This window comes from Urocitellus parryii, chromosome 8 (assembly GCF_045843805.1).
Source record: "Urocitellus parryii isolate mUroPar1 chromosome 8, mUroPar1.hap1, whole genome shotgun sequence".
NCBI classification, from domain to species: domain Eukaryota; kingdom Metazoa; phylum Chordata; class Mammalia; order Rodentia; family Sciuridae; genus Urocitellus; species Urocitellus parryii.
The window spans coordinates 104,598,794-104,723,980 of NC_135538.1; the positions used below are offsets into that span (position 1 = coordinate 104,598,794).

Here is a 125,187-nt window from a genome sequence, read left to right on the forward strand (position 1 = left end):
AGAGTGAAAGGAGAGTAAGTGGTCAGATTCCAAAAGAAATAGAAGAAATTGAGACTGTGGGCCAATAAGGTGGCACATGCTTGAGTCTCCATCCTAATACCATATGCCAGTATCTGTTTATGGTCTGGAAAGTAGGGGACCCACAAAGAAAGGAGAGTTCTAGGTTAATGCCCTAACTTCTATGACTCTGAGTGACTTCTTATTGATTTTCTGTTTCTAAACTGGAACATGCTAGAGCAATTTGGGTTTCCATAGGGTAAGAAGACTCCTTTGTCACATACAGTAGCTTATCCTTTATGCATTTTTTTTTCTATTGCCAGATTTCAAGACCTGTAAGTGGAAGACCACAGGGCTCACTCATCTGTATATTCCCCAGTCTTAGTATTAATTCTATAAAATTGTTCAATGAATGAAGGAGTGAAAGAATTAATAGCAGAGAAACAGAGAATCCTTGCTGAAAACTCTTTCTTCCATGTGATTTTCCAAGGAAGATTTCCACTTACTTTTTAATTTTATGTATTGACACAAAGCCTGGTTTGGGTCTACAATTAACAGGAAGGAAAAGGAAGAGACTCTTATTTCATTAAAAAAAAACTGTAGACCTAAAAGGGGGGCACATATCCTATAGAAACTAAATTTGGGCAATTGAAAAAAAATCATTACAATAGAAGATGGAAATATATAATTGTTTAGCTTAAAGATATATCTTCCATACACATCACTTCTGACATACTCTGTCTCATACACCCACAGATAATCTAAAAGATATACACAAGAGTGCAGTCTACAAATTTCCCTCTGTCATTAGTAAGTTTAAAAATAGAATTTTAATGGGTATATTATTCTTTAATGATGTTATACTAAATTTAATTTAAACAATCCCTTGTTGCGACTATAAAGTAAAGAATTATCTTACCCAAAGAGTAGCCTGGCTGTTGCCCTTGGCTACCTAGATAATCTCTAGGCCCTTGCAATATCCTAAGCACGTCTTTGTTACCTGGGGTCTTAGGCACATGTAAACAGTCTCTAATAATATGGTTTATGATGGGGCTTTGGGCCATGTGGTATCCACTCTACCTCCAGATGGACTGGAGATTGAAGGTCACCTACATGGACAATCAGCTATGTTCAATGATCAAACCCTAGTAAAATATCTGGACTCACAAGATTCAAGTGATTTTTCTCTGGTTCACAGTACTCTTTCTCTCTCTCTCTCTCTCTCTCTCTCTCTCTCTCTCACACACACACACACACACACACACACACACACACACACACACGCTTGCCAGGGTGGAGTTCTCACTCTACTGTCTACTGGAAGAGGACAAATGGAAGCTCCTATTTAGAAATTGCCTGGATTTTGTCTTATGTGCATCTCTCCTTAGCTGATTTTAATCTGGATTCTTTCATTGTAAAAAACTGTAAACACAAGTATGAAAACTTTCAGCGAGTTCTGTGACTACATATAGTGCATTATTGAAACTGAAGGTGTTCTTAAGAACCTCCAGTCCTAACAACTAACATCAGAAGTGAGGGTAATTTTGTGGATTATGCTCAACCTTCAGGAGCTTTTACATCACTATGACTAAAAGACCTGATCAGAACAACTTCAATGACAAAAAGATTATTTCAGCCCATGGTTTCAGAGGTTCAGTTTATGGTTAGGCAACTCCATATCTCTAGACACGACATGAGGCAGCACATCATGGTTGTATTAGTTAGGGTTCTCTAGAGGAATAGAATCAAAAGGAAGTATAATTATAGAAGGGGACTTATTAGGTTGGCTTACACGACCAGAAGCTGGATAGACCACAATGGCCATCTGCAGGCTGGAGAGCTGGAAGAACCAGTAGCTTCGCAGTCCAAGAGGCTGAACCCCATAACAAGAGGGATCAATGGTGCTACCCTAGTCTGAGACAGAAGGCTTCTGGGGAATCACTGGCAGAGTCTTCTTTGGAAGAGTGAAGAAGCGAGAGTCCCATATTCTCAGACAATTGTAGCAGCAATCAAGGAACCCCTTCAAGAAGAATTCAGCTGACATCTGCTGCTGCTTTCCTGTTCTTCCAACTTTTATTCCATCCAAGCCATTATCCAATTGGTTGGTTCTGCCCACACTTAGGGAGGGTCTCTGTTTCAATTGGCTATCCCACATGTCAATCATTTCTAGATATACCCTCATCAACACACCCATAATCCTCAGCATCTCTTAATCCAATCAAGTTGAAAATTCAAATTAATCATTACAATGGTGGAAGAGTATGACAATGGAAAGCAGCTCAGGATATGGCAACCAGAGAGCAGAAAGAGAGCTTCTCTCACCAGGGACAAACTATAAACCTCAAAAATCTCTCCTCAGTGGCCCACTTCTTCCAGTCATACCTTACCTGCCTACAGTTATAACCTAGCTAATCCATATCAGTGGGTTAATTAAGTCACAACTCTTAAAATCAAATTATTTCACCTCTAAATATTCTTTCATTGTCTTCCACATGAGTTTTTTGGGGACATCTCATATCTAAACCATAACAATATCTTTTTAAAAAAATTTAAACTTATATATGACAGCAGAATGCATTCCAATTCTTATTACACATATAGAGTACAATTTTTCATATCTGGTTGTATACAAAGTATATTCACACTAATTCGTGTCTTCATACATGTATTTTGGATAATAATAATAATATTCCACCATCATTTCTAACTCCATGCCCCCTCCCTTTCCCTCCCACCCCTCTGCTCTATCAAGAGTTTATCTATTCCTCCTATGCTCCCTCTTCCTACTCCCTATCCCACTATAAATGAGCCTCCTTATATCAGAGAAAAATTCAGCATTTGGTTTTTTGAGTTGGCTAACTTCACTTAGCATTATCTTCTCTAACTTCATCCATTTACCTGCAAATGCCATGGTTTTATTCTCTTTTATTGCTGAGTAATATTCCACAGTGTATATATGCCCATAGCAACTCTTAGCAAATATTAAAAAAGTAGAGATACTACCTGCAGTCTATCAGATCATAATGGAATGAAATTAGAAGTCAATGATAAAATAAGAAATAAAATCTACTCCAATACCTGGAGACTAAATAATATGCTACTGAATGAACAGTGGGTTGCAAAAGAAATCAAGGAGGATATTAAAAAAAAATTAAAGGTGAATGAGAACACAGATACAGCATATTGAAATCTCTGGGACACTATGAAAACAATTCTAAGAGGAAAGTTCATTGCATAAAGTTCATTCCTCAAATGAAGAAAAAGTAAGCAAATAAATGACTTAACATTACATCTCAAAGCCCTCTAGGGCTTATTTTTTATTTAACAAATAAATATTCTTATTTTTTTTAACAAATCAACACCAAAAGCAGAAGACAGGAAATAATTAAAATCAGAGCTGAAGCCAATGAAATTGAAACAAAAGAAACAATTGAAAAATTTGACAGAACAAAAAGTTGGTTCTTTGAATAAACCATAACAATATCTTAACACATTTAATGGAAGTTCCCAGCTATCTTCTTAGCCCTCATGATAGGCTCTTGCAAATAAAAAGTGCTTGATAAATGTTATGACAAAGAATAAATGGGTAGGTTTATGGAAGCCAGCACCCAAATTCTAGGTCTTTTATTAGAAAAAGACACACCTTTCAAAAACATAAAGTCTTCAAATATTGCAAACTATCTCCTACCCCTCTGCTCTATCGAGAGTTTATCTATTCCTCCTATGTCCTCTTATCTAAGGACAATTTTCTAGATACGTTGGAAACATTGGTGAAATTACTATATTTTGAGAGAAAGTGCCCAGTGGGCCTGGAAAGGAATGGAAAACAGATGTGCAACTTTCCAACAACTTGGCTGGTGACCAAGGATGATAGGTCCCTGCTCAGTGCCAATGTAGCCCTGGGAATAATTCTCCTCAGTCTTCATACCAGCACCAGTTTGATGGATGTGAAAACTGTGAATCATAGGGCCCTACATTCAGAAAGGTTCATGCTTGGTTTAATGCTACTGTCACTGACTAAGAATTCTTATTTTTTTTTAAACAAGGGGTCCTAATTTTCATTTTGCACTGGGCTCTGCAAATTTTGCACAAGATGCTAGCTCCTACTAATAGGTGGCTCCTCAAAAAGCTTATTGAAGAGGGTAAATGAACAAGCTAATAAGCTAATAAGCATTTTAAAGTTGGGGTAACTCTCAGAAGAGTATAATTAAAGGAAATAATTAGAGTCTTACCAATGCAATTTATCTTACTCACATTAACACTATGTCAAAACCTACCAAATTTTTTTTCCAGTTTCTTATCTGCTTTTTCTCTAAATATCTAAATGGTTTTCATTTTGTTCTCTTCTAGGTCTTTCTCCTCCTTTCCTATCCTTTAAGTTTTCTTCTCTTCTTCTCTATTCTTTCTTTCAGGATCTACCTCTGCCTTTACTATAAGGAAGAAAACTATATTTAAAACTAAATTTGAATTTATGAAATGGATTATGTTTTCATTTTGTTTTTTAAATGAGTTAAGTTGGTACTCTGTATTTCTATCTATCCTTTCCAAAAACTTCATCTTTTTTTTATTATATAACATTATACCCAATTAAATTTTTGGCCTTTGAATTTGGGACCTGTTCAAAGAGAAAGAAAGACAAATAAGCAAATAAAAAAAAATTCTTAGCAAATTTAGGAACTTTTCACTCACATTCAAATCTCTCCAACTTCCTCTTCTGTTTTGAGAAGCAAGGGGAAAAAAGAAAAAAAATCAGGGAAACTGCTTTTAAGAGATTTGTGTGATTAGGTTAGGTCTATCTTCATGTCTGCTGATTAGTGACATCAATTAATAAAATCCATTACTCTATGTAGAGGACCTAATCACAGAAGTGACACCAGAGTGTGGTCATGGGGTCCTCTTAGAATTATCCTATTACTGGACAGGCTTGACCCTGTTCAGAGAAGGACCCAAGAGACGAATGTAAAAAGGCTGGCAGAGTTTAAGCCAGAGGTTGTCAATCATGGACCACAGTTTACTAGGTTTTCATAATAATAATAAAATTTAATTTGCTTTTTTTCACTTTCATTCTTTTGTGTGTGCATACAGTGAAACTTTCCAATGGATACAGGTCACGTGAAATCAACACAGATGGAAAATGCAGTTGGCTGCCATATCTATAGGTTCGCATTTGTGAGTTCAACTAACCTCTAGTCAAAAGTATTTGAGGAAAAAATTGCATCTGTATTGAATATGTACAGACTTCCAATCTTCTCATTATTCCCTGAATGATGATTTATATGGCATTTGGATTGTATTAAGTATTATAAGAAATAGCAAGATAATTTAAAGTTATGGGAGGGTGCACAGGTTGTATGCAAATACTAGGCAATTTTATATAAGGTACTGAACATCCATGAATTTTGGTATTCACAGGGATCCTGGAACCAATATCCTGTGGATACCAAGGGATAACATATACATATATGAATACACAGGAGAATTCAGCTCTCAAAAGAAAGGTTTGCAGTTTCTAGGAAGAGTGGAACCTAATGATTGCATTTTTCATTCTCTGGCCAATCAGGTGGGAAAATGTATGCTAAGTCACTCATCAAGAGAACATTATCTCTTTATCAATATTAGCTGTATGTGTAATTAAATGAGAAATTTTAAAATGTATTTATTTCATTTTATGTATGTATGTATGTATGTATTTATGCTACTGAGGATTGAACCCAGAGGCACTTCGGCACTGAGCTACATCTCCAGTCCTTTTGTTTTATTTTTATTTTGAGATAGGGTCTCACTAAGTTGCCCAGGCTGGCCTTGAATTCACCATCCTCCTGCCTCAGATTCCTGATTTACTGGGATTACAGGAGCACACCATGACACCTGACTTATTTATTTCATTCTAAAGGGTAATAATAAACCTATTGCATATTAAAATTACATTTTTATGAAGAGCAATTATACTTTCTAAAGCAAAAAAAATGAATGACAGAATGTTGTTTTACATTTTTGTAAATCTCTTTAATGTCTTTAATAGTTAATATTGATAAAAATTAACACAACAAAACAAAAACATTGACAAAAGCTCTAATTTTTAATAATATAATTTTTAACAATATATTCATGCTGAGATAAATAAGTGTGAGAATTGCTTGTTTCAAGCAAAAGAAGTGTGTTGAGCATTTCTACCAGGAGAAAATGTATTTTATTGGGATAGATATACCTCTTTTGCACTGTTAGAATTATACAAAAAAATCCATTCAATTGATTTTGTCAGATGAGCAACTTAGTAAATACTTCCCCACTTGATGGATCATCGAATAAAAATATAATCATTAGGTTCCACTCTTCCAGGAAGCTGCAACCCCGATTCCGAAAAAGATAGCAGAACCATGCTTACAGGACCTGGGCCAAGTTAAACATGCCCCTAACCAGAGAAATGAATCCCCTTCTCAAGCATTTGAGTCCCTTAACCAAGATCTCAGTCTCATTGAAGATGGTCTCCCCTTTGGTTTTCATGCATAGCTTCTCTTGCTTTCTTGTTATAATTTTAAAGATCTGAGAAGTGATGGATATACAAGAGCTGCATACAGAATAAAACTGATTGTACCAGAAAGCCACATTGCCTGTGGTCTCAGTCTGCCTGAGCATAGTACTATGGCTCAAATAACAGCTTCATTATTTACTATGTGGTTTTGGGCAAGTATTTAACCTTTCCTAGTCTCAATTAAAATGTACAAATTCAATTAAAAGTGATTATGAGCATTGCGTATGATAGAATATGGCATTTGGATTGTATTAGGTATTATAAAAATAGCAAGATAATTTAAAGATAATTTTAACTCACCACATTGCCTGATATACAGTATATTATAACTATTATAATTATTAAAGGTTTAGATCATGATTCTTCCACTTATGCCCCCAAATATGCTATTCCAGATTGCAGAAACCTGTTTTTTGTATATTCATAAAATCCAGTATTGTCTCCTAGTCTACTAAGTAAAAAACTATGTAATAGTATCATTAGTCAAAATTATTGAGCACTCACTAGGTACCAGACATTGTAACTCATGTAAGTCCCCAACTCCATGAGAGAAGCAGATCATACTTGGTCCCATGTATAGATAAAGAAACGGTGGCACACAGTGACTGGAAGTCTTGCACAATGCCATTTGCACAGTGAGCGGCACAGCCAGAGTTCACAGGATGGACAGTTTTTGTTTCTGTCTCTATACTTAAGTCCAGCCTTGGCTTTGCATTCTTCCTGGTAGAAAAGATTCCTGATAAAAAAGATTTTCTGAAGTCAAGACATGTGTGGTAGATGTCTCTTACCCCTTACAAAACGGAAAGTGCAGTGGAGAAAATTTATTCTTGAATAATTGGTTTTATCTTGATGTTATATTTAGATCTTCATTTAGGAGAAAAATATGATTTTCAAAGAAATATATTTAGTAGCCTCAAAAAATGATTGTCAGGCCTAAGTTAGCAAACCTTTCAGCTTTTCTTCAATATTTTGTTCATTTCCCCCCAGATCTCAGCTTTATTATGATTTTTTTTTATCTTAAATGCCCCACAAAGGCTCATAGGCTAAAGACCTGGTACTCATTTTTTATCAGCATGTGACTATAGTGAAAATATTAGCAAAATTACTCTTGAATAATTCCTTAATAAGATCTATCAACAGTGTAAATGCCCATATTTATGGGCCACTTGCTGACTGATATATGACATACTATCACTCAGTAAGCCCAAGATGGCCAGTGTTATCTCAAGGTTAGTAATATGGGCTGTGTTGGTATCAGTTGAATTCCCCATCTTGCATTTAAGGGCTGTGTGATCTGAGCAATGTGTATCTCTCAATCCTAGACACACATTCAGGGTGAGAGAAACATGGAAACTGAGCCTGTCAGAGGAAAGAGACAAAAACTAATAGTCTTTCATAATGGAGGACAGACCAGGTTCAAATTGGGAATTTTTTCCACTCTTGCAGTTCTGTGTCAAAATATGACAATGCAAAGAGGTTATCCTGCAGCCATATACCTCCTCACGGGACTAGAAGGACAAGCCTGTCCAGAACCCATGAGAAACACCTTGTAGATTTCACCCCAGCAATCCAGAGCCCTAGAACTCACCACCAAAGATCTCCCTCTGGTTTTCTGAACCTGTGCAGCCTTTTTCCTGGAATGGGCTGTACCCCTGCTGTGCATACCTTTAAGCCCTCTGGAATGACTAAGGTGTGGTTATTGCTGAGTATGAGGGTGGAATTTCAGCATGTTGACCTGGATGTGCACAGCCTTGTGCATGAGTCCCCTTGTGGTACAGGAGAGGAGGGGGCGGTGGGCAAGCTTCCATACTCAGATCTGGGGATGTCCTGCCCGTCCCGGGCTTACTGGAAGGTCTATATTGATGAAGTGGTGTGTCAGGCAGAATCTCCTCATTTATTTGAAATATTTGTCTACTTGTTCCTCTGCTGGTTGAATCAGCTTCACTTTAATGTTGGATTGATATAGATACCCATCTGGCCCATCTGAAGGTGCAAGAAATAGTATGTGGGTGAGTGTGAGGTGAGGGAGCCTTCCACAGTCTGACTAGGACAGTTGAGAATGTTTTCATACTCTGCTAAGGACATAACATGTCACTGTCACCCGGTGGAGGAAGCCTTGGGTCATGAATGCAGGCATCTGTGATTCTTTCCTGGTCTTAAAAAAATCAAACAGGATCTTCCTATTACATTCCTTGTCTCAGGAGTTGTCCAATCATTGAGGTCCTTGGCCCCTCTGCCTTTCTTGGGCATTGTCTTCAATTCCTTGCTCTTCTTCATCATGCTCTTTCCAAACCAGTTCACTAGAAAATCCTTTTTACTATCTCAACATTATTCTTAGGTGGCCCGCCTCTGTGTACCCACTGCAATCACTAGTTCAGAGAAGGACGTTGGAGTTGATGGTACAAAGCTTGATAGTTTTGAGAACCAGAAGTACTTCAGAGCCAGATCTGGTGATTACTGATAGTCAACAAGGTGGTCAAGGATGAAGAACAATTCAAGGGTATAATGTTCTCACTTTCTCCACTGCCCTTTACAGGTGTGTTATACTGTTGTTTCTGCAAATATTTTGGATTAATGTCAGAACTTTGTGTGATGGAGTCATGTGCAAATCACACAAGATAATAATTTCCTGTAGACATTTACATTTTTTTCCACTTAATTTTAAAATTATTTAGCATGCTGTTTGAAACCTACCTTTCCTCAAACTAAGAATGTTATGTAAGAAAAGTAACTTTCCATTCCAAATGTTTACAAAGTTCCCAACGTACCTGTCAATCTATTCTTTTATAACTCACCTTGCCCAGGCAGATATGTAAGTTAAAAAATCAATTTTGTATTGGTCACAGTCATATTTCCTGATGGGCTGAGTAAATATTTGCCTTACTGATTCAGAGGCATCGGAACAAAGTGTTGGAAATAAATGTATCATTTGCCTATAATATGAATTGCCCTGGCACATTTCAAAATGATTGCTTTCTTGAGGTAGGAACTTCTCCGACATCTCAGCTGATCTACAGCCTATCTTGAGGTATCTGTACCTTTGGTGGGGGCAAGTGCGGACATCATAGAAAATCTGCATCATGGTAAAATAAGAATGATAATTACGAGGGAATTAATTATTCACTATTAACAACATGTCATATTTATGGCTCTGCAAGGAGATTAGCTTTAGGGAAAGAGTTTACTTCCACTTTTCCCAGGCTCTTTCTCCTTCTAGAGGACAAAATGTCCCTCTGCATAGCAACAAGCGGACTGGATAGCCAGAATGTCTTCACATATTCTCACTTAAACAAACAGGAACAAATGTGCTTAGAGAGAGTTTCTCTTGTTTGATGCTGTGGTTCCGGTTGAGATTTTTCAAACAGAAGTTTTGAAAACAAGCCTATGCATGCTCTTCCACCCCTACAGAGCAGGAGATGTTGCTTTTCCTTGAAGAGTTTTCACATCCACGAAAATGGAAAGGTCTGTCATTGTACTGGCAATTAAAATGTCAATCCATCTGTGTTCTTTAAGAGTCATCATCCTCCCAGCTCCAAGATTCTGTCAATGGTCTCAGGCCCATCTGTGCATGTGAATATGAGCACCACAAGGTAGAAAGGAGACTTCTCTGTACTTCCAAAGTCCTGGATTCCAGTTCAGTTTCAGTCCTTGGTGAGCAAAGTTTCTCTGAAAACCAGTCATTGCAACTTTCTGAGGTCAAGCTCCCCCATCTATAAAACAAGAGAATTGAACTAGATCAGGCTCATCAAAAATAATGGGGCATGTACCATCCCTTCCATTCCCTCATGCATGGCAGACACAGCTAATCTACCATTGAACTCTTTCCCACCTAGCCTTGACTTGGAGTTAGATCTTTCCCAATTAAATACGTTAGTAGCTGCTACCAATCAAATAGACTTGGCATGATTACACTGTGACCATTTAGTCTTCCAATTCCAAATACTATCAAATGACCTTTTCAGTCCAGGACCCGTGTCCCGTGTGTGTGTGTGTGTGTGTGTGTGTGTGTGTGTGTATGTGTGTGTGTGTGTGTCCTTTGTAAGATTAGCTTTAGGGAAAGAGTAATAGACTAAATCTTTGGAAAATTTTGAGTCTATTCTATGGACTTATCCAAGGAATAATAAAAAGAGTGCAGGAAATCAAAACATGCTACTGCAATGACGGATACCTAGAATTATCAATTCCCCACTATCTGTTTTACACTCTGAAAATTAGATCAATAATACCTGACTTGAGAAACACAGACACTCTAAGCATCACATATGTGAAAACATTCTCAAATGAGATGGAAGTATAAGGTATTACTGTTTTACTGCCAATGCCCTCAGATTTGGAGGACTGAAGGACTCTTTTCAGAATGAATCAGTGATATTTTATTTCAGCTTTTTTTCTCTCTTTTTGTAATGCTGAAGGAAAGATAACTCTGCTATATGATGCTTCCTAAGCCTTACATCAGGACAGAAAGTTTATCCACAGACCTGGAATTTAAATCATTGCTCATACAAAGTGAGGTTGTTTTTAATGGAACAAATCTCATCTTGTGATACTTGAGACAAAAGAAAAATTCAGTTTAAATAGATACTTAAACTGGCTGATTTAGAAGAGAATGCTTCCATAAATTGTTATTTAACTTAGCAAATATTTAGTGATATTGTCAGTGCACATGGCATCATGTAAAGGACAAAGAATAGAGACCAAGACTTGAATCTCAACATGCTCAGTCTTTGAAAGGGGAATGAGAAAAGTAATCAGACAATAAGCAGGAAGATTATTTTTCCCTGAGGAAGTCGACCAGGAGACTCAGAGAGGAAGCTCTCCTCTGGATAGGAGGATTAGGTAAAGCTTCACAGAAGAGGAAGCAACCCAGCTTGACTTCATAAAATGCATAAGCTATCCATGAAGGAAAAAGGGTCTGAGGTTTTGGAGAATGAATGTGATACTGAGTGTTTTGGCTTGAAAGAAGGAGAGAATGGAGCCCAACTGAGATGCCCGGGATGACCATTCAGAAGTCTAAGTGTGAATTACTGATGGCCCAAACTAGAGAAGTGTTTGTAGAAACTGAAAAGCAGAGGGCACTGCGGGAGGAAAGACTGTCAGCACTTGGCCACTGATGGCCATCATAAGGGGGAGAGAAAGTAGTCAAAGCCTCCACTAACTGTTCAGTCCAAGCCACTGAGGAGTGGCTGTGTTGTGTTTGCAAAATGGCTGAATCCGGAGAAAGTGGCTTCACTAACCTGTAGGGAATAGGCATCTCAGGGAAAATATTTCACAAAGAGAACTTTTGTTTTTTGTAAATAAATAGAACCTCCACTGGAAATGCTTATAACTTTTGCCTTAGTCTTCCTTGATGATTTGAATGGTATGATGAAATGGCTCTTGTCTTTCAGACATATTTATTTACAAATACAAATATTGGAGTGTATCCTAAGCCACCCAGTTAAAGATGTCCATTAAAATTTTAATTTTCAGTCATTTCTATATGAAAGTTTCTGGGTGATTGAATAAAATGAATCAAATCCTTTACCCTGTAAAACATGTTTATTTTCTAGCTCAAAGACAATATGGTAACTACCAGTGCATGTTTTAAAACCTGTTTTTAAGATCAGCTTTGGCTAGTGATGATATCTGCTGCTGGAAGCACTCAGCCTCTCAATACAAAGAACATAAAAGATGCATGAGAAGGCAAATAGTAATTATTAGAACTGAAAAATAAAGGCTGAATAAATGGAAAACAAACAATAGTTATTTAAACACTGAAACAGACCATTGGGCATTGGATGATATTTTTTAAAGAATAATATTGTGTGCAATATTTACCCAAGCATTATGATGTTTTTGTGGCAATAAAAGAACAATATTTACAGAAAATAATGGAAAATTGTAGGTTAAGTAAAAATGCTTTTGAAATTTGATGTTAAAATGGCCAAACATATTAAAACCTATTTTTTAAATGACCATTACATAGAATGGAGATTTTGATAAAAGATTGTTAATCATGAGTAATTAAATAAGAATATTTAATACATAAAAATTTCAGTGGTCAACTAGATGATGTCAGTGATTAAAGTCTTAGAAAGTATTAAAAACTACTAGACGAACACACAAGGAAGTGAAAAGTTAAAAACATTTCCTGAGTTTTACATCTATTGTTAAAAAAGTGAAAGTTTTGACTTCTATGAAAAGCCAAAATCATAACTTTCAATTTTAGGTACTAATTTAAAAGTTTGCTAAAAATTGTGCTCTGGGGGTTGGTAAAGAAAAAGCAAGTAAGCCAAAATATTCAACATAGTTTGAATTTGTCACTGGAGACAAATCTTTAACTTATGTATCATAATGGCATTCCATGGAACGAGTTGAAGACTATGTAAGGTGCTGTCTGTATCTGCCAAAAGATGGAAAATTAAAGAAACTAATATCAAATTGGGCCATACAACCATCCCCAGTTACATCATGACACTAATACTGTTAGAGCAATATGATTTGATTTAGACAAGATATCAGAGGTAGAGAAGGGTTACCTGAAACAAGAGAACAGCTTCAAATAAATAGCAAATTGTGGTCTTTAGCAGAAAATTAAATTTTGAACATGAGCTGCCCACATTATTTTATTTGGAATGCACTGTTGTTTATTGGGATGGACTGTTAGGCAAAATCCTACAAAAAGATAAATCTACACTTGCCGTTTCACTTGTAAAAGGTTGCAAATTTTTATTTATTTTTCAAGAAAATGTGTTTTCTACATATAATGGAACTACATGTGACCTGTGAAGCAAAATGACATTTCAATAACATATAAGTTAATAAGAACAAGAAAAAAAAAGGTCTACATGCATATAAAGAAAACTTACCTGTGAATAATTCTGGAAGAAATTTCTATAAGGATTATTTTCTGGTCATCATAAATTAAGGTGTGGTCTCTATTGATGAACAATTTTTGAACAAATGCAGTGCATAGCACTGTATTTGGCTTTCTTTAAAATTTTGGTTTTGAAAACTTAAAAGTAATTTTTAAAATATATGGAACGAAATTTTTCTTTAAGAGATGGTAAAAAACACAATATACCAATTGTTATGGTAATTTTCAGATATGGCTTTTTCTATGATAGTGCTCATTTTTCACTTGTGATTCTATTACACTATTAGACAAGGTATATAAAATTCATGGCTATTTGTGAATTTATTTTTTTTTTCAAGTGTTTCAAGTTTATTTTTCTTGAGGAAAGGTTTGGCTGTGTCCAAACAAATTAACAAAAACCCGTAAGTATACATTTTCCCTTTATTTCCAATTAAAGACTCTTTTTCCATAGCAAGTCATCTAACCCTCTGTTATAGTGCTCATCCTGTCGTCATTGTTTGTTGTTTATGAGCTTCACTCTCTTTCTGCATGGCCATGTGCTCTAGGTCAAATGATAGGCATGCACAATTCCGGGTAGTAATACATTAACTGTGAATTGGTTATGTCCAGAAAAAATTTTATCTTAAGAATCCCATGGAAGCATGTGTGTTGTATATATATATATATGTGAATGATAAACATATAAGTGAAGATGTTTCATAAACTATAGCAACTTACAAGTTGCTCAGTTATCCAGCTTTGCTACACATAAATTTAGGAACTTCCAAGTAAAAATTGTCTCCTCTTCACATCTGGGATTTTAAAAAATATCTATGTTAGTCAGTTCAGGCTGTCATGAGAAAAACACCCTAGGCAAAGTGGCTTAAATGATAGAAATTTATTTCTTGGAGTTACGGAGGCTAGGAAATCCACAATCAGGGAGCCGGTAAACTTGATCTCTTGTGAGAGTTCTCTTTCTGACTTATAGACAATCCATTTCTCACTGTATGCTCATAAAGCCTATTGTCTACACGGTGCAGAAAATGTGTTTTCAAATTTTTATTATTTTTTTCTTTTTTGTTTTAAATTTACATATATAATTTTATTTCAACATTCAGTTTTATATACATATATATTACTATATACGTTCCAAAGGTAACCCTCTCCATAAACCTAGCCCATAACTGCTATTTGTGACTTTAAATATTATTTAAAAATATTCATTGACAGTTTTAGCTGATTCTTCACTATGGAGCAGTTTCTCCAAATTTAAATCAATTTTATAGAATTCTACTTCCTAAGAACTATAATGACTCAAGAAAGGTGGTCTAAAGTGACATTATATCAACAGAACAAAAATCTTTATAATAATAACACTAACAATTTTGCTAAATTCAGTCAAGAAAAGTTAAATAAATGTATACTTTCATATTACTAGTCTTTAGTAATCATCCAAACTTCACAAGCTCAACAGAACAAACACCCAGAAATGACCTATTAATAATCACTATAAATCATCTTTAATATTTTGCTGATTTATTAGTTATTTAACCATTGCCTAGCACCTACTTGGTGTTAGCATATCATATTGTCATCGTGTTGGTTTTTTTGCCAAGGTGCATAATTGTAACATATTTTATTTAACAATTTGATAGTGTTATGGTCAGTTTTATATGTTAAGTTAGCTTGTCTATAGTTTGTAGTTAGTTAATAAAATACTAATTTTGTGTTTGCATGAAGGTGTCTCATAGATAGTATTTACACCTATAAAAACAGTTGATTTTAAGTAAAGGAGATAATCCTAGATAATCTGAGAGGGCCTGATTCTATCATTTGAAAGACCTTTAAGAGTGGCCTGAGGTTTCCTGAGGAGGAAATTTTGCCTGTGAACTGCAGCTTCAGGTTTTGCCAGGATCCAGCCTGCTCTTCCTGATGCTCTGCCCTGTGTATTTTGTACTTGCCTACTGTCTCAGTCCACTCATGCTGCTATAACAAAAACCTGATACCAACTAATTCATACATGGTAGAAATTTGTTTCTCAGAATTCTGGACCTGAACAAGTCCAAGACCAAAACACTGGCAGTTTTGAAACCTGGAAAAGGCCTTATTTCTGCTTCCAAGATGGCATATTATGTCCTTAAGGTAGGAGGGATGGAAGGGACCATAGGGTAAAAGGGCCTAGTTGCTCCTCTGGTGTTAGGTCTTTGCCAGGCCATTGACCATATTCACCTGTCTGTATACGCCTCAGTCATTTGGTTTCTCATGCTTCATGGCCTTTGGTCTTCTTTCCCACATTCATGCCTTCAAGATTTCTATTTCCTTTGTGTTTTTAAATTAGTTTTAGTTTAGTTTTGTTTTGTTTTTAATCAGGCCACAAATCTGTACCCATTTCCTGACAGATCTGGGTGTCCATCTTCTGAGTCTTGGCTCTCTAGAGGTTCCCTGAGAAGGCAGTGGTGAAGAGATTCCAGAAAGCATCCAGGCTAGAAAAGCATAGTATGTTACATTAATAAACTAATATTTCCTCAAACTCCATCTATACCTTAACCACCATTAGTCTAATATTTTTTTTAGCTTAAAGCAAGTTTTAGTTGTGTTCCAGTCAAAATAATACATTTTATTTTAAATATCATCATGAGACTTTTAAAAAAATAATAATACAACTTTTTTTTTTTAAACTTTTAATGGATTTATTTTACTGGGTTTGTACATGGATTTTTTTTTAAAGTCACAGGAACGATGTTTACTGATTAATATTATTGATTTTTATACCTTTAAATGATAATACCACTAAAGAGCAATATTATGGGGTGTCTGAACACATCAATCTCCTTAGTGGGGATGGGGGTTGGGGAATGATTGTAGAAGCTGGGATTTTTGTTTCTATCAGAATTTGATCCAGAGTCTTGAGTGATGATGGGCGAGATCAAAGGATATATAATGTGGAGCATCACTCCTTGCATTTTGCCACCTGTAATTAGATATGTTTCATTTTGTTCTGTACGACAGCCAAAAGGCAACTTGTCATGATGATAAAAAGAAAAAAGCAGTGAGGAGACACACTAGTGTCAAGGAGACGTAAAGGCAAAAGCTTTTGAGGGAAATCAGGATCAAATTCAAAATGACTAGAATTACCTCCCAGAATTGTTTATGTCCCTCTTCCAGGCAGACTGGGCTTTCTTAAACATCAGATTTCAATATAACTATTTATTCAAGATTATTTATTTTTACATAGTTTTATTACTAAGATCATAATTATTTTCTGTGCTTACTTTTCTTATGCATATGGACAAGTATGCAATATGAACTGCTTCCGAAACTCCCTGGTTTGTCAATTCAGCCATTCTTTCTTTTTATTCATGTATTCAATATCTACATGACAGCCAAAAGGTCAATCTATATATTTTAAAAACATAGCTAAGTGACCATGAAAAAGTTCCACAATATCTGAGTTTTAGTGTCCTTCTAAGGCAGAAATCCTCAGAGATTTGTTTTTAAATCACAATCAAGTGAGATAATATCATTAAATTTAGCTTTTATCTGATATATGACCTATCATAGTTCTTCTACTCAATACATGATAGCCATTATTCTTGATGCTATTTTAGAAACTTTGTTTTTGTTAAAAATATGTTCAGAATTCCAAAATAAATGACTGTATTTGGGATTAGAAACTTTTTGTGATTTCCAAACTGCCTTGTCCTGATTTCTATCAGTTGTGGAAATACAGGGAGAACAATTGAGATAATAATAGTAGATAGTAATTTTTTCCAAATGACATGAAAGTTGTATGCAAAATCTCAATGAGGTCAATACCCTGGGGTTAGAGTGTTTCTGAATTTAAATAGTTCTGAAATTATTTAGTCATATAGGCTGTGAGCTGCTTGAGCCCAGGATGTACCCCTTTTTTTTTTCCTAATGCTGGCATGAAACCCAGCACAGAGTATGGAATAGAATTGTTGAGTCTTTGAAGGTGTTGGCAGATTTTTCTTTCTATGTTTTCGGAGGATGATTAGGAACAAGCCATCTTAAATGATGTAGAGTCTTCGTGATTCTCAGAGAGAAATAAAGATCACATTTTTATAAATTACTGCCTATCTGAAGAATTAGTAGCTGGGGAAAGTACTGTTTCTGTGAGAAGAAAGGATGATTCATTGAGGCAGAGAGAGAGAGAGATGGAAGTCTTCCCCTGGGAATGGACTGAAACATCAGCCTTTGGATCATTTCATCAATGATAAACCAGAGGAAGTGGGTTCAACCCAAGGGCAGAGACCATGAAGGCAGTTAACTTGGCCTACGCATCTCATTCCATAGAAAAAGGGGTTGGGGGAAAATACAACATGTTGTTTCCTAAAATATTCCATATTTACAGGACACATTTAGTAGTAACAGTAACCTAGACTCAAAGAAGTAGTACATTCTGGAAACAGGACAGATCTTTAAGACCTTACCAAGTATCAAATCTGTGCATTTCCCTACCTCCCATCTCTGAGATTTGGGTCCTCTGCAATTATGAAATATGAAGCTTCTTATGTTTTCCCAAGCATCGATAGAAATCAGTCCTCCTTGGTCCTTATCCATCCCAAATACCTATTGTCCTCATGCCTTTTATCATCCACTCTCTGATTAATAAGTTTATTCAACAAGTGTCTGAAATACAGAAGTCTACAACAATGGTTAAGATGTAGTACCGAGGATTAAAATATAATGTGAATAATAAGACATACCTATACAAGGAAGTTAAGATGTGCACAAGCTCAGGAAGAAAATAAGATTCTGCTGTTTAAACTGATAAAAGTATTATAGCCTTCTAAGGAAGTAGCACAAAGATGGATACTTATTTTATAAGATACTCAATTGGGTCATTCTGATGTGAAGGCTGAAATTCCCTGGGCATTTACATGGGTGGAAGCAAAACAAGACAAGGGCTGAACTGCTGTGCATCATGAAGTGAGAAAACCACAATTTACGAAGTAGTGAGAGAACGGGACCCAGAAAAGAGGGAGAAGGAGGAAGATGTCAGGAGGCTCTGGACAGGAAGAGGAGCCTAGGAGGCACCATGTTGATGGAAGCTTGAGAACACTGGCCTGAAAATTTCCCTATGGAGTTGGGGTATAGGGACTTTAGGACAAGGACATCCAGTGACTCACTTAAGTGGTTTTCTGGACTGTGATATAATGACCCTTTTTTATTTTATCAGACCTTCAGTAAATCTGTTCTACTCAATGACCTTTGCTAATGGAGCTTTGGGGAGATGGAGAATGTAGACTCAGCTGCAGGAGCCAAGATCAGTGCTGATGAATCATTCTGTGCTAGTTCTGTGGGCCCACTGAGGATGGCTCAGGAGAATGTGACACTCTCATTGCCCCCTGTTGGAAAATCCCAGAGGAATGGAGGGTGGGAAGACTAGGCTCAGGTGTTTTGCCCAATACAAGGGATAGGAACTCCAGGCATTTATTTTTTCTATACTAATGGAAAGTCTGTGAGCATTCATAGAGTTGCCTGTTGGGTGAATTCAATTTTTTGGGGGGAGGGGGTACCAGGGTTTGAATCGGGGCACTCAACCACTGAGTCACATCCCCAACCCTATTTTGTATTTTATTCAGAGACAGGGTTTGAGTTGCCTAGCACTTTGCTTTTGCTGAAACTGGCTTTGAACTCACGATCCTCCTGCTTCCATCTCCCTAGCAGCTGGGATTACAAGTGTGCACCACCCTGCCCTCCCCATGAATTTTTGATATTATATTTTATAATTAAGTCATAGATAGATAGTATATAAGTCAGGGAAAGGCTACCAAAGTGATATAGACAATATGTGCTGTAGATATTTAGTGGGGAGGAGAGATTTCTTCCAGCATCATTTACTGGAAAATGGTTTGTGGAGGAATTGAACTTTGTGCTGGGCATTGAGACTCTAATGGCCAACTTCAACTGGAAGGTCAGCTCCTTGCAAAAGAGGAAAGGAAAGGCTTGTTGGAAGGAGCGAAGGCAATTCAGAGTCAAGGCTAAGCATCAAAGATCAGTAACTCTGGAAAGGTGGACTGGGCATAGGCTGGGATGGTTAAAAATGACAACCCAAGGAGTGAAGCCTCTTGGTAGGCAGTGGACATGTGCAGCTTAGGCATCATGGTAGGATTTGCAAGGAGAGTGTCACAAACATAGCAGTGCTTTATGGAAATTAAACTGACAGCAGAGTGTTGTTAGATGGCAGGAAGGATGGGAGTCTAAGAGCAGAAAAGACTGAAGAGAATTTCCAGTAGTTCAGGCAGGAAGAGGAAAATGAAGGCATGGAGTGACAGCAGTGGAGATGTAAGTACTGAGGCACATGGGAAAGAGCTGTCCAAGTGAGGATCAGCAGGACCTGGAACCCAACCTGGACCAGGGGAAAGGATGTGGGGCTAGGAAAACGAAGGAATTAAAACTAATGCACTACTGATTTGAACCTGGCTGACTAACTGAATGGTGTTACCAAAACCACAACAAGGGATGTACTTTAGGATACGCTCTCATTTAAAGAGAAGTGCCCAGTGGGGAGGAAGAAGATGGGTAAAAGGTAGAGACTCCAGGTGGTATAATGCTAAGACCAGAAAAGAGTTTCAAAGAAGAATTGCTTTACATGTTAAAAGCTTCAAGATGAAATATGAAAAAAAGCTCCTGTTTGCGCAAAGTCCTTGGTGACTCAAAAGAGGATGGCCTAGGGAGACATTCGGAGAGGAGAAGAACAAGTGATTATGAATTGGGATTTTGAGAAGTTTTGGAGGCAAATGAAAGGGAAAAGACAGAATGGTAATCCAAGGGTAGGAAGAGTCAAGGAAGATTTATTGTTGAAATTTTTGGAATAAATGATATGAATACATTTTCAAGCAAAGGGATTAAGGATTAACGAGGGGTCAGAGCTCAAGGGCTAGCTACTGAGCCCTGGAAATCTGTGCCAAGTAACTATGAGAACCCAGCAGTGGCTTGCTCTTCAGTAACATCTTTAACCTCTTCAATACTCTTTGGTGATCTTTCTCGTGAGTCATAGAAAGAGCAGAGAAGATAGCTTCATGGACTCCCTAGGATCAGAGTTTGCTGGGAGCACAGTGGAATATCAAGAAAGAAAGATGTGACGCGAAGTTGGCAGAGAGGGTTTAAACATCTATCCATGGTGTCTGGGTGAGAGGGAAGGTAGGAGTAGGCTGAAAGAGTTGGAAGGCTAAAGAGGAGGTGCAGAAGAAGTGGGACCTCAGTGAAGCCAGAGTCCCATGGAAGTGAGGAAGGGAAGGGAAGTGGGTGTTCCCACTTCCATCCCCAATTTGAACTTAATCACCTACTTTGAAAGTACTGCAGTCTCAGATGGTGCCATTTTGGAACAACATATGATGATTGACATTCATATGGGATGAATGTCATTGTCATTGAGGAGATCGAGAAAGTGAAAGGGCAAGGTCTCCTCAATGACCATTGGAGCCATTCTAGCATGGAGTAAACTGGGAGGCAGAGCCTTGTATCAGGTAATGTGGGGCTTTTCACAAGTAATACAATACAACGTTACGCCTGAAACAAGAACCGAAGAAAAGCTAAGAGAGATTTTAACTTTTTTTTTGGTGGAAAAGTGGCAGAATTCTTCCATGTTTTACCATGTCACCTATATAATAAGATTTCCTTATTATTGGCCAAAAAGACATTTAAATCCCAATCCCAGTGGAAACAATAACACAAAATTTATATATAACTGGTTGACAACAGGTTACTTTATCCATCCTTAAAACATCAAGTGACATGAATAAATACCAACCAAATTTTTTATTTTGACATAGATCCAAGACTTTTACTACAGGTAATTTTAGTTTGGAGAACATCACCTTGACAAAGTACTCTACTAAGCTTTACATTTATCTAAGTTTAACTTTTAAAGTATTTCAAATTTAGAATCCAGAGTGTACAGTTACAATAAAAATCACAGGTCTGCATGGATTAATAAAAATCAAAGAATAGCTTTAAATCTCTTAAACATTTAGGAAACAGTGTTAATGATCAGAAATTGACTTAGTCATAACAAATAAATATAAGACAGGTCTTCAAATGACAGTGTGGTTCTTTCAGCCACATTGTCGGACACAATGGTGGGATACTGTGATAGCAAAAATTGCTTTGCCCCAGTGATGAATACCTGCTGGACAAATGGGGTCTCCTGTAAGATCTTAAAAGGGTAGACTATTTCTGTTCCCAGGTCATAAACTGACAATTTTGGAACCTTACTGTCACATGCTTATGGCCAGCTGCCTCCACCCTTCATGGGCAAAAGGAGCTAGAAGGCAGGGCAGAGGCCAGGTTCTCTTTGGACATTTTTCTACAGCCCAAGTAGCTTTTTTGAGATTTTTTTTTTTTTTTTTTTTTTAATTTTAAGGCTAGTGTTGTTGACCACAGTGAGATGATCTGCTGCTGCCTGGGGCCAGGCTGAGAAACAGTGCTGGGAGCGCCAGCACTGAGTTTAAAAGATTTACATATTTTTAACCCTTTCTTCTGGTGTCCTGCTGTCCTTGAACACCAGAGGCACTGCCTCTTGGCACCTTTGACTTCCTGACAGTTTAGACCCCTTCTCGTGCAACGGCATAAATGTCTGTACAAACAGAATCTCTTTCAGATACTTTACCCCTGACAGACCAATTTCAATGTCAAGATTATATAATCATCCAGAAAAATCATCCAAAGGCCAGATTGTGTTAAAGTAAACCAACCTTCTGTCTGATGGGCTTACAACTATGGGCCACTCATTTAGTCAAATCTCCCTGCTCAAGAGACTACCTGTCAGATCAACACAGCATGGTCCATGTCTTAAAGGGCCAGTAACTGATACAAAACATAGATGAGAGAGGATCAGTGAAACCAGGGCCAACACATGGGAGCCTTTAAAACAGACAGACCTGCACATTCCACTTTCTTTATCTTTGACAGACCAACTCCAACTGCATGATAATAATCCAGAAAGCTATTCAGAAGCCAGATAATTACTGTGAAACATTATCTCACATAGGCTTATCCCTATAAATGGCTCTTCAACTTACTTTTCCTCTGACAGAACAACTCCAATTGCAAAATTGTACAACAAAAAATACAGAGAAAGACAACCTGAGAGGATCCTCAAAACCATGGCTAACAGATGAGAACCTTTAAATTGACCAGCCAAGATCTTTCTCAAGAGACTGCCTATAGGATCAATGCAGTATTAGCCAAGGGGCAGTAACAGATACAAACAAAACAAAAACACAGACAGACAACCAGAGGGAATTCCCAAACCCAAGGCCAACATACAGATGAGTACCTAGAGCAGATCAGAAGGATCCCTAGGTTCTCGAGTACCACTTAACCATGGCTCCTACACCAATGGCTCTACAGATGTCCCCTTAAAGAGGGACCAGATGTTCCCATGAAGAGAAACCATATGTGTGGAATCAAGGATTGCTGCGTAAATATTAGGGGACTTACCAAATGGCCAAGGGTGTCACAACTTTACTGAGTTCCGTTTCCTTTTTATCAAAGTGGACCATGATGGAGCACTCTGTATCATTCAGAGAGAGAAGGCATGGAGTTCCCTGAAGCAGGCAGCTGCTGGGATGGTCCCTCAGTCCCTCCCTTTACTCGTAGGAATAGCTCCTCTAGTTTGACACAAGGCAAACTCATGTGTGTCCTAACTATCCTGAAGCTGGCTCTCAACAAGTTTGATGGCACCATGAATCCTCAGCATGGAAGTGGGGTTCCTTGGGGAGTCAGGCCTGCCCAAGAAAGCTAGAGTGGGGGCTTCTCTCAGGTCCCATCTGGGGTGCCAAATTGTTGCCTGCCAAGAGCTGTGTCTTTGTCCCTGATGCCAATTTAATAACAAGGACATGGTTTTGAGAAAAAGGTAAAAGAAGTGTTATTGCTTTACTAGTAAGGAAAAACATGGCGGACTCCTGTCCCAAAGATTGTGATTCTCTTGCTTCTGCTTTTATTCAGTGTATTGAAAAAAATTTTTATTTTTTTAAAAATAATTCCAAAAGAATTTTGGGATTCCACATAAATTGTAGGGTTTTTTCCTAGTTCTGTGAAGAATGCCACTGATATTTTGATAGAGATTGCCTTGGGTATGATGGGAATTTTAACAATATTAATTCTTCCAATTTATGAACATGAGAAGTCTTTCAATAATTTTGTGACTTCTTTAATTTTTTCTTTCTGCTTTTTTTTTTTTTTTAGAGCCAGGGCCTTGTGCTTATTAAGCACATACTCTATCATTGAGCGATTCCCTCAGTTTCTTCTTTGATTTCTTTTATAACTTTTTGTAGTTTTCATTCTAGAAGTCTTTCACTTCTTTAGATAAGTTTATTCCTAGGTATTTTATTTTATTTTAGCTATTGTTAATGAGATTTCTTTTATGATTTCTTTTTCAGCAAATTTATTATTGGCATATAAAAAAGGTATTTATTTTTGTATATTGAATTCGTATCCTGTTACTTTACTGTATTCATAGCCTTTAGGAGTAGTCTTTAGGAAAAAAATATATATACACACACACACAAAATATATATTTTATATATTATATATAGAACTTTATCATTTGCAAAGAGGAGTAATATGACTTCTTATTTGTATACCTATTATTCATGTTTCTTGTCTGATTGCTCTGGATAAAATTTCTAATACTATATTGAATAAGCAATGAGATTGGACACCTTTGTCTTATTCTTGATAGCAGAGGAAATGAGGAAATGCTTTCAGTTTTTCCTCATTCATTGTGACGTTGGCTGTAGGTTTGTCAAATATAACCTTTATTATGTTGAGGTATGATCCTTCTATGCATAATTTGTTCAGGGATTTTATCATGAAGAGATGCTGAACTTTATTAAGTGCTTTTTTGCATTCATTAAGATGATTGCATGATTTTTATCCTTCACTCTGTTGATATGATGTTGACATTAATTGATTTGCATATTTTGGACCAGGCTTGAGTACCTGGGATGAAATCAATGGTGAATGATTTTTTTTTTGTACCAGGGATTGATTGAGTCCAGGGGTACTCAACTACTGAGCTTCATCCCCAGCCCATTTTAGGTTATATTTTGTGACAAGGTCTTGCTAAGTTGCTTAGAGCTTTGCTAAATTGCTGAGGCTGGCTTTGAACTTCACATACTCCTGCCTCAGCCTCCCAAGTCACTAGGATTACAGGTGTGCACCACTGAACCTGTCCTTGCTACTGATTTGTTTAAAATTTTTGCATCTGTATTCATTAGAGATATTGGTCTATAGTTTTCTTTCTTTCTTTCTTTTTTAATTGTGTCTTTGTGAGATTTTGGCAACAGGGTAATACTGACCTTATAGAATGAGCTTAGGAGGGTTTCCTTCCTTTAAATTCTATGAAATAGTTTCAGAAGAACTAGCATTTGTTGACCTTTAAATATTTGGTGAAACTTAGCAGTGAAGCCTTCCAGTCTTCCTGCTCAAGATGACTCCTGGCCACAGCAACCTGCAGGTTCCCTGAGAGAGCCTTTTCCAAAGCAGGGCTACTGTGTAGATTTCAGGTTACTCATCTAATTGGGCTGCAAGTCTTCGTGAACTTGGACTTTACATTAACTACTATTGCCAACATCTGTACTGACAATTTTCTGGGGACTCTCTCTCTTTGATCCTTACCCCCGACAAAGGGAGACTCCTTTCCCCCAGCTGTGTAGACAGGGTTTTTCTTTCTGTGCTATTATTCCAGGTGTCTGAGTCTCACAAGTTTTGATTATCCTCTTGCTGATCTGCAGTGTTCTGCCACAGTCCCCCACCTTGAAATGCAGCTATACACCTGTTACTTTGATTCCTCTTTAGAGAGGACAAGGTGAGTGCTGGGCACCTCTATCTGGCAGTCTTGTCCTCCCATCATTTACTTTGATCATCAACATGTTTATTTTATTTGGTTTTTATTTTAATTACTCAGGGAACACAGACAATTAATCAAATTTAATAAAATGATTCTGCCATTTCAAATTCCTGAAACAACTGGCTATCAGTGTTGTATATCACCTGCCTTGTGTAAGAAGATCACTTTTTTTTTTATTGTTGGTTGTTCAAAACATTACATAGTTCTTGATATATCATATTTCACACTTTGATTCAAGTGGGTTATGAACTCCCATTTTACCCCATATACAGCTTGCAGAATCACATCAGTTACACTTCCATTGATTTACATATTGATATACTCATGTCTGTTGTATTCTGCTGCCTTTCCTATCCTCTACTATCCCCCCTCCCCTCCCCTCCCCTCCCCTCTTCTCTCTCTACCCCCACTACTGTAATTCATTCCTCCCCCTTGTATTATTTTTCCCTTTCCCCTCACTTCCTCTTGTATGTAATTTTGTATAACCCTGATGAAATCATAACTGGTACAAATATGAAATAAGCATGCAACAGAGAGTTTATCTAACTCATGAATTAATAAAGGGAGTGTATGATGTTAAAACTCCTCCAAAAGCAAATGTCAAAAGAGAAAACATATTTATACTTTATACACAGACAACTAGGAACCTGCTAATAGATGCAAAACTAGATAACTTCTTTTAATGCACTAAAATATAATGTTTGGAATAATAATTTATAAAGACTGAAAGTCATTTATATCTCTACCAAACAAAATTGATTTGCATTTCTATGGAAAATAATCATTTGTATCACTGTTACTTTCTGCATCTTTGAGGATTATAAAATAGACAAAGATAATTAAAGGCATACACTCCTATAGATTCAGCTTCCATCAAAGGGTCTGCTAGACCCTGTGGACAGGATAATCAGTTGTTTATTTCCATTTCAAAGCCTGACATTTCCATTTCCAATAGAAGTAATACCCATAGACATCATGAAGAAAATTCAAACAACTGATTTAATAAATATGAAATATGTCTGTTTTATTATAGGTGTATGTATTATTAAACCTCAGTTCTGTTCACAAAACAAAATATTCAGAGTTACACATATTTGATTATAGAGGTGCACATGGGTCTCTATTATGGTTCTGGTACTTCAATTGGGCAGACTCAAGTGTAGCTTCTCAGCCATGTACAGCCTTTATGAACACAGAAAATGAACACTTGATTCACAGGAACCAAGAGAAGGAATCAGAACATCTGCTGGGAATTTCTAATGGCACCCTGTTATAGAAGTATTCAAAAACTGAGAAATGACAAATGATGCTGTGGCTTTAATTATGTTTTAAGGTTCAAGCAAAATGCAGATGCAAATTTCTGTGTTGTAACAGCAGCACTGTGATATGCCCTGAGACTCCCTTCTGCACTTTAATTCACTGGGAGCTGAGACAGGTGCAGAGAGTCCATCAGAAACTGCTGAGCCTGCCTTGGTCAGGGCTTCTAGGTGAAATTCTGGCCATCCATGCTGCTTTTCCCCCTCCCCACTACCTCATTCTTCTCTAACCTTTGCCTACCCTGTGTTTCTTCCTGCCTCTCCTGCCTTTATTCCCCTTCCCCTTCTTCTACCCCTATTCTTTCCTCTTCCCTTTTCACTCTTCCATTTGATATTCCCTTCTTTCTCCCTGTCTTCTCACCTCCAACAACTTGACATTTCCTTCACCCTTACTAACGTCAGTGCTCTTTCTTGTGGGCATGCCTGAGGCTTCATTTTCTGAATCGAGCCCATCACTTACTCTTAACAGTTTACGTGAGAAAAGTAATGTACAGCAAGTGACAAATGGCGGCATCTTAGCAAATATTAAAACAATGTCCCCTGTGAAGTTGCTGTGCTTTGTCAGCCAGAGCTTAAGCAATAAAACCCTAACAACAAACGTGTGTTTTCCTATTTTTTTTCTTTCCTCTAAAGTTCATAGGTGACTGTAATTAACAATGTTCCTCCTACTAAGCCTGAATTTACACAAATCAAACACTTCTGGGCCTTGGGTCTGCGGCTATCACACTGAAACAGATTCAGTCCAAGACCTCATGGAGTGACAGCCTGTGAGGCAGAGAGACAAACAGGCTTCCTGGCTTTGAGTGGGATGAGAGAGATAAGTATGATTTGCTAGGGAAGAATGCTAAAGGGGCCCAGAAATCAGAAAATGCATTCTGGAAGATGTAAAAGTCAAAGGACTGAGTGCTGGGGTTAGGGAACATTCTTCTTTCATAAATAGGGAAGGAGGGACTGTGAAGGGGATTGAAGAAAGGACAGGTGGAGGGGTACCTTGAGATGAAGTAGGAAAGGTTGTCTCATGTCTTGTTAAAGTATTTGGTTTTTATCCTTCAGCTAATAGAAGATTCTAAGCATGGAACTCTTGATCATGAAGACAGCTCTTGACAGAGATTACCCTGGCTGCTGGGAGGACCATAGACTGGAGGTGAGTCATTGACAAGGACCAACTGCTGTGCTTTTAAGTCAGTGATGCATTTGCAGTCTATGCCATAGCTCAGCACCCCCAACCCACCCCCACCACTTTGCACCAGTCTCCAAGTATATTGATCATTACCCCTCAGACCAAAAAGGAGATAGTCTAGGTCACTTGACAACTCAGCCTGTTAAAGTCAATGCACCCCAGGGTCCCCTCTTCTTCCTGTGCCCATGACTGGCTTCATGGATACACACTCTGTACAGTTGCAGAGAAATGTGCTCAGCAGGGCCCCACACTTTGTTTAATGCCCTGTTGTTCCATCTTGCAATTTTGAATTTCTGAATGAGGGATCTTGCATATTCATTTTATACCAAGTCCTACAAATTTTGTAGAGGGTTCTACTTCTAACAATCTGTGAATAGTAGCCATCCAATAATTCTTTAAACTCTAGAGTAAAATGGCCCCAGGAATATGTTGGTTTTTTTCCAAGATTAGGAGCAGCATATCTAGACTTTTCAAAGATAGAGCAGAGAGGGTCTCTCCTGAGGCATGGGGGAGCTGATTTCTTCAGCCTATTCTCACCTGCCTCTTACCAGCTGCTCTGTAAAACCACATCTGGACCATGGCCAGAATATGCTTCAGTTCTGTGAAAGAGGATGAGGGCATTCTTGACTTTGCAGAGTTAAACACTTGGAGAAACTTCAGGAAGAAAGCACTTGGGGAAAGGTAAAGCTAGCTGGCCATCAGCTCCCTGCCTGTAACCCCTGCTTATTCTCATTTTCATGGTTCTCAGCATGTTTATTCTCTTCTTTGCAGTGGTCAAAGAACAAGTTTAAATTTTTTATTTCCTCTAGGGAGCCTAGAGAGAGGCACGAGGCACCAAATACAGGAAGTCATGTGGAGAGGATCTCTTATTTATTACAGTCCCCATATTACTTCCCTTCTCCCAGCCTCCGCCCCCACCTCCAGCCACACTGTGTCTCCTTGCTCTTTCCTGCAGCAGAGAGCAGAAGGCAGTTCACCTCTGCTCTCTGAGGTCTGGAATCCTGCAAGCCCTGAGTATCTGAAGGCTGGTCTTATGAAACTACATCTTTCTCTGGTTGTGTGATTGAATGGGGCGCTCTTAAGTTTCACCTCAACTAAAGGGTTTGGGGAAGATCTCCAGTACAGGACTGCATTTCAAAAGCCTAAAAAGCCCAGAAGAGAAAGGTAGGCACCTGCACATTTTTTTTTTTATTTTGTCTTATTGAATGTGAATCAAGCTGATCTGAGCTAGTTGTGAATATCCAGTGTAGCCCTTTCAGTTGGCTTTGCGTTTTCAAGCTATGTATCCTGTGGAGATTTGCTGATTTATGTGAATGTGAGGGAAAAGAGTGAAAAGGAGATGAAATTTGGGTTTTTTGAATCTGTACATCTTTGGGTAAAGAATATCAACCAACATAGTACAAAGAGAAGCCAATTTTTACTTTCTTTAGAGGGAAAAATATCATTAGGAACTGAAATTTTGCTTTCTACAAAAGGGGTAAAAGTTTGCCAACTCCTTTTTTAATAATATAGAATCCCACTATGATTTTTTAAAATTAATTTCTGAGCTTTTTAGTTAAAGATGTATTAAAATTGAAAGAGAATTTGGTAATAGAAATTTTAAAAAGGTGTTTCCCATTGGGGGTACCTATGAGTTATAAATAAAATAAAAGCACTTTGTTAGGGATATGGTGGACATTATTTTCCACAATTTTCTATGAAATAGTTGTTCTCCTCAAGGTTTCCTGAAATTCGTTATAAGTAGTGACAACGTGTATCAAGTAATGGCTGAGAAATCTGATTTTATTTATTCTATTGTGTTAATTGATTGCAAAGATAAGTACCTATCCTTTATCTGGCTGCTCTTTTTTGGCAACTGTTTGTTGGAGGCGATGTGTTAGCTGAGACCTAGAGAAAGGTCAACACATATTCCAATAACACTACGTATTGTTTTGGATTTGGGGGGGAATGACTTTATGATTTTATTTTTATTTCATTTTATCCTCATAACCACCTTTTCCTCTGGGAGAAATATTTTATACGGACCTCATAGAATATCAACCAATTACACCTATCCTGCAGTCCGTTTTCCATGTCCTACGGAGTTCTTGGGAAAATGCAGTTTAGATCTTGTCACTTTTCTCAGTGAAATATGTCATTGAACTCCATTGCTTACAGACACGTACCTAACCTGTAGTCAGGGGACCCACTGCTTCATGTGTTGCTTGGGAGCTTGCTGTCCCCTGACTTACAGAATGTGCATTTTAACCAGATTCCTGGGTGATCAAGCACTGACTTGAGGGAGGGTAGATGAGACTTTCAAGGCCTGTTTCTTCAGTTCTGCCAGCGTCAGCTCTCACCCCCTGAATCTTCAACTGTACTGAACGCTTCCATATTCCCAGCAAGGGAGCGCTCTACTGCCTACCCATGTCTGGGCATGCTGTTCTCCCTGCCTGGATACCTCCATTCATTTATCTTCTCCACCCAATTACCCATTACAGCCTGATTTGTACCCTCATTACCCTTTATCCAATGCCTGCTGAGCACCCTCCAGGTCTGTGATTTTGTGGCACTTGGTAAAATACTTCTGTCATAGCCCTTAGCACATTAAATGACAGTTTCTGTATTTATTCTCTTCCTCGAGGAGTTATTGGTCTCTTATTTCTGAATCTGTGCCACTTGACACAATGCCTGGCACATAGCTTGTGCTCAGTCAATGTTGGTTGAATTCATGAATGAATGAACGAATGTGTACCTTACCTAAAGAAACTGAATTGATTATCAGAACGAGATCTATGTGTTTCCAGGAGCTTCCCGATCCCTATAACATTTGCTCTCACTCTTTTTCTCTGAGGCTTTGTCAGATTATTTATCCACCAAATATTTTGAGTACCTGTGATGTGCCCCACCTTTTAGAATCGATTTCTCCGTGTTTTTGTGGGTAGCCTCTCTCTCTCTTTGGGTGATTTCCCATCAGTGTTCCCTTTCTTCACCACTCCAAGTCAGGGATTAGCTTTTCAGCAAATAAATATTGTGCACTTTGCACATGCTAGGCAGATTCCTATGTGCTAGGATTGTGACAGCAAATGACACAGATGTGGTTCCTGCTCCATGCAACTCCCCATGTGGAAGACATTTTATCATCCTCTACCCTGCTTTTTCTTAATGAAAACCCAAAGAAGCCTGCCCTCTAATAAGTGTTGATGCATCCAAGTAAAGACATCAGAAGCAAAGTAGGAAAAAGTTGAGCTGTGCTCTGGGGCTCTGAGTTTGCTCCTGTACTTACAACTCTCTTGCCAGGTGACTGTAGGTGAATCCACAAACTTTTCCAAACCTTAATTTTTTTTTCAAGTAGCAAACAAGACAGAGCTATAGGGGAAAGCCCTTGACTTCATGGAGTGCACAGAGCAGAAACTCTGCTTTTCTAGGGAACCTCTGCTTTCATGCCACATGATAATATAAAGACAATTCTCTGCAGTTCTCTGCATCAGAGCAGCAAAGAGTCTCAGGGAAGTTATTTCATTACTATGCTCATGTGCTCAGCTATAGATATTAATGTTGTCCTTTAGTACATTTCCCCAGAGCACAGTGTGACAATGATTCCTCGGGAGCATGTCCTGTGACATAGAGGAATCTCCTAGCTATTAATTTGGGGGCTTGAAGTGGGGAAGCTGAATGGGGAGGCAGTACCATCCTTAAGCAGCCTCTGCTTTTGGAAAGCAGACAGAAAGAAAGGAATTGGCTTTACCTAGTAGTGCAGGAAAATGTGGAAGCCTGTAGACACAGAACCAGTCCTATTATATTGATCCTCATTGTATCACAGGGCTCCCTTTTTGACTACATGTGGGATTTTCCTCTTTTTTTCCTAAGGATTTGTGTATTAGCCAGATTTTGCCTGGAATCAAAGGTTGGGGCAGAACATAGTATCATTTGCCCCAAACCTTGTGCTCCTATAGGGTGCATAGATTGCTGGGAGACCAACACTTGCTATTTGTTCTCCAGGCCCAACCTGCAGGCCTAGGCAGAAATGGACAGCTTAGGTAGTCTCCAGTGACCACTTTGGCTCTCTTCAACTCTTTCCTCACGCCTCCATCTTCTGAAGCTTCCAGATGAAATACCTCCTGGACATCTAGAATTTTTCTTTCTTACTTCCTGCTGCGTATCCATCTTGTTACCTCCATACTTCCTGCATGACCACATTGGGTTGCAATGTGGTCATTCAGCAGCACTTGCTTGCTGGTCATTTCCTAATTGTTCAAATTCCCATTAATCTCTATTAATGAGCACACGTTATAGTAACAAAAGAGACGTTAACTGGCATGGAGGGGACATTTAGAGGAGTGCAACAGATCTCAGACTGTATCTGAGACCAAACTTGGCTACCATCAGCTCAAAATTTTTCTTTTAACCAGAGGCACATGGTAGATTAGAAAGAGATAGACTTAGTTTTAAGTTCCCCATTGGCTACTTCCAGCAATTGTACTCACTACCTCTTAGTTGTTGTTTCTGGAAATATTTGCTAATACATTGCACTCAAAGTGTAGATAAGACTGGTTAGTGAAACTGCATAATACATTACTTCAAGAAATAGATCTTAAGAGAGGAGGCTCACCAAGATGATGAAAATGAGAAGAAATATCACCTGCAGAAAGAATACTTGCAAGATCATTCAGGGGACATTTGAAGGAAGAAGTAAGTCTTGCAGCACATGAAGGCTGCTTTCAAATATTTAAAGGTGGCTTTGAGTGGGAAAAGACAAGGCCACCAGATCAATGAATGGAAATGATAGGGTAACAGATTTCAGCGGAATGTGCGTAAGGATTTACCCACCATCAGAATGCTCTAGAACCAGGAGTGCTGCCTTGTGGCATGATGAACGTCCTGTCCCGGGCAAAGTTCCATCACCCTGGAAGACCAGAGACCGGGGTGTTCCCAAGCAATGTCTGTGCTGGGTGTGGTCTGGCCGATGACCTCAAAGGTCTTTTCCCGCTACCCAGAGTCTCCTGATGTCAGTGCCTTAGCCCAAGCCATCAAATAAAGGGCAAAAAAAAAAAAAAAAAACAAAAAAAAAAACTTCACCAAGTTAGAGTGGGGGAAGCGGGTGACTTTCTGATAGTTAGTCCTACTTTTCTGCTGCAGTGATTTTAAAATAAGATCCTTGTAACAACAATGAGGTAGGTTGGACTTCCAGGAAAAAGAAATGAGAACAATGAGGAGGGAAAAGTTCATTCCAAACCACTCTTCTTGGGTTACTCTCCAACTTGATTGTGGGTTACTCCTTGTGCTGCAAAAACATTTCTATTTGATGGAAAATTGCTGTGTTTTGGTACATTTTCAGAAGTACCAAGGAGAAGTGGGTATCAGCAAATGCCACTGTTTGTCAAATCGAAACAAAGCCTTGATTTATTTTATTCTCTCAGTTTACCTAGGCTTGCTTTCTTAAAAACAACAATATTAAAACAATCTCTTTGAAATATAATCAACTGTGCAGGGCAAAAATCATAGAAACCCTTGCAGACCAGTGTGTTTATTTTTAGATGCACATCAGCCTACCCAGCATAGCAAAGCAACTGTCTCATGTCCAAAGCATGGCCCTGGGAATTTCCTCTAACAAGGCTGTGTTTCCGCCCATTGTTGCAGTACAAAGGGCAGAAGGAGGCCAGAGTGGAGGCTCATGTCAACCCCGCCTAGAGTGAAATCTGGGACCTGTCATCCCCTTAGTCCCTGTGATTCTGAGTGCATCTATGGGGGGTGTGGGGAGGTCAAGATAGAAGTCTCGATTCTGGGCAGATGCAAATGAGTATACATGGATGATTATTTCATTAAAAATATCTCAGAAACTAGTGATGGCAATTTAAAAACAAAGGCTCTGCTTTCTATTTGTAGTCAAGTATCTAACCCTGGTGCTATGAAGTGGATTCTTATATACTCCTGAAACAGGAACACCATTTGAGGATGCTGAGTTGGATTGCAATTAACAAAACAGTTTTAAATAAAAGTCATAAAAGCACGCAGAGTAAAAACAAAAGTCATAAAAGCAAACACAGTTCCAATAAATGCACACACACACACACATACACACACACATACTTGTTCTTTATAAGAGCAATTATCAGATCCCTGAATTACCCAGAATTTTGCTATTATTGTAGTCCATTTACTGATTTTTTATTTACTCATCTACAAAATGGGTAAAACAGATTTCCCATCATAATAGTTTTGGAATGTATAAGGTACAATGCTACAAGTAATCAAATCCAAACTGGACTTGACTTAAGGTTTTGTAATTTGGTACTAATATGCTGTAAGTTCCTGGCAAGAAATCTCTGTTAAAATATTTAGCATTACACTTCCAGTTTTTGTTTATTTCTTTTTTGCTACTGCAGTAAAAGAACTGGCAGAGCCTTCATGTCTTTGTCAAGCTCTCTCCACTCCCAAGGAAAGTCACTGCTTTGTTATTCAAAGTTGCAATGTGCCAGGTTGTGTCTTGGGCTCTCAGGGAGATGCAGAGGGTCTCAGGTCTGCCCTGACCCATGTTGAGTCTGCAGTCTGCATTCCAGCAGCTCCCTCTCCAGCTCCTGCACAATCAAAGGTTCAAGGAGCAAGGGGGACCTGCACGTACAGATGCCATCAGGGAAGGATTGTTGGGCTTTGCCAGCAGGTGGAAGTCCAGGCCACCTCCAGGATTCCAGATGCAGGAAAGCATTTTCTAACCCTTTGGGTGAGAATGCAAGCATCTTAGTAAAAATGCCTTTATGGATTGTTTTGTTTGCAAGTGTTTATTATCAGACACCCCTCAGGGGTTCACGGGGCAGTTTGAGAATGTCCAAAGTGAGGCCTGGGAATTTCCTTCCACAAAGGCTGTGCTTCCTCTCTTTGTTATTCCTCAAAGAACATGTTGAGGCATTACTAGAGATCCTTACTTAACCCTTTCTCTTGCTCTGGGCTCTTACAACTCCATCACAGAAAAATTACACTGCCAGCTGGCTAAGAAGCAAAAAGATTTTTGGAATTCAGTCATGTGTGTGCATCTGCAGGTGTGCAGGTACCTGTGTATGTCTGTGTGTGTGTGTGTGTGTGTGTGTGTGTGTGCACAGAGGAAATAGGAAATAAGGAATAAACATTTCATTTAAAAAGTTTTTCACTCAGTGTGATAACATACACTTACTCATTGATCAGACCAGATAAAACATCTACCTTCTTTGCCACAATCTGCATTCCTACTACAAATGCTGACTCAATTTCAGTTCCCTATCTCCAAGGCAGGAGCCTTATAGTATTATAGTTGCTTTTCCCCTTTAGCGTTTGCTTATTGGCTAAAACAGGGACACGATGAGTTGGAATATCTATCAATCAACCAAGAATTTTTTATTGAGCCTACATGTTACTAAGCACTGAGGGAATGCAGAAGCCCTACCTCCAGAAAAATTCCAGAGCCTATGATATAATAATACATATATCCAGATACAAACTTTTGTGCATTAAGAGGGTGCAAAGAAGCCAGGAAATTGTGTGGGTTAAGGATAGGAAAGATTAGAAAAGAGAAATGATCCCTTATCCATTCTGGGAGTCTTTGATTATCTCCAGGGACATTTTCATGGTGTCTACACTGTCCCCAACCCTCCAAGTACCAGCACAGGATAGTGCCCAAATGCACACCCACACATCCACACCTTGCTCTTAGGAGAGGAATTTGCTATCTTGAAGGAACTCTTTGGCCTTGTCACACCAATTACATGCTAGTTTCGTCCTCTCCTGCCCCAAATTAAACATCCAGAACTTCACCCTCAGCCACTCCTTCCCTCCCAGTGGCTTAAGTATATCCCCTTTTGTTGACATAGAATTATGCTTAGGTGCTTCACATCTTAAGATAATAGAAGCTGCTCTTCCCATCCCATGTTCCTCTTTAGCTGCTCTTCCACCTGCCTTTCCCCTCACAGAATTCTTGAATCGTGCATGTTCATGTCTTCATCTCATCACCAACGATTCAACTCCATTCTGTACCCCTGATCCTGGGTGTAACTTAGTGACCACCCGTGTCAAGATTCTCTCTGACTATTATGCCCTCAAATCCATCCCAGCTCATCATCAACAGCATCTGTCACCATTGACTACTAAGTCCCCTGGTCTTGTCACTGTCTCCTGGGATGCCACAGACTTCTTTCTAGCCTTCCTTCTTCTCCTTTGGCTGTGACTTCTTGGTTCTCTGTGCAGGTTCCTTTCCCTCTGCTTTCCCTTCAACTCCCTGATGAACTTGACCTGGACCAGCTTCTCTTCTCCATCTCACTGTGGCCCTGCTGAAGTACATTCCTCTGCCTAAAATTTTCTTTTTTCCCTTCTCTGTCAGGTTAACTATTCTCCAAAGCCTATTTTAAATGTCACCGGCTTCTGGGCAGAACTGGCCTCTGTTCTAGGTGCCTTGTGGCACTTTCCCCTTACCTTCCTTCCAGTGCTTTTGGTTCAAACCTCAGGTCAAGTTCTCAGGTGCTTCTTTCCAAGAACAGAGTGCCATCAGATTCATGTCTTTATTCCTAGTCCCTGGCATTATACCTGGCACGTTAGGTTTTCATTAAATGTTTGATCATTAGGAATGCAAATGTGTTAATCCTAACAAAATAACATCTTGTACTGTTTCTGGATGGTTGCATTAGCAACTAATTTTAATGTGATATTCAAATTATTCCTGTTTAGACTACTAACGAAGTCTTACCTTTTATGAACATCAGAATCACAATTCTGAACACTTATTATCTGAGTTTTTAATCCTTGTTTAAAAGCAAGAAATGAACAGCAGCTTGGATTTCATGCTGTATTTCTTTCTTTTTTTTGAGGGGGGGGGCGGTGGTACCAGGGATTGAACTCAGGGGAACTCAACCACTGAGCCACATCCCCAGCCCTGTTTTGTATTTTATTTAGAGACAGGGTCTCAGTCAGTTGCTTAGCACCTCGCCTTTGCTGAGGTTGGCTTTGAACTCACGATCCTCCTGCCTCAGCCTCCTGAGCCACTGGGATTACAGGCATATGCCACTGCACCCCACTCATGCTGTATTTCAATATCCGCTCAGGGAGAATCTATGAATGTGTCGTGAATGGTACTGTACATTTATTCATGTACCTTAAGTAACAGAAATAACATTATGTCAAGGCTGCTGCCTCACCGTGGATGATGACATTGCATAGGTTTTCAAGAGCTGTACCTTGCAGACTTATCCTATCTTCTTCCAAATCACAGACTGTTGCGTTTTCTGAAGGAGAACTGTGGTGACAGTTGAGCACTGAGGCAGTCAAAAATCCATCCAACTTCCTCCTTCCCAGGAGCCTGAGGGGCAGAGAGGGGTGTTAGAGGGCAGGGCAGAGAAATATCCAACTCTTGGGTGATGGGTGGGATGCTTACATCTCCTTTTGGCTATGAGAAAAATAAAACAAGCATGTGCCCTGCTAATTTTAGAAAAGCCTAATTTCTTTGAAATCTCTATTTGGGGTTTTAAAAATAATGTCTGTAGAATATTAATATAAGAGAATGCAAATGACAAAGGTGATATTGGTAATGCAAAGCATGGTTTGTCCAGGGGTGGTCTAGAGACCGGAAGTAGATGAACTTATCTGAGTTTTGCTCAAGATGCAGATTTAGTAGGTCCAGGCTCCCTGGACCTACTAAATTAGAAACTGTATGTTGGTGGGAGGTGGGTTGGCACCAAGAGGGACAGAAGTCCTGCAGAATCCATACTTTCCAGCCAGCATCAACCTTATTTATTTATTTATTTATTTATTAAAGTATTAAGACAGAGTTCTACACAAAGTAGTTCTCAAAAACATTTGTCCAAGTAGCAAATAGGACATTCAGGAATATGAATGAATTTATGGGTAAAAAGAATGGGAGTTTTTAAAATAAAAATGTACAACCAAATTGCTAACATAACCTGACATGTGACTAGCGATTGAACCTGGGCTGCTTGTAACAGAAATTAGTAACTTTCTACAAAATTATCCATTTTCCCATTTGTTGTCTGTAATTTCTCCTTACTTATTTTATCAGGTATTTCTGCCCATTGCTTATATGCTTAAATTTTATTTCTAATGTAAATTAATGTAACTTACAATCTGAATGCTTTTTTTTTTACTCATAACCCATATCAAGTAAATCATCTCATAAACTACAAATTTCAGTATTGTATGAGCTTCATTTATTGTACTGGGTTAGCCTTCAAAGAAGCAGACCTCCAATTAAGGAATTGATTAATAATTATTTCCATATTTTGCTAATATATCCTAGTTATTTTTTTTATCTCAAAACTGAACTGCCACACCACAACATGTAAACATGCAAGTACACACATACACACAGACACAGATTCACACTGGTGACACATAGTGGTCACAAACGTGCAATCTTAGTGGGCGACTTGTAGGGAACTGAATCAGGAGAAGGAGAAAGAAACACTGGAAGTTTAGAGAGAAAATAAGCTGATTTGGAGAGATAAACACACACACACACACATTCACACACAGTCATACACACACATATTTAGAGAGAATAGAATTTAAAAATTCCCTGTGTGGAGGCTTTTTAAAAAGCTTCTTAGGACTTTCCGGTTCTTTTGTCACTAGCAATGAGGCCCTAATACTCACCAGGATCTGCTCTCAGCACTTGATTCAGATGACCTTATTTAATATAACTGCACCTCTAATGTCCATTTTACAGACAAGAAAACTGAGAAACAGAGAGAGTAAGTAATTTACCCAAACTTTCACAGCTAATATATGGTACAACTAGGACTCTAACCCCAGAAATGTGGTACCATGCCCCCATGCTCTTATCTCTTTTAGCACCTCTAGTCATGTGATGCATTTGCAATAAGCATTGGCCTCCTCTGTGCTCCCACTATACTAGGGACCGGGCCAATGACAGAAGACAAACAAAGTCCTGGAAGGATAGTGGTGTCAGGGGACAGCAGAAGAGCCCATAAATAGATCCTTAGAAGGCAGTTCAGGAAGTGCTCTATCAGAGGGACTGCGTAAGTGTGTACACAGGACTAGAGTCAGAAGAGACTTCTTTCAGGGAACGACCTTGAATTGGGCTATGAAGGACAGTGGGAGTTAAGACATATGAATGGAGAGAGTAGACAGTTCTAGGCAGGGACCTAGAGAATACAGTGACTGTGGGACTCTTGGGAGGTCTGGAGAGGGGAGGGTGTGATGAGGCAAGAGCAGCACTTAGCCTGATGGTGATGGCTGTTTCAGGAGGCCTACATATACCAAAACATCACGTTGGGCAACATAAACGTGAACAATTTTTATTTGTCAGTTTTATCTCAAAAAAGCTGGGGGGAGAAAAGGAGTGGGAAGAGGCAAAGCTGGCTGTGGATACAGAAACTGTAATTATTAAAGGTTTTAGCTGAAGACAATTGTGTGTGTGTGTGTGTGTGTGTGTGTGTGTGTGTGTGTGTGTTGGGGGAGAGGAGTGAGGCCCCCTGTTCTAAGCCAAGAGCTTGTCTACCTGCCAGTATTTCTCTAAGTGATTCCAGAGCTTTTGATCCAGCAGAGCTAGGCCTAGGGACTAGAGATCAGTAATTTGTTTTCAAAGTGAGAACCACTATGATAAAAAGAATCATGCTGCATCTCAGAGGTTATTGAACTTTCAGATACATCAGAACCACCCAGAGAGGGTCAAAATGCTGGTTCCTGGAGCCCACTGCCTGCATTTTGGATTTGGAGAGGTCTTGGGTGGGATTTGCATTTCTAACAAATTTCCAGGTGGTGCTAAGGGTTCTTGTTGAAAGTTCACACTTAGCAGAACCTTGGAGGGCAAATCTAGGGACTGAACCAAAATTATGTGGGCAATTCTTCAGTCTCACTAAAATTTGAAATATCCAGAAAAAAAATTACTAAATCTCTTATCTTCTTTGCTGTCAATGCTTCTCTTACTAACATTTTTGAGGTTTAAGAAAATCCAACCCAAATATTTCTGACAATTCTGGTTCAATTTGGTCTTGTCCCAGGTCAGAATATGGTAACTTGTAGGGTTCTTTGGAATTTAAAAAATTAGCCCTCTGAAACTAGAGTTTGCGAAGCAGGAAGCCACTTGTTGCCCAGAACAAACACTTGAGCCAAGCATTTGCTCTTTTGGAGGCCTCAGATCTGTGGCTTTGGAGCACGTTTCTCTACATTCTAGAACAGTCTGAATCTGAGTCTCTGTGGAATGGGCCACAAACGTGGAAATGGGAGATCTGTGTCTCTGAGTGTGGTCAGCTGGGGAAGACCTAAATATATCCTAAGGGCTGTTATTTCCTCCTTGAAAGATAAGGCAGGAAGAAGCTGGGAAATCCAAACTCAACTGGACAGATGGGTGGGGAAGAAGGGATCCTGTGTGATTATTTTCTCTTTGTTTACCAAAACAAAAAACAACCACCTTCTCTAATATCACGATCACAAATGAAATCACTCACATTCAACATTCATAGGAAAAGAGTTAAGTGAAAAATAAGTGGCAGAATTAATCATCATTAACATAAGTAAGTGAAGAATCAGGGTGAAGCCCACAGGATCTGATAGAAACGCAAGTGACAAGAGAAAATTTCTTGTGAAATTTCATAATCAGCTCTGCAGCCTGAACTAAAGAGTATTAACCTGCAAACACCATTCCAAATGTCCAGAAGCACCTAGAAATCCTCATTCATCCAAGGTGGATATAATTCCATTCACCGCCTCTATTTCATATAGAAGGAAGGGGCTAAATGTAAGTTTGAAGATTTCCTACACAATTTGTCACCTTTAGTTTACCAGTGGAATTAGATGGTGCTCCCTATTCCATCTCCTCACAAACAAAATTCAACCCTTACTGAAAGTCACTTCTGAGTTTTGAAACAATGAGTTCAAAGGGAAGTTACTAAAAATAATTCGAATTAACCATGATTGTATAAAAAGGAAATAAATGGAAAACTACTTTCGTTGAGCCTGAGAAACAATACGCTTTCATTACCTTGCTCTTTCCCCTCATTGGTTTAATTTTCACTCTGGAATTTTAGTTGAAGTAACTCAGATGCACCAATTTGATGGTCTATTTATTTGCTGTTTCTGCATGACTCCCGACAATCCTCCCAAGCCAGCACCCTCGCTCCCCTCCACACCTGTCAGCCCACCTGGTTTCCACCTAGCTCCAGCCAGATCTGCTCTGTTCCCAGATACCTGAGGCTGGCCTCTCAACAACGCTGTGAAAGCAAATTCTCACTCCAGCAGGTAGAAGAGGGTCACTAATTAAAGGAAGGATAAGTCCCCAGGTCTGTTGCTTTGATATAATCAGTAAAAATTTAAAGAATGGGAAAATAAAGCTTGTTAATGGTGAAGATTCTGGGACTCCACCTTGAGATCTGGGGAGAAGGTCACAGAAAGGGCCTGGAGATTCTGGTCAACAGATTTCCTGAAGGCCTATTAAGTAGTCTGCCCAGGAGATTTACTGAGATCCAGTCCAAGATGCTGATCCCCGCCGCCCACCACAATGGTCCTTCATAGGGTGGGAAGAGGAGATGGGCTTGGAGATGTCATCAGTTGCTTAGAGGACTTCTCACCTGCAGGGGCCTCAACCACCAGAACCTCAATTTCCTTTTTGAAAGCAACCCTAAGCTTGTTATTGTCATTGCCTTCCATAGAGCAAGAAAAAACAGAAATAGATGTGCCAAGTCAGCAGCATTTGTCAAGAGTGAGAGCAAGGTGGGAGGCAGCCTTCTCACTTGGCTGTGATTCTCTGCTGAGGAGACTGGAGATGATGGCTGTGAGGCCAGCAAATGGGAAGGGAAAGAGTGAGGAATGCTTTAGAGGGCACTGGAACATCCTCATTCTGCCAACAAAGCCTGTGCAGGGCCAGCCTGGGAACTCGTTTCCAGGATTAAAGAGTGCACGTTTCCCAAACACACAAAATATTGAAACTGCAAATCGTGTTTATTCATAAACAACTCATGATAGAAAACATTTCTCATTATTGATACTCTTAATATTGTCTTGGAACTAGAGCGGTAACTACTGGAAGGCACATTGCTTGGGGCACATTAGAAGAGAGGCACTTAGGTGGCCTGAACTGCTCTGTTCAAAGATAAGAAAAACTGAGGATCCAGCAGAAAACTCAATAGCAGGTAGAAAACCCAATGATGGGTAGCTGCATTTAAGGGTCAGAAGGGGGACTTGCAATGCCACCTGTACCAACACACACACCCTATTGCACTGGCCCTGCTTTATTTTTTTATAGCATTTTTGCTCATTTGATATGCAACAATTTTGTTTATTGCCTACATTACTCTATCAGTCAAGGTCCTGGAAGAAAAGAAGAGACACTCTTCAAGATTAACAGAAGAGAGTGGGTAGTTAGTCAACAGAGGGCCAGTAGCATGGGGAGCTGCCCCCAGAGATCTCCTCTCCTCAGGCACAAAGGGGCAAAAATCCTGGGGAGGAAGATAGTATCAGAGGAATCTGGCCAGGTCTGTGGCTGTGGGTGATGGGGGATTCCCCCAAAATCTGAGACTGTGGGAGGAGGAACACAGCCACTGCCCAAACTGCAGTCTGGCTGAAGAGCAGAGATGTGGATACCTGGCTCCCCTTTTCTTCCACCCTGCAATCTCCTGCTGGGATCTCCCACTCTCCACTCTCCCATTGCCCTCCCAGAGAACAAGGTGCTTCAGGATGCAGGGTTGGCCTCTTGGGGCACTGAGCAGGGCTGAGAAGGGCAGATGTGCACCTGGAGGGTTAACTGAGGCCAGCCAGCACCCTCCTGGGGGACAGCTACTGAGTTACTACTCATCCCCAGATCTTAGAACAGCATCTGGTGTATAAATGTTCAATACATATTTGGTGATGAAATCAATGCATGCATGTCTTGGAAGAAGAGGCCTGCTGAACAAAAAGTTAAGCTGTTTCCTAGGGTGTGATGTAAACCCCTACTGTCCCTATATTCGTACTCAGTTAAATGTCGTCTTGCTCACCATACTGTCATGTGAAGGATGTTTTGAGGGGGTCAAGCACCACAGGCAGATCTGGAAGGAAAAAATGAGAAGGTATTTGGCATCTAGATTACACGTTACTGGGAAGCTGGCTTTACAGTTTTCTATATCATACTATAGGACCTGTAGGACCTGCTGGATTTCTGCGTCATACTGTAGGACCTGCTGGATTTTGCTAACAATAGATTTGAGCAAGAACACAAGTGCCGCATGCCCAACAGTGCAATTGTGAAGGTCAGCAGGCCAGGAGGGTATTCTGCAGGTATGAGACTCGCAGGGGCATTGAACCTGGAGTGAACCCCCACCACAGGCAGGAGGCGGCAGCTCTGGGTTCTGAAATGCGATATTGGTGGCTCCTCCCTGGGAGACTTCCCCGGATCTATATGGACCTGACACGCTGTGCTCAGCATGGTGTAAACAGTTAGTAGCAGCCCTAGGATTATTTGTCATACAAGATAAATACTTTAAGTCTGATAGAGGGGTGGACATTGATGTCAGAGGCTCTGCTTCCCACACTGGAGTCATTCATCCCATATTCTTGATTAGGGAGAAGGTCAGAAGGTAACAGGACAGCCTGTTCCAGAGGGCTGCTTCACCCCTGTCCCCCAGCAAGGTTTCCTGCTTCCTTCCTTCAGGGTCGAGTGGAGCCAAAGCTTGTTTCCCTTCTGACCCCAGCTCAGCACCACACACCACACTTATTTTTTTCAGGTGGCCGGGGGGCTTGGCAGTGTACTGAAAGAGAATCGTGCATGCCTTCCTTCCTCTTGGTCAGAGAGATGTTTCCAGATGGAGCTAATCAAGAGTAGGTGGGGGGCTTGTGAAGGGAGCAAGGCAAGACTAGCTTCCCCCTGGAGAAGATGGGAAATGCCTAGTGAGTCTTGAGGCTCTTTCTCCCTGGGCTCTCTCTCCACTTAATTTGGCAGTGCCAGGTCCTTCTACAACCATCTTTATACCTATATCCTAAAAGGACTGCTCCAAGTGAAGACGGACAAGGCTAGTGAAGAGAGATCAGGCGACCTGCAGAACCAAGGCCTCCTATGCTGGCATGAAGGGTTCAGGACACACTCTGGAACTGGTGACGCCAGGTTGGGATGTTGGGAGGGGCCCCGAATGCAGGTGAGGAGGTGATGCTCCTGCCTTCTTTACTCCAGTTGGCAACGTGGAGAAGTGTGAATGCGTGTGGCGTAGGTGCCTGTGTAAGTGCGTGTGTATGAAGTGAATAAAAATATACCTGGCTTTCCCTCTCTTAATGCTCCAGATCAGATGAGGCAACCAGAGGGGTGTGGGCCTGGAATAATCATGTAATTGTTGATGTGTAGCTGTGTTTTGTGTACTGTGTTTCAGGTCTAAAAATAACTTAGCAATCACGATGCAGACATTGATACATAGAAGGCAGTGTAATTAGGAAAGGTCTGGAATTTGGGAACCTAGACCCCCTCGTTGACTGAGCTGCAGGAGGCTGGTGATTTCCATGAAGTAAGGCTTCTGTATGTGCAGAGCAGAGCAGTAGCAGCCACTGTGAACACCTTTACCATTCATTTCCCATCTGAAAATCTTAGGATGCATGGGCTGGAGCCCAGGACCACTCACCTCCATGTTTACTAATCTTATCACCAGGCCAAGGAGAAAGTTCATCTCCCAGAGTTTGCCCTTAGGTATGAAGCAGAACAGACCAATGAACACCCACTGCTTGGGTTTGGGGCACTGAGGAGTCAATGGATTTATAGCTAGCTACTTGGTAGAAATAGCTAATACCCCAAGAAAGCAAGTTAGGTTAGCAATGTGTCGGAGACTATGTGCCCTCACATAGAAGAATTATTTTCTTTAAAATAATTCCCTATGGGCAACATAAAAAAGTGTTGTTCTTGGCCTCTTGAGACCTTGCTAGCTGTTCAGTTTCCCAAAGCTCAGTTGTGACCTTCTGTCATTTTTCAACATTCTGCATCTCTGTGTTTTTAAAAGACATTCTTCCTTCTCCCCAAGGAGTGGAACTTCAGAAATTTTGATTCCTTCTCACGTGTGCTTCATTTTCTGTCCCCACTACTGCTGACCCTGCCTTGTACTTCTCCCCACTGAGCCTCTTTTCAGTCTGTCCTTGGGGCTGAATGTCAGAGCCACAGTCCTTCTTCATAGACACAGGCATTGGCCAGTATTTTGTCCTGATTTCTTTCTCAACCATAGGTTGAGAAAGTGTCTGATATATTATGTATTCTTGAAGGAGCTTTTTTAAAAAGAATATACCATCCCTCAAAGGAATTGAGAGTGTTAGTGCAGAGTCATAGCTCTAGGACATAAAACAGGGGTCCAACAGCAGGGACTCAGTAGGGAGGTGGGATGCTACTTGGGGGATGGCAATTTTGACTACAGGGATGGCTCTTCTCTGGATGACCAGAAGTCAGTATTGAACTATTCATGTTACTTTTATATTGTAGGTCTTGGAAAATTTATTAAGCATCTGTTATGTGCTAGAGATTTCTGGCTCTTCCTCAGAAATTACTTTTACTCTGGCCAAGATAGTAGAGTACTTCACTAGACAGGTAGGGGTTTGCTGAATTCTTAGGAACAAACAGATGAGCTTCAGGAGGCATGAATGTGCACAGAAAACCTTATGGGATATGTTAGCAACCAAAACCATGCTGTGATTTTGCTTTTGAATGTCCAGGACTCGGGAAAGAAGAGTGATTAGTCTCACACTGAGGGCTCAGAAGAAGGGCTGAGCAGCTGGGGGCAGAATCTGCTCATTCAGCTCTTTGGTTATGTTTTGCTGTGAAGGGAAACAGAGGAATGTGGCAGTCCCTGGGGAGGGCCAGGGGGACCCACTCAGTGCTGAGAAAGGAAGAGGAAAGGAGACCTAAACTAGTAGAGGAAGTGGCCGTCCATTGGGGGAAAAAGGAACACGTCATCCTCCTGATCTGGAGTGAAGGTCAAAAAGAACAGCACAGATACAGGAAGGCTGAAGATGTGTTGTGTAAGAAGACGAGCTTTCCCACGTGATTGATTCCCTGTTCTCAGGGAAGCATGAGGCAAGCCTACTGCTGGACGAGGGGGTGTGTGATGGTCATCGTGAGGAGTGATGAAACTGATTCAATCATAGAACTGCAAGTCCATCAAATCAGCAATAGGATGGTTATATGGGAGCTATGTGCCCAGCCTCAGATGCCCTTAAGGAGTGCTCTGAGCATTTGAACAAGGCCGCTGTGGTCTCTCACCATTTTAGTTTCATCCATATGGGACAGCAGAAACCCCTGAGTGGGGAACAGGGGAGGGGAGATCTCTACTGATGGATGGATGTGACCAGGACCCCTCAGGACTGTAGAGAAGACCACCCAGGTTTTTGATTTTGGTAACCATCAACACTGTTGAAGAACAGAGGGGAAAGACAGAGTACTGGACCCAGAGAAATATGACAAAAAAAGATGCTGCAGGAGGACAGAAAAGGAAGACAGCCCTCTACAGGTCAGGAAATGGGCCTCACCAGAAAACAGCCCTGAGATCACCTGGATCCTGAACTTTGAGGCTCTAGAATTGTAAGAAAATAAATTCCTGTCATTTAAGTCACATGGTCTGTGGTACTCTACTACGACAGCCTGAGCTGTGGCCAACATTTCTGAACATCACTGATCCACTGCTCTGTGGAACTAATCTAGTGATGTATGAAGGTCCCAATTTCTCTACGTCGTCACCAACACTTGCTGTGATCATCTTAACTAACTTGAAACCACCCAGAATGCATTACTTCCCTCTCACCCTTGCAAAGGGAAAAGAATGATCACCAATGTCTAATGGCAGTTTTAACCAAGCGATACCAAGAGCCAGCTTCATTCTCAGGAGAGAGCATTTCACTTCCTCCTCATGGTTTCTACGAGAAACTTCCCTAGTAACGAACTATAGAAATGACCCCTTAGCATATCGGTCTATAGTATTATCTAACTCCAAAGTTCCTTTGCTGATTTCTGTCTGGATGATCTATCCATTGATGAAAATCAGTATTGAAGTCCATAATTATTATTTTATTGGAATCTGCCTCTCCCTGTAGATATAGCAATATGTGCTTTTCATTTTGGAAAAAAAAAAAAAAAGGATGCTCTGAAATCCATCCTCCATTGCTCCCCTCTCCTCTCAACATCATTATTTTCCTCTCCCTCTGCTCTTTAATGTTAAAACATCTTTAACTTCTAACTTAAACTAATTCACACTAATATTCAACTCATTGGAAATGGAAATACACAATATCAACTTTTCAAAACTATTTGAGTCAGAGGAGAGGCTGTTCCTTTATTTAAACCATTTTTTTCCCTAAAAGTGTAATTTCAGGAATTAGGGGCAATTGGATATAGGAGTTTTTTTGTTTGTTTGTTTGATATTTGTCATAATGGTGACAGCTTATACTTCTTATGTCACCTGGCATATTTTTCAGACCACCATGGTGCCATTCACTATGCTTTCAGTTGTATTCTAATATGGAAAAAAATCACTTAATATTCTTCCATGGAAGAACATGGGCCCTGGAAAATTTTGTTTGATTTCTATTAATGTCCTTGTTTGCTCTAATTAAATCATGAATCAAGAATCATAAAGACTACCAGCTAGGCATAGTGGTGCATGCCTGCCCAGCACATCAAGAGGCTGAGGCAGGAGGATCACAACTCAGAGGCCAATTGGCTAACTTATAAAGACCTTGTCTCAAGATAAAAATTTAAAAAATAACTAGGGGTGTAGCTCAGTGGTTGAGCATCTGTGTTCAATCCCCAGTACTGCAAAGGGGGGGGGGGAAGAAAAAAGAAAAAAACAAGACAAAACTACAAGTGTAAGTTTAGTATTGTTTCCTGTCTCCACTCAGAAATCCCTGCTCCATCTTAGACATGATACGATATGAATAACCTCCCTGCCTCCAGCTGTGGAATTGTCCCAATTTGGAGAAGTGATTGTGCTAGTTGTCTTAGTGGTCTTCCTTTTGGGGGAGCTATCTTTTGACCAGCACCTAGGAAACAATTGAGACCTTGAGACCCTTTAGAAGAGAGTAGAGGTTTTTCATGCCTAAGGTAAGAAATGGCTGATGTTTGTTCCCGTAGATGGGAGAACAGACTGCAGGGAAGAAGGGGATCCATCCATAAGGCTGGAGAAGCTGGCACCAGAGAAGGCGGGGCCTGTTGAACAGCACAGTGGAGGGGTGGAAAAGCACCCGACAGCAGTGATGTCCACTGTTCCAGTCACAGCTTTCGAGCAGATCTTTGACGTTATTACCCCTAAATCTTCATGTTCACATTTTCTCTGTGTGTGTGTGTTTCATGGGATTTGCAGAAGAGGCTGCTTCTCATTTGTACCAACCTGGAGAATCCTAGATGCCAATATGTGCAAAGTGGGAGTCCTACGGTTTGAGTACATCAGGAGGATAGAAACACTCCTGAGAGTTCACAGGTGTTCTGTGAAGCACTCTGAACTTCTGTAGACTGAGATGGAGCAATTTTACCCAGATCCTTGAGTGACAGGGATATATGGTCAATATTTGGGTTAGGCTTGGTTCTGAAACCAAATCTAACCTGGATCTGTTCCATCCCTCATGTGTTACTGTGGTGGACACCCTGTTTTACAGCATCTTTCTAGTTGGAATCAGATGAGAATGTAAAGGAAACATTTTAGCCAGACTGTAGCCAGAGATTCTGTCTATTTAAAATAAAACAGACAGATAGCATGATGTGGGCTTGATCTTAGCCTGGCTTGGAGTGTGGTGAAAAGAAACCTCTGGAATAAAGCTTGCTTGTTGCCTTGTTAATTGGAAAGTTTTGTTTATTGGCATTGTCAGAAGTTGTCAGCCTTTATCACCCCTTATAATTAAAGCTGGGCTCAGAAAGCGTGCAGGACTTGGGAGTTGTTGGAGGAGAGACTGCTTAACTGTGGCAATGATGATGTTAACAGGGAATTCTGTTGTTGGCTTGCATAACAAGTGTCATCACTATTTAATGAATAAACGTTGGCAGAAATTTGATTATTCTCACAGAGCAGAGGTGTTACAGGACTTGACTTCTGGGTGCCAATATTCTACTTAAAACCATTTCTCCTCCCAGGAAATTAGAGATGGGAAAATGTATGTGAGGGAAGGAGGCACTAACTAAGATGTAATGTTAAGAGGACTGCATGGCTAAGTGGATGACCTAAATTCTTATTCTGGCCCTCACATTAGTGGGAGTTGTCACTTTAGTTAAACCTTTCAACTTCGCCCAACACTAGGGATTTAGAACAGATGATCACTTGGCCCCTCTTTACTCAAATATTCCTTGATTCTGATTTTTCTCCTGGCATGGATGACTCTCCAGCTAATATTTTCTAATCGTTTTGTCAATATGGTTGTTCACTAATCATCTTGATAAATTCTGAGGAAATTGTCTTATAATAAGGGGGCGGTATTTTAGGGTCACAGGGAATGTTGAGGCCTTGTAAACAGCATAGAACAATGGAATGTGAATCGGAGATGCTCTCACAAAGACAAGGCCTTGCAGGTTCAAGTCCAGGACCTACCAGATATTTGCAGATTACCCTTGCTGCCACTTGCAGTTCTCGATATCTGCCAGTGCAGAGCATCCACATCAGGATACCCAACAAAGAAGCAGAGGTTAGCAGGGGATTGATCACCTAGTGTGCATGGTCCAAAGAACAGGTACACTTTAAGAGGAAAAGGGCAGCTTTCTTCTTTGCAGATTCCATTCCAGGCCCAAACAAAGAGGGCCCACATCCTTAAACACTCTGCTCTCTTGCATGATCCTGGAGGAGAGGGGGGAGTAGAGAAAGAGCATTGAATGACACAGTCTGTCAATCAATAACTATGACATCATGTGCATCATGAGGGTGACACATGTCATGCCACGGCATTAGCAAGCACCTTCTTCTTCATGGTTGGCTTCTCATCTCTAAGAACTGAAGGTGGCACTTGAAGAACAGAATCAGAATTGCCCAGGAAAGAGGTAAATAAAAAGAAGGTCTTTTGATGTCTCTGTTGACCTCTGCTGACACCTCTATGGAGCCATATCTTAAGTTTTTCTGGACCAGGAAAAGATGAGGAAGGTAGGAGAGTCCAAAACAAGGTTCCACTTGGAATGTGTGAGATTTCTGCCTGAAACTGGGGCCCTCACTGGAGGCATAATCAGTGATAGAAAGAAGTTGTCAGGTGTGTCCAGTTGGCTCAAATGGCAGAAGACTCTGACCCTCCCCAGCCAAATAGCATCTATATCTGAAAGATGGGTACGTGGAGAAGGTGTGAGGACACAGTCCAATAGTGGACAATGCAAACTAAACCTGGGAACCTGCAGCTGAGCACAAATATGACCAATCCCATTAGTGGAGACTGTGCCAAGATACACACACAGGAGATAAGAATAAGATCGCTTGTATATAAAATTGCCCAATTATTTGTTGGTTCCTTCCTTGCATAAGGACAGGTCAGTGCCAGTGAAGAATTTTCCTGGCCTTGATATAGAAAAACCAAAAGAGAGAGCCGATCCTGGGCGACATTGGGTCGAAAGGGTTACCAACATCTGGTTGGGGATTTAAAATACAAGAAGAAGAAAAAACAAAGAACGTACCCTGTCAAGATGTGGATGTGGGAGTGTTTTTAGATTGAATCATTATGTACTTTTTTTTTTTGCTTATGCTGCCCTGCGGCTGGGGCATTACTGTAAGAACTTTGCTGGTGTGTTACACCTTCAAATCAGTCCAATGGTCATGTCTTCCCTCAGGGAGCTTCCATTCTAGTGGGGGAGTGGCAGCTTTTGACAGCCTAAAGTAGAATGGTGCCCTGAAGTATATTGGAGGTAACGCGTGATATGGAAAAATAATTAAGGGGGAATCAGAAGAGCTGACATGTGAAATATGGTGGTCAGCAAAGGACTGGTTAAGAAAGCTGTATTTGAGAAAGTGTGAAGGAGGCAAGGGAATTGTCACCAGAAAATCTGTGCAAAGAGAACAAATGAGAAGAGTGCAGTAGCAACAGAGCAGTAAAATGGAACATGCTGGGAAATAGGTATTTGTTTGGTGCTGAAATTTCTGTCTGAGCAAGTAGGAGCTGTGTCTCTAGTAATGCTGTACCCTGAAGTTGTGCAAGACTCTCTTACCAACCAACATGGGTAACATGACCAGGGAATTAGTTACTTGGGCTACGTTGGCATTTTGCTTGAAGAAGTTTGAGTTCAACTTGCCACCCGCTTCAACATTTTAGAAGTCAAAAGAAGGACATCTGTGTCAATCAATTGCAGCTGTCGTTGTGACAGGACAAGGTCTCTCCATCAGCAGTTTATTCTGGGCTGCAGCCGAGACCATATGGTGCTTCTATTTTTTTTTTTTTTAATTTGCGTTTGTTTTCATTGTAAAGTGTGTGCAGGGAGCACAGAGTGTTCCTAGCAACAAGCAGGAGCCTGCGGGTGAGAGGAATTGCTCCTCAGGGAAGGGACAACCACTCTGACAATGCCTCATTCCATGTCAGGAAGCCAACTGCACCCAGCCACCGAAGTGCAAGCAGAGCATTTTAGAAGAAGCATTGCCAGGGGATTACTCTGACAGCTGCTTGTTTTTTCTGGCAAAATATATCCAATTTGATCTGTGGAATGCAATTGAGAATCAATACCTAGAAGTGAAAAATAAATTTTGAAGGTTCAAAAGGTTCTTTATTCAAATATTGTCAGCCTTCCACATGCTGTTGGTTCAGTATCCATGAATTCCACCCACCCATCTTGAATTGAAAATATCTAGGAGAAAAAAATTACATCTGTATGGAACTTGTATAGACTATTTGTCATTATTTTCTAAACAACACAACAGAACAACTATTTACATAGCACTTACACCATATTGGGTTTATTAGGTATTTTAAGTAACCTAGATGATTCAAATTACACAGGAGGATGTGTGTAAGTTGTTATAGGCAAATACTACACCAGTTTATATGAGAGACTTGAGCATCTGTGGACTTTGGCGTGTACTGAGGTTCCTGAAGCCGATTCCTGAGGGATGCCTATATTTGACTTTTGTCTCTAGTCTATGGATGCTGTACCCTAGTTTCAGATGGTAAGAAAGGAAAGAGAACAAGGTCAGAGAGAGGCAGGGCAGGGGTGGGAGCAGTGACAGACATGCCCTCAGAGGCAGTAGAGCCACATCTCCAGAAAACCACTAACCTCGCTTAAGTTTTTCTTGAGCTTCACAGAGCCTATGGTGAAGTTGGCATGATTATTATCCCACTTTCATACATGGTAAAACTGAACCCTAAGGAGGTCAACTGAAGTGCATAAGGACACATAAATAGATCTGGGTGGGAGTATGGTTAGAATCCCTACAGTCTGACTCCCAGTCCTATGTTATAAGGGCTTCTCTAAATACCATCTTGGGACTGCCTGCATCAGGCTCCCCTGGGGGACTTATTTCCCACGCAGATTCCTGCACTCCAGGCCACACCTCGTTCATCAACCTTTTTGTGGGCTGAACTCTAGATATCCAACAGAATTTGAATAGCATTCCCCACAAAAAAAAGTTTAAGAACAATTAGATGATAATCTATCACTTCCCATCAGTAGTCTGACTTTGAGTAGACCACTATTTCTCCTTGGACCTCAGTGACCTGACTTGTAAAGTGAGGAGGAATAGGGTTCATTCCAGCTCAGAAAAAAACAACCACCTGACTGCACCTTGCCAAATGGACCTTTTCCATGTCTCCTTATCTTTAAATATCAGTGTTATCGAAATGATATTCAAGTGTCACTGCATGCATAGTCTGATGCATAAATGTTCAGTTTCCCAGGACACCGAGGAGAACTGATGTGGCATATGTGAAGTGCAGCCCTCCTCAAACCCAGGGTCAGATCTCCCAACCTGCGGGGATTCTTTTATTCTCTGACTTCTTGACACTGCTGGAGGGGAGGAGCTCACGGATGACATAAATCTTCCCCATGCAATCTAAGCTGGTGGTCATCTTTCGAAGTTTTAAACCCAGCATCCAACACCACTCACTAGCTCCAACCCAGTTTTGGTTTGCACTGGTTTCGTTTTTCTGATTTTTTTTTTCCCTGTTCGGAGAAAGAAAAGGAAGAATAAGGGGCATTGGCCAAACAAGTCTGTCCACTTGGTGGAGAGGTTTCCAGATAAGAGAATCTGAAGGACTTCCCTTGGGCGGGAGGGAAACTGCACACGCCATCGGGGGAAGAGGATCAGGAAATCGCTTTTTGTTTTTAACAGCAGCAAGGCTCTAGGGGATGGTTCTGTGAGGCTTGGATGATCACAGCTTGGGGAGACCCCAGTGAGGTTTAAGCTGAGGCACAGGAGCTGCCGGTCCTGCTGAAAGTCTGCCATGAGTCCTGCTCGGCTCTTTCTCCACTGGGCGTGAAGTAGTCCCTGAGGAGGCTACAGGGCAAATGGCTTCATAGGAAAAGCTTTTCAACGTCGGATCAGAGAAGGAGCCAGTCTGGGGACTTGGGTCCTGCACAGGTAACAAGTGTTTCTCCTACTGCGTGCGGTCTGTCTCCCATTGAAGTAAATCCTCTGAGGGACCTGAGTCACTTCTGCATTCCTCTTAAGGCTTATTTTCCAAGTTTAATTCTCTTTGCTTGATTTTTTTTTTCTTAGCTGTGGCATGTGCTGGGAAGGGAAGGTGTGTTGTCAAGAGCACTGTGCACATCATTGGTCCAGGTGATAAGAGTACATTTAGGAAGATTGAGTGTCAGCCAGCCAGCCAGGATCCTGTTGAACTTTCTCTTTAGTATAGACTGTTCGCTGTTTTAAAAATGAATTCTCCCATCCCTGAGCCAGAAAATATGATCACAACTAGAGCGTCTGTGAACTAGCGTACTGTTGTCCTGCCCCGAGCGTTTCCATGGCCAGGTAGCCATTGTGGTTGTTCTGAGGAGGGGAAGACTGCATCTAGATAGCAGGAGGAGCCTGGCATCTTCTCTCAGCTCCCAGTCCAGGGTCAGGGTGAGGGAGAACTCCTAGCCATGTCTAATGGGACGAGAGCTTACGGTCAGAGCAGGGAAGAAGGTTAGTGAGAGTGTTGGGGCTTAAGATCTGGGCAGACTTATTTTGAACATCCTAGAAAGAAGGGAAAACTCTACAATGTATGGTTTGCTTTTAAAACTATGCTTTCTTAGATTTTCTACAAAGCCAGGCCACGCACCTTCACAATAGCCATTTTTCCTTTCATAAGGGGTCAATGCAGTTGATTTTTTTTTCATTTTCAAATCACATAAGTAATACATAAATATATTCTTACTTTAAAAGACTGCTTAGTTTTTCAAGACCTATGATCCCTAATATGCATACTCCCCAAATTATCCTATCAATTCTTTGTTGCATTACCGATTAAAAGGGCTTTTTTTTTTCCCCCTGTTCTTCCCAGCTCTTATGATAAGCTGGGTACAGGAACACAATATTATCTCTTAGATTCCTGTGCTGACCCATGACAACACCGTGGAAGGTTAAAATGACCCAGGGGGAACACAAGTAGCTCTTTTAACACTTGGCAAAGTCTGAGAGTTTCACTCATTTTTACCATTGCTGCTTCTGCTTTGGTTTGATTTTGGTGATTATTGATAACAACTTCTCAATGGCAAAGCTCTAGATTTGCCAACTAGTGGTTTGGGCTTTTCCTTAAAAGACATCAGAGACAGATTTATTCTGGAAATGAAAGGGGAGAAAATAAAAGGAAATGATTTATATAGATTGGTAGGTAGATGGATCGATGGATAAAGTGGCTGGCATAGGGAATATGGAACAAAGGTAGGAGAGATTCCCTTTTTATCCAATGGATAATAAATGCATTGAAAAGAGATGTTCATTTTTCATCATTTTCAGTCTTTTAAAAGGTGGCATTTATTTTATTTTGTTTATTTATTTATTTATTTTTTTGTGGCACTGGGAATTGAACTCAGGGGTGCATTACCAGTGAGCTACATCCCTAACCCTTCTTATTTTTATTTTGAGACAAGGTCTCACAAAGTTGCCCAGGCTCGCCTTGAACTTGCAATCCTCCTGTCTCAGCCTCCTGAATAGCTTGAATTACAGGCAAACACCTCCACATCCCACTGAAGGTGACCTTTTAGATCCCCCAATCTCCTGTATATTGTTAAGAGACAAGTGAATGAGAAAAAATAATAATAATATGGGTCATGGACAGAGATTTTAGAGTTGGTACCAAGCAGCAACATGAAACCCAAGAGGAACTACAAAATATATCTGCTACTAGTTTGTTTGCCCTAAGATTTCTCCACTTGGTCCTGCTGGTTTTAGAGATTCTATCGTACACTATCTTGTTAAAGCGGTCTGCCTGTCTTTTCTCTGGCCCAGTGGCTAATCTGATTAATAATTTCAATGAAGAGTGTTAGCCCCACTGAGGTCTTGTGGTCTAATCCTGTACTCACCGAGTATGGCACTTACTGAGTAATGGCAATAATAGAGTAATATCACACACTGGACCACATGGTACTTGGAGGCATTCCATAGCAGTCAAAAGTTATCATGGAGTCACACCTACTCTGCTTGGTAAGGCTGATCAATTTCCTGTAAAAATACATTCACTCTCTTGTATCTATATGCAACTTTTTAGTTCTTAAAATAGTTTTATACCTCTCCTTTCACTATGCCACAAGTAAAGCATGCATTTTTATTCCTACTTTATGGAATACAAAAATTAGAGGTGCAGAGCTTAATTGAATGTACCCAGGTTCACACAACGAATCTTTATGGACACTGAGATGAAAATACACTCAGATCACTGGCTTTTCACCCCTACTCTTGGTTGGTAATATGAGCATAAAAGTTACATGGAATAGAGAATCAAGTTGATTGGCTGGACTCTGTATGTTTTGTAGCAACAGGGTAGATGTTTTGCTGGGAATCTTGAAGGTACATCAAACTATTTCCTGCTTCAGATATTTGTAGACTTGAATACCTGCTGTCCGTTAGTATCATCCCAGGAGCTTCATGAAAAGAAAGCAATGTCCAGACATTTTCCCCAGAGAAACTGAGCCAGAATCTCTGGGGGAAGAGGCCTTGGCATGTTGTTTTTTGGTTTTGTTTTTTAATCCCCAAATTGATTCCATTATGCAGCTGGGGTTGAGTCCTGGCTATAAAAGATGAAGTGCTTAAGTTGAGAAGCAGGAGCGTTACCTGTTCACAATTCTGGAAAGTGTATTAGAATTCTGGCCACAGTTGTTTATCTGAGGAACAGACACAACTGTGTGTGAGAATGAAGAGGAGATTCCTGGTTCCACACAGTTTGAATTGACTTCATTACAGATACAGTGGCTCCCTGTTACTTGCGGATTTTACAGAATCCAGTGAAATGTACCAGGCAAACAGAATGTGCTCTTCTCATGCCAGATGACTATGGGGCTCATACATTTTACTCAAGGTCACTTTGTGTTGTGTCCCAATACCTAGAAGAAGGAAATAAGAAATACTAATCATTCTTTGCAGGATCTGCCACTTTCTGGATTGAATTAAATGTGAATAACCAATAAATGAGGGCTGTTTTTTAAAATCATAAAATATGTTCCTTTTCCTCTCTTGACATTTCTTGATGTAGTTCAAATTAGTAATGCTGGTCAGCATAATGTTTGTTTCTGTTATAGACAGCACCAGGGGTGGGGCTCTTATGTATGGATCTCGTTTTTCCTAGTACCTGTGAGTTTCTGCACAGAGTGGGTGCTCCTAGAAGGATTGTTAAGTATATGCATTGGCTACTGGTACACCATGAATTGATGAGTTATTTACCAGCTCAGCATTTCAAATCACATCGTATGACTCTGCTCATGATGGTTAAAAAAACTGGAATCTTGCCTATTTCCTAAAAGAGAATCACAGAAGTGAAACCTTTAAAATCACAGCCTAGTGAAACTATGTACAGTAGAGAGACTTGCAAATGTTGTGGGATTTCAAATGCGGAAAATCCTTTCCTATAATTAGCTTAAATGCCTCGTGGGAGGCAAGGTGCTGGCACTGAGAATTCTAATGATAGGTGATATAGATGAGTGCTTACTACGTGGTAGTAAAGTGCTAAGCACTTTGCAATGATTTTTTTTTATTAATTTAGTGGTTCTAATAATCCTGTGCCTCAGATATTATTATCACCCCTATTTTAGAAATAAGGGAACACACTAAGTTTAAGTCAATTGCCTGAGGTAAATGCTGTGGGAAGCAGTGCAGTCCGAATTCCATCTCAGGCAGTCTGACCTCAGAGTCTATATGCTTCACTTGTGTGCCATGCTACAAAGACCACAACAGTGCAGCCCAATAAGTAGCTAAGAAGAGAAATACAGTGTAGTTCAGAGAATTATCTATCTCTGGAGAAGACAACAGATGGCATGCTATAAAAGTTAAACATTCACATGTTGTCAGCAAACTCAGCTACTTGCTGTGTGACCTGGGCTGTATTACTTACTTTACCTAAGCCTCAATTTCCTTATCTGAAAAATGGGGGTAATAATAGTTCTCACTCATTAGGATTGAGTCTAGGACCTGCAGAGTGTTTTGTCTAATGTCTGGCATAAAATTATTTTTGCTGTTGTTACAAAGTGGAAAAGCAAGATTTGAAATGATGGGTGAAGCTAAGAAAGAAAGAATAAAGCATTTCACTTGCTGAGGACAGCATGGGAAAAAAACTGAGAGGTAGCAATCCTCCAACAATAGTTATTGTTAGTATTTATAATATATATTGCAAAAGAGGGTGCAATAAAAAAAAACTTGCTAGCGGGTTAGTCTGTTCTCTATCCAGGGGTTAATGATAGAGAAATGAAGCGGAGCTGGCTTTACATTAGATTGTGGTGCTCAGGCTTTTCAGGAAATAGTCTGAACATCCTCAGGGTATTTGAGAATGTTTAAAGTACTTGAATAGGATATATTGGCCACCGAGGGAAAATAGTGTTCTAGGCAGATTCGCCAGCTGCTGTTGTGCTGGACTATGTGTCAGGGGGAAAAGCAGAGAGGGGTCCATTTAGGAAATCTCTGCTACCATCCATCCAGGTGTGAGGGGATAACATCCAAGCCAAATAGGCTGCTCCTATTTGGAGCAGAGAAGAAAGAGAGCTCTGAGAGTGCCCGCAACAGCGCCTTGACAACTTGGTGACTGGTTGAATGGGGGCTCCTACTCCTGCCCTTGCTTATTGTGTCCAAGAAGCCCCACGGAGCTGAGAGCTGGGAACCTGGAGAATGAAGCTGGTGGTTGGCAAGTCTCTGGAGAGATGGGTCAGGAGACAGTGGTAGAGAGAAGACAAGTTCAGCTTTAGATGAGTCCAATTTAGACCCACAGGAAAGTAGCACAGTGGAAGATTGATGTCTAATATTTAGCAAAGAGGCCAGGGTGGAAATAGAGTTTGGGGAATGCTCACATAAATTGATAATTAAAAATATGAAAGTAGACAAGCTCCCTAAGAGAAAGGCAATCAAGACAAAAAAAGACAGGACCAAGGAGAGATATTTAGCAGAGTTCACAGTGTGGTGGTTGTAGGGTCAGGTGGATGGAGTGGTGGAAAGAGGAGGAGATGAGCAGAAACTGGAGCAATAGGAGAAATAGGAAAGGAAGAGGGAGTGGCAGAGAGGAGGAGGCCAAGGATGGCAGCAGAACCCAGCAGGAACCAGGGGGACAGGGGTGGCAGACAGGGAACTAGGGAAGTAGCTTACTGAACTTGCTTTGTAAAGTTCTTTTCATAATGAGGACTGAAGTCAGACTGATCAAATTAAATCTTGGAAAGGTAGGGGTATTGTATTTTTCAGGGAAAAAAAGTCACACTTTTTTTTTCCATGTTGAGTAGCTCATGCCTTATCATTAAAATCTAAAAAAATCCTTAAAGGGAGAAATGAAAATTTAAGAGAAGTAAAGCCAGAGCCAAAGATAGCAATGCTAGGTCTCAAGGAGATGCTGTGGCCAAGGGATATATAGCAAGGAGCCACAGAAGGCTAAGATGGTCCTTCCAGTGATTAAAATGTTGAAATATTTTAAACTATGTGAATAAATTCTGGCTTAAGACCCCAGGGTGCCTCAAGTGTACCCCTCTCCCCACCTCTGTCTCAGCCACTCAGCCCCGTCCCACTTGGATCCTCCCTAGGTCTCTCCACTGGTCAGCAATAGAATTGCTAACATCTGGCCCAGCAGCAGACCCCAGATCTCTGCTCCTGCATGGTGGCCAGAAACTCTTCTGGTTGCTTTTTATTGTTGTGGTTGTTAAAATTCCCACCTAGACAACAGTAGAACCACAGCATGGTAAAGCTTGAACCCACTCCCAGGCCCTCTGATTGTCAATCCATCCCTGCAGCCAAGTACAGGGCTGCCCTCCATGTGCACCATGTGCAATTGGAATGCACGCCTGGTATTGTTTTGCCTGGCATCGGGAAACCCCTCCACGTGATAAATTAAGGCAACACGATAGACTAGATAGGAGCAGAGTTGAACTTAGTGTTTTCCTAACGATAGCAATCTTTTGCTTAAAGGTTAAAATCCCCTAGTGACTTACAACAAGGAAAGAAGGATAAAAGGTTATCAACACTGCCCACATGTGCAGTGTGTTTTGGAAAACTTGATCCCATTGTGTACAAACAAATGTTCCTCTGTAATCTGATAGTGCTGAGCTGCTCTGACACAATGCTGCCTCAGAACCTTATTTCAAGGCAAAGGAAAATTAAATAGGAAAAAAAAAACACTTCAATACAGTTCTTTAATTGGTATTGTGTTTCACTTTTGTGTTAAATAAATATTTAGCTTGTAGTTCTGCATGTGCAAAGAATGAATCATCTAATTAAATAAGGTCTGCAAAGATAAGCCTTATCATTTCTACAGTTGGAAATACAGATCTGGTGAAGGCACTTGAGGATTTTTAATCCATATTTGTACAATTCAGGAGGGAGGTTATTGATGGCACCCTATCCTTGTTGCAGCAGCCTTGTGGAAATGAGCAAAAAGTAATAACCTTGAACAAGTTTGCAATGACTGTTTGGGTCTGGAATGTCCCTTCTATCTCATGTGTTGAGGACTTGTTCCCCAATGCAGCAACGTTTAGAGGTGGGACCTTTAGGAAATGATTGAATCATGAGGGCTCTAACCTCATCATTGAATTAATACACTTGATGGATTAATAATCTGAATGGACTACTGGAGGTGTTGGAAATTAGGCAGGTGGGACATTGTTGGTGGAAGTGGATCCTGAGGAGTGTGTTTCTGGGGACTATATCTTGCCCCTAGACACTTCCTCTCACTCTCTCTCTGTTTCTCTGCTTTCGGCTGTCAGGAGCTGAACAGCTTTCTTGTGTTGTGTCCTTCTACCATGATATTTCTGCCTTGGAGCCAGCCAACCATGGCCTGAAACCTCTGAAACCAGGAGTCAAAATAAATCTTTCCTTCCCAAGTTGTTCTCGTCAGATATTTTGTCACAGTCACAAAAATCTGATAAACACACCATCCTCCAGAAATTTGGTACTAAAATCCATTACCCACCACCAGCAACTCTGTTTTGAATTATTCTCCAACAGTAGAATGGTATAGGTGCATATCTATTCTTATTTTCTTAACCTAGTCTCTATTTTGATAAGTACATGTTTAAATAAAGAGCTTCCCGTGCAGTTTGTACACTAGAACATGGGGGTAGAGAGAGGTAAGGAGCTAGGTCTTTGGTTTCTTTTGAAGGGTAAGTAGCATGTCTAGTTAGCCAGCAGTAGGCCAACAGGTGGTACAAAGCACGCTTCCCTTGATATTATCCTAGCATGCATTAAATTAGTTCCTTTCTATATATATATATATATATATGTGTGTGTGTGTGTGTGTGTGTGTGTGTGTGTGTGTGTTATAATATGTTATAGGTGAACACAATTTCTTTATTTTTTACTTTATGTGGTGCTGAGGATCAAACCCAGTGCCTCATGCATGCTAGGTGAGTGCTGTAACTCTGAACCGCAACCCTAGCCCTCAGTTCCTTTCTTAAAGGAAAAGCTATGATATAACATAACCTCTGTGTGTGTGTGTGTGAGATGAAAGCTAAGCAGCTTACACATGGGAAGAACCTCTGCTGTCTCTGCCACTTGAAACCAAAGTTTTTTGATTCTCATGGGCTCACCATCTCCAAGTCCCCACATCATAGACTTTACAACTCTTCCCAATATGATTCCCACACCAAACCCCAATGAAATTTCCCCCTTGATAAGAACATGTCATATCTCCAAACCCAATAAGCAATCTCAATCCCTCCTTCATGGACCCCTTAGCATCACTGGAGACAGTTGAGCATGCCTTCCTTCTTGACACTCAACCCACCCAGCTTCATGACTCTACTCACCTCCTTTACCTCCTGCCTCTCTAATTTCATTCCCAAACATCTTGGTGTTATCATCTTCTTTAACTGGACAACAGTTGTTGGAATTATGTGGAACTGGGTCCTAGGCCACCTTCTCTCTCGACTGTCTTCCTAATCAATCTGACCAAGCCTGCAGTTGCAATTCCCACACCCTGGCCTCCACTCCCCTCACTCCAAACTGGTCTTCTATTTCCTTTCCGTGTTCCAGCCACCCCGAACTCCTTGCAGTGCCTTGAAAGTGCCATGCTTTCCCCACACCTCAGGGCCTTTACCTGTGATCTGTTTTCCACCTGGAAGCCTCTTTCTCCCCTCCTGCCAACCTCCCTTTTGTTTTCGGCTAACTCCAATTCATGCCTCATGTTCATCTCAATTAAATGCTTCCTCTAGCACACCTTTCACACTTCTAAGACCAGCTCACATCCCTCTGTTGTAGGTTACTTATTTATTGATTTGCAGTGCTGAGAATCAAACCTAGGGTCTTGCACATGCTATGCAAGTGCTCAACCATTGAGCTACAGCCCCAGTTCTTCATAAGCATTTTTAGACAGTTCAGCTCAGTGATTAAAAGGATCATGGAGAGGACTGAGTGACATTGTCCTTGAATTCGACTTTTTAGGTTAAACTTCTAGCTCAGGCAAATTATTTAACCACTCAGAGGCTCTGTTAATTTCCTCTCACACTATTAGTTAGACACCATAGTGTAACCACTTCATTGGTATGGTAAAGGTTAAGTGAGTTAAAACAGTCAGTGCTCACATCAGTTCCCGGTACACAATATGTTATCAAGAAATATTAGTATTTTGATTTTTCTCCTGGGAAGCACTTTCTCTTGGCAGAAAATTGAGTAACTCATTCTTTAATAATGACCATTTATTCATTAGACTCCAAGCTCCATGGACACAGGGATCATTGCCCTGTTTACTACTATTTCCTCTGCACCTAGTGGAACACCTGGCACTTAGCAGGACTTAACTAATGTTTGTTCAGTGAACAAACCTATAAATGAATAGATAAGTGAGGGAATAAACAGGTTTTCTTCATGGAAAATTTACAACAATAAACATAATAGAAGCTGGAGGGTGAAGGCCTACATTAAGTCTGTGTAGGTGTTAGGGGAAGTAGGGACACAGATAGGAAGCCTTTGTCTAGGGGGTAGCTTTTACCAGGGCATTGAAGGATGGGTAGAGTTTGTGTATACAGTGATTGTGTTAAACCGAGGGGACAAGAAGGAAAGGAGATTAGTGCCAAATAAATGTTAGGAGTTTTTTTTTTTTTTTTTTTTGTGTGTGTGTGTGTGTGTGTGTTTTCTTTTGCCACACACTAAACAATAGTTTGATGATAATTGTTTCTCTTTCTTCATGGTTAATTCTCAAGATTGGTTTTTGTTTTTTCACTTTTGCATGCACATGGGAAAAATCTCTTGCAGTATTTTAGATTTTGAAAAAAGCAACAGAAGAAAAATGTGATGGATGCTTATTGGTTTGCTGACTCTTAAAAATAAACTCCAGGTCATGGAAGGCTAGAAAGTGAGTGATTTTCTTTATTCTGAAAGCAGCAAGGAATTGACAGGGAGTGACCTGGGGAAAGAAGATTCCCTGAAAGTCAGTGTTGCATCCATGCAGAGATGGGGCAAAGAGGCAAAAGATGGCATCTATTGCCAGGGTACATATGAGTGGCAGGGAAGGCCAGGACTATGTAGTCACAGATGGGTTGAATATATGTAAGAGATAATTACAGTGAGACCCTGAACATGACCCAGGTGAGGTTGCATTCAAGTGAAATAACTAAGGAATTTAGACTCTTAGAACAATAAGAAAACTCAGACTCAAAGAGATGAAGTGACATGCCCCACATCACATGCTTTTAGAGGCAAAGTGAGATTTGAACTCGTATTTCCAGTTCCTAATCAGTTGTTTATATATACAGAAAAATATTCCTTTTACTCTTGTTGATAACCAAACAAGAAGATCTCTTAGTTCAAATGGCACCTTTCTCCAGGAGATTAGGTTGTTTAATTTATACTTTTGCCACTACCACATATCTGCAGAGTGGCCTTAGTGAGCTACTCACAAAGCTCCCATTTTCATATCTGAAAAGTGGGGATAATTTAGAAGAGCTGTAAGATCATGGAGAGGGTTGAGTGACAGTCTTTACAAAGAGCTTAGCACCTCACATCATGCTGGAACACAGTGCACACCCAACAATGACTGGGGTCTGTGATCATCATTGCCACCAACACTGTTCACAATTCCATCAGAGATAGTCTGCCTGATTATTGGACAATATTATGAGTTAGAATTTTCAGAATCACTGCTGATCTCTGGAGTTCAGACCACTCCGTTCCTGTCTGCCTGTGAGACACTCAGCCCTAGAGGGGACTTAGTTTTCTCATCTGAGAAACAGAGGGGCGTGGGTGTGGGCACAAGGAGGTGGGAATGACTGAGAGGACACAGGGAGGAGGAACCATGTGGAGCTTAGCAAGCCACTCATTTCCAGAAAGACTCCCACCATTAACATGCTGGTAATCTCTAGGCCTGGTGATCTCATGAGGGCTCTGAGTCATCAGACCCCATTGATGAGGCCACATTGAGAACGTGCTCCTTGCTTCAGATCCTGCAGGCACACAAGCCCTCTTATTTTCACCTCCTCTCGCTGTCACTTCTTCACCCCAAATAACATGGGCATGGGTCAGGGATGCCAAAAGGTTCTAGTGAGGAGTTCTCAAGCACTGGTGTTGTGTAAGGTTTGGGAGAACAGATCAGGTTCACAGTGACGCTTCCTAAAACGTAACCATGCAGCATGTCATTCCTGACCGCGAAGAGGAATGTCAACCCTCATCCTCCAAGTGCAGCTCGGCTGAGAGTCCCCATGACTTATTCCTGGCATGTGACGTCAGCATGTGCTTTCTTTGCTCTCCCTCTTTCTAAACTTTACAGACAGGAAAACAGAGTCAGAGTAGACCAGGAAGTTGCTCAGCTCCACAGGGCCAACCTGAGGATTAGATCATATTTCCCAGCTTTTCCTAGATATGGCCAGCTTATAGAAGTCAGGGAGTTTGAGGAGTGTCCAGTATTTTAATTTAAAAAGAGAAAAGAGACTGGAAATGACACAGGATCATTTTCTTTCTCTCCCTGCCTTTCTTTGTCTCTCTCCGTCTTTGTCACCGTATACTTCAGAAATCTTTAGGAGCTTTAAAAACTTTAGGAACTTGTAGGAGGCTCACTATCAAAGGCGCCCTACTGAGGACAAATTGCCTTGAATGTGGGCAGGGATGCTTCATGTTTTTAACTGGAAGATTGTGGATTTTCTTCCCAGTAGCTGAATTGATATCTCTGTTTGCTCCCTCAGTTGAGAACACCTGTGAGCTGGAGGGTTTGTGTAAGATTATAGCTTTGTCTTCAGGCCTCTCCCCAAATGTAGCAGCAACTCTGAAAGCTGAAGTAATCTCCAGCTGAATCATGTGCCACACTGGTGTCAAATATTGTGACTATTGCCCCCCCCCCAACAAAAGTGGTGTCATTCTCTTTTCATTCAAGTGGAGAACCCCTCACCCCTACTGTGTAACTGATCCAGACAACAAGCCCCTGCCCATGGTGGGGTCCTTTCTTTATCTCTGTTTCTTTGGAATTGTGATTTTGGGGTGGGGGGAAGTCAACAAATGAGTCAACAGAAAAAAGAATGCTGATTTTATCAAGAACTATCTCAGGGGATACCAAAGGAAGGGGGAAAATGGAACAGTATTGGCCATTGGCCTGAACACAGGGACCAGACATGACCATTTGGGGACAGTATAAATCTGGCTAATTCTAACCAAAAAAAAAAAAAAATCAGGGGGGAGTGGAATGTACCACCAAAATAAAGAAATGACAGAAAGATACATTGCCAGGGCTAGGGATATAGCTCAGTTGGTAGAGTGCTTACATTGCATGCACAAGGCCCTAGGTTCAATCCCCAGCACCACAAAAAAGAAAGAAAGAAAGAAAGAAAGAAAGAAAGAAAGAAAGAAAGAAAGAAAGAAAGAAAGAAAGAAAGAAAGAAAGAAAGAAAGAAAGAAAGAAAGAAAGAAAGAAAGAGAAAAGAAAAGAAAGAAAGATACAGAGCCTGCTCTAGTCCCTTTAGTACCCGAGTGCCTCTCTGCGGGTTGGGTACTAAAGAGGTTCATTGACTATGCAGCCTCATCCCTTTGATTAAGTGTCTAGTATGGAACCAGATAGTAACCTGAAAAGATGAAGTTATCTCCTAAAGACTATCCTGTACCCACAAGAGCCTACTCTCTTTTAATAAGGAAGAGAAAATTTCTAATTGGAGAACTTAGAAACGCATTGTTCTGATTTCCCTAAAGCAGACACACCTGGTGTTAAACATCTCTTCCCATAACCAAAATTGTAAAGCATCTTCCCAAAACCACTGAGTTGCAGAATTTAAAAAATGTATTTGATAGCCAGATCTACTAATTGGGTCATTTTTCCAAAGCCCTTTGCTCCCCTGCTTTTCATGGGGGGAAGAGGAAAAGGAGGCAGTCAGCAGCTGGTGATTGAAATACAATTCTCTGGCATGTAAATCTTGGCCAACACCAGGGTATTATCCTGGCCAAGGTTTCCTGGTGCTCCCTGACTCCTCGCCAAGGTCTGCCCTTCCTGGTGACTGTCCTGAGGCTGCCCTTCAATGACTACCTTCTGATGTCCACCCTCTGGGTTCCACTGATCATCAGAGTGGTGATCACAGCAGCCTGCGTTTCTGGAGCTCTTCATGATTTTTAATCTCATAGAGCCTCAGAAAATTCTGTGAAAGAATTAGGAATATATTATCCCTATATATAATTACCTCCATTTTACAGGTGCAGAAACTTGGACTCTGCTAACACAAGTAACCTACTACTTTAGGACACAGTGAATTATAGCGATGCTGTATCCTAACCCACATTCTCTGTCTCAGAGTCTACTGTTCTTTGAACAAACACGTGGGCATAAAAGGCCAGTGAGAAAAGTATTCTGCCAAAAGTAGACTGTCTTTGTCTCCAGAGGTAATAGGGTTGGTATTATTCCATGCAATACTCAGATTTTTAAATGTAATAATAATTAATCTGGTTACCAAAAATGGTGCATTTTTCACCACCAGCATTATAAAAGAGACAATTTAAAAATAAGTACATCAGCTGAGATATATTGTGATATTAATATTATGCATTCTATATTTAATATGCTACCATGTAATAAAATTATATTTTTATGACTAAGTCCAGGAGTCTTCACAATAATGAGTCATAGCCTATTAATATAAATTATTAAGTCAATGTAATGGACTCCTACCAGAATTTAAAGAAAAACAGAGCAAAATAGGATGGAATAGAATGGAAAATGTCCAGGTACACCACGTGTAGCAAAGTGATTAGTGTTCTCTGAATCCTTTTGTACACGTGCTCTGTGTACTGGATCACAACAGGAAAGGCATTTCTTACTGTAGTCCCTCCCTCTTTCTTGCTTTCCTTTTCTTTCTTCGTCCTCCCATCTCTTTTCTTCTCTCCATGTATGTAGGAAACATACCCAGATACCCACTACCATCCTGTGCTCATGAGCAGGGCCCACCTGCCTTCCCTTGCCCCACTCCATCTTTCCTCACCCAAGGTTCTAAGGCAGAGACTACTCTCTCACATTCACTTGTACCTTCAGGTCAGGATTTGCTACTTCTTGCCTTGTGTAATAAATAAGTTGGTCTCTCTAAGACATCCTGTTTCCATTTTAGGCAAAACAACTTGAACGTGGAGAAATGAAATCCCAGAGGAGAACCACTTTGTGCTTCATGTTTGCTGTGATTTATTCTTCCCAAGCGACACTGAACTTAGAGTCTGCTGTCCATCCTTTGGTGAGTAAACTCATGTCTGCTATAATTTTCCTGTCACATTTCTCTGATTTCCTGGGAATGTCACAGACAGGATAATGTTTATTCAAAGAAATTGGGAAGGGATTTTGAGAAAATGTTGTAAATGAGGTGACAACTGGATGTTAATGGATGTTTGTGTATTTACTGGGCCACATCTTGCCATATTCTGAAATCGGTGGTGGTATCAAGGGAATGTAAGTGCAGCATAAAACAGATCTCCCAGGATGGCCACCTTAACTCAGTCATAACCTCTAGGCTTCCACACAGTGACAATGACAATGACAATAAAGCAAATTTGGAGGACCAAGCACAGATTTTATGTCCTCAAAGGATTCCTCTTGAGTATCAGACTAGAACATATTTCAAAAGACATCGATTTGCATGCATGTCATGGTCTCAGGTTGCTGTAGCTCGAGAGTCCATGGATATCATCTAAGAACTTTTCGACAGTTGCCCAGGTTGTTTGCTTTTGGAAGGTCCACAGAGTTTAGCTTAAGTCAAGGGAGTGACAAGTGCCCCTTATTCCTTATGGGAATTATTGATTATTCCTTGCTTAGGTTTTTCCCTGCTCCAGAGACAGGGTATGAAACTGGTTGAGAAATCCTGGAAGATTTGTAATTCAGTTTCTTCATCTGTAAAATCATGCTGGCAGTAGTACTGACTTCCTAGGATAGTTATGAGATTTGAACTAGTTTGAAGAGGCCTTAAATTCAAGCCCATTACATAATAAACGGCACAGCAGTATTTGCTGTTTTTGTGCCTCATATTGGAATACTATATTTTTCTATTGATTCTTTTTGTTTCAGATATTGTAGTTCTATTTTATTCTATCACTATTGTTAGAGTTTCAGTGGTACATTTTAGCTTTGCAAAATTTGTCTCTTTGTTCTACTTGGCTATTTTTGATGCAATCCTTTGTCTTCTATTCCAATTGTCAATCCTTCTTCTCTATTTTTGTTTGCCTGGTTTTTGTCCTTTATTTTTTTGTTTAGCCTTTAGTGTATTATTCTGATTTAATGGTTCTCTTATAAACAAAATGTTTGAGATTTTTCTCATTGTTCTTTTATATTGAATTTGAGCAAGTTAGACTTTGATTAGGGGAATACAATCCTTTCACATTTGATATCATATTTTATATGCTTGATCAAGATTTTGTTCCATGATTTTATGTTTTCTTTTCTTCTTTCTGTTTTAGGGTCTTTTATTGTTCAACCTAGTTTTCTTGGTCTTTTTTTTTGCTTTTTCTTTTTTTAACTTGTGACTTTGAGGGTATACATGGGGTGTCTTCTCTTAGCCTCCAGTATTCATGGTATAATCTGTGCAATGTCATGTGGCAGCTTGCTCATAGAAATAGAGGAGGGAAACTTTATACTTTTGAATTCACAGGATCAGTGTGGTTATTCAAGGTACGTAAAGAGAAAGTCAGAGCTTACGTTGATCTGTGCAACATGGTTAGATTTCTTCTGTTTCACGATTCTTTTTTCCTCCCTTTACTTCAAATCTACATTTATAGTGACAGTCTGAAAAAGTCCCTTCATTGCCAGGTGACACAGGCACTCAAGGTATACAACCTAAATTCTTAGAGTAGTTGGTGGAATTTGAACTTTGTCTCTCTGGAAACTTCTACTGCTTGCCTACCCCAAAGTCTCCCACTTTTCCATCTAGATCTGCCTTAAAGATACACTGTCTTCATATAACCCAAAGGCTGAGGAGCCCCATTGGAGAGATTCACTTTAGCCTGATCAATTTGTACTACAATAAACTGCTGCCCAGTTCCCATAGCTGACTTTTTACTTTCTTAAGTGCAACACCTGGGCTTTTTAAACAACAACAATAGAAAAAGCCCACATAAGATACATGTGGCAAAACATTTATTATCTTAACCAGTTTTAAATGAACATCTTGGTAGTTTTACATGCATTCATATCATTGTATAGTCAATCTCCATAAATTATTTCACCTTTCAAAATTGCAACTCCATCCAATGAACAACAACCCTCCCCCTTTTCTCCCCAGTCCCTGGCAACCACCATTCTACATTTTGTCTCTATGAAATTTGACTACTCTCTACATTAGGTACCATATAAGCAGAATCACGCAATATTTCTCTTTTTATGTCTGGCTTATTTCACGTGGCATAATGTCCTCAAGATTCATTCCTGTTGCAGCCTATGACAAAATTTCCCTCCTCTTTTAAGACTGGATAAAATTCCCTTGTAAGTCTGTGCCATGTTTTATTCATTCATCATCCACCCATGGCCCTAGGGCTGGTTCCATCTCTTGCTTATTGGGAATAAGGCTGCTGGGTTCGAATTGAGGGATGCATTTGTCAAGTGCAACAGTCTAGCCTGCTGCTTCTCCAACTCAAATTCTTCCAGGGGACCTCTTAAGATATAGATTTCAACAGGGTAATCCCAGAGTGGGGTCGGAGAGTGCCTACCCTCGAAGTAGCAAGCCTATATATGTTCTTCATTGGCAGCAGGTCTGGGTTGAAGCCCAACTCTGACTCCCACTAATTTCTGAGACTTCATTCAGTTTTTTCATCTCTCTGAAGCTAATCCTCTGCCATAAATAAGACTCAACAGTATCTCCCTAAATGGTTTGTTGTGAGGATTAAACATTGAGACATGTATGCCTTAGCACTGTGACTAGCTCAGAGCCCCAGGGCTTCTGAATTTAGTTATTTTTAATATTCTGCTACAAATAAATCTTATGTTAATATCCTCATATAAGGGGACATTCTAATAGGACTGTTACTGAGATAATTGTACAACATGGCAGCAAAGATGTTAACTTGGGATTCCAGGTCAAAAAGAAGAGGAGTGGGTGGTGGACTCCAGGGAGGAGGACTGTGATTTGAAATGCAGGGGCAGGGGCTTGGTGACCTCCTTGTTGGCCATCCTGTTCCCTGGGGATTTTCTTTTTCATGAGTTCAAAGCCACGTCTCATTCCTGACTAATTGCCCACCCTGCCCCACCTCCACCACAGTTATTATTTGGAAAGTCATCGTGTCTGAAAGGTGGGGCGCTTCCTGGAATTGGTGACCTTGTCTCTTCCGGCTCAGCCATCAGGAAATCCCCTCCGGATGGACAGAGCTGGCCTCTGTGGCTCAGATCCTCATCTGGGTCCCTCTGCACACAACATGCAGGGGGAGGTGGCAGGGAGCCCTGTTTTCTTGTCTGAAGTAAATATGCAGCTGAGCCTTCTGAGCCTAGGGGCACCTGTTCTCCCTCATGAATGACGTGCGTCTGCACAGATTGTTTTTCATAATGTGAGAAACTGAGGCTTAGAAGAAGTAAATGACTTTTCCAGCTAGTAGGGAGCTGAAGTAGTGAGAATCAGTTCATGGTGTGACTCCAGTACCTTCTGTATTCAAATCCAGGTCCCATGACTGGCAGCCCAGCTCTTTGCACCTTCTCAAATCTGGGACAGTTGGGGTTATTCACCACCACCACCACCTCCTCCTCCAACTCCCTGAGGCTTTACTACTGTCAGGGGTCTTTTCTGCATTAGCTCTGATGACTGCAGGCTTAACTGAAAGAGTAGTTTCCTCTCATGAGAAGCTGTGAATTCTCACTTGACTACAAAAGTGGGAGGTGACAGGGATATAGAAGCAGCACTTTGCAAAGGAAGTTTCAAACATTCTATGTGCTGGAATTGCAGATGATCACCATAAAGACTCAAGAAAGCTTCAAAAGGCAGTGTTTCCCAAAAAAGTGGCCTCACACCTAGGAATATGCTGGTTAAAAGGCCAGTTTTCTCCACCTTCCCTGGACCTATTGAATTAGACTGAGGGAAGAGGAAGCAAGTGATTCTCATTCTTGCCAGGATTTGAAATACCCTGCATTAGAGAACCGAAATGGACCTTGATTGTAACATTCAGCAGACAGCAGCAAGTCCCCCTTGGAAAACAGGGACAATAAAATTTGATCTGGGAAAGCTTCCAAATGTAAGCTCTGAAAGTCACATTCTCCTGGGCTTGTGAGTCCCCCAACCACAGCCCACAAGTAGCAGACAGAGAAGCTTCCTGGTAGCCACCTGCTCCCTGCCCCCAGTCCCCCAGGAGGATGAAGTCAGGAATGTCCGGAAGAACCTTCCTTCTGCCTGGGCACAGGGCCAAAGCAGGCTCCAGAGGAAGCCAGCAGGAACCAGCCTATACATTGACTTTGCGCCTTCAGTTCCTGCATACTTACGTACTTCTAAAATAACCTCAGTGCAAAAGAGCAGAGACTGGGCTTTCCAAATTCCAATCATCATCTATCAAGCCTGTATTTATTTCTCCAAGGGCAATTATGAATGTCCAGGTACAGGGTCCCACCCCACTTCCTACTGACTTTAATACTTCCTTCAACCTGAGTCTCCCAAGAGCATAAGGGAGAAGAAAGACAAAACCTCCCACAGAGCTGTGAATGGGCCTTATCTAATAAGTGTAACTTAATAAGGACAGGGAGAAAAGCCAGGGGAACTATTCATGGAAAAGGAAGAGGAGAGAGGAGGAGGTTGCAGAAGAAGGAGAGAAATTTCCTGCTGAGCCAAGAAAGACTGTCTCATTGAGACAAATCCAGTCTCCTACTATATAACCAATGCTACTCTCAGTTCTTTCCATTTAGTAACCATTTGATCTTTACAACAACCTTATAAAGTAGACCATACTCTTGATTAGGAATGTGGCACAGAGAAGTTAAGGAATATGCCCAAGGTCACAGATCCATTTTATAATGAAGCTAGGCTTGGAACTGAACATCTGCAGAGTTCTTGCTTGTAACCACTGTACTAGGTGATAATAACTAAAATGTACTAAGAGCTTACAAATATGCCAAATTGTAGTTTCCTTCATTCTTATAACAATTCTGTGAAAGCTGGCACTATTGTTTCCATTTTAGAGAAAAGAAAGCTGAGGTTCATTGAAGATAAGTAACTTCCCCAAGTTCTCATGGCTAGTAAAGTGGCCCAGCCCTGGGTGCAGGCAGTCTGAGTCTAGAGCAGGCTCTCCTAGTTTTTACCACAAATACCAACAGAATCATCTAAGAGAAAAAGGACTAGAGGAGGAAATCATAGTTCCTAAGCCCTAATAGAGCAGAAATGTCCAGGTGCGACCAGCCTGGATGCTGAGAAGAGTATTTAGACCTGTCTAATCAGGCAGTGGAATGACTCAGGCTTTAAGTCTTAGGTGAAAGAGCACAAGTTTAGAACATCATCACTTACCTTTCTTGACAGAACTCAAACTGCAGAAACACTGAGAAACTCACCTATGATGATTGATTTCTTTTGCTTTTGGATCTTGAGAATGGTCTATAGAAAGTGCACTCCTAGGTCACACTACAGAGGTGAATTTGTGGTTTTCCTGACCATTCCATTACTGCTTGTCTGCCTGTCATCCCTGACCCCAAATCTGCAGCCTTAAGCTCAGCTCAAATACCTAGGGGCACATGAGCAGGAAACCAAGTGAAAAGACTTCTTACTGTTAACTGACAACTTTCTAAAATGTTGTTTCAGATTCTCCAGGAACATGAACTAGCTGCTGTAGAACCACTTAGGCAAAAACGAGCAGGTATGTACATTTGGCTCGCATGGTGATCTCTTTTGTTAAGTCCAATCAAATGAAATGTGATATAACTTTTTAAAAACACTATGGTCTCCATAATTCAGTCTCTAAGCACATTAGAGTCAAACAGTGCAGTTTGATTGCCAAAAGTACAAAGGAACTCCGTTTTCTACTTGATCAAATGAATAAATGGATCATTGCAACATATTTCGATCCCCTTTCCTCTCTCATCATGTGACCTCTTCCTATCCCCAGGGCCTCCCTGTGGCTCTCTCTTCAACTGTCCCCCAGCACCACTCGAAAGTCTGTTTCTGTCCTCCCAACCCAGCAACTTCTTCTTCTCATCTTTTAAAAATTTCTCTCGTTCAACCCTTTGTGAACCAACCTAACTAACCACCAGACTCCGGTCTTTCTCCTATTTCCCACTCTAATTTTCCACTAAACTGCAAAGAAGTAGTCTGGAAAATATAAGACTCTGTCCTTTGGAGAGTTTGGATTATGGAGAGCTGTAACCACGGATAGAAACACGGATCTTTGTGTCTTAGTCTGTTTTTTGTAGCTAAAAAGAAATATCTGGGACCAGGTAATTCATAAGGAATAGGAGTTTATTTGTCTCACAATTCCGGAGGCTGGCAAGTCTGAGAGCATAGCATCTGGTGGGTAGTGTTCCTGTGTGTCATGACAGGGTAGAGGGCATCACATGGTGAGACAGAGGAAGGTGCTAACTTGAGTCTCTGTTGCTCTTCTTAAAAAGCTACTAATGCTACCAGAGGACCCCATGCTCATGACCTCATCTAATCCTAATTGTCTCTCAAAGGCCCCACCTTTAAATAACATTAACATCTAAATAGGCAGATTATACTTCCAACACATGAACTTCTGGGGACACATTTGAATCATAGCATTTGGCATCTGGTCCTAAGTGCATGACCCTGCAGAGGGTCATGTGTACATCTACAGGCTGGATTCCTGGGGCCCCGATCTTCCCATCTCCATCAAATAAAATTTTCAGAGAAATGAACCTGTCATTTCTCTCCATAAAGGCCTTCATGAGCTTGGGAGTGACTTAGAGCTAAAAGCCAATCATCTGTTCATAGCTCCTGGGATCTTCTGAAATGCTTTCCCCATTTGATCACCTTTTGTTCCCTTTCACATGGACAGTTGCTGCCTGTCATCTCCATTTGCTTGGCTGGAGGACTCCTGCTTACATCTCCTGAGCTCCTGCTGGGTGAGACCTTCCATCCACCCATTCCCCAGACTTTCAGGGATGCTTTCCCTGGATTCTTATCGCCCATGAAACATTTCCTATCTCTGCATCTGCCCCAGCCCATTGTAAAGATTGTACTTCCTGTTTGCCATCCCTAGTAGCAGGGTGCTCCCTTTCGTCTTCTTCAGTCTCTGTAGCCTGGGATCGAGCCTAGTTCCTCCCTCGGTAAATGAGCAAACAAATGAAGAGCTCACATGTGTATGCCCTAGCTATCTCTTTCTGAGTTCCTGTTGGTAAATGTCTGCAGGCCGAGGGGCGGTGCCTCCTCTCTAGAAGGTGAAACTTCTTAACCTATCCCATTATGATTGAATCATTTTTAGGCATATTGCAACTTGATATATTTAGCTTTGTGTTCCAAAACAGACACAAGAATGCCAAAGAGAGCAGCCTTGCCCTGAGGTCAAAACACAGGGGTCTGTGAGAGCCCTTCACGTGTCAGTAGCCAGACCCAACTGTTGCTCAGGGCTGGAAATGAGAAATGGACCACAATCTATTAAATCCTCCAAATGCTCACTGGAAAGTCCTAACACTGCCGGGATACCCTCCCTCTTCTCCCCGCCCTGTTCCTTCTCTCCTCCCATCCTCTCCTTCCCTTTCTTTGTCTCCTCTCTGATCCTTTACTTTTTTTCCCCTTCACTTAGCCTTCATTCTGTTATCCTAGTATAATATGGAGGTTCCTCTCCTTCCCTGAAGTGGCCTGTTATAGCTTGAACTTACTGTGCTTTGACACAGATATCATTGCCCCCTTCCCTCTGACAACCCCTTGAGCACTTTTGTACCCTGTGGTGGGTACAGAGCCAGAGATGTGCCATTTGGGGTTTTGAAACACTTTTTTTTTTTTTCTCAGTGATACAAAGGACTGAACCCAGGGGCACTTTACCACTGAGCCACATCCCCAGTCCTTTTTTATTTGTTATTTTGAGACAGGATCTCACTAAGTTGCTCAGAGTCTCGTTAAATTGCTGAGGCAGGCCTTGAACTTGCAATCTTCTTGCCTTAATCTCCTGAGTTACTAGGATTACAGCTGTGACCCACCACACCTAGCTTGAAAGACTTTTATTATTATTATTAATCAAATTCTTTTAAACAATATTTATTTTTTAGTTGTAGTTGGACACAATACCTTTATTTCACTTATTTATTTTTATGTAGTGCTGAGTGAGGATCAAACTCAGGGTCTCGCACGTGTGAGGCGGGCGCTCTACCACTGAGCCACAACCCCAGCCCCTTAATCAAACTCTTTTGCGGGTGAGCTTCAGCTCTGTCTTTTTACCAAGTTCTTCCAGGGCTCAGGCTGCTGGCATCCTCAGGAGCAGTTTTACCCCACAGCTGCAAAAGGCAATTTTCCCTGTGCTTCTGAGCCTGATGTTTATGGGACCCACTGTGGAAGGGGGAGGGGCAGCCAATGGGGAGGAAACTACCTCCATATCTAAGAATTTGACATTCCAAAACTTTTCCAGGCAGGCTTTCATTACAAAACAATTATGACAATGATAAATCACCCTGAAAATATGTTTTCCATTTATTATACATGGTCCTCTGAGCTCTTGGGCCTCTCAAGTCATTTGGGAAGTGTTAATGAGTCAGCCCATCATCAGCAGAAGATGGATTGGACTTGGTACTTTTACAAAATCACTGAAGTAAGAAATGACCATAGAAAGGCTCATTGCAAGGCCCCCCAAATCAGGAATGTAAGTAGCAATAAAGAGCCTGGCTCCCCAGGTCAGTGACGAAAAGAAAGAACAGGAGCGCTTCCTCTAGCAGGATGCCATGTGAAGGTGTCTCTATTTTTGGGGGGTGCCAAAAAAGGGAGGTGCTGGGACTGGGCTCTAATCCTGAGTGGCATTCCCTTTCCTGTATATATATATACATCTCCCGTTCTGAAGGCTTCATGATAGACACAAGCGTATTAAGTTTCCAAGAAAAAGAAAATAGGTCAAGAATTTTCTTTTGAGCTGCTGGACCAAATTTTTAGAGTTTGGGATTAAATCATATTTAAAGGTAGAATAAATTTGTATTTATTTTCAATATAGTATGGATTTCAACCTAAGTCAGTTGCACAGTCTCATTGGCCTCCTAAGATACACACGCATGCATGCACACACACACACACACACACACACACGCACACACACATACATATCATATATACATCACATATATATGTCACATATATGTTATATATTGGCATCCCACACCCACCCACACAGTTTATCAGAGTCATAACCTTACAGGGTTTTTTGCTTTAGTTTGTTCATTTTGTTTCGTTTTGGTACTAGGGATTAAACTCAGGGCACTTAACCATTGAGCCACATCCTCAGCCTCCTCTCACTCCCTGCCTTTTTTTTTTTTTACAGGGTCTCCCTAAGTTGCTAAGAGCCTCACTAAGTTGCTAAGGCTGGCTTTGAACTTTCTATTCTCTTGCCCCAGCCTCTCAGGCTGCTGGGATTACAGAGGTGCCACTGTGCCCAGCTCTTTATACAGTTGTTGAGAGGATTAAATGATGTTGCTTTGTACATACAACTTTGGAAATGTTAATAGAATTATCTGGGGTTTATTTTCTTCTTTTTAATAATTTTTTTTTAATTAAAAACAAAGTCAATAGGTGGGGCCTAGCACAGAGGGGTATCCTGATCAGTCCCAGATCACTACCTGAATATGGAAAAATGGGTGCCATGACACAGGACTTAGCATTTTGGGAAAACTCTTTCCCAGTGCTACTGGGAATAGAAACCTGCATACAAACCCAGAGACCAGAGATAAGAATAAGTGTGGAACAGCCTGTGAGAGCAGCATGGCTGGTGGGGGCAGAGGGACAAGCATGTGTGGAAGCCTGAAGAGCTACATCAGCAAGTGCATCCTTGCTGGCCGAGAGGCTGGCACAGAGAGTGACTGATGAAATCACACGATTCCAGTGATTATGGATGGATTAGATGAAGAAATTATTGCCTGAGAGACCAACTAGGAGATTCAGCAGCCTGGACATGGGTCCGTGGCTGTGGAGAAAGATAAAAAAGAAACAGAGGATACACCTGCCTAAGACCATTTGAGAAATGGAGCCAAAGGGCTGGAGTCAAACGTGACTGGCTGGGGGTAAAGGTGAGCAATGGTCCAGATGACTGTCCAGGAGAGCACAAATCTGGGACCCTGTGTGCTGAGGAGGCCACAGGGAGAGGCCTGCACTGGAAGGAAAGGCTTACTGTAGAGGTGTGCAGAAAAGCTCAGAATTAAGTCTAAAGGGGAATCTTCACAGTGGACTGAAAGTGGGCATTTCTTACTGCTTAGCACTAGCACAAATGTCAGTTGCAAAAGTTCTTCACCCTGGGTCTCGGAGCTTCATTGGGAAGCACGTCTCAGAGACTGGCCCTGAAGACACCCCATTGGTTTTTCTTTGGCTTCCCAAGGAAATGGCTGGTGGGAAACAGAGGGCAAGGGTGAGTGGAGTCCAGCCTGAGGGGGTCAGGATGCCCAGAGCCTGTACTGGCTGGGTGACACTTCTTCACCTTTCAGTCAGAACCAGGTCCCTACAAGATCAGGTCACCAGCTGCCCATACGGAAATCCTGACTTTTCAGTAGACCTGGCAGTATGGGTCTGCTGGCCCTTTTTGATGTGGGGGCCAGGAAATGCTGAGCATTTCCCAGTTTAAGGAACAGGGTTTGGGTTTCCGTGGCTGTCACCTTTCTTGTGATAACACATGGTGCTCTGTGCTCTGGTGGTAGAATGAGTTGGAAGGCTCTAGGCTCTCTGACTAGTGTGTGTGTTGGTTTGGAGTTTGACATTGAATATTAAGACTGTTTTATAACTTCCCATTCTTGTGGTTGTACATGAAGTGGAGTTACACTGGTCGTGTATTCACATATGAACATAGGAAAGTTCTGTCTGATTCATTTTACTCTTTCCTACTCCCATCCCCACTCCCCTTCATTCCTCTGTCTAATCCAAAGAATTTCAATTCTTTCCCTCCCTTATTGTGTGTTAGTAGGACTCCAATTCCTTAACAACATCCTGTTGAGAAAATGTTACCCTGAACTTACAGATAAACAAAGTTTAGCTCACAGAATTTAAACAAGTGGCCCAGGAAAGAAGACCTTCCATTCTGCTCTCTGAAGCTCCAAAGTTTAGGGTCAAAGTGGAAAGTCACAGTTTTCAACATGTGGTTCTGGTTCTTGCCGATGCGGTCCCATTTCATGACTCTTAAGGCAGCTTCGTAGAGTAAAAAGGCCTCACAGACCTGTTTTAACTCACTAGGTCTGACTCATCTCACTTTATGTGGGGCTAACTTGGATGTTTGGGGTTCATGGTTAGCTGGTAGACTTGATCATCAGCTCCAGACTTCACAATCCAGGGTTCTATGATGCACGTTGCCAACCTCCTCCTCCATCCACACCTGCTAGGTAAACCATAGACTGGAATTCTGGCATTTCCTTCTTGTGTGAACAAATCTTTCTAAAACCCAAAAGTGAATAGATCCTTTGTATCTGCCGGTGGCAAGGTGTGATATAGACAACTGCAGTCAAATCACCACCTTCTATCAGGATAAAGAAGCATTGTCCCTTTGGTTACCAAGCTCCTTTCTCTAGGGTGAAGTCAGAAAACTTCCTTCATCTGCAGGTAGGAGATTAATTTTATGCATCTGCTGAGGCTCTGATTCTGAGAAGCCACTGTTCCCACCAGCGTTGCTAGGCAAAAGTAGTATTGTTTGCTTAAACAGCTGTGATTAAGACACAGAACTGCTTGTTGCCCTTTGTGGCCGATTTTCCAGAAATGTCTCTTTAAGATAAGTGGTGTGAGGTTGGCAGTGACTTATGGGAAAGGAGAGGGGAAATCCTGGTAGGTTTGTGCCTCCTGGGCTTGTGATACGCCTATGTCTGTGGCTGCTGACCCCTGGGATTGGCTGCCTTCCACTGAAGGGCATTGGTGAGCCAGAAAAAGTCAGACAAACAACACAGGGGGCAAAGGAGACTGAGGGAAAACACACACACACACACACACACACACACAACTGTCAGCAGCAGCAGAGGAGGGTGGAGGGCATCTAACAGACACAGGCAGAAGTAGGGGAGCTGTTCTCTATCCCTCTTGGGTCCTTTGCAGCCTGGAACAGGACAAGGAGTATCACTTTTCCAGGCTTGAAAGTTCCTGGGTTGAAAGAGCATAGGAAAGCAGGGGCTGGCATTTGTAACCTGTGTTTCTGGGCCTATTTGAGGGGACTGAGACAGTGTGCTGCTGACCCCCTCCCACATGGGGCATGCTGACCCCTGAGCATTGGGGCTACCTCCTACACATACAGGTGATCCTCCTGGGTCCTTGATGCTGTTCTAAGGTCTAAAGGTGATAAGAAGGAATGACCCAAAGAGGAAGCATGTCTTCATTAGCCCTCAAATGAGCCTAGAGTGTTGCCACTCAGGACTTTCCTGCTCCTTTGCCCTTCTGAGAGTGATGTTCTCCCAATGGCTTTCAGGCTGACCACTCACTTCGAGTCTCTATTCAAAGTTTACTACTTTAGGAAGGTCTTTCCTGATCATGCTACAAAAATTAACTCCCCACCCCATGATCCCTGTCATTCCGTCTATTTGTTCTTCCTTATTTTTCTCCTACAGAGCCGCCTGACGTAAGAATGCAAACTTAATCATTGGCCCCAGCATAAGAATGAGAGATTCATGAAGTCAGGACTTTGCGTCTTTGACTAACACAATGCTCCCAGCACCTAGCACAGTGCCAGGAAATGTACACTTAAGAAGTAGAATAACTACATATAAATCAATAAATCAAGGAACAAACAAACTAACCTGGCAAGACTTACTGACAAAATCCACGTGCACTGATAACAGTGGGTCATGATACTTTTCTCCTGACTGTGGATTTCTAGATTTATTATGGTCAAAAAACATGAACAAAATTTTTCGTGGTTCATCCATTTATTATGAATAATTTTAGTTTTTGAGCTTGATTTTATTTAATAACTTACTTTAGGAATTCTTAATTTCCTTTAAGGCTATATTTAACAATGATACCTTATATTTTTATGCTACTTTGGACTTTAAACAATGATTAGGTTTGTTATCTTCTTCATTGTGGTAGGTTATGATTGAAAGGAAACAGACTTAAGATTCAGAAAATTGTGCTTGCAAATCCCAGCTCTCCCACTCATTACTCTGTGCCTTCAACATGGAAGTGTATGCATACTGTTCTTGTGGCCCCAGAGACTGCTGGGTGATGAACAGATGGCAACTGCTATTGCCATTGTTACTGTTATTGTCATTGCCTTTGATTTGCCCAGTATCATTGGGTGAGGGGAAGGATAAGTAGGTATCAGCTCCCTTCAGGCACAAGAGGGCTGCACAGGACCCAGGAATTGATAATGTGCTGAGATCCGACTCTGCGATGCAGCCAGGTAGATAGATGATGAAGAGTGTGATAAGGAATTGTTACTGACCCCACCCATCCCAAACAGCCACTGTCCAGGAAATCCTGTTTATACCCACAGAAGGTCAGGCTTCAGCAAAGAGGATCCTGAAGCTAGTGAGGGATAAACATCACTGCATTACTTTTTATGAAAAAGAATGTGCTCCCAGGCAAGCTTTGTAAATATCAGGCAGCTTCCCTCCTTGCAGATGTTCCCAGTGGGCAACATAATATGACCAGGGTTAAACTCACAAATTATGATTAGCAGTTCTTCCAGGAAGCTTACTTTCATTACAGAACCATTTGAACATCCAGAAGAAAACAGGAATTGGAGGCAATGCTGAAGTATCCCAACAGACTGAGATTCTGTATTGTTTTAAAACGTATAATCCATCTTTATAAGTATACAAATATATCATAAAATGCATTCCTACAACATCTATCTGCACAGACCTTTTCTATAGTTTGAGTTAATTACAGAGATTTCAATGATGCCCAAGGAAATAATACTCAACAAAGTCAATGGGTAAAACCAACCTCCTAGGACAAACATAGTTTACAACTCAAGGGAATAAATAAGGCAGAACAAATAATGCAGCTTTCTGCAATAAACATTTAACAACTGGAGTTTCCCATAATAAACTTTCTCATAGTGTTTCACGTGAATAGTCCTGAGACTATTCAAAACAAATCTTACAATGTTATGGGAAAAAATGTTATCTTTTAGAAAGGAGATATCAAATTTTAATTTTATGGCAAAATACATACCATCCTCTCAGATTTGATGTAAATTTGAAAGTAATAATTTTGCAAGTAGTTACTGCTGCCCCCATCTCGTTTTAAAATATTCTCAATGCCTGTGTGTGAAACAGTCTTATTCTTTGGACTTTCTTTATAAACTACAAGCTGAGCCCATAGCTTCTGTTTAATTATATATTATAGCCAAGACAGGGTCAAAGATTTTCTTGGTGACAGAGAGGTGAGTCTATGAGTAGATTCAGAGAAGCAGACTTCATAAGGATTGGGCGTGTATCCATTAGCTGGTGAACTCCAGACCCTTTTGGTGAGTAAGGTCATGAGAAGTGGAGGAAACAGTTCCTGCCCTTGGGAAGCTTACCACTAATGACTGAGACATGATGTAATATAGGAAACCAACAAAGAACTATTCTAAGATTATACATTGTATACATAGTCTGTCAAGCCTGGAGTGGGTGTGTGTTGGGGAGCAGATCTCTTTAGAATGCCAGCAGACAACTACCTGGAGACAATTCTGGGAAGCAATGAAGAACTAGAAATCTCTTTTCTTTTACTTTTCCAATTTGCCAGATTTTTGTCAATTGTGTTCTGGACATTGGAGATATACAAAGGAAGAACAAAGAGCAGATGTTCTATGTGCATAGGCTAAGGGCAAAAGAAGTTAGCAAGGTGACCTTTCCCAGAGGTCTTCATGCATGGTTCAGCTCTTAGAATGTGTGTATGTCACCTGAAAGGTGCGGGAAACACACTGGCTCATTCCCGCAGGTCAGGATGGTGACTTTCATTGTCTAAACTGTTGCCAGAGTCTCCCTGCTGGTTCTTCCTGCTTCCATTCTTGCCCGGCATGGTTCACTCTCCACACAATGCTCCTTGACCTTGGACACCAAGATCCAGAGTTAGTAGAAAGTAGACAAACTCATCTTTTTCTCTTAGTGGGTTCATTAGAAATTCTCATGGGCTGATGTGCCCAGCATCCATACATACCTTTAACTGATCTGTCATGATTTCTCTCCATGTCCATGGGAGGTCCTCACAACCTTTGTGTGCTTGCATTTCAGTTGCCACGAGTGGTCCTGCCATGGAGGAGTACACTGTTGATATTGAGATCAGTTTTGAAAACACATCCTTCGTGGAGTCTATCAGAGCTCGCTTAAACAGCCTCAGTTTTCCAATTCAAGGAAACAACACTGACCCAGCTACTGATATTTTAAGCATAGAGCTGACAACTGGTGAGTAAGACACCCAAAGCTTTAGAATGGATGGTTGGGTGTATCAGAAGAAAAGCTAACTGGGTCCTTATTGTTAGGGCATGTTATACTTAGTAGGCAAGGGAAATGACTCAACAGGTCTACTGGTGTGATTTTATGACTTCACAGCCTCCCAGGATAAACTCCTATCAGTAAACTCTGCAGCCAGAGTTTCCTTCTTTGAAGTGGTTTGCTTGGTAGTCTCTCTGATGGTTGCCGTGAAGTTCCAAGATATGACTAGATCCTTCATGATAAACTATTGGACCCTCTGCCCCAGGCCAATCACTGGGTATAGCAAGGACTGGTTCAGGATATTAGTAAGTATCAAATTCCTTTCTTTTTGGAATCATAGGTCAGGAAGTAGGAGCCAGACACATATCTGGATCAGAAGCAAGGAATTCAGCAGAACCTCTCAGGCCTTGGATTAGTTACTGACTCACTTCCAAAGTCATGCCATCTCCTTTGTGTCTCAGGGAACCATCACCAGAGACTTAGTGTCCCAAAGGGGCCATGAGATGAGGCTGCCCATTGTCCTAAAAATGTTACTGCTCTGTAACCTGGAAAGCACTAACAGATGTTGGGTTTTATTATTCTACAATGAAGACAAGAATAAAATTCTTATTTTTCAATTCTCATTTTTATGTCAGTCCCCATAAAGGTATTTCTTTTTTCATTTTTGATTCTTAAGTATATGCTAATGGAATCTGACATAGCTCCCTTAAAGCCCCTTTGAATACTATGTTTCAACAAATTCTACCATGGAATTAATTTCCTTGAGTTAGTGGTTTTCTGGATTGGATGTCAATATGTGGGTCCTCCAGCAATGGCGAGTTTATTCCGTTTCCCAAATGAATTTGTGCACAGAGTTCTTTCTCTATAGAATATCTCATAAAACTCTTTGGGACATATATAGGAAACACCCCTCTGTGTTCTTGCTCAACACAGATTCTCCGCCTCTGAAATTATTTTTTTCTATTTATGGGAAAAAATTAAATACTGGATAGATTTTTAAACACTTTTGTTTTTCTTCCCAACTTTTTATGGAAACCTTTGGTGTCTGTAGTGCTATAAAGCAAATTTTGTAAATAAAATAGACCAGTAGGTATCCAATAAATAAGTGATTTTTAATCGAATACCTTGTGATCATGGACACTTGGTCAGTAGGTTAGTTCATATCACATGTGCTCAATATAAACATATGAGCAAACTGTCTCACGTTTCTTTTATTCTATTAGAGCTGATGTGACTTCAAAGGACTTTATAATTTAAACAATTTTGGAAACTTAAATTAACAAGTTTCCCTTTTAAAATGCAATTGCTCTTAGAAAGTGTAATCTCTCTTTCCAGAAAGACTGGTCATGCACACATTAAAGAGTGAATTCTTTCTGATATCTAACTGTGAAGGAGATCTGCAAAAAAAAAAAAAAAATGTTCAGCTAGGCACGATGGCACATGCCTATAATCCCACTGACTTGGGAGGCTGAGACAGGAGGATTGCCAAGTTCAAAGCCAGCTTCAGCAAAAGTGAGGTGCTAAGAAACTCAGTGGGACCTTGTCTCTAAATAAAATACAAAATAGGGCTGAGGATGTGGCTCAGTGGTCGTATGCTGCTGAGTTCAATCCCCAGTACAAAAAAAAAAAAAAAAAAACAACAACAACAACTATGGTTCAACAGAGCAGAAAGAGCCTGAGACTCATGAACCTCAGGACCAGCAGAGAACAGCCAAGGAGAGTTCTCCTCAAAGGGAATAGGGAGAGTGTGTGATTCGGGTCAGGCTTGTGCTCCTGATTTCTGAGAACCATTGTCCTCTTCCCATACAACGGCTTTCCTTATGATCCTTTCCAGAAATTCAGTTTTATTAATAGTGAATAACTGAGGATGTTTAAGGCTATACAGTGTGTGTAAAGCAACTAAACAACACCCAGAATAGTAGTAGTTGGTTTGGAAATGACAGCTTTGTCTTTCCCCCAAACCATGATTGCATTGTACACAGGTGTCTAAAGTCTTTCAGGTATTTCTCCTCATCCCTTTTCTTCCCCAAAATAAAAAACAACACTTTAGCAGTGAAATTTCAGGACAACAAGAGATTTTTGAGAAAGAGATTCTTTTTGTTTCTCTTCAAATTACCCCCGTCCATTGTCTGCCACCCACATATAATTTCTTCTGTACCTAACACTTCTGCCAACTCCAACCTACTGCTGGGAGACAGGATTGTGTCGTGTTCAAGGAATAATTGGAACTTGCCTGTCCTTCCTATTTCAGAAATGACTATTTGATAGCTTTCATTTGCATAGGATTTGGCCAGGTTATCCTTTGCAGAATGGACAGCTTCCAATGAGAGGACTTTGGACCAGCTTTACAAACCGAGTTAAAAGCACTGTTTTCACAGCATTTTTGATGTTCCCGCTGAGATCAGAGTCCATTTGGCCTGTTCACTCTTGAATGTAAAAGGCTCAAATTTATTTGCCTTCTGTATCTGTTATCTGCTGCTGCATAACAAGTTACCCTAAACCTTAGCATTGTAAACCAACAGAACTATTTATCTTGAAGTTTCTGACAGAAATTGGGAGCAGCTTAGTTGGATGCTTCTGATTCAAGGTCTCTCATGGGGTTGTAATTGAGCTGTCAGCTAGAGTTGAAGTCATCTGGAACTAGAAAATCCACTTCCAAGCTCACTCCTGTGGTTGCTGGCAGCCTGTAGTTCCTTGCTACCTGTCAGCTAAAGATCTCAGTTCCTTACGACGTGGACCTCTTCATGACATGTCTTCATGCCATGGTAGCCAACTTCCCCCATGAAAATGGAGAGAGAGAAACAGAGAGGAACAAGCCAGAGGAAATCTGGAGTCTTTAATATCCTAATTTCAGAAGCTCCATACCATCATTTCTGTCATATTCCATTGGTCACATGGGCCACCCTTGTACAGTAGTAGAGAGCACTGGAAAAGAGTGTGAATACCCAAAGGCAGGGGTGGGCAGGGGCCTTCTTGGAGGCTGGCTCCCACCGACTATGTCCTGGAATCTGTTTATCATCGTAGACATCTGGTGGTCATTTGCTCTTAGGCAAGACCCACCAGAAGATGACTCTACAGTCATCAGTCACTCGACAGTCACTCAATAATTTCAGCACCATCTTTCTGGTGGCCATGCCTGATGGCATTGTAGGGCACATGTGCGTTCAGGAACTTGTGCCATCCTATGGAATTTCCCAGAAGAGCAATATGAAGTCAAGTTAGGATTTCCTACAAGTACAGATACTTGCAGTCTATAAAGGCAAATGTGGTGACTACCTTCTCTGTCCTCCTCTTCCTGTTGATGACAGTCTGCAGGCCTACTGGAAATGAGATCTGGTGCTCCTGCGAGACAGGCTATGGGTGGCCTCAGGAAAGGTGCCTCCACAGTCCCACTTGTCAAGAGCAAGGCAGCTCTCTCCCAGGGCACCGTTGCAGTTGCCTTAGGGGACTTCCTTCAAAGGGACCTTTCTGCCAGCTCCAGGGAGGTAAGTACCTTCTCATGAATATTGTTTGAGTGATTCAACTTCAGCGGAGGCAGATGTTTCTCTGTATTCAAACATCAACATGAGATTTTCAAGTATTGCTCTATGTTGTTCAGCAGATGTTACCTTGAGAATGAAGGTCAGACTAAATGTGGAATTTCCAGAAGACCTTAAGAACACATCCTCTGCCCTCTATAGGTCCTACAAGACCGACCTGGAAAGAGCGGTACGTTTTGGCCCCAGGAAAATCTTAAACCAACAAAGTGTGTGTGCAGAACTGAGTTTATTTTATTCATAGTAGACAGTCATCTATGATATGAATTAGAAGTATTTCATATCCATCTTGGATGGCGAATTTAAAAGTATTTGAATAGTTCAGGGAGACATTGTGGTCAAGAAATCAGCTTAACCTATAAGTAAAACTTCTTCTCAGGGTGGATGTGATTCAGATAAGATTTGGTGGCATTGATTCACTAAAATCTATTCAGAGGCCCTGGTCTAGAAACATCAATTGTTTCATTTCTATTCTTCACACACCACATGTATAAGAATTCTAACATCTGGTGAGCAGACCAACCTCAGACCAAGCTCAAACTGTTTCAAGATTCTCTATGCTACAGGTCATTAGGCACTCATACAAAAGACAATTTAAATTTAATCATGTAAACAAGGATATATCCCGTGAATGCTAATCCACTGCCAGATGCTCTTCTAAAGTGCTTTGTACTAGATCAACTGTAAAACCTTAATGCTGTTTCTGAGTTAAACTCACTTGAAACAGCTTCCCAATTGGTGTAGTGCAGATTATTCAGGTGGCCTGAGATAATGACTTTCCATCACTCTCAGGGCAGCCAAATCCCTGCTTGGGGCTGGAAGCAGCCTCTTGCCTCACCCAGTGGGCCATATAAATATTGTCATTTTCCCTGGGTGCCATGATGGAGTGCTTACCCAGAAGAACTCTTGGACCTCTGATTTGCATATCTGGCATGTCATAATTCTACATAGAAGGAAGCCCTCTTCTCATATACCAAAGTGAGGGTTACATGTTAACCTTTGGATCTCATCCACACAGGTACCCTACATTCCTACCATGTAACTTCGTTGTATATGGTAGCTGCCTGTAAATTTAATTTGGGTCAAATAGAATCTCCTGTGGGGTTGGTGTTTAGAGGAACAACATGGGATAAAAACATCATCAAAAGCTATATGAGCTCAACCAGTGTAGCAATATCATCAAATGAGGAGCAGGTACTGAGGTGCTCTCCCATATGTCCCTCCTGGGCCTTCAGCTACATGGGGATGTGATTGAGTCCCAAGTGCTCTCTCTGGTACCCTTGATGGCATTTGCTTCTTCTTAATGATGAATGAGCTCAGTGACCTGTGTCAGATACAGAGACTCCTTGGAAGGACTTATTTGGACTTCCCTGGCTCAGCCTAGGATGGTTTTATTTAACCTTCCTTATCTCTTCCACATAGGACCCAATGGCTCTCCCTGCCTTCCCCACTCCCCATCATTTTCTTTTCTGGGCATCTGTCTGAGCAATTTTTTTTTTCACATTTAATCTTGTGTGTACTTCTCCAAGAACCCAGACTGACATAGGTGGTCGGGAAATGCTTTCTTAAGGATCCCCTAATGCCAAAATATAAAGAAGAAAATTTTACCCAGGGTGATAAGCAACATGGGCTTTCTACTCGATTTGAAATCTTTTGTATCTCACATCAGCTTCTAAAACATGATACTCATCTTGCCTTATTTTCCAGTTCCAGGAGGGTTACAGAATTTTACCAGGCTTCAAATCGGTGACTGTGACAGAATTCACGTAAGAGTGCTCTACTTTGTTCATTTCTATTTGATGGCAGAGATCAGCATGTCAGTGAAGGAGGAAAGAAAACCATTAGTGGGCATCATGTGGAATGCTTAGCAAGAACAGTTTGTTAGACATGAAGACAAAAGCCAGATTATAAGGGTTAAAAGGGAAAGGAGACACTGAGAAGAGTCCTCACCCCTTACAGATACACCTATATAAAAGTAAGGACAGAAAAAGATATGGCCACTTTATGTGTGCAAGCATTTTGCAAAGAGATAAATTTTCAGTCTAGAGAGTTTAGAAATTTGAAAATAAAATAATGTTATATACCAATGCCTTTATGCAAGAAAATTCTTGCCAGCCAGTCAGGACCCCAGAGTTGCATGCTTGTTTCCCTTGGAGTTGGGTACTCTGTAGCCTTGAGTGGATTTTCACACTATTTTGAAGACTTAGTTGCAAATCTTAAAAAATCAGGAATCTGTATGGGAACATCCAGGGTTTGGGCTTCATTAACATTCCATGTATCTGGTAAGGCCAAACTCCCTGTGTGACAGCCATCAGCAGGTTTTGCTTGGTGGCTGGCTCCCATGACCAGGGGGTGGGACTCTGTTCATTAATTCCCACCTGCAAGTTTTTTCACCTGTCTTACCTGTTTGTGGACTTTTGGGTATGCAAGCTCTGCCTAGGGTTTTTTCATCCAGAGTTTGAAGATAGGTTTCTTTTGGTGATTTCCTGAGCATAATAGCCCCCAGGTGGTTAGTGCTATTTGTTTTCCCATGCAAATAAATCACGAACATCTAGATTCTTCCAGGTGAATTGCTGCTTTACTAAACTAAGTGTCTCTATTCAGCAAGGGCAGTGTGACTGTGTCATATGAAATCCAGAGTAAAACACCACCACCTGGATTAATTCAGAAAGCCAACGAGCAAGTCACGCAGACTCTTAATCAGACCTACAAAATGGACTACAGTTCCTTTCAAGGGGTGCCTAGTAGTAAGTGAAACCTTGCTACATTTTCCCATCTGTAGATTCTATCTAGATGGTAATGGTGTTGATGGTTATGCTTAAACCTTGAAAATCATTATGCTATATTCTGTGGAGAAAGACTTTCCGGTTCCTGGCACATAGGATTATGTGCCATCTCCCCCTCTCTGATCAATGCTTCTCAACTTGGCTTGTGTCACTGCATTGGGATATAGGGGAGAGGGGAGCAGGGAACTTACAACAGGGCCAACCTTTTCAAGAAGAAACCTTCTGAAAGAAGCCTTCTAATGTAGCAAGAAGTTTGAGAGCCACTGCTCTCAAACATCATGTGGTGGTAAATTGTTTTTTGTTTGTTTGTTTTGTTTTGTTTTGTTTTAGATGTTCTCCCCACTTTACAAATGGGGTTCAAAGTTGGGCTTTGGTGTGTCTGAAGGACACAAAACCTATTGTTAGTTGGCAGCTAGTAAGTGAACCTATGAGAGCAAGATGAACAAACGAGTCGGCCAGCAGATGTTCTGCATAACTCAGGTCTGCAGTCTGGAGCAAAGGCAATAGCTCTTGGGAATCTAGTATGGGGGCGGATACTGACAGGATGGTGTAGGCACAAACAAAGGAAAAGGCCCCTTTGTCAGGAGTCAGGTCAGCTTCACAGAAAGTTTATATCCAATGTTTAGGTTCTCTGCACATACTTTCAAACATTACATCATTTTTTAACATAAAATATTCTAAGTGATAAAACTAGCTATGAGAAATATGTATAATGGTAGAATGTACTATAAGATAAATAGCGAAAATGAAAATTCAGACTAAATAAGACAGTAAAACATAAATAAAAATCAGAAAATTAAAGAAAAGAGAATAAGTGTCCTGGAAATCTGGCTCACATAGATGCATCTTAGCAATACCACCCTCCCCTGACGGTAACACCAACTGGCCAACAAACAGATGTGCTTTCTCTGCCCTGAAGAGTTCCTTTTGTTCATCATACCAAGGGCTCAGGAGAGTAGCAGATTTTTGCATAGTTAAATTGCAGGTATGATTTCTCTTTCCCCAAAATTGCAGTCATGTGGAGGATAGGCAGCCATATAAATGAATCAGTGCCCAGGTTTTAGTGATTGGACTCACTGTCCATCTGGGCACATGCTGCTGATAGTCCAGTTCATGTGGTACATTTGCATCCATGACTTGAACTTCCAAAGAGCAATGGAGTCATTGAAAATGGCACTAAACATCCTCTCACCCCTACACAGAGTCTATATCCATCTCTGTCCTCCCTCAAAGGCCAGAGCCGGATTCTGTGATATGCAGAGCCTAGAGCAATAAACATGAACTGGTAGCACACTCAATTCCACAGGGAACTCAGATGCCCTCCTCCTCTCCACAGTGTAGGTAGTGTTAATCCAGAACACAGACATCCCAAAACTCAGGTTACTGGATGAAAATTTTCTCCTCCTCCTCCCCCTTTCCCCTCCCCCTCCCTCTTCGACCTCCCTCTTTCCTCTCCCTCCTCCTCCTCCTCCTCCTCCTCCTCCTATTCTTCTTCTTCTTCTTCTTCTTCTGATGATGATGATGATGATGATGATGTGTGGCATGAGTAGGAGAGAAAGAGGGCAAGAAAGAAGAATGTTGAATGAATGAGTTGGTATCAGAAACTTAGTTTTAAATCCATCTTCACAAGATGCAAAAGGTACATGGCAGTCTTTAGAATAGATCCATTTACTTTGTCATACATTAATCCTCTGGTGATACTTCATTAAACAACAGCACACTTGTTCTTAATTATTCCTGCTAAATTTATATTAAATTCCATTTAACCATATAATATTGGAAGTTCCATGAATTTTACTTATTAACCATAATCGTAATGAAAACAGGGACATTTACCACATCTTTTTGTATTAATTCCAGAGTAGTTACTTCTATTTCATATTCTCATGTCCTGTGAGATAGATGTCATTATTCCCATTTACAGATGAGGAACTGGAGGTTGATGGAGGGTGAATGACTCACCCAAGGACACATAGCCAATACCTCAAGTTTGTATGACTTCAAAGCTAGTGCACTACATTAAATACTCACAGATGGTTTTGCTTCCCAATAGTTAAATGAGATTTTAAAAAAGAAATCTGATTTTAACCAGTGGTCTTAAAGAAGTGGTAAGATACTAATATTTTGACTAGAACATCATACTACCCAAAATTAATTTTATGGTGACTTATTCCCATATTTATTATCTATAGAGGATCTTTCCTGGGCTTCAAGCCCCACTCCTCTGGTTTTCTCAATACATATAAGTCATGTTATATAAGCAAAGGGCATCCATAAAAATGGATACAAAGATAACCAACATAGTGTTTTTATATGTGTAATGACAATACAATGATTTTCTGGAACTTACTGCCATCACAGTAATAATAGCTGCTGATTTCCCAAGTCCCCTCCCAAAATGACTCTCACTGTTCTCATTTTCCAGAAAACAAAGCTGAGGTTGGGTGAGGCCAAGCAGGTTCCCCAGGTCCACACAGGTGCAGGTGGGACAAAATCCAAGTCTAAATCCACACCTGTCAACCTACTAAGTTCTCATACTTAAGGGTCTATGGGGATCAGACCTTGAAAAACTTCTTTGTTCTCAGGAAGGTTTTATTTATTATCAATAACAAGTTTATCTTCCCATTTGTAGCTCATTATACACTTAGAGCTTTCAGTGGGCACAAGATATGAGTAATTGGTGAGAAGCAGTTGATATTATTCCAGTCAGTAGCAAAGAAACCCCATGCTTATCAGCTTGGGTGACTTTTTCATAAATAAATGCACTATTTTCTACCAGATTTTTGAAATATTGAAAACATCTTTGGGGTCCTATTACTACCATTAGGAACTCCTGAGTGACCTTATGACACGTGTTACGTAGGCCCCAAACTAGAAGCTCTGCCCCTAGTACCTAGCAGCATCCCAGGTGCTCAGGAGACCTCTTAAGATTTCCCAGCATGGGTGGCACCTGGATTCCATTAAATTTATTTGCTCTAGGATCCTAACACCTTTTCTTTGAATTTCCAGATGAAACTAAGTTCACTGTCGTACCAGAAATCATCTTTGAAGGGGACACAGTAACCCTGGAATGTGAAAATGAAGTTTTGTCCTCCAATGTGTCTTGGTACCGGGGAGAAAGACACATCCAGAACAGCAGCAGATTCTCCATTTACACCTCGATGCCCAACAACATAACCTCAGTATCACGCCTCACCATCCACAACATCACTCAGGGTGACGCGGGTGAGTCTTCCTCAGTGTTTTGTTTGAGGAAGCTGAACAGAATGCTCTTAAAGGAGCAAACCCTATAATGTGTTAGCAGTGCTGCTCTCTTCAAAAGGAAGTATTCAGGCTCCATACTTCAAAATTGAAAATTTATCCTGTGATCTTAAATTATTTTCTAAATTAATTAATGTATTGTCATTATTTTTTACTATGTTGTATGTTCTTATTCTTTGAGTTTTCAATTAAATTCTAAAAAAAAATTAAAGTAGCTTAATTAAGGTAGAATAGATGTGTAATAAACTGCACATATTTAAAGTTCTTTAAGTTTTGACCTATGTACACCTAGGAAACCATCATCAGAATCAAGATAGTGAACCCCCATCATCTATCACCCCCAGCCCCAGATTTTCCTGTCCTCTGCAGTAATCTGTCCCTTTGGCCTGTCCCCACCATCCTGTCTCCCCTGCCCCGAGCAGCCATAGGAGCGTAAGTCTTAATTTTTCATTTTCATCCAGATATCAACAAGGTCACCTCTATTTCTCTGCATTAAAAGGTAGGCTGTTGACACATGGGGTATATCACATCTTGGCCAATTCTGATTTTACCAGAGGGTTAAATAAGATGTCAAAATTTTCTATCTTCTAAGTCTCCAAAGCTTTCCAAAAATTTTTCCTCTCCCGTTTTCAGTCTTATTCCTTACTAGCAAAATCCATGAGACTGCTACAATCAGAACAACTCTCTACTGTGTATCTGTGGCATCAGAAACCTCTGCATTGATCCTCAGCATTTCCCAAGTGTTTCTTAAGGAGCATTTAAATCAAGCCTCAGGTGCTTTGAAAATGAGGCCTCCTGATGTAATGCCATGCTGCATGAGACAAGACTATCATTCATCTAAGGCAATACATACGTGGGGTAATAATAAATGATTTTGTGTATTCTGTGCAGGTGAATATCTTTGCAAACTGATATTGGATATTTTCGAGTATGAGGCTAAAAAAAAAATAGATGTGCTACCCATCCGAATTTTGGCAAAAAAAGAAATGAAGGTGATGTGTGACAACAATCCTGTATCTCTGAACTGTTGCAGTGAGAGTAACGTAAATTGGAGCACAGTAGAATGGAAGCAGGAAGGAAAAATAAGCATTCTAGGTAAGAATGTTAGATAAGACGTTCTTTGACAAATAGGCCTTTGCTTGCTTCTTGGTCATGTAAAAGATGAGAGATGGGACAGAAAGTGGGGGGAATATCAGATGCCTGTCTTTTTTTTCACTTTTGATCTTCAAACTATGAAAAAGCACTAGGTTTGGTATCAGCTTCATCTAAGCCATTTAGAACAAAACTCCAAAAACGCAGACACATGAGTGTCATGCTTGGGTTACAGATGAATTTTCAGCAACAGAAGACCCAAGAGAGAGTGATCCTGTTGGCTGAGGTCCATGGCATTTCCAGCCCACAAAAAAAGCTTGTCCCTCCTTGCTTTCTTTTCTACCTTCAGCAAAGAGCTAGGGAGGAGGTCATTGGCTTTTCATTTGAGGTACAACTTGGGACTTCCCGTTTCTGTCTCTCCTCTTGGTATTAAGTTATATCCTTAACTTCAATCATTTCTCGGTGTTTCCAGCTTTTTATCTTTTTCTGCAGACATGTTTGTCCTTCAGCTACTTCATGACAGTTTCCAATCATGGTTGCTTTTGTTTTATTGAGATTGGACTTGAAGCCCCTACCCTCCAGTTTATACTGATGAATATGGTAATAATAAATAAGAGCAGCAATGGTGACTTCATCTTGTATAATAGCTTATAATTAACCCATTTAAAAAATATATGTGATCGCTTTTAATCACATTTAAGCTTGACCACAAATTTGAAGCTGGCGTTTTTACCACCAATATAAAAATAAGGAAATTGAGGTTCAGATTAAATGACTTATCCAAGGTTGTCATAATATGAAAAGCAAAGGATTAGGACTCACCACAGATTTTGTTTAAAAAAAAAAAAAGCAACAGTGTTTGTCTTGGCCAACTAAATCATCCAGCACCTGGGTGAGCTGGTCTGCTAGTTTGGAAGGAAGATTTTCCCACCTGGAATCCCAATAGAACCACATCTAGCTCTTCTCTCCAGAAACTTTCAACTAAAATGTGACTTTACCCATGAAAATCTTTAGTGTGATGAGCCTGGATTTTCTAAAGCCTTTGCTATTGGACAATGGAACAAAAAGATCCATTTCCAGGCACATTTTCCAGAGCACATTTACTTTGCAAAGCTGATTTCACCTGCAGCATTTGTATTTGACTTTAAAGACCTCAGGAGAATGGAAAAGGCCTTTCTTAACTGTTGAAAATACTGACACATGGGACCATTAGTCACTTCCCTGCTTTTTAAGGAAAAGGAGGTGTAGGCATCCTGAAGGAACTGCTGGGTGGGAGAAAGACCTTGCACAATTCCTGTGGTACTGACTGAAAAGCTTTCAACTCTGAGAGGTGACAAACCTCGCCCTTAGCAGAGGAACCAGGAAGTCTGCGCTGCAGATACTCAGGGACCTCTCTCTCTGGCGGCCACCTCTGCATCCATTCCTAATGCCCAGTGTGGACTGAGCAGGCTGCAGAACAATGAATTTCCTGCCCCAGGGCTGGCCGCCAGGGGACCTACACAGTGAGTGTTCTGATGGATTTAGCCTCTGCTCTGGCACCTTGTCCTTGCCTCTTGCTGCCCCCTCTCTGCAGGTCTCTTTCTCCAAATGCCACAGCTTCTTTCAGCACCCATTTTCCCCATGTCAGTAGGAAGCACTGTAGGAAAAGATTTCACCCCAAAGCATTTGGAAGTGAAGGTTTAACCTCCTCTCAGAATCAGTTGTATTTTCAAAGCCCTCTGAAACAGGCAAGGCAGAAAGTGAGTCCTCGGCCATAGGGGAATTCCTTCTCTTTTTCCCCCTTCCTTCCTTTTCTTTTCTTTCTTTTTTTTTTTTTTTTTTGGTACCAGGGATGGGAACCAGGGGTGCTTAACCACTGGGCCACATCCCCAGCCCTTTTTAGTTTTAATTTTATTTTCTTTTTACTTTGAGACAAGGTCTCACTAAGTTGCTTAGGACCTCATTAAGTTGCTGAGGCAGGCTTCAAACTTGTGATCCTCCTGCCTCAGCTTCTTGAGCCTCTGGAATTACAGATGTGCACCATTGCACTCAGATCAATGGGGGAATTTCTAACTTTGAGAGGAATAACATTCAATGAATTCAATGATGTTCTCCCATTGAACTCAGGAAAAGGGAAGGGATGTTCTTTAAGGGCATTGTCATTATCATAAAAGTTACTGTGGCAGATTCAATGCATTCAACTCTGTGTGTTTCTCTTTCTCCTCCTCCTCTCCATCCCAAGGTAGCTACCATTGTCACCATTTTATAGGTGAGGGTCTGGGGTATTATATAATCCTGAGCAGAAATCTTGGAATTACAAATCACCCCTTCTGCAGAAAGCAAAGCACCAACCTATTAGCTGCATTCTGTAACTTTCACACAGACCTGGACTTGCACAGTCAAGGGTATCATAAGGAACACTGTGTGCATGGTGACAATACAGGGGTTCCACTTTGTTTGTGAGTTTACCATCTCTTTGGAGCCTTATGTACACTCTCTCCCTACGAGAGCTGTCTGTTGTTCCCTGGTTAAGACCTGTGTGCTGCTGCTTTGTGTTTGCTTATCTCCATTTTCTTATTTGACTAAATAATCCTCTCTTAAAGCAAGATCTTATATTATTGTCCAACAGAAGGCTTATTAACCTTGGCACTATTGACATTCTGGACTAGATAATTCTTGGTGAGGACTGTCCTGTAGGATGTTCAATAGCATCCTTGGTGTCTACTCACTACTGTCAGTAGCACCCAGATGCAAGAACAATACATGTCTTTAAACATTGCCAAATGTCCTTCAGAAAACCAGAATTGCCCCAAGGTGTGAGAATATCTGATGTGTACAGCAGACCAGAATGGAACTACTCTAGTTAAAAAGGAGTGGAGACTTGGATCTCACGCAGCTGATTATCCTTAACCCAGCTCCAGCCCTGGAAGCAGCTTAATGGAACATTAGAATCAGCACTGATTCAAACACACCACATACATCCAACCCACATCAGGATCACGAGCCCCATTTCTGTCTGTTAAACTGTAATTGTCTTTCAAGGCCTAAAATAAGTCTTGCTTCTTTCTGACGTCATTCTTAGTCTCTCAACTAAAGAATACCTCCCTTTAATCTATGTAATATACTCAGTTGTTTCCTATGGAGCCTATCCACTGCACATTACCATTATTTCACTATGTTTCTTTATACACTCCATCCTGCATAGCTTATTCCCATGTGTGCTAGTTTGGTGAAAAGAGTGGATCTTTAAGAATGAGTAAGAGTCAATATAATGCACTAATAAAAAATATGGAACAAAAAAGAGTCAGTGGAGAGGAGGAGGGAAGAAGATGACTTCAGGATGAACACAGGCATAGAGGTGTGAACCTGCAGGGCATGTCAAAGGTCCAGGATGTGACCTAGATTCTACAAGAGGGATGTAGAACAAGATCAAAAGGGGAGAGGCATATTCAAATTATACTGAGAATAAATGCCATATATCACACTAAGCAGATTTTACTTTTTCTATACACAATGGTAAGATTTTAAGGGTAAAGGGAAGATAGTCAGGTAATCTGAAGTGAACTTTATAAAAATAAATATTCATATAATGTAACCTATAGGTTCAGGGGACAAATTACTAAATACAGAGGCCCAGCTACAATAATATGTCAAGTGCAAACAACAAATACTAGAACCTGGGCAAGTAGCTGTGGATTGACTATAAAATGTTTCAAAAGCATAATCTAAAAGATTGTTTTTTATATTTGGGTAGAAGTACAATGTGAGGAAATGCAAGTGATTAAAGATGACCTTAAGATTTTTAATTTGGTGAGCTGCCAATGGCAAAAAGAGGAAATACTGGAAGACATGCAGGCTTTGTCTAGGGAAAAATAAATAAATTGCATATGCTGAATTGGAGGTACCTGAGATGTCAAATCAACACTTGGGCATTTGCTTCTAGAATTTCCAACAAGGATATTTCTCTCAGAAGAGAGTGAGAAGTCATCTGAGTATAGTATTTAATAGGAGCCACAGCTGGGCACAGCAGCACATGCCTGTAATCCCAGTGGCTCAGGAGGCTGAGACAGGAGGATCATGAGTTGAAAACCAGCCTCAGCAACATCAAGGCACTTAGCAACTCAGTGAGACCCTATCTCTAAGAAAATACAAAATAGAGATAGGGATGTGGCTCCGTGGTCGAGTGTCCCTAAGTTCAATTCCTAGTACCCCCCCCAAACAAATAAAAAATAAAAAAAAATAAATAGGAGCCATAGCTGTAGATGAGATTGCCCAATGAGAGAGTCATGAAAAGATGAGGAAAGATGTATATCAGGACCTTTGCAGAAAGGTCAGTATCCTTGGGAATGTCTGCACTGAAGAAGGGAATAGAAGGGCAAAGAACCTGGAAATGAGGCCCAGAAGGAGGGATGAAGACAGAGGAGAAGCCGGAGAGACCTATGGGAGAGACAGGGGTCAGCAGCGTGACATGCTACAGTCCAGGTTGAAAAGAGGAGGTTGACATTGGCCTTAAAGGTTCACTCTTGGTAAAGCAGAGGGTGAAGAAGGCCAGTTGTAAATATTTGCTGAAAAATGGAAGTGGCACAGGTAGAAAAATATGTGGCAAATATAGAAGTATCATGGAACAAAGTGAGGAAGCAAATGCCCTGGTGGGTAGAGGAGCTTTTGGATTGAGGAAGACCATTTTAGGAAACGAAGCCTTGAGTATATCTGAAGGGTGAAGTGAGGGAACCATAGAAAAGATTAAAAATGCAGGGAAAAGAACAGTAAAGGATGCAGTAAGGTCCAGGAGGAAATGGAGGAAGTGACTGTTCAAAGGATAAGTGAAGAGGTGAGCCTTAGAGAGAGTAGGGAGACATATCTATAAGCTAGAAAGTAATTCATGCAAGTAGCTGCATGGTGGATGAAGGTGGAAATCACTTGGGTGGCTTGAACAACCATTTGGGGACTAGGGAGAAATTCTGGTTGCATGTTGCATGTCAAGTAAAGTTTTTCAAATATCATTGATCCTCTATCCAGTGCTAAAAAAAAAAACAAAAAACATGTACTTGTTTTGGCACGAATCAAGGAGCTTATTCTCTTTATTTCATTTTTGAAAGATAGATGTTAGTGGAAGAATATTTTAAGCATGAATGGTGGGAGGAGAAAGAGGGAAGGGACTGTGGTGGGAAAAACTAGACTTGGAGTGTCCTAGAACCCCAGGCAAGGGGTGAAGATGGTATGAAGATGTTTCTGGGAATGGAAAGGGAGGTATGGAAAGAGAGCTACTATGAAGAAAAAAAAACTACTGGTAACTGAGGAAACATGATGTCAAAGCTTTCGCTAAAAGGGAACAAGCTATAAAAGTGCTTTCAAAGAAGATGAATAGATGTCCCAGAATCATTTGTTCCTTCAGAAATAATAGTAGTCTAATTAATCTGATATGTTTTTTTCTTTCAGTTAAAGTCATACCCAAATACATTGCTTCTCTTTTTTATTTTTCACATTCCAGTAACTACCATTAATGGTCTTTGTTGGGGAAAGGTTCCAGCCAGGCACTTACTAAGTGTGTTTGTGTGTGTGTGTATGTGTGAGTGTTTATGTGTATGTGTGTGTGTTTGAATAGTCTCATTGAACATTCTTACAGTCTCGGGAAGTAGCTGCTGCTATTACTTACCTCCATTTAGCATCTGAAAAAACTGGGGTGTAGTGCAAATTAAGTGACTTTCTCAACAACACCTGCAAGTAAGTGATGGAGTTGGATGTCAGGTAACCTGGATCCAGAGTCTGCAGACCCAACCATTAAACTCTCTCCCCTCTCCATTCAAAAAGAACATCTAATTTAAATAGTAACCGTTTCTTTGATTTGATTCTTTGATACTAAATTAACAAGTCAACCAGTCCTGACAGCAAAAGAATTGTGTATGTCATTGCAGGAAACACAGAAACAAACCTAGATTCTAAATGCAGCAGTTTCACCCTCAAGGCTAATGGAACCCAGTGCCCAAGTGGGTCATCTGGAACAACAGTCATCTACACTTGTGAGTTCATCGGCGTACATGGAGCCAGAGGCAGTAAGAACATAGACGTGACATTCACCTCTGTGGGTAAGAACTCTCTCAGAATTTTTTAGCCATAACTCCATTACACTTGCCAATCACCTAGGGATATCCATAGGCAAAAGAAAGTAGGGTTTTCCCTAGAGTGGGTTTGTGATGGGAGTAAATCAAACAATGGGAGGTAGAAGAGGTTTCCCTCTCTGCCATTGAAATTGAGGTGGCATCTTTTTTAAATTGGGAAGGGTAGGGATGGGAAAATGGCTGTAGGGAAGGAAGTAGCTGCATTGTACTGAGAAGGCAGAAAATGGACTGGGAAGTAGTTTCGCCATCAGATTGGTCCTATTGTTATTGAATTCATAATAAGTGTACCCTGCCCCTGAGAGTTTTCCCCTCTTCCTCCCAACCCCCATTCTTCCTTCCTTGGATCCACCAGCCTGGCTCTCCCTCTTCCCTCAGTTCCCTCCCCCATCTCCTCTCCTGTCTCACCCATTCTAGAAATCAAGCTACAGAAAGCTTTAATAATCCATTAGTCTGTCGATATTTTAAAGTGGGAATGAGTAATATCTCAATTCTGTTTTGTTAAAATGACACTTTCAAGTGTCATTTCTCCTCATATCATAAGGCAGTATAATTTTATCCATAACTGCAAAAATGTTTTTCCATCTGTCTTATGAAGATGGACCATTTAGACACATCGTCAGACCCTTTTTGAAAAACTCAGAGAAAGGACTGCTGAACGTTATACCTGTTTTACTATATTTATGCTTTCTGCTACTGTAATTTAGCATTGGTACAAAGATCACAATGAGGCTTATGTGGGCCCACGTGATCAACACAACTCTTGAGTTAAAACTGGGAGTACATAACCACCTACACTTCAGAAAACTGCAAACTGTCCAAAATACCCACAAAATGCTCTGGGCAATAATATGTGCAGATAAACCTAATCCTTCTCCAAATTGTTCATTGTGATTTCACTCTTATTTGTAAAATTGGGGCAGGTCATGAGGATGTATTTAACCTTTGCTGAAAATCACTATTCTGGCAGTTGGATCTCATTTGAGAATCAAAAGAATTAGACTCATGGCTCCATGCCTTTTCTTTCCACTCTTAGATGCAGCTAAGCCTTAGAAAGTCACCTCTGGGTCCCTGCGGCCAGGGAACCCAATGCCAGGGATCCAGTATGCCTTGCCTAAGCCACTCTGGTGCTGTATCTGAACATTTGAACACCATGGAAAGCCCAGATTTCTTTTTATTATGATTAAAAATAAGATTTTACATTGCTTGGAAAAGGAGGTCAGCATCAGTGGCATGATGCTGTTCCCCTATGGAAACTGAAGCCAATAACATTTTGAAGTGGCAATCATGTAAATGAGATGCTCTAAGAGAATGGAAAAAGAAGCAGAGGCAGAGAGAGTAGGACTTTCACAGAACTTTTGTGTTTGCAATGGTCTCATGAACATTTCCTGTGAATAATTTCTCATGAATCAGTCTGGAGCTTCTCATATAGAGTAGTAAATATATAGTTAAGTTGATATAAGTATTTAATTTTAGTTAGATAATTATGTATAGCTAATGTTAAGGTGCCCGTACATCCCAGTTTGCCTGAGACAGTCCAATTGTGATTATTTGGGCAATAAATGCCATGATTCCCACACTGATAATGTAGTTCCAGAATTCACTCTTTTGCTTATCAAGCCGAGGCTTTGTATTGACCCAGAACTAGGTGCTGGGCATACAAAAAATACAGAAGCAAAAGGCCCGCCCTTGAGGGTTCACACGTCTACGAAGGAGAGATGTAGAAAGACAGAAGTTAAGATTCAACATGATCTTATTTTTTAAAGTATATTTAAAGAGTAGAAAATGAAGTCACTACAAGAACCCAGCCATTTCTTGTCCCTCAAGGTGTCTCAGAGGAGGTTGGAGGGGAGCTTGGGTTACTTCAACACCCCTAAGTTTGCAACCTTTTGCCCTGCTGATCATCAGGAGATAATTCCAGCCACAAAAGGGAAGTGCACGAGTTCCTAAGGCATGTGATGGAAGTGAGTACAGTTCAGAGCACCACCGGGAACAGCCTAGAAACAAGTAAAGCCCAGGAGCAGCAAGGTACAGATTCGCGCTGACCCCAATAGAGTCAGGAGGGTCCCTGATTGCTGTCTCTGTCTTGAATTTCTTTTGTGTCTTGATGTCACCAGAAAGACTAAACACTGGACTTGTCGTCTGGTTTTTTTTTTTTTTGTCTTTTCTATTTTTATTCTTTCAGCCAACCTGACCATAACCCCAGACCTAATTTCTGTTTCTGAGGGACAAAGCTTTTCCATAAAATGCACCAGCGATGTGAGTAACTACGATGAGGTATATTGGAACACTTCCGCTGGAATCAAAATTTATGAAAGGTTTTACACCACGAGGAGGTATCTTGATAGAGCAGAGTCAGTGCTGACGGTGAAGACCTCGACCAGGGAGTGGAATGGTGAGTGAAAGGCCAGTGGATGGGTGGTGCCATCTGGTCCCCAGGGAACATTCCATGATAGTATCCACCCAGGTTCTGCCTTAGGACATGTCCACATCACATTAAAATAGGGACAGTCCCCAGGGGGATGATGTCATCACTATAACATCCACACTGTGGAAAGTGAGGCCCAGAGAAGAGAATAAACATGCTTCAGCCAACACAACTTCAGTTGAAGAAGGTTCCAGGGTTGGAAGTAGTGTCTGATTCCAGAGTCTGCTATTCTGTTAGAGGATTGTTTTTAAAAATGTTTTTCAAGACTTTTGGGAGTATTTCCCCCAACTATATTATAAAAAAATAGAGCTATCCAGGAATGGGTGTGCACACCTGTAATCCCAGCGGCTTGGTAGGCTAAGGCAGGAAGATTGAAAGTTTGAGGCCAGCTTCAGCAACTTAGCAAGGTCTAAGCAACTTAGTGAGACCCTGTCTCAAAATAAAAAAATAAAAAGGGCTGGGAATGTTTCTCAGTGGATAAGGGTCCCTGAGTTCAATCCCTAGTACCAAAAAAGAAACAAACAAACAAAAAAAAAAAAACCCAAAAAAACTAGGTAAAAGTTTTATATATCTGGTTCTGAAGAAAGAAGCACTTTTATTTACCTCTACGCACTGTTCACGTTAGGAGGAAACACAAATCTTGGAGAGAAAAATGAATTTGGTAGACAGAACTATCACAGAAAGAGGTAACATTTATTGAGCCCTTACTGTGTGATGGGCTTTATGTGATGAATTAATGTATTAATTTATTTAAAGCAATGAACCTTAGAGACAGTATCATTATTATCCCCATTTGACAGATGAGGTAACTAAGGCCCAGCAAGATTAAATAAATTATCCAAGTTTATTAATGTGGTAGGCAGAGCCAGGATGCAAATCTGGCCCTAGTGAGCAACTCTCAACCACTCATTCTGCAGCCTTTTATTAACTATAAGATTAATCAGTCCAGATTCTGTGAGTCCCATACCTTCTTTATGGTTTTTTTTTTTTTTAATGTAAGGCCTAGATGATGCTGCCAAAGTAGCTATTTATTTGGGGCTCTGGACTTGCTAACACATGGTCAGGAAATGGTAGTATCTTTCTCCCATGCTGACTTCAAATCTGCTGTGTCCAGTTGCTCTTTCCTACTGCTGGGCGATAACTGTAGCTTTTCCCATCACATTAAACTATTAAGCAGTTCCATCCCTGGGTACTGAAGAATCTGTTTTGGTCTGAATCTACAATACTTTACTTTTATGTTCAGTCTTAAGTTCCCCCTTCCTCCCAATAGGAATTGAAAGTGTTTCTTTTGTCTCTTGCTTCTTCTTTTTTCTCTGGTTGGTGCCTGCTAACTCCTGGCTACTCCAGAGAAAGAATATAAGAAAAATGGGAGAGTATAACTTACCTGTAGGTACCTTAAAATCTTGCTATATTTTCTCCAGGGCAGCTTGCTCAAGTGATTTTTCTTCTGATGCTGTGGTACTCTGGAACCTGAGGGTCCTGCCCACTTAGAGATGGGGAAGGGGTCATCAAATAACATCATGCTCCATTGGATCAACAACACTTAATTAAACAAACAAATACACAAACAAATCTCATCCTTGAACACACCAAAATCCCTATTTATTTTCTGGGTTGATGAAAGAACCTTGGAACAGAAATTGGGAATCTGGTTTGAAACTTCATCACTCCTAACCTTGAATAAGCTGCTTAATTTTATTTGAAACTAAATGCATATTTATGGGGTCATTGGTTAATCTTTCAAATATATGGGGATTCCAGGAGAAGGGCTGGTCAAGAATTTTGTCCTTCAGTATCCAGGAAGGTATGGTGTGGCCTTATCTAGGTTCGAGAGAAAAAGCTTATACTCTCCTTAACCTTTCCAGCAAATGCCTTTAGGAGTGATTATTTCACTCCATCTCATTTTTGCTTCTTTCCACTTAGGAACCTATCACTGCATATTTAGATACAAGAACTCATACAGTGTTGCAACCAAAGATGTCACTGTTCACCCGCTGCCTCTAGAGCCCAACATCATGATTGATCCTTTGGAAGCTAGTTTCTTATGTGGAGACTCCCATTCCTTCAAGTGCTGCATAGAGGAGGATATGGACTACAAAGTTACATTCCAGATTGATTCCTTGACCTTTCCGGCAGGTAAGATGCAGAGTGCTGAACTGATAGGACATATTATATGTGGATTCAAAATTCTATTCTTAAGCAGGGATCAAGAAACCTTCAGAAATACAGTGTAACAGAGTAGAATTCCAAAGACATTACTTTCTGTTTGACAATGCGCCTGTTGACTTACCAGTTTGCAGCAAAATCTTTGGAGTTGCGAGGGTGGAGTACATTCTTTTTGGTGGGAACTGTTGAAGACAGTGTTAAGATAACCTTCATTGGATTTAAACTCCTCCTATGTGGCAGACTGAATATTCTGATAATCCTTCCTGATATGCTGTCAAATAACTTGCTATAAAAGTGACACAACAATTCTTTTAAATGCACAATTGAGCATGCCAGAAAGTAAAAGAAATAACCAAGAACTTAAAACATAGAAGAAAAAAAAATAGAAATGATGTTTTTATTTCATGCTAGAGCTTAACTGCTGGCATTTGCCAGAATTAGAAACCTGGAGCCTTGGATTAAGGCTTCCAGAGGGCATAAAAAATACCATGCTCCCTAAGCAGTAACTGAGGCTCCCCACCCCACCAGCACAATGTCAAACAGTAATATGCTTAGTAAAAGAATAGGCCAGAAAACCAAAATCCATCTGCCTAAGTTAAGAGTTGGGCCTAATTTTGGGGTGGGCAACAAATTTCCCCTGAGAATTATAACAGTTTTGTCCTCACCCAACTTTTGGCTTTGAATTTATAATGTTTGTGGTTCAAGATCACTAAGATAAAGCATAACTAATTTAATGTGGTCCATTGATTTGCACCCTAAACCATAAGGCAATTAAAAACAACAATAATGTAATTCCTCCCTGGTAGAATATATCCTCAATTCAAATTCCTCAGGATTTCCAGAGATTAAGTTCAACTAAACATGAGCTTACAACCTCAAATCTCAAAACACAGATACCTTCCTGAAGGTTTTATAAACTCATTCATTTTTTCGTAACTGTTCTTGGGAATTTGCACTTTGTAAGGTGCCATAACAAACAAACAAAAGGAGATCAAATAATTTAGGCACATATTTTGATATCTAGAAAGGCCTGTGCCATAAAAGAGAGTGCATATAACATTAAATATATAAAATAAGTTACATAGATTGGAGAAAAAAATAAAAATTTTGAAATGCCAGCCTCCAAAAGATTGGATTATCGTAAAAAGACTGTATGTAGAAGCATTTAGCACAAACCTGCATATTGAAACCTTCAAATGTTTTCAGCACTCTGTGGTCAATATGCATATCTGTGTGTGTGTGTGTGTGTGTGTGTGTGTGAGAGAGAGAGAGAGAGAGAGAGAGAGAGAGAGAGAGAGAGAGCGCTAAGTACTGGGAGATCCAAAGATAAATAAGACCAAGAGTCTTCTCTATAAAATATATGAGCTTGTGGAGAAGAAAGATCCACAAAGAGCTGATTAAAATGCTACAGAGTAAAGACAGGATAGGAAAAATGCACAGAGCATGATGGTAGGTAGTAGAAGGATTAGAGGGATGCTCAAAAAGCATGATTGTGACCATCAAAAACATATGGGCACAGATTTGGATTTATGAATGGCAGAAGCAAACTTCTGGTTGGCACATATGCATATGCAGGCTTACTTCTGGGAAACAGAGATCATCTTTATGGAAATATGTGAAAATGCATTAAAAATGAATGTTATACACTCTGGAGAAATATTTGACAGGTTTCTTCACATTGAATCACCTTGATAATATATATGCTTTGGATGCTCATGTTGTGACTTCATGCTCTCAATCATTCTATCTCTAGCAAAAGAAGTTAATGGGAAACAAGTGTGCTACAAATATAGTTTCAACACAAGCTCAGTTTCCTCGTGTTCAAGAAATGTTGATGTGTTTTGTCACTTTACCAATGCTGCTAATAATTCAGTCCAGAGTCCATCTATGAAGCTCTCTCTGGTTCCTGGTAAGTGCCTTTCATATTACTTTAAAATGTTAGAGTCAAGAGCAGGGACTCATTTATTCATTCGCTTCCTCATTCATACATGCAGTAAATATATGTCAAACACTTTTCTTGTGGCAAGCTGTGGACTAACCATGGTAGATTTGAAGAGAAATAAGTCATGTTTTCTGGCCTCAGGCCTAGGGAAAAGCTAGACAGATGCAGTAAAAAAATGTCACATACATTGGGTATGTGCAAATCTAAGCCTATTGTGGGTGGTCAGAAGGGCCACCTGGTTTAACTCTGCTGCTGGCAGGTGGGGAGAAAGTGATCAGGAAAGCCTTGCAGATGAAATCATTTTTCAGCTGAGCATGGGAGGCCACCAGGTAGTTCACCAGTCAGATAAGAGTGGGCAGAATCTGTGAGTGATTCACAGCCACATGGGAGTGAGACACAGCCACATGGGAAGAATTAATATAAAGAACAGGTAACTGCCTTTCACATCCTTTGTCACCACTAAGTCAATATGCCTCTGCAAAATATCTTTGAGATGCAAAGTGATGATCTGTGGAGGCATTTCTATAATAGCCCATGCTGAAAGTTCACCCGCAGTTAACAGAGAGGCAAGGAGATCTGTGATGATCCTGGGCATCTCCTCATGATTCTTCCCAGTATCAGGACCCCTGATGTACAAAGGACACACGGCTCTATCACTAAGCTTATTTGAGTTGACAGAATGATTTGTGGTCATTCTCAGATGTATTATTGGTCACTGGGCCCTGGACAACCATATAGGGAAGCAAGTTAGCATTTCATGTCTCTCTGAGTCACCGTCAACTGACCCTCCAAGCACAGTCCCTTTTCATTGTCTCCTCATCACAACCAACGTGTTTGTGTTTTATCTACTTATCTTTGTTCTCTTTCTTCATACCAAATTGATTTCCACTTCTTTTTCCTGGAATATATAATTACTTATTTATTTCAAGATTTTATACAATGGGTGAGATTTTAATATTCATTAACTAAACAAAAAATGTGGACAAGGGAGGATTCTACTCATCAGAGTCAGGATCGCTTAGAAATTAAGAAATTCTGCAACAAATGTCATTTTATCATTCTTTTCTCCTCATGAGCAGAGGTGAAATAGAGTCACCTTTAAAGGAAATCAGAAGGAACAAATGCTTATTAAACCCATTGCTTAGAATATACAGGTCATGGATGCCTGGAATTCCTACTTTTAATTACATTTTTTTGGGGGGGGGGCGTTGCTGCTGAGGATTGAATTCAAGGGCATTCAACCACTGAGCCACATCCTCAGCCCTATTTTGTATTTTCTTTAGAGACAGGATCTCACTGAGTTGCTTAGCACCTTGAGGCTGGCTTTGAACTCACAATCCTCCTGCCTCAAGCCTCCCAAACCACTGGGATTACAGGCATGCATCATCGCACCCAGCTGTTAATTACATTTTTGAACTACAGTGGTGCTTCTCAACCTTGGCTGTCCACTGACCAGGGAAGCTTAAAGCACTGCTGAAACTGGACTTTCTGCCTAGACATTCTGGTGGACTTGAGCCTGGACACCGGCAATATCCAAAGTGATTCTAACATGCCAACATTGCCAACATTGATAATCCCTAGATTAAGGCATTACATCCTTAAGATTCCTGGTAAAGGGGATACCTCTCATTGGGAGAAGAGCCCATTTTCCATGGTTTAGATTTTCCCAACAGCAAAGAGAAGCTGGCTGGGAATGGGAAGTGTGGGTGAAGCATAGAGATAATCATTTCTGTTAGGAAATTCAAGCTCAGGCTACAAAAGACAGATTTGTATGAAAAGCAGAGAGGGGCTTTGGACAATCAGGAATAAAATTAAGAAACTGAGTAAACTCTGAAAAAGTCACTGAAAGTAAAAAGAGATGTGACTTCAAACATCACAATTCTATCAGCTGGACCCTATTTCCACTGTTTTTTTCTTCTTCTTTCAATTGTTCCTTTTATTCCTGTGTTTCCAATGCAGAGAAGAATATCACATGCCGGGATCCCACAATAGGCGTCGGGCAGCCAGGAAAGGTCATCCAGAAGCTATGCCAGTTCTCCAACGTTCCCAGCAGCCCTGACCGTACCATTGGCGGGACCATCACTTACATCTGTTCAGGCTCGAGGTGGAAGGTGAAGAGAAAAGACTGCATCTCTGCTCCAATAAATAGCCTGCTCCAGTTGGCCAAGGTGAGCTTCAAACCCTTGACTCTGAGCTCTTGCTAGGGACATCTGTCTGGCTCATCAGATTTCTCAGCTCTCAGGAAAATGGCTTTGGGATGCTTTGTGTTGCTCCAAAAGCTACTTTCATTTGTCTGCTCTCAAAGAAGATGCAACCCTAGAGATGCCTTAAAACGTTTCAATTCAAATACGAAGGCAAAAAAGTATGTGTGCTGCACTAGAACCAGCCGGATAACCTTAACGGTGACTTCTCAGGACCTTGGGCCCAATATCTGCAAGGGATGTATTTTATCTCATTTGAATAATTTGGAAATCTAATAGCTATAGTGTTTTCAGAAAAAAAGAGTAACATAAAAAATAAGATTTAATAAAATGTAGTTGGGATTTATGCTTTTGCTGGTCTGAGATTTCCTCAGTCCTTAGAGGTTCTTGTACCGTTGAAAGGACCAATCCACCTCTCTTAACAAGAACAAAGGCTACTGCTATGTAGCTGGAGGAAATTCTTTGCTTCTTCTAAAAAATAAATAAATGTTGCTCCCATCTCTAGCCTGTTGTAAGTTAGAGACTCCTAAAAACTCCATGAGCTACGGCAAATAAATACCTAGCTGTAACTAGTGGATTATAGTGAATGGTGACATCTTTTGAACAACCAGTTCAAATTCTCTGGAGAAAGAAGAATGAAGAAAGAGGGAGAATACTGATTTGTATTTTATCAAATTATCATCCTTCTTACTTCTTATACCAAAATAATTAAAATACCTACTATGTTTAAAATGTTATTATGGGTGCTATCAAGATAGAGAGGTCAAGTTAGAACTTGGCCTCCCATTTGATAAAGAGTATAATGCATTTGAGTAATTATATACATGGTAATTTTCAGCAAAATAAATCAAGGAGTTCTGCTTGAAAAACGTAGCATTTGTGTTGGGCCTTGATGGATAAAGCCTGAGGGATATAATTTATTGTAATCAAGAAAGATAGAACTTATAATTTGAACTCAATGTGTGTCCTAGTTCAAATTCTATGTATACTTTCAATGGAAAAGGGCCCTACTGATCTACCATGCTCCACCTAATTTATTCATTAAGCTTATAAATTATATGTCAAGATATACAACTTGTGCTATGTTAGGAATTATGGAATAATGGAAGAATAGAATAGAAATATAACACATGGCTCATATTGTTAAGGATCTTATAATTTAATTGAAGAGGAATTAGAATTGAAACACCAGATGATAGGAGAAGAGATGTCACAGGTGTAAGGCAGGTGAAATAAAAAATATGTATTCGTAGAAAGGTACACTCATCAAAGTCTTCTTAGAAAACATAAGTAGGAGCTTGAGTTCAAAATCTGAATTGTGATCATTACAGATAGGTGACATAACCTGAGAATAAAAGAGGCCATTCTTCCTTCCACTGGGAGAACAGATAGAAACAGAACTGCTCCAAGAAAACAGGAATGGGCAGTCACCTTAATGGTCAGCAGAGCAGGTGATGCAGAGAAAAATAAAAGCTGGCAAATGCTCGTCTATGAAGATATCCAAGTGATAATTTTATTCTCTATTAGTTTTCTAGCAATCAAGTCTCTCTCTCTCTTTTGTTCCTCACTAGTTTTCAGCTTGACATATGTTTTAATTTTCCCTGTGTGTGAGGTATAAAGTCTTAGTCCATTCTAAAGAGTACACACAGAGAGTTTAAGAAGTAAATTATCCCTAAAATAAGTATGTAAGTTAAATAAGTAAGATAAATAAGATTAAATTATTATTATCAGAGATGAAATAAATAAGATGTAATAAAATAAGGATGTCTTATGCAACAAACTTACACTTCTGGGTGTAGAGAAAAATAAAAATAAAAAACTACAGCTTTGGGAGATTTTGCCATGAATGATCAATGGGATCTCATTAACAGGTTTATTATTGGTGTTGGCTTTTGTTTTACTAGGCTTTGATCAAGAGCCCCTCTCAGGATGAAAAGCTCCCTGCCTACCTAAAGGATCTTTCTACTAGCACAGGCAAGGAGGAACAGGAAATCAGCTCATCACCAGGGAGCCTGGGAGCCATTATTAACATCCTTGATTTGCTTTCAACAGTTCCAACCCAAGTGAATCCAGAGATGATGAAGGTAAGATTGTCTATCTTGCAGATCTTTGGGGTTTTAACCTTCTCGCCCCTCAGGACTTCTGTTTAGGAAATGAAATTTCTCCCCAGTGCAGCTTCTTCTCTGTCTTTTCCAGAGCAATGACTTGGATATTAGAGTTGCATGACATGCTCTGTCAGCCATGGCTTTTAAGAATCACAGAGTGTTTTTAGTATTCATTTGGAGACCTTAAGAAGATTTACTTATGAATCTCTGTTCTAGTTTCTTTACTCATATAGTATGAATTCTTATCTGCTTTCCAGGAAAATTAGGAGTTAAAAGTTTTCAGAATATGTACAAGGAGGGATTCAGAGGTCTAGCATTAACCATGAACTTTGAAACAATCCAAATATGGGGAGAAAAGAGAGTTCACTCACAAGAGTTCAAATGAAGAGGCTTTAATGAAGAGATACAGCAATAAGCCAAAGTAAATTCAATCAACTTATCCATCAATCAACCAATCAATCAATAGGTAGTGAGGCATTCAGAGACCAGCAACATTTATAAAACATTTATACTCCCAGGGAAAGAAGAGAAAGTAGGGCATCCATAGCCCAGGGAGGTCTGAAGTCTTGGAGGAGAGACCTTTTAGCAGGACCTACAGTCCTGGAAGGCCAAGCTATTACCAAAGATGTGCTGAGTAGCAAGAATATTGGAGGGTAAATGGGGGAATAAAAAATTTCTCCTTCTCTCTTCCCCCATCTGCCCTTCACCTGCCAGTGCCTCTTAATGGCCAAACCAACAAGAGGCCAACTGCCAAGAAACTAGGTAACAAGGTCCAAATTATATAAATTTTCTGGGGCTACTGTAACAAATTACCACAAACTGGGTAGCTTACAATGACAGAAATGTATTCTGTCACAGTTCTGGAAGCTAGAAGTCTGAGATCAAAATGTCCCCAAGGCCAGGCTCCCTTCATGGGTCTGGAATAGAGCCTCCCTTGCCTCCTCCAGCTTCTGTTGGCACCAGGCTTTTTTTTGGCTCACATGTGTCTCAGTCTGCTTCACGTGCCTCTCCCCTTCTCCATCAATCTACTTCCTTTCTGTCTCTTGGCATTGGAGTCTGGCCCACTCAGGAAATGTGAGATGGATGCTCACTTAATTACATCTACGAAGACGATTTGCCCTAATTTCCCCAAATAAGAGCAAATAATCCTTAGCCCTTCACAGTTTTTAGATATTATAGTATTTTGGAGGCCACTCTTCACCCCACTATAGGGCTCAGACTTCCAGAGGACAGATGAGGCAAGAGAGGAAGAGAAATTACTTTTTTTTAGGGGAGAATGGATGAAAAATGACAAGCCCAAGTTTATGAGAGAAAAACCAAGCTGTTTACAGAAAACAAAGATGCTTTTGACGACACCCTCAGAGCTCATTCGATGCTCAAGGTTTGAGGGGGTCTTCAGACACTTTCTTTTGCTGGGGACATGCCACCCACCAAAATATCTTTACAGGCTTCAGATAATATAAAACCAAACCAAACAATAAATACCTCTGTCAGTCTGCTGAATGGGCCTTCGTAAGTGGTGGGAAGGTGGCTTTCACAGTCACGATATCTAAATGGTTGTCAAAGTCCCACAGTCTCCTAACCACCTCACCTCAGTCATCAGAAGGCAGGTCGCTGATCCTCTCTGCCTGCAATGTCTCATTTTTCTCTTCTCTTTCTCTCTTATTTGTACCCACTCACCCAGTTTCCAGGAGACGTCATGTTTGTCACTTTCATGTTTATAAGAATTTCCTTGGCTTGACCCCACATGTGTCCCTTACAGGATGTGCTGTCTACTGTGAACATCATCCTCAGTAAGTCCGTCTTGAGCACCTGGAAGGTTTTACAGCAGCAGAAGACCAACCAGAGCTCCCAGCTACTGTACTCAGTGGAAAGGTTTTCCCAAGCCTTACAGTCTGGAGATAACACCCCATCGTTCCTCTCCCACCCCAATGTGCAGATGAAGAGCATGGTGATTAAACCTGGCCAGACGAATATCTACCAACAGAATTTTATTTTTGCAGACTCTGACCTCTGGGGCAACGTGGCCATTGATGAGTGCCAGCTGGGACACTTGCAGCCGGATTCATCTATTGTCACGGTGGCTTTCCCAACACTCCATGCTATCCTTGCTCAGGATATTCAGAAAAAGAATTTTGCAAACAGCTTGGTGATGACAACCACCCTCAGCCACAATCTGACCAAGCCGTTCAGGATTTCCATGACTTTTAAAAACAACCATCACTCAGGAGGGAATCCCCAGTGTGTCTTCTGGAACTTCAGTCTCGCCAACTCCACTGGTGGGTGGGATAGCAGTGGGTGCCGGGTGAAAGAAGTCAAAGGGGACAGTGTGTCCTGTACCTGTGACCATCTGACATCGTTCTCCATCCTCATGTCCCCTGACTCCCCAGACCCTGGTTCTCTCCTGAAAATACTACTAGATATCATCTCTTACATTGGGCTGGGCTTTTCCATCTTGAGCTTAGCGGCCTGTCTGGTTGTGGAAGCCATGGTGTGGAAATCGGTGACCAAGAACCGGACTTCCTACATGCGCCACACCTGCATAGTGAACATCGCCACCTCCCTGCTCATTGCTGACACCTGGTTCATTGTGGCCGCTGCCATCCACGACCATCACTACCCACTCAGCGAAACGGCCTGTGTGGCTGCCACCTTCTTTATCCACTTCTTCTACCTCAGCGTCTTCTTCTGGATGCTGACGCTGGGCCTCATGCTCTTCTATCGCCTGGTTTTCATTCTGCACGATGCCAGCAAGTCCGTTCAGAAGGCTATTGCCTTTTCTCTAGGCTATGGCTGCCCCCTGGTCATCTCAGTCATCACCGTGGGGGCTACCCAGCCGCAGGAAGTCTACACGAGGAAGAACGCCTGTTGGCTCAACTGGGAGGACACCAAGGCCCTGCTGGCCTTTGTAATCCCAGCCCTGATCATTGTGGTGGTGAACGTGACCATCACCGTTGTGGTCATCACCAAGATCCTGAGGCCTTCCATTGGAGACAAGCCAAGCAAACAGGAGAGGAGCAGCCTGTTTCAGATCAGCAAGAGCATTGGTGTCCTCACGCCACTCTTGGGGCTCACTTGGGGTTTTGGTCTTGCCACTGTGTTCCAGGGGAGCAATGCCGTCTTCCATATCATATTTACCCTCCTCAATGCCTTCCAGGTAAGTTCTGCTGTGCAGGGCTCTCAGGAAATTTCTGTTCCTGTGGGACAAACTAATGATAGAAACATAAACAGGAGTAGGAATGGGGAAGGATTTTAATGCAGAGAAAGCCTTAGTCCTAAGTAGCAGTAATATAAGAACTCAATGAGATAGAAAAGGACACCTTCCTTTGCTCCCATGGAACCTTGTACCTCTTATCACCTGCATCATAACTTGGTTGCATGTGCCAGTCTCTTTCAAATGCCCCGATAATGCAAGCAGGAGGGAAGTCACTTCCATAAACTGGATGTTGCTATTTGTCCAAGATTACTTTGGTGCAGTCTATTATCTCTTCAGTGAAAATAATTAAGCCAAGTCATGTCTCCAGTTAGTCTCCGGAAACATCAGTGAGCTCTGTGCACATCTTCCTTGTTCATCACCAAATTCCTTGTACCTAACAAAGAACTTGGCCCACAGTAAGCTCTCAAAAGCCATTTGAATGAAATCAGTGCTATGTATCACATAATTTCTCTGAAAATATTTTGTTGAAGAATGAGGCAATGAATGCCCTAGGCGTGCTACACAATCTGCTTGATTATATTAAAATGGAAAGACATCTCCACTCTCCTATAGCACCTAATAGTAACAGTGTGTTAGAAGAGCTCCAACAGAAGTATAAACAAGCCCCTTTGGTGCATGGGGAAGGGAGGGATTAATTCTGTTTCTCCCAATAAGTGGGGTGCGGGGGGTTAAAGATAAGAAAATACCTGCCCAAAGGATGCAGGTCCCTAAGAGCTGGTGAGGGGCAGAGGTGAAGTTGAGAGGTTGCTCCCAGATGCTTGTGACACGGCCATAGGAACCTAACTTCTGCTCCTGGGCCTGTGGCTCTGAGTCATAGGTTCTTATCCAGTGACCTTCAAGGTATCTCTCTGTTAGAAGAAGCTAATGATCTTTCCTCATGCCCCAGAGTATCATCACAGCCTGGAAGGGTAGGTGAGTAATATAGACCCAGGGCTTTATTTAATAGCATAACTAGCAGGACACTTAGTTCACAATTACAGAAAATAGAAAACATTCTCCCAGTATCACAAAAGAAGGGTACCTTAGTGTGCACCAATAAAAATCCCTTTTAACATTGTCATGTCCTAGATTAATTCTACAAACACAGATGGGGAAAGAAGTACCGCAGTTAGCACTAGGTTTATACGACTTCTTGTTTCACTGGACAATAGAATATGATTAAAATTTACTTCTCTCAATTCTTTCCCCAGGGATTATTCATTTTACTCTTTGGATGCCTCTGGGATCAGAAGGTAGGAACAATGACGGTTTTCACCTCATAGAGAAGTCTAAAGTGCTGGTGGTATGTTGAGCTGACTGGGCTTCTTTTCAACAATGCAGGTACAGGAATCTTTGCTGAACAAGTTTTCATTGTCAAGGTGGTCTTCTCAGCACTCAAAGGTAAGCCCTCTCTCTGGAGACTTTCCACTCTGTATCCTCGAGTACTCCAACTGGTAAGGATGGAGTGGAGAGTTCAGAATCTCTACCTTGGGATTTGGTCGATGGAGCTAAATGCAAACCCCTTTGCCTCCATAACTAGTTGCTTTTGCATTTCACCACATTCTGCCTATGGAACACAGCCATGCCACTACCACAAAGATGCTTCTTCACATCTTTAAGTCAGTGTTTAAATGACAGATGAGATAAACTTAAGATCAAAATCAAACTTTCAATGCAAAGCGATTTTCTGGGGGAATTTCAAATCAAATCAAAGCATTAGAGAGAATAATTTGAGAAATAATAATGGGCAGAATTTTCTATAGTTCATTTTGAAATATTAGTGTTGTCCTTGAATACATTTGACTACATGCACTTATTAGAAGATAGAAAATCCTACCAAACAACAACATTTTCGAGGTGGGGTGTAGTTTGGTGGTAGAATGTGTATTTAGTAGGCAGGAGGGCCTAGGTTTGATCACCAGCAGAAAAAGAGAGAGAGAGAGAGAGAGAGAGAGAGAGAGAGAGAGAGAGAGAGAGAAAGGGAGGAAGGAAGTGAAGGAAGGAAGGAAAGGAAGGATGAAGGAATAACATGATTCAAATCATCTATATTTTTTTAATACTGATGATAAAATTCCATTTTCTCCATGTGGTCCAAGGAGGTGGAATTAAAAATGCAGGAAAGTTGGGGCTGGGGATGTGGCTCAAGCGGTAGAGCGCTCGCCTGGCATGCGTGCGGCCCGGGTTCAATCCTCAGCACCACCTACGAACAAAGATGTTGTGTCCGCCGAAAACTGAAAAATAAATATTGAAATTCTCTCTCTCTCTCTCTCTCTCTCTCTCTCTCTCTCTCTCTCTCTTTAAAAAAAATGCAGGAAAGTGATGGCTAGGGGGCAGCAAAGCAGTCCCCCAAGAGGTCAAGTAGTCCTGGTCTAATAAATTTGCTTTTTGATTGTCTTTTTCTTCTCTCGTAGTCAACATCCATAGGTTCATCTACACCTGTGTTTTCTATGAGTTCTCCAATATCAAGAAGATTTAACAACCTTTTTGGTAAAACAGGTACGTAGTGACTTCTGGGTGTTCCCTGGTTGACCAGAACAAATTTGCTCTGATGGGGAACCCCCTATTATTCCACCTGACACTTCATGACATTACCTGAAATAACCTCATCTAAGATAGAAGTTAAATGTAGCAACTTGCTTACATATTCACCAGTCATGAGGTGGTTGGTACAAAGAGCAATTCCCTTTAATAATAATAATGAATAATAACTCATGAAGAATAATATTAAGAAAATCTTGACTAGGCTCAGAGGGCTGTCCAACAAATCATCGGCACAAAGTGGGACCTGTAATTGAATAAAAAAAGTAGATAGTCCTGGTCTTGTGCTATGGTGCAGCAAAGATTATACTTGCAAAATCTGACCATAGGATTGCATTCTAGGGTTTGTTTTTCCCCTTATAGAATATGCTTGTCTTATACATCAACACTTATGAAGCTGTGCATATCTGTGGGGGACTATCTAAGTTAGCTATTCTATTAGAAACACAGTTAAAATTTCCATCTTGGAGGTATGAAATAAATAGTATTAAAGACTTGGAGCAATGGTCTCAGCTATTCTGGTAAATTAAATACCATACCAATGTCCCCAACAGGAAAATAAGCACCAAAATTCCTGCCAGCTTTTTTGAACTGAATAGATCTCACCAATGCAGAGTTCACAAGTGTCTCAAGATTCCCAAACCAAGCTTTTCGTGTAAAAGTATATTTTGACTATGCCTATCATTGCCGAATCTCCAGAGGACTTAGTGTTTTCAGCTTCGATTTGATGAATTACTCATGAAACTGACAGACCTTTTCATTTTGAAAGGCACTAATTTGGTGGTAGAATGTGTATTTAGTAGGCAGGAGGGCCTAGGTTTGATCACCAGCAGAAAAAGAGAGAGAGAGAGAGAGAGAGAGAGAAATGATGGAAGGAAATGATGGAGCTTTCAGGGAGTGTGTTAACCATTGGCATTAAAGTGAAAATAATGAAAACTCTATTAAATTATTCCATCCAATCAGAATGTGATGCACTATGTAAGGCCAGCGAAATGCATTTTTTGTTTCTGAATCAGTCAGATAAACACTGGGTGTGGGCTCTGTTCTTGGAGAATGAGGCCTTGATATTCTGGTCATTGCCACTGGATTGTCTCTCAAGGGTCATCAGCTCCACTTTGTCCCATTTGGAGGGTGCATAATCACTGTAACTTTGGTTTATGTTGTCAGCAGCCCCAAAGGTCCCCACAGGCAAAGACGGAAACCTTGTTAGCAGTGGCAGTTCACCAAACTGATGGTAGGGTGGACACTCTGACCCTTCCTTTGCCCAACACACACTCCCCACTCTTCCTCAGCACGGTGCCCTCCATCTGCCCACCCGAGGCTGTGCCGCTGCTCCAGTGCTGCCCTCCCTGACGCTGGTTCTCGACACTTTTGTTGGCCCTGGTTTCTGTTTCTTCTGGGTCTTGCTTTTTCTTCCCTTATAATATCCCCCTTCTTTCCTTTTCCCTCCCTTTACAAACTTTCACCTTTAGCTCAGCCTCCTGGTTCCTTCCAAGAGCTTCCCCAAGTCACCATAATCAAGGGGACCAGGGAGGCTCCCTCATGCAAATGTCCCCAGGCCCGTGCATGTGGTGGCATGTGGAGAGGCTGCCCACGTTGAGATCTCCCTGTCCTCTCCTTTGTAGAAATCTGGCTGCTGGTGTGTTGTGAAGTAGTTAGTGCTTGTCGGCTGCCATGCATGCTTGAGAACGGCAGCTCTTCTGCGTGTGTTGATTGGCACTCCTGGGCTGGGGAGGAGGGCAGGCATGGGTTGGTTTCCGGGCATGGCTGAGCTTACCCAGCTCCTGGATTAGAGCTCCCTTCGGTCCATTAGGAGATGGTCACACCCCAGAGTTGATGAAGGCTTATCTGTGAGGCTGAGCAACAACTCTGTTTTCCAGGAACGTACAATGTCTCCACCCCAGAAACAACCAGCTCCTCCCTGGAAAACTCATCCAGTGCTTATTCATTGCTCAACTAAGAACAGAAAAATCCAACCCACACGACCTCTTGGAACTGATGGACGTGATCTGAGCAAGAGACCCTTTTAAAGCTATGGGTGAAGTGTTCTCTCTGCAGGCCTCTGGGAGCAGATGCTGAAGAGTCTTTTCCACTAGAAAAGAACCTTTCTCTTGTAAAGACAGATAAAAGTAAAGATTATGTTTATTTTCGCTCCCCACCCCCATCCCTTGTGTGATGTCAGGTGTGTATAGTATTTAAGTGAAACTCAAATCCCCCAGGCCCAACTTCTCTGTCTATATTGTAAAATAGAATTTTGTAGAGACATTTTCACTTTATGCTATTGGCTACAAAGAGAAGCTTTGATTAAAATAATAAGAAGGAAGCTAGTACCTAGGAAATACTTCAGCAAATTCTAGGAAGGAAGGAAGGAAGGAAGGAAGAAAGGAAGGGAGGGAGGGAGGAAGGGAGGCAGGGGAAGAAAAGGAAGGAAGGAGAGAGGGAGAGAGAAAGGAAGGAGAAAAAAAAGAAAAAGAAGGAGAAGGGAAAAAACAACATTAAGGACCATATTTTAAGATTTTCAAGGTAATGATCTAATATATTTCAACACTGAGAGGTTAAAAAAGAAGACTCAAAATGGACACTGAAAGTAAGACAAGGGGAATGAGCTTGGTATCTTCCTGATATTTTCCTAGTTAAGAAGGGGGGAAAAGACAGTGGAAAAATAAGAAATCACATCATTGGGATGCTTTCAAGTGGATAATGATATTTACAAGCAATGTACCTAGGGGGACATGATTCTCCTAAAATAGACATGCGTGGATTCCTTTGTGTGTCAAGGTCAAACCTAAGTGAATGAACATGCAGAGGAAGTATGACTGCAGGTCCTCGTCAGATCCGAGTAGATCCCACTCACTGCTGACTAAAGTTTTTCAGTTAATTGAAAAAGCCTTTTGTTTCATTTTAGCACAAATTTTAAAAACCATTGACAAATGTGACATATTGCACTGAAAATGGAGTCCAACTGTCTTATTCGTAACAGCTTTAACCAGGTACTTCTTCTCTGTGCATTGTAGAATAGATTTTAATATTCTTCTGGCATTGTACATTACTATTATTGTTCTTACTATGCATTTGATGGCCCTTGGTGTGCTGTATAATTCTTTGTGTAGTATTTCTTTCAGTTCCCAGACCAATATACATTAAGAGTTTTTTTATGGTTCAGTTTGCACTTATTACAACCACTTGGAAAGCTTCCAGAAAAAAAAAAAATTCAGAGGGCTATTCTGTATTCCTAATGATACTTTACCTTGATGAGCAAATGGCAAAACTTTTTCCAAGGATTTGATTGTTCATGAATTATTTGTGTGTATGTTGTCTGTATGTGTGAATTTCATCAAAATACAAATATTTATTAAACTGTATCCATATTAGAGTTCACCGTGGACTGTAGATATATTAGCCCAAATATTCCAGATCCAACTCTGATCCCAAAGGGAAGTGGAAGAGGAACATGAGGCTACTCAGGACAGTGGGTAGTGAAGTCTTCATAAGGACTGGGAACAGAAATGGGGCACTATTGTTAGGAAGATGGATCAAGAGAGCCTGAGAGTCAACAACCCCCCCCCCCCACCACCACCACCTTTTTATTTTAATAAGGCTTGAAAGAGTTTTACATTAATAGTTTCACCCTTTAAAATCTCTTCCTATTACTTTTAATTTTTGAATTCTACCTCTGCCTCTCTCTTATTCACAGAGCAGAAGAATGGGGTCCTAATAATGGTTAAAGTCAATGAACTCAATTTCTACATATTTACAAATGCCATAGACATCTCTTCCCATGTTTGCCCCAGAATTGTCACATCTCTGCCTTAACTGAATGGAATAGTATTTAAATTCCCTAAAGGAAATGGTTATTAGGCTATAAATGCAGGCCACGTTCTCCAGGCAATGATCAGCCTTGGTGTAGAGCTCAGCACTGAGAAGACAGAGGCAAAGGTTCAGGTACAGGATCCATTGAATTAGAATTAGATGTATCAAGAAAGAACAGCCCCTATTGATTTGGTTCCTGAAGTTAATGTCAAGGAGAGTTGAGACCATCTAGAGCACAATGCTAGCTGGGCAAGTGTGGCATCAGGGAAACCACAGTCCTGGGAGGAGGCTGTGGCTGTCATGTTCAAAACAACAAGGGAACAAGAAACACTGAACTTCCATGGGCTTTGGTAGAGATCCCTTAGGAATCACTGTGCTTGACCTTGTGAAGGGAACCTCCATAATGGCAGGAACTTTCCATGGAATTCACTTGGGTGTAGATCTGGCCCTCTGCCTACAGTCGTTAGCAGAGGCACGTTCTTTTGTTTCCAACACACCCATCCCTGCACACATGTGCCCATGCATGGTATATATATATACACACACACACACACACACTCACTTGCACTCACACACAGGCTGGCATGCACCTCCACCTTTTGACCACAGCACTGGATCCAAGTTCCAGAAGAGCAGTGAGAATGAGGTACTGAAGAAACTTTTTCTGGTTTTCTGCCCACTACACTATACATAGTTCAACCCTAGCCTTTCCCAAGAATACCCTAAAATAAGCATAGAATTCAAAATCACAGAAGAAAACGGCCCATGGATCAGTGAATCTGATGAAAGCCAGAGCCTTCTTGGCCCTGAGGTTGACGGTTCCCAAGCAGCAAGGACAAGAGGCTAGTAGCAACAGAGAAGGAGGCATATGGATGCTGATATTGGTGTCAGGTGAGCCCTGTGGTCACCTTATAGAGTACCCTGTGCTTCCTATTCCTGATATCTCTCAGTGTGTAAGTCAAATTCAAGGGCCAAAACTTTCTTGAATGAAGTTGTTTTAGTCATTTTTGTTGTTGTTGCTTTAACCCAAAAACCTGAAAACAATTTTAAGGAGGAAAAGTTTATTTGGGGGTTCATAGATTCAGAGGTCTTAGTTCATAGATAGCAGGCTTTATTCCTTGAGGCTTGAGGCAAAGCAGAATGTCATGGTAGAATAATGTGGTAGAAGAAAGCAGGTTGGGACGTGGCCACCAAAAAGCAGCGACAGAGACTCCACTCAACAGGAATAAAATATGTACCCCAAAGGCACAACCCCCAGGAGCCGCCTCCTCCAGCCACTCCCCACCTTCCTACAGTTACCACCCAGTTAATCCCTATTAGGGGATTCATGCACTGATTAGGTTCAGATTCTTATAACCTAATCATCTCACTTCCAAACTTCCTCGCATTGTCTCCCACATGAGCTTTTGGGGGACACCTAACATCTAAACCGTAACCGAAGTGAACTTCCATTAAGGCAGTTTCTTGCAAAGAGATCTGGGCTAACATTTCAGAGATTGTAATGTCCAAGCATTCGCCAAGCAACAATTAATATAAACTACAGCCATGCTTCCTGGGAATGTTCTCAGTCCAGCATAAATCATTTCTCCAGTGAGTCACATGTCCGCCATCTTCCTTCCCATTTCCTATGGTTGATTTCAAGAAAGAGGTAAATAGATGTTCCACAGAGTTTTCAGCACGTAAGTTGCTAAGGCCAGAAATGAAGAAACACTGTGGGAAGTCGAATCCTTTTGTGTGGAGAACTTCAGAGAGGCCCACGATGGCAGTTTTCAGAAGAAAAGTTACAAAGAGATGAGAAAAATTAGAGCAGCCAGCAAGGGCAGGTGGGAGGCGTGGGGAGTACCTCTCAGGTGGGTGGAGCAGAAGTCACATCATACAGGAAGACAAAGGGAAGTGTGGTCCTAGAGACGCCATGCAGGTGGAACGCATTTCACTTGTGGCACATGAGGATGATGTCAAATTGTATCTCTGCATCCTGAAGAGAAAGCCAGTGGCTCAGGCCATTAAAAGTCTGGTTCCCCGAATGTCCAGAATAAAGAAGGAGTTTAGGGTGGACAGACCTATCTTATGTATTCTCTGAAACACAACAGAAAGAGCATCTCACCTTTTCAAAGTTGTTGACTTTAAAATCAGATGTCATAGGTTTCTATAATTATGAATTGGGATTTTAAAATCATGCTCTTAGTGGTATGCAGCAAATGGCTGCTTCCTTTCTGTGTTTTTAACAATAAAATATCAAATGAGATCTCAAGCTTTTTCTTTGTACAAATAGGCTGCTTTTTTTTGTAGTGTGCTGCTGCTGCTGTTTCAGGCTTCCCCCCACATTAACCAGAATTGGATCCCATTTCCCAAATAGTAAATGATCTTGTCCATTTTTCCAGGCTTGGGATGAGCTCAACTGGACAGCAGGGCTGATGTCTTTTCTCACACCATCCACCCTCAGAGCCAGCATGTGGTGATCCATCACCTCATAGAGGATTTAAACAGGGTCTTTGCAGTAAAGCTTGCAGAACCTAATCATCTGGGAAACAAACAGATGTCTCTTTCAACATTGATGCATGGCTTGGTGGGAGTTTTTCTTGGCAGCTGAAAATACAGCCTTGATGTCTTCAATAGATGAGCATCCTCTAGCACATTTGAGGTAGGAACCAAGTTACCAAAGTTTCCCACTTGCAGTGAATTTGAAGTGGACAGAGGAAGGAAGGAGGAAAGATGGTTACAATGATGGAAGCCCACCCTGGGCCAGACACCTGTTCTCAATTTCCAAATACCGTTTCTAGGTGTTGGGAGTGGGCAGGGGGATTTGGGTTGTTGTGTCCCATGATTGAGATACCGTCATCCTGTCTACTTTCAAGTGAGATTATAGACCACCCTTCTTTCCCTTTTACCTATAAACTTGGAAAAGAAAGAGTGTCCATGACAGGTCCCTCTGCACAAATGGAACATGAGTAGGTCATATGTGAGCCTGTTCACACCCCAGGGGTTTTATTCTTTAATACAGAGCCAAGCAAAGTATGCTGGTAGCCATTAAAGACTAAACACAACCCAGAAAAAGAGGGGTGGGGCTTATTCTCAGCCTGAAAGGCAACAGGGACTGATTGGACAAGTCTTGGGAAGATAGCTGTTACACCCCACTAATGGCATTAAGCAACAAAACCCAAGAATGACTTTTGACCCTGCCCTCTTAGGAACCGATTTTGATTAGTACCATCCTCTGTTCTACATCCTGCCAACCTGACCTTGGCTGTGGGAAGAGATGTTTGATTTTGATTAATTGAGGAAAACTGTTCATCTGTGCATCCATTTGCTGTGTTTTGTTTTGTTTTTGTTTGTTTGTTTGTTTCTGGAACGGGGAACATTTTCCCATGCCCCCAGGAGCTCTCTCCTAGCTATCTTAGTTGAAATAGTCTTGACAGGAATCTCCAGCTGGGCTAATGAGTGACAGCTGGCTCTATCACTGGGCAGCCCAACAACCAGCCTGCTTCTCTTGAGGCTTTATTGCCACCTGGTGGACAATAGTGGAGGCGCCTCCCCTGTGGTCCACGCTCAGGTAGAAAGAACATTGAAGAGGCCGAAGTCCGGTCTGTGAATGCTATATGCTGTGGGCAACATACAATTAAGTTACTTGGATCATCTGAACAAGATAAATGGTCAGGACTTATTGGATAATGAAATACAAAGAGTAATTCTCACTCTCCATCTCCTAACACTTTTATGTTATGATTCTTGCAGAGGAAAAGGAAACCAGAAACAAATAGGGGACATTCCAGTCATGTACTTTCATTGTCCACACTGAATTTTCAGGCTGGAATACATTTCTGAGGAATGCTAGGTGGAATACCTCCCTCATGCTCTTTCCTCCTTCCCCACTCTCTGATTTATGGAACCAACAGCAAAGCTAAAAGCATCCCCAGAAATAACCTAATCCTGGTCCCATCATACCAAATGGGCTGCCAGAAGAGTCTGAGGAAGGAAAGTGGGTACCTTTCATGGTTTATGGGACCTAAAGACTTTTTCCATCATGCAGCTACAAAAACATTGACTTGAATGATTCTATTCCCTTTTCTAATTTGTCCATTGTATTCCATGGTTGGAAGGGATTTTCACAGGCAATCCATGTTGAATATGCAGCTGTCCAGGGTTGTATGACAGCCCAGCCTGCAGCTGAGGCCAGATGGTAAGTTTCTAGTGCAGCCTCTGGGCATGAATTGCCAAAGTGCCATCTGAGAAGGTCCATGAGAAATAAATATGGCCAGCTGCTGAGAGGGCTGGTCCCTGGAGCAGAGGCCACTAGCTGATCTTGTGTAATGAGGCAGATATCTTCCCAGAGTGGGAGAATGTCATGTGCCTCGGGATTCCTTTAACAGAACTCAAAATTTCAAAAAGAATCAAACCTTAATATGCAAATACCTCTGAGTATAAGTGGTACACGGCAACTTAAATTTTCTCTAAAAAAAAATGATTGATAACAGTGGTTAACAACAAATGTTAACCATCATTTATTGAGCTTTTACTATGTACCCAGTGCTTTTTTAAAGATTTTTATGTGTGAAATCTCCTTTAAATCCTACAACCACCCATTACAAGACGGGGAAAAAAAAGGTAAGCACAGAAATGTTCAAAATCTAGAAGTGATAATGGAGTATGCGTGTCTTACCACCTCACTCTATGGTTTCTCCATGCAACCTGATGCTGTTACTTTGTCAAAAGTAGCTTCCACAGAGGGAAGAGTCTCCAGACCACAAAATGAGACAGGGAGAACTATGAAGGCAGAACAGGAGGAGGAGTTAAGGCTTTTCTAAGGTTAATCTCAGTTGTCATTTCACAGAGAGGCAGGTGAGCTGTGTTTTGGGCAAACTTTACAATCTGCCTGCTTCCTTTATTAGTCTCTGACAAACAACCAAGGATTCCTGCTGTGTTCCTTTATTAAAAGTAGATCTCAAATTAGCCACCTAGTCAACTCCCCAAATGATCACTTTGACTGGATTTGCCTTTTAAATTTTTAGTCTTCATTTAGATGATTTTCCCCTGAGGTTCCAATCACCAGTTATATTATTTTTATTCTTATCACAGATCTATCAAGTATTCTAGAGTATTGGATGTCACAGAGGAGAAAAACATCATTTCCCAGAAATGAAGTGTGATGTTGAAGCTGCATTTAAACACATCAAGTGGAGAATTAAGACATCTGTCTTGATTAGTTTGGCTAAGGCATGATTTTCCTTGTGATATGCAAACTAAATCAGCAGCTGGTTTGAAACTTGAATCATCTGAATTCTTTGCTTCACCTTGCATGGGGAGATGTAGCTCTTCAGCATTGATTGACAGGCCGTTTAGTGAATATATTAGGGTGTTTTAAGAGCATGGGCTCTGGAGATTGTGTGCTTCCCAATAGTGGGTCCATCACTTCTTAGTTTGTGACCTTGGAAAAGTGATTCTCTTGTGACTCAATTTCCACAATGTAAAAGGGGATAATAACGGTACGAGCTTTACAGATTGCTAGGAAATTCTTATAAAGCTTATAGAATAATAACTGGAACACATTTATTGCTAAATAAAGTTGGCCATGATTGCTTTGTATCATTCTGTGTATATATTTAAAAATTGTGCATATCTAAATACAATATATACACACAAAAAAACCCCTAGATTTAGATAAATTATCTCCTCAGAATCAAAATACATATACTGTTCATATTTGTGCACCTAATTCCTGGTTAAGAGTCTTTGAAAACAATCCTGAAGTTGTCTGACATCCTAAAGAGTGACTTTTCTGAGGTTTGAGTTTAAAGTATGCTCATTAGGAAGCCAGAATGAGAGAATAAGCCACAGAACAACGGAGTGAGCCTGGTTAGCGCCCCCTATCCGCATCTGTCAGCTTTGGAGAGCTTACATATTAC

General features: G+C 40.9%; 1 protein-coding gene and 1 pseudogene across 6 annotated transcripts; one reads left to right on the forward strand and one right to left on the reverse strand.

Annotated features, from left to right (window-relative positions):
- The first annotated feature begins 28,658 nt into the window (after nucleotides 1–28,658).
- On the forward strand, nucleotides 28,659–118,855 carry Adgrf5 (adhesion G protein-coupled receptor F5). 6 transcript variants are annotated; one of them, XM_026394430.2, is made up of 23 exons: nucleotides 28,659–28,905; nucleotides 66,761–66,880; nucleotides 72,395–72,449; nucleotides 81,931–82,101; nucleotides 85,440–85,616; nucleotides 85,730–85,839; nucleotides 87,375–87,433; nucleotides 88,272–88,414; nucleotides 91,463–91,678; nucleotides 92,606–92,809; nucleotides 98,701–98,871; nucleotides 100,810–100,929; nucleotides 101,087–101,296; nucleotides 103,253–103,465; nucleotides 105,249–105,404; nucleotides 107,397–107,605; nucleotides 109,543–109,722; nucleotides 111,506–112,900; nucleotides 114,151–114,192; nucleotides 114,281–114,340; nucleotides 115,351–115,435; nucleotides 116,645–116,711; nucleotides 117,358–117,440. In XM_026394430.2, the coding sequence occupies exons 2-22, from the start codon at nucleotides 66,785–66,787 to the stop codon at nucleotides 116,707–116,709; spliced, it is 4,137 nt and encodes a 1,378-aa protein (XP_026250215.2). In that variant the 5' UTR covers nucleotides 28,659–28,905; nucleotides 66,761–66,784; the 3' UTR covers nucleotides 116,710–116,711; nucleotides 117,358–117,440. The 6 variants fall into 6 exon arrangements, with proteins under 6 accessions (XP_026250215.2, XP_026250212.2, XP_026250214.2 ...); XM_026394427.2 differs by lacking the exon at nucleotides 116,645–116,711 and having other exon boundaries at nucleotides 117,358–118,855; XM_026394429.2 differs by lacking the exon at nucleotides 116,645–116,711 and having other exon boundaries at nucleotides 85,733–85,839; nucleotides 117,358–118,855.
- Nucleotides 46,425–46,624, reverse strand: LOC113186900 (small nucleolar RNA U3; annotated as a pseudogene).
- Nucleotides 118,856–125,187: the final 6,332 nt, after the last annotated feature.

What these genes read in the sequence shown, in the direction of transcription:
- Adgrf5 (XM_026394427.2), top strand. Translation starts at nt 66,785, where the DNA reads ATGAAATCCCAGAGGAGAACCACTTTGTGCTTCATGTTTGCTGTGATT. An exon ending in CGTGACATTCACCTCTGTGG is followed by an intron (nt 98,872 to 100,809) that starts GTAAGAACTCTC and finishes GCTGATCATCAG; the next exon opens with GAGATAATTCCAGCCACAAA. An exon ending in GAAGCTCTCTCTGGTTCCTG is followed by an intron (nt 105,405 to 107,396) that starts GTAAGTGCCTTT and finishes TTTCCAATGCAG; the next exon opens with AGAAGAATATCACATGCCGG.